Source organism: Sabethes cyaneus, chromosome 3 (assembly GCF_943734655.1).
Source record: "Sabethes cyaneus chromosome 3, idSabCyanKW18_F2, whole genome shotgun sequence".
NCBI classification, from domain to species: domain Eukaryota; kingdom Metazoa; phylum Arthropoda; class Insecta; order Diptera; family Culicidae; genus Sabethes; species Sabethes cyaneus.
Window position 1 is genome coordinate 104668545 of NC_071355.1, and position 144179 is coordinate 104812723.

Here is a 144179-nt window from a genome sequence, read left to right on the forward strand (position 1 = left end):
TGTGGTTCCCTAAACCAGCATGGAACATACGCATTGAACGCGTGCAACGCAGATTCATCCGACTTGCTTTACGACATCTTCTATGGAATCATCCGGATAACTTACCCCCTTATGGAGATAGATGCCGTTTACTGGAACTTGACACACTGGAACATAGACGCAAAAGACAACAGGCTTTCTTTGTAGCCAAAATTCTCAACGGTGAAGTGAAGTAACTTGCCAACGCTATTAACCATGCTCAATTTCCGGGCATCACAACGACCATTGCGCTCAACGGGATTATTGCAAAAGCAGTTTCACCGAACTGCATTCGGTTACAACGAACCAATTACAGAATGCATTAGAACATTTTCGAAGGTGGAGGAACTGTTCAATTTCGGTGAACCAACGCACTTGGTTGCGCACAAGCTACGTAGTTTTAATTTTATTTAACTTAAGTTTTATTCATGTAGACAAATCTAAGGTCAGATGAATTATCCCAAATAAATAAATAGATAAATAAATATATATATATATATATATATATATATATATATATATATAAATAAACAAATAAATATATAAATAAATAAACAAAAACTTTGTAATTTGTAATTTGTTTGTTTATTTGTCACGGTAACCTTTAGTTTAAAACTTTATATCAGGTCAAGGAAAACACAATAACGAAAATAGATACTTGATGACTAAATCGAACACACAAATTAATAATTAATACTAAGCAAAAAAACATTAAACAATTACACTAATCTTTTTGTAAAGTTTTTAAAGAGGACGATATAGTTGGCTTTAGTTTGGCGTCTATTGGGAGACCGTTCCAGCATGCGGCCCTGTATATGAGCACGCTTTTTCCACTGCTAGTTGTATGCCTAGGAATGATGAGACATCGCGTACGTTGCTGCTATCCAGGTTGCAGGCGCTGTTGAATATAATCGGGCTGGTTGCCGAAGTAAGCTTGTCGTATGAAGCAACATATTCTAAGCCGGTAGTTAGCTGGTAGATCGACTCCGAGGATAGTATTTCGAACGGCGGCAGTTGTGTCTCGTCGCTGTAGCTTGTATACAAACCGTACAGCAGATTTGAAACAGCGTTGTAGTTGGTCTTCTAGCGATGCCGATAGTCCAGGATAGTATACGATGTCGCCCTACTTTCTGATAACACAATCATTGACACCACCAACTAAATTCGGATTGCCTTTCTGACGAACTTAGAAGCTATTTTTACGATTAACACGTTGAATTTACTTAGACTTCCATCGGGGCAGGCATACAGTAGTACGGTAGTGACTTTTCGCCTGCCCGTTGAACTTAAAATCTAAAGGCCCCCATACACGTACCAACATGTTGGTCGAAAATGTTGGTGAATTCATGTTTGGCCAACACGCTCGTCTTCATGTGAGTGCTACGAACCAAGCTGTCAAAAGAAGATGTTGGGCTCGACACTCGACCTGAATGGCCAAGCGCCAACATAATGTTTATTTTATTTCCAACCCAACATATGCCTTTAAAAAGATGTTAGTGGTTATTTCAGGGGTGGTCACTGGTCAATTTGGTGCAGTTCTTTGCCATCTTTTTTATGGTCTTTACAATGTGTGGATGACTGTAAAAATCAAATGTGGACTATAACTGTACGGTGAGGTGAGGGTGACTGTAAGAATAGGGCCCGTAAGTGAAATATGGTAGTCAGATGACTAAGAATAAGGCTCCAGAAATCATAAGCAATTCGTTCATCCATCCCAACTAGTTAACCACTTCTAATTTCATCACCGTCAACGATCATTAGAAATTTGGGCTAGGTTTCAACAAGAACAAATTAGTTATAAGAGTATCAGAGCTAGTTTTATTTTCAGGTTTAGAAGCCCAGTAATCAAACATTTGCAGATAGACAAAAAATAAACAACATTCGCACTTATTTCGAGGTATTAGCAGGCAAAAATTCTTTTTTCAAGATAAATACAATTTTAAGCGCAGCGTCTATATGTTACTTTATTTTACATTTATTCAAAGATCGCATTTTTATCGTCATGTACGATCCTTTACAATTTATCAAAGTTTCATGTCCTTTGAAATAGTTTCAATTATTCTCTACTCAAGCATTTTGGAGTGGAAAATATTTCGTTTACAACTTACGTCTTAAGCATCTAGACTGGTTAAAATTGATGAAAAATGGTGACTAGAATAGAACTTTGGACTATATTTATTTAATTATCAAATTCAATTTGTTGAAGCATATATGAAATATGAAAATTGTGTGAATCAAATGAAAAAAATTGACGAAAGCAAGCGAAAATAAAATCCTTATAAAAAATAGATTGCTTATCACTCATGTTTTGTTGTTCATGAATGAACAGACCAAAGTGATCAAGACGTAATTGGATAATTACCGGATATTCCAGAGGTCAATGCCTTCTTAATAAGGATCAATTGTTAAACAAAAATGGTTGTTTGAAACAAATTTTCTGCTCATCGCAGATCGATCGGTCCGCTTTTCGAGATATCCGGATTTTTGATCTTATAACATCTTATAATCATTATTAGATTAGTAATCAAGATACATATGCATTGACAGCAACTACTAGTGTGTAAGCATACGTTTTAGTTTAGATTTATTCAAAATGCTTGTTGGTAATTAGTTCGCACTGTTTAGTTTGGACAGAGAACTTTTAAAATATAGTCAGTAAGAAGGGTTGGAACGGTTGGACTGTCTTCATTGATGGCCTTCAAAACTGAAAAGAGAAAAATAAAATAAACAAATAAATAATATATATTGCTCATCACGACTCTAGCAGATAAATACTTACTTTTAATCAAAATTTGTAGCGTTTGGTTCTCAGGAGTTCCATCCAAATTGTATGGAATAACAGTTGTTAAATACTTAGGTTCTAGTCCACCTGAAATTAAGTAGTTCAACATCGTAAAAATGTATCAACTGTCTATAAAAATATTTTACTCTGCTAGTTAATGATTGAGATATACGCTAAAAATGATTAACTACAACAGACTATTGATACAAGTTATTCTATATTTACTAGTTGAGTCCGAATCTTACGATCCGGAAAATACAAATATCTACCAAAGAAATTGCTGAAACATTTCATTTACCAGTATTTTTTCCAATACTGTTTATGCTTTGTAGTAGTTTGACCTTAGTTATACTATAACAAAGGTTTAGAAATTGATCGAAAAACATGAAATTGATCCGAGGCCCGGGCCCAGCCACATAGGTATACAAATCGATAGAGTTCGACGAACTGAGCAACAGGGATGATTCCTCCTCAGAATAAAAAAAGAGAAGAGAAAAATTCACACTTTACTCAGTCGCGATTTATGTTGCTCCGTGTTGTTTGAACTTTTCTCTTGATCGCGATTGCTCAGCAACCTGCTCATTGTTCTTCTCATTGAGGAATAAACTGAGCAACAAAGTGTTAATACACTTTTTGGATGCCCATGATATGGCACAAAAAAAAACTGTTTAGACTTCTCGCAGCGGCAACAGTGCAAAAAATGTTGCATATGACGAGGGTGAATGATAGATATGGCAACAATGTAATTCCCGTGCCGTTGCTTGCTGCAGTACGAGCGATTTCGAAAGTTTCTCATTTATCGCACAATGAGAATCTAAAGTTTTTTATATTTCTCTTTATTTTTGGTCTGTTTCTCATTGCGTCATTGCGTGGATGTATTCCTCATTTGTGGCAGCAGTTCTGCTCATTGTGTTGAATGAAAAAAGTTGCACTTTTTGCACAATGAGTGAGGAAATGACAAGCCTGCTGAGCAATGTCTGTATGTATATATATATATATATATATATATATATATATATATATATGTGTGTGTGTGTGTGTGTGTGTGTGTGTGTGTGTGTGTGTGTGTGTGTGTGTGTGTGTGTGTGTGTGTGTGTGTGTGTGTGTGTGTGTGTGTGTGTGTGTGTGTGTGTGTGTGTGTGTATGTGTGTGTGTGTGTGTGTGTGTGTGTGTGTGTGTGTGTGTGTGTGTGTGTGTGTGTGTGTGCGGAACGCTTCTTTTCTGTAGCCTGTTTCTCAGAAATGACTGTACCAATTCATGCGCTTTTACTTTTGTTTGAAAGCTATTATTGCCTAGTATATCACCGAAGACTCCAGAACTCAAGACTGGGCATAGAAGGAGGTTCGATTATACACAGCAAAGGATGATGCTACTAACGCCATATCTTATCCCAAGGGAATTACTACTGCTTATAAGTGTTAGTGTTCACAACCATCTGAAAGAATATATGCGTGTGATGTTGATGTACGATGTCATCAATGATGTCCGTATGGTTGTGATGATAGAGTGATGGCACATATACAACTTAAAAGTTACCACCGTCATCCGTAGAGGGCGTACTGACCCGGTCCGTCGAAATTTGACAGAGTGTCAGAGGGGTAATAGTAGAGGTGTGCGCCGGTCAGATTATCGGCGGCGGCGGCGCAGGAATCATTTTTATTCGGCGGCGGCGGCGTAGCCGGCGTGACGCCGTTCGTTACTATCGGCGGCGGCGGCGGCGGCGTGCATCGGCGTGCGAGTAGTTTACACCGTTAAATCACAGACAAACAGACTTAACTCTTGGAAGAAAAATCTACAAAAATTATCGTACCTCACATTTAGCCTGAACACTAACACCATCTATGATCGACATTCCCAAATACATATCAAATAGCAACATGGGTATCCCTAGAAGTGGCAAGTATTTTTTATGGGGAATTCCCCTTCTTTCGTCAAAAAGCGCCACTTTGGCCAAAACGGAGACATTCCCAACTAAGCCAAAATTTGAAATGACGGTTTAATCGGTACGAAAAATGGAAAACGAGTGTTGTCTGTTTGTCTGTGCTTAAGTCTTTGAATTGTTTTTGTATGTATGTAATTGTTTTTTGTATGTTTGCGAATACGCGATATGGTAGACACTAGTACGTAAAAGGCAGGGAAGATTGGGATACGCACCCCATCTTTCGATTTTATGCCATGCATATGAACGTCCGATTGCTATAGATCGAATTTAAATTTCAGTTTTCTGCCAATGTGTTTTTTTTTTAATTAAGGGATATTACATGCATTGCATACAATAGACGGCAACTAAAATTCGCGGGTGAAATCGGCAATGTTGCACATCGAGCAAGAAGTAAAGTATGCCCAGTCCATGCGAGCCAGTATAAGCAGCATTCAGCGCTTACGCAACTGATGCAAGCGTACGATAAGCAACCACCGATGCTGCATGCATACATCATGCTACCTACTTACTAGCGAGCGCTCAGCCTCGAAGTGTCTTTCTGCACAACCCGCTTACAAAGCCAACAACTTGTGAGAAGCCAACAGCCCGTGCGAGCTAGCGGAATACTAGGATATATGGATACTTATTTTGCGCTCACTTACACACGCGGATAAGACTACGAGCCCTCTCGAGTGATCGATCGGGGGAGGGGGGGCAGTAGTAGCTACGCTTAACAAGTAGTCGTTGTGACTCCTACCTTTTATCCAATGCTGGAAGGTGCATGGGTCGAATCAAGCTATAACCTGAGATTATAACCGGATTCGAACTAACAACACCCGCCAGGGCATGTGGCTCGCTGGTACTAATGTATCTTTGAACCATAGAGACGCTGGACAAAAAGAGACTGCACAATCCCCTTATTAAGCGAGCAATGTATCTTCAAACTCCACCATCAGGTGGGTGGCTATAACCTCAGATTATAGCTTGATTCGACCCATGCACCTTCCAGCATTGGACAAAAGGTAGGAGTCACTACGACTAGTTGTTAAGTGTAGCTACTAATAACACCCCCCCCCCCCTCCCCCACCTCTGTCTCACCTTTCCGGTCTTTCTCCTCACTCTAAAAAATTTCATTACTTTCATCTACCGTCCCTTCGTCAATTGGAGAAGAGCTAGCGTTACAAAAAATAATAATTATATATGCCTGACCTCATTTCAAGGTCAAGACAACAACAATAGGTTGGTCTAAGGAAAAAAAGACAAATTTTTATTTTTCAGCCATCTTTTTTCCTTCTTTTTCCTTTTTCTCAAGCTGTGATTAGTTTATAAAGCTCAAAAGTTATAAAAGTCTTTGCCAAGCTACTAATAAAACCAAGAAAAAATTGTTTCAATACGTTGTGTAGTTTCTGAAAGGTACATAAAGCTTGAAAATCGTGTTTTTACAGGAGCGGCGTTTTATTCCAGCGAGGTTGTTCCTCGCCGCAGTGGAATGCTTATGCGTTCGATTGTTTTTTGGTCATTTCTCGTGGTTGGATCATTACAAAATTAGTATTAAAATAAACGAGAAAGACATCAAGACAAAATCTGAAATAAAAAATTTGACTTTTTCAAAAGTTTTGGTCGCTTATGTCTCCTTAAAAATAAATGAACACCGGGAAGCAAGACAGAAGTTTGACAGAAAACGTCATGCTAAAGTTCGTTTACGTTAGATCTTTTCAATTCGCTCTCAGTTGGACGCATGGTAGCTAACACTCAGGGTACAGCAACACGGCAGTTTGAATCTAAATTAAAGGTACATTATAAGAATGAATTCACAAAACGGGTTCACTACGTGCTATCCTCATTATGACCCGCATTTTTGTCAATGTTGCGCTATATCGTCGGCGTGAGTAAATGGCTTCGGCGGCGTGGGAAAAAGGACCTAGGCGGCGCGCCGGTTCTAAATCATCGGCGGCGGTGGCGCGTGCAAAAATATCGGCGGCGGCGGCGCGGCGCGGCGGCGCACACCTCTAGGTAATAGGCTCTTATTTATCATAAATATACCCCCCAAGGGGTGTACTACTGATAAGTTAACTACCAAGGATTGCAGTATGCCCTCGGAGGTTCAAAAATCACTCGATATATATGTGTTTGTGTTTGTCCAAATTCTTCATCCACCCCTTCCTATTCTTCCTGTTTTCCTTCCCGTCCTCATCAGGTAAATGATGACACGGGCAAGGCACAAATCTTTCACATGATTGTGAAGAACGTGCTGCTTTGAGCTAAAAATGCTGATAGTGACATGTGACAACGATGTGCGCCGAAAGCGGCTGCCAACAGGACCTTCTACGGATTACGTACCCAACTGAGGTCCCGTAGCCTGCAATTCCGTACAAAATTCGCGTCCTAAAAGATGCTAATTCTTCCGGTGCGTCATTAGAAGCCGCTAGTTTGGAGTTACAAGATATCAATTCCTATGTAAAAAATGGAAAGAATCGATTGGTGGTGGTCCTATCTTGTGCAGACTTCGGGCAAGTATGGAATAGATGGGAGAAGGTAAGTTGGTATAAATTCTAACGTATTTCACGTATTTGTTCGACAGGGTTTTGGAGGTGAAACTTCGTTCGAAGATATCGTCTGTGTTCACGAATAAATCTGGTGTATACTTCAAGGCAGTAACTTGGGATCCCCTATCGTCATTGTGTTCTTTAACGGCGCAAGCTCTGCTTATGAAAGAGAATTGTAGATGCTGACGATTTGAAAAGCTATTTCACTGTTCGATGCAATAAAAACTGCCATCGTCTTCAAGTTTTTTGGATTTATTTTTTTTTAATTTCTTTTGGACACGTTTTGTGATTTGGTGTAATGTGAATAACATGAACGTTGGTTTCACTAAATGCGAAACAATAATTACAAATTTAACGATTAGGTATTGAAAAGGCTTCGAAACCAGCCTTTGATCGTCACCGTACACTGATAATCTCAAAAGCGATTCGCCAACTAAGATTTATTGTAAAAATTGGACGAGATTTTAAAGACTCTCATTGCCTAAAAGCACTATATGGTTCGTCCCTTCTCGAAAATGCGCGCCTAATTTAAACTCCACATCAACCTTATTGGAACCTTCGAATTGAACGAGTGTAGAGGATGTTCATAAGATTGGCCCTGCGTAGTTTGCCTTGGTGTAATCTGAAAATTTTACCCCCATTATAGTCTAAGCAAGCGTCACAGACACCGAAATGAAATCGAAAATGGCAATTTAAGAGCGATTTCATGTTTTTGACGATAAATTTTTTTTTGTAATCAGCTACCTATATAAGAGCAAAATCGTAACTTAGGATATTGCGAGTGAGTAAAGACAAAGAGTATAGGTGACACAACTTAAACACTTTGTGAACTAGGACACGCAGGGTAAAAGTTTAGAAACAATCGCAACCATTGGATTTGTTTGTAATTTTTCCAATTTATTGTCCTAATTTACACAGTCGTTTTCGAGAAAAGATATCTTTACGTAATGGCAAATAGTTCGTCGAACGCAAAATTGGCTGACCGTGATCACAATTCTGAAAAAGCGCATGTCCTGTTGAAGCAGTGCAATATCAAAAAGCTTTTTGGTACGGAGTGAAACAACCCAACAAATCTGAGTGCGTATCTTTACAGTTAAAAAAACTGGAAAAGTGTTGTTTCTTATATGCTAATGAAGGAATCAGTCTCATTTTTAAAAAAGCAGGGATCATAGTAGGTATTAGGTATAACAAACCGATCAAGTTCACGTTGTACTCCGTAATATATCGAGAACATCTGAAATAATATGTGCTATCCGCGGGGTCATCGCTAATTTCGGATTATTTGTGTTGAGCTAGTGCCAATTCTGCGATATCAGCGACCAACTACGGTGAAGAAAGAAAAGGTTGTCGATGCAGATGCCAGTGGCACTATTGCTACAGCTCTAAATGAGCATTAAGCAAAACGAGCAAATCCAGAAGTAGAATTTACTTTGAAACGAAGACGGATGATTTCAGGTGCTCCACATGTTTCAAATTCGTAAACAAATGTTAATAACTGATAAAAAAATCCCTCTTATTTTGCCCCCTGTTTGGTAGGTCCGCGTAGGCTGAATCACCTGATTTGGTACCTATTAATAACACGAATCGCCCGAAAAATAGCTCTGGCTCTCAAGCCCTAGCACTCCTCGAAGATCTAAGTCAAACGATGACGATCGGCGGCCATACTTGGAAATGCTTCATGTACATACTGGAAAAGCTAAGCTGGAGGTGCGAATTTGAGCGCCCATCCCCCAGGTGAGGGGCGGTTCAAACAGCGTCTGTCACGAAGCGAGCGGCTGAATATGAAATGCTGTATCCCGCCAGCGGGATGTAGATCTTGCGACCCCGGTAAGGCAGTAGTATTCGACATATGAAGAGAGATCAGAGTGTATGGCCCCAGAACTAGAATATCTATAGCAATGGGAGATTGGCCAACAGTTTTCCAGGCTGAGATAGCTGCTATAATAGAATGTGCAAACGTCTGTCTCAAAAGGAAATACAGACATGCTAATATATGCATTTTCTCTGACAGCCAAGCGGCGCTAAAAGCGCTTAAAGCTTTTAAGTGTTTCTCAAAACTTGACTGGGATTGCATTTGTCTCTTACGGCAACTGAGCCAGGTAAACTCGGTAAACCTATACTGGGTCCCTGGTCATTGCGGAATAGATGGAAATGAACTCGCAGGCAAACTAGCCATCAGATGTGGTTCTAACTCTCCATTCTCAGGTCCAGATCCATTCTGCGGTATCTCGGACTGTATGATGAAGAATGGGTTGAAACAATGGGAGAGCCAAATGGTTATGGCCAATTGGATGGCCGACTGTACGGCTCAAACAATCAAAAAAAATTATAATGCCTAGTATTAAGGTTACTCAGAAGCTGCTGAGTCTCAATAAAAGAGATCTCAGCACGTTTAACGGTCTGGTGACAGGACATTGCCTGAGAAAATATCATCTTCGGAATCTGGGTTTCATGCAAGATGATATTTGTCGCCTGTGTAATACCGAGACCGAAACCTTGGAACACTAACTCTGCAATTGTGGAGCACTAATAGAACGCAGACTGCAGTATCTCAAAAAAAGACTACTAGAGCCTAGGGAGATCTGGTTTGCGTCGCCGATCAGGATTGCAAGGTTTATAAACCAAGCCATCCTTGATTGGCACCTGTCTCGCTCCAGCTACCAGCCTACCGCTTCCTCAATAAGTGATAGGTAAGCCTGAAGCGTACAGCAAAAGAAACAATGGGGCATACCACAATAGTTCAAAATAATGGACGCAGTGGTAAGAGTACCCAACAGAAGAGGAAAAAAATTTACCACGAATAACGAAAATGGAAATATGGAACGGCGCAGGTACTTGGTACCTGGAATGTCCGAGCTCCCAATGAACCGGCTCGAGTTGGCTTGCTTGCTTGAGAGCTATATCGACTCGGAGTGGAGATCACTGCTATCCAGGAAGTTCGGTGGCCAAATTCCGGAGAAAGGGAGTTCCATTAATTTCAAGTACCACTTTCATCATAGTATCCATTTGTCGACCAATGATAACGGTCAGAGATTAACAAATTTCGCCGCAGCCAGAGAAATGGCCATTTTTAGGAACATTCGGAAACACACCTGGAGGTATCCAAATGGAGACTCTAGCTCTCAGATCGATCATGTCTTGATTGACAGTCGACACGTTTCGGATAACACCGATGTACGGTCTTGTCAGGGATCAAATATCGACTAAGACCAATGGCCTTTTACGGACATAAATCATGGACGCTAAAGGAAGCAGATCGACGAGGGGTTCTTGAGCGTAAAATTCTGCGATTTACACTTGGAGGCAAAAAGGAAAATGGAGTGTGGCACAGATGCATGAACCATGATTTGTATCAAGCATATAGGCAAATAGGCTGATATAGTGAAGGGTGAACAGTGTGGAGGCTGTGGTAAGCTGGACCTGGCCAGAATACACGATAAAAGAGTAACCCAAACTATTGTTAGCGCAGAAATAGGTAGAGGCAGTAGACTTCGGGGCAGACCTCGCACTCGATGGATGTATGCTATCGAGGACAATATACATTCTGCTGCAGTTCGGATTGGAGAACGGCAATCCAGGACCGACAGCATCCATGACCGAGAGAGGAAAACCATTATTCGTTCGGCGCAGGATCGATAACAGACCGTCGCCACTAAAGCAAGTAATTAATGGTTCATGATTTTCGTAATGTTCCTAGTTGCCAATATTCCATGTTTGGAATTTTACATCCTTTTATCGCATGAAAATACGTAATTTCAACTTTCGCAGATAAAACTTTACCAACATGGAAAATATTACAAAAGTTCAAAGAAGTTGAAAATTTGTGCAAAGCAAAGTAATTGGCTACCTCGACTGCTAGCTAATCTTTCCACGCTCTTCATGCCAACGAACTGTCGTAACTGTGTCAACTTGCTAAGCCTAAATAATGTCTACGCAACGTGAATATCAGTGGTTTTTATTTTTCGAAATAAAATGCTGGTTCCATTAAAGCTGTGTTAGCCTCAAACTGTATAGGTAACACAGGCACAAGAGAAACACTATTTGAAAATTCTGAGGAATCAGAAATAACTTTACGAAACCGATATTACTTCTTGACAGCATTGAGTTTTGCTGCTCTGCTTTCGCTTTTATGACGTGGCTACATTGGAAATTATTAAACTTTTTTTCTGGGCAATACTTACTGTTTGAATGGGGCATTTGTTTTCCTTGGGCTTTTCCTTTTTTCTTTTCTACATGAAATTGTCTTCTGCGATTTTGTACGGCTAGCAACAGCGAGATGAATGTATTTTTCAATTCTTTTTCATACTCTAATTCATCTCTTAAAGCCAATTCAGCTATTAATGTTTCACTGAATTCTCTAATCAAAAGTTCCATTTCCATATAGAGCTCATTCAACTGTGTGATGGTTAAAGAGCGTAGTTCTAAAAAATTATAAATGATTGCGTAAAACTTTCAACCTACATAAGATTATTACTTACTTTCTTCATACAACGGTGACCCTAGGACCTCTTTTGCCTTTTCCATAATCTCGCTTTCATTGATTCCATCTTCGGAAGTACTTTCGTCCATGATATCATCAATTTCTTTAATTACTTCCTCTGCTGTTTTGATTGGGTCATTATCTGTATGTAGGCCTCCTAATATAAGAGCATGCATGTCCAGATCATTTGCAACAGCTTCGTCTTCTGAACTAAGATCTTGAATATCATTATAATTGGGGTAGTCGGATGATTTAGATAATTTTAATGCAGGTACATGCATTTGACGAGCATAGGTTTTAGACCAATCAATTGGTAATATGTTTCCGAAATTGCCAGTAATAGTCCACCACATTCTATAAAAGATGAACATACGACAATAGTAAGGATATAATATATCAAAATACATAAATATAATATAATATAATATAATATAATATTAGTACAATATAATATAATATAATATAATATAATATAATATAATATAATATAATATAATATAATATAATATAATATAATATAATATAATATAATATAATATAATATAATATAATATAATCTATACCTATAAAAATGGATTTCTGTCTGTCTGTCTGTCGGGATGTTCCTTATAGAATCGAAAACTACTGAACCAATCGGCATGAAAATTTGCATGTAGAGGGTTTTGGGGCCAGGGAAGGTTCTTATGATGGTTAGAGACCCCTTCCCCACTAAGAGGGGGGGCTCCCGTACAAATGAAACACAAATTTCCTCATAAATCGAGAACTAATCAAGCAAATGGAACAAAATTTGGCATGTGGGTGTTTTTGGAGACAAGGATTTTTTCTATGGTGAATTGAGACTTCTCCACTCTTTAGAAGGGGAATTATGACTCCTCTCCCCTTTAAGAAGGGGGGCCATATAAATGAAATACTAATTTCCTTATAACTCGAGAACTAGTCAAGCAAATGGAACCAAATTTGGCATGTGAAGGTTTTTAGAAGCAAGAATTTGGCATGTGGGGGGTTTTGAAGGCAGGAATTTAGTTTGTGATGGTTCGAGACCCCTGGTTCAAGGCGAGACGGACGCAGGCCGCGAGTGTTGCCGGCGACCTGCCGTCGGAAGCGCCGGCCACGGGGGGGGGGGACAGCCCCCCGTAGAGATCACCTCTTTCTAGGTTTATTTATTTTCTTTTCCTAGATCTACTGGCCTTTATTACTTTCCTTCAGTTGGGTCACCCATGCGAAATGATACTTTCTACGAAAAGATTTTCCGAGAAATGGTACATCTCGCGTACGGTTTTTCGCGAAATGGTATTCTGCGAAACTCTATATTCCGCGTTATGGTCAACCGAGAATTGGTGTTCCGCAAAATGGTATTCAGCGAAATGGTTTGTATGATTGCGAATATTTAAATGCTATCCGCTTTATTTTATCAGGCTAAGCAATGGGGGGAGTTGTTTTCTACTTTACTGTTGTAGTACAGTGAACCCCCGTTCGTTTGAACGATTCCTCATGCAAACTACCGGGGTTTGCTTTTAATTTGAACAACTGGTAACCCTAAATATGCTGGAGCTTGTGTGAACTGGCTACCCTATTCTTTGTTATTGTTTTGATGGTTTGACTCAGTTGGCAGTTGCAAGCAGCGAATATTTCATTCTCCGATCAGATTTATATCATAGTCGTTGGGAAAACGCATTATGAAACAGATTAAATACGCTACATCAGTACAAACAAATCGTGTTTATGTGCATTGTCTGCATAAGCAAATGTTGTCATATTGAGAATGACATTTGAACCATTTTTAATTTGCACGTCGTGCAAACCAACGGGGTTCAAATTAAAAAGTGTTCAGATTAAAAACGGTCAAACGAACGGGGGTCCACGGTAATCATCAACTCAATAAAATACTTGTCTATCGGACCACTGGTTAGCAACGAATGAATATTTATTCTCTATAACATAACACGGACTACTTAGATAATGACTACAACTGTGAGGAAAATTTGGTTATTAAAACACCCACTCCTGACAAACTTGCAAAACTCGAGCTTGTGACAAAGGTCATCCAAGATTCACGATTTATGTACAACACAGTTTAATTTGTGGCAATACGAAGTTTGTCGGGTCAGCTAGTATAATATAAAATAATATAATCTAATCTTACATATAAAAATGGATTTCTGTCTGTCGGTATGTTGCTTATAGAATCGAAAACTACTGAACCGATCGGCGTGAAAATTTGCATGTAGCCGTTTTTGGGGCCAGGGAAGATTCTTATGATGGTTAGAGAACCCTACTCCCACTAAGGGGGGGGGGGCTCCCATATAAATGAAACACAAATTTCTGCCTAACTCGAGAACTAATCAAGCAAATGGAACAAAATTCGGCATGTGGGTGTTTTTGGAGACAAAAATTTTTTTCTATGGTGAATTGAGACCTCTCCCCTCTTTGGAAAGGGAACTATGACTTTTCTCCCCTTTAAGAGGGGGGGGATTCCATACAAATCAAATACAAGGAGTTTTTGGAGGCAAGAATTTTTTCTATGATGAATTAGAACCCCTTACCTTTTCAGGAGGGAGGCTCCCATATAAATAAAATACAAATTTCCTCATAACTCCAGAACTAATCAAGCAAATGGAACCAAATTTAGCATGTGGGTGTTTTTGTAAGCAAATCTTTTTTCTATGGCGACTTGAGACCGCTCTCCTCTTTAGGAGGGCAATTATGACCCCTCTCCCCTTTAAGAGAGGGGGCTTCCATACAAATGAAACACAAATTTCCTCATAACTCGAGAACTAATCTAGCAAATGGAACAAAATTTGGCATGTGAAGGTTTTTGGAGGCAAGAATTTTTTCTGTGGTGAACTAGGCAATTTTTTTATATAGTGAATTGAGACCCCTCCCCTCTTTAGGAGGGGAAATATGACCCCTCCCCCTTTAATAGTGGGGGGCTCCTATACAAATGAAATACAAGTATTATCCTCATAACTAGAGAACTAATCAAGCAAATGCAACCAAATTTGGCAAGGGGGGGGGGGGGGGGTGGGTTTGGAGGCAGGACTTTTTTATGATGGTTTGAGAACCCTCACCCCTGTGGTTGGGGGATAGTTATTATTATTATTTATTTGATTCATGACTCTCATACAAATAAAACAGAAATTTTTGCGTAACTCAAAAACTAATCGAACTCGAAAAATTTTAGACTCTCATAAAACATTAGTCAATAACAAGACCACCAAAAACTTTCAATAGTAATATTAGATGACTCAGGGCGAAACGGCCACAGGCCGCGAGTGTTGCCGGCGACCTGCCGTCGGAAGCACCGGCCACTGCAGGGGGCGGCCCCCCGTAGAGATCACCTCTATCTAAGTTTATTTATTTTCCTAGATCTACTGGCCTTTATAACTTTCCTTCAGTTGGGTCACCCATGCGAAATGGTACTTTCCACAAAAAGATTTTTCGAGAAATGGTACATCCCGCGTACGGTTTTTCACGAAATGGTGGGTGGATATTCCGCGTTATGGTCAACCGAGAATTGGTGTTCCGCAAAATGGTATTCGGCGAAATGGTTTGTAATGATTGCGAATATTTAAATGCTATCCGCTTTATTTTATCAGGCTAAGCAATGGGGGGAGTTGTTTTCTACTTTACTGTGAGGAAAATTTGTATATTAAAACACCCATGAACTCCTCAGAGCCTTGCAAAATTCAAGATTGTGACAAAGGTCATCCGAGATTCACGATTTATGTACAACACAGTTCAATTTGTGGCAAGTCGGGTCAGCTAGTATAACATAAATCTGTATATACAAAAGTAAACGCGAGTTTGTATGTTTGTATGTGCCGCCATAACTCCGGAACGTCTGGTCGGTTCTTCATCAAACGACGTTTGTCAAACACATGTTTTTGACATGAAGGAATTTGCGCAGGAGGCTGGCAAAAGAGGACGACGGGGCGAAGAAAGTTCAAATGGGTAAAGGGGTGCTTTTCTCTTGCATTTGGGACGATAGCCTGCTATAATAGCAGTTGTACAAGTGGTTGGATTTTAAAAGGGGAAATAGTGTTACAATAACAGATGTTCAAGTTGGTACAGTCCCGGTGTAGTGGTTAGGCAACCCGCAAAAGTCACGAATGACCCACGCTGTTAAAGTGACTATAATCTACCAAAAAAATAAAGATGTACAATTGACTGAGAGACAAAGCGGCCCGAGTAAGATCGGGAAATCAGCAAATCAATATACATAAGTGAATGTCAGTTAGGGATGCCAAGTCTGAAAATTACAAAAACCGGCCGCTCGGTCCTGCCTTTAAAAAAATGCAGTGGGGTGGGGGGGGGGGGGTTGTGGCAGGCTATTAGAGGATTTGCCTGGAATGTGCGTTCATGACATCATGATAGTATCCGATAGTATATAACGGGCACAGAGAGAAAGTGGAAGCCCATTGACAGGGATGAACGTAACCACAACGAACATTGAATGGATTATTGAAGATAGCTAGTTTTCGAGTGACAACTATTTGCTTCTGCCGCTAGTAGACAATTTAATGTATATTACAGCCAGAAGCAAGGTATTGTCACTGCAGAGCTGGCTATCTTCAATGTTCCACTGCTCGGAATTGCTAATAAATTGATCAGAAAATTTAGCAAATCAGGTAAAAAGTACAAATCCGGCTTCACATATCGGAAAACCGGCCTTTTTGCCAGCTTTGCAAGTGTCAAACCGGTCGGGCCGGCCATTGGCAACCCTAATGTCAGTTTGTGTTTGTATGTATGTATGCATGCATGTCTGTATGTATGTGTGTTCCGCCATAACATCAGAACGCCTTGACCGATCGCCACCAAAACTTGGCACACATGTCCCTTGACATAAGAGAATCAGCACTTGAAGGTCCTAATAATGTTGAAAAGTCACCACTTGTGATTGAACACACAATATGATATAGGACAGTTACTCTTAAGTACATGTTATTGAATATTTACTCCAATAAAAAAGAAGGTTGACAAAAGGAGGGAAAGGTCCAAGTTAGTGGGTTGCGTTACTCCATAAAAATGGATTTCTGTCTGTCTGTTTAGTCGAAGTCGAATACTACTGACCCGATCGGCGTGAAAATTTGCATGTAAGGGTTTTTGGGGCCTAGGAAGGTTATTATGATGGTTAGAGACCCTCCCCCCACTAGGGATACCCCCAGAGGGGTGCTCCCATACAAATCACGCCTATAAAAATGGATTTCTGTCTGTCTTTTTTGGGAGATAAGAATTTTTTCTATGGTGAATTATGACCCATACCCCCTTTAAGAGGAGGGGGAGCTCCCATACAAATAAAATAGAAGTTTCCTATTATCTCGAGAACTAATCAAGCAAATGGAACTAAATTTGGCATGGTGGGGTTTTCGGAGGCAAATTTTTTTTGATGAATTAGGACCCCTGTTTAGGGGGGGGGGGACTCCTATACGAATGAAATACTAATTTCTTCATAACTTGAGAACTAGTTTAGTAAATGGAACCAAATTTAGCATGTAGGGGTTTTGGAGGCTAGAATTTTTTCTGTGATGAATTGGGTATGAAAGGGGGAAGGCAATGAAGATGCGTCCAACATAGCTCTAACCAACCCAAGTTCCTATCTAGCACCTTGACCGTGAAACTTGCTAATGTATATGAATATTGTTGGGTTGTTGTACATGTTGAATTGATGGAAACTCAAATGATGGCATCATTGTGATGCAACTATATCTGATGCAAAGGACTGCTGGTGAGCTTTTTCTATTTTTATCCATATTAATTTCATTTCATTATATATCATGTGATAAATTCATTATATGCATTATATGAGAAATACAGAGGCATCATATGAGTGGAAGACTGGAGGTTGGAGTGAGGAGTCAACCGGAATCACTAGGAGGAAACTCCTGAAGGTCTGAAACAATATTTATGTTGCACTCTTGGAACAAACAAACTATCACGTGGTTTAAAGCTGGTGCAGTGAAATTGATTGTTACATGGAAGGATCCTAATGCTGGAAGGAAATTCTTATAATTCCGGAATGCGCGCAAGTGTCTCTGCTTGTGGGTCCGCCCAATCCCTTTTAGTCTTTCTACAACAGCTTTAGTGTGAAATTCATTTGACAATCAAATTTGGATCTACTGTAAATCTACCCACATACACTGGCAGGACCTTGAACTGATGGTGGATTCCCCCCCCCCCATACATACATTCAAGAATTTTTTCTATGATGAATTATGATCCCTCTCCCCTTTAAGAGGAGAGGCTCCCATACAAATGAAATACAAATTTATCTATATCTCGAGAACTAATCAAGCAAATAGAACGGAAAAGGTGAGAGGGAGAGGGGGTTATTAGTAGCTACGCTGACCAAGTAGTCGTTGTGACTCCTACCTTATGTTCAATCTTGGAAATAGAAATTTTTGCGTAACTCAAAAACTAATCGAACTCGAGAAATTTTAGACCCTACCATAAAACATTAGTCAATAAGGCTATTACATATATTTTATAAAGCACTGGAAGGACAGTCCTAAAGTGGGGAGGGGACCTAAGTTACCATAGAAAAAATTCTTGCCTCCAAAAACCTTCACATGCCAAATTTAATTCTATTTGCTTGATTAGTTCTCGAGTTCTGAGGAAATTTGTATTTCATTTGTATGGAAGTGCCGCCTCTAAAAGGGGAGAGGGGTCATAGTTCCCCTTCTAAAGAAGGGAGGGGTCTCAATTCACCATAGAAAAAATTCTTGTCTCCAAAAACACCCACATGTTAAATTTTGTTCTATTTGTGAGTTATGAGGAAATTTGTATTTCATTTGTATAGGAGCCCCCCTCCTAAAATGAAAAGGGGTTCCAATTCACCATAGAAAAAATTCTTGCCTCCAAAAACCTTCACATGCCAAATTTGGTTCCAGTTGCTTGATTAGTTCTCGAGTTATGCAAAAATTTGTTTCATTTGTATGGGAGCCCTCTTAGTAGGGGGATGGGTCTCCTAACAACCTTCCCTGGCCCCAAAAACCCTTATAGGCAAATTTTCACACTGATCGGTTCAGTAGTTTTCGATTCTATAAGGAACATACGGGCAGACAGACAGACAAAAATCTATTTTTATAGGTATAGATTAGATGCACTGATGTAAACTCAAAAACGTAATTATACCTATTTGCAGGTAGCCGTAACTGCATTAGTTAACAACAGGTTTTATCAAACAAGTCATACTTTTAGTTTTTTAGTGTAAGATTATAAGGCAGTTATTTGTTTTGTTGTTATTGTAAGATATTGTTAACATTAGGTAATTAAGTCACCCACACAGTTTCCAATATTGTTTTTAGAGACAAGGAACTTTCAGGGGAAATTTTTATTTCGGAAGTATCATTAAATATAAGTTATAAAGATAACGCGCGTTGCGTTCCGCAGTAAGGCGCCGAATAGCGCGTAAAACTCTGCGCCAGACCCTTTTTTGTCACCATTATAACAGAAAACCTTCGAGAGACCTATCTACTTGACGAGAAAATCAATGCATTAATCTACAATACATCTATTTATATAAAGAAAAACATCAACTATTTTACTTAAAATTTGCCTCAGTAAGATTATTTTGTTTTATGTAGTTGTTCAATTATCATAAGATGCAAAAAGAAAACTGCATACTTACTGACATTCATTCATGATTTCATCTTGAGATCTCACTTGCACTGGAGCCAGTTCTTCAACCGACTGTTCATAATTGCCAAAACATTGTGTAATTTTTTTATCAAATGTATTAACAAGATCTTCAAGACTACCCGTAAACCCTTCAGCAAAATTATCAACATTTTCTCTCATAGTATTGATTTTATTATTCATGTTCACTTTGCTCACTGCAAAATTGTTTCCATTGCAGCTTTTGAGATCCAAACTGTTATCGTTCACTTCTTGAAAATCGTTATTACTGATATCACTATTTATTACCGTGGTATTTTCATTATTTTTAACTTTGATAGTATTAATCATTGTAGGTTTTTTCAATATATTTGAGTTGGACGAATGGTATTCAGTTGGACCCCATTCGTCAGCTTCTTCACACTGGGCAAGAGGTGCCTCAAACTTCAACTCAGCCATCTTATTTGCAAGATCCCGCATTACTATCTACAATTAAGCTCCAGTTTATGGTACAAACTTTTCAGTATGCAGGTTTTCAATGTTTTACGTTATTCAACTAAACTGTATTAGTCATCACAACGGTTCGAAACTATATTTTTGTACTCTAAATGCAGAATGTCAATGAAAAGTACTTTCATTTCATTGATTGAATTTATATAGATGCTGATGGAAAAAGATCAGCAGATAAAAAACAGCATTCCGTTTTCCAAAGTTGCCATATTGTCTTCGTTAAGGTTTTTATTTAGCCAACCCCGCTTAGGCTAGAAATACTCAGAGGTGAGAGATACGCGGAAGCAGCCATCTTCTTGGGAGCCAATCGAGCAGCGAGAATTGTCAAAAGTGAGCCAATCGAACACGCATACTGTTTACTTAAATGTTTGATTAACAAGTATTGCTGATTGCAAGGACAATTCTCGCGTCACTTTTGATTTCGTCCAATGTAACAATTCCACCATATTGAGAAAAACGAGATCGAAGTTCTTCGAATTGAACTTTAAATTGTTTCAAAATGAAATAATTTTCAGTCATTCACTCAACGTGGTTGATGAATAATAACATTCAATATTTAACGGAGATTTTAAAAATCTAATTAAAACTAAGCAGTTTTGGTTTATTATGGAAAAAGTTACATTGGACTGTTTACCATCTCATGCTGTACTTTGGACGGTTTTATTTTTCCAGGCTCTTGCACATAAATTAAGCGAGATCACCGTAAAATACGTGCGTTGCCGTGCTACGCTATTTTCGAGGTTATTTTTCAATATTAGACCGCTTGTTTCACTTAAAATGCATAAATAATGCGAAAAAAAACTTTCACTTGCTAAACGTCCAATGTACAGATTGGGTTTGTTTTGATTTTTTTTGCACTTTGGACATCAGATGAGAACGACCGAAGTAACAGTCAGTCATTCGTAATTCGAATGTGCACATTGGACATTTTGATAATGCTAATTTTTTCACCTCAAAATAATTTTATTTGGGCAGGTGTTTTTGTATAACATAAGAGTTTAAAAAGAGCAATAATTTGTTGTGATAAACCGGATTTGTTTACAATTGTTACATTGGACGAAATGAAAAGTGACGCGAGAATTGTACCATCCAAATTGCGATATCGCTCATAAAAGTGTTATTTTGCATTAAATCGTTTCGGTATCTTCGGCGCACTTTTTCGTTATATTCCAAGCAATAAGTGCGCCGAAGAGAGCGAAACGATTTAATGCAAAATAGCACTTTTATGAGCGATATCGCACTTTGGATGGTACAATTTTCCTTGCAATTGACAATATTTATGACAATAGTTATGAAATCTACTTAAGCTATTGTCACGCACCTTGAATATTGTATAAACACACAGACACAGTGTGTATAAAGCTTTGCAATGCATTTTACATTGATTAAGTTGAAAGATATATCGCTCTATTGTGCAAAATTGAATGTAAACAAAACAGAAGCGGATCATGTTGAAAACAATCAAGTCACACTGCTACAGCATTTTGCTCCGCAGAAAGTTCTGGCAGTTTTTGTACACTGATGCCAAATCGTTGGCTTTAGTTTCCGTGTCTCTTATAGCGTTTTTGTTTTTTAACCTGGGGTTTATTCCAACCGACCACTGAATAAACAAACATATTCACGAGCATAAACAAACGTTTTCGGGTTGTCAGTGTATTCCTTATTGCGAGGTTCAAACTGTGAAAAATCTCAGTGCGAACCCGTCGTCTAAAAAGTGCAACCCAGAGCGAAACTAACCCAGGTAACCAATAAGCATTAAAATAAGCAGTAAATCAGTCGTTTATTAGCATCCCTGGCGTTTTATACTGCAGGTTGTTGTTTATCAGCTTTTTGACTGCATAACTGTTGTAAATTGGCATCCACAATTCTATTTAAATTCTTCTTGTTGGTAACTATAGTTGCAAATAAGCATAGTCAGCACTATAAGAGGGCTAGCAGTAAAGTGGCCGCATATTTTGCCAAAATAGCATTTAAGTAGCATTTAAGGCAACTTAAATGCTTATCGGCTTGCTTTTAAATTGCATTGGAAATGCTTATTGGTTACCTGGGAAGTTCAGTTCAACCTGAGTGAAAAAACAAACGTTTTGACAGCCGTTCGATTGGATCTAGAGCGAACCTAGATTGGACCTAAGCAAAAACAAAAACGGTATTACTGTGAGCACAGAGAACAGACATTCATCTTAATCTGGCGCCATGTGTAAAAGCTTAATAGTATATGGTAATGCTCCCGTCACGCGGCGCTCGCATGACAAAATTGAACTTGGAAAGCTTTGTTGTAAATGCGGTTCTTTTTTATCAACCCATCGACATCTCTATAACGAGCTGCAGTGAACGTCAGCGACAACATGTCCTGAGCTCAAAATTTGACAGCGGGCCCAAACCAGACTGCTGGCAGTTGAGTGAAACGCCGTGCTGACATGCTATCTCATTTTCGCACGCACGAGATGTTGGCCGCGAAAACAAGGTTGCCTGCCGATGGGGTGTTTTTTATCAAAGCTTTGCGGAGTCAGTAGTTGCTACGGTATAACTTATGTATTGTTTGCTCAATCTGCCAAAAATAAAACAAAAATATTTGAACCATTTTCGAAATTGATGAATGATTTTCGCACAGACAAACAGACATAACACTCGTTTTCCTTTCATCGTACCGATAAAACCGTCATTTCAAATTTGGGTTTAGTTGGGAATGTCTCCGTTTTGGTCAAAGTGGCGCTTTTTGACGAAAGAAGGGGAATTCCCCATAAATTGTATATGTATATTGTATATTGTATATGTACGTTTTCCTTTCATCGTACCGATAAAACCGTCATTTCAAATTTGGGCTTAGTTGGGAATGTCTCCGTTTTGGTCAAAGTGGCGCTTTTTGACGAAAGAAGGGGAATTCCCCATAAAAAATACTTGCTACTTCGAGGGACACCCATATTTCTATTTGATATTTGGGAATGTCGATCATAGATGGTGCTAGTGTTCAGGCTAAATGTGAGGTACGATAATTTTTGTTGATTTTTCTTCCAAGAGTTATGTCTGTTTGTCTGTGATTTTCGTACCAGTTTGCCTGAACGAACGGCTTTCCAGTGATAGCGATGATTCCGGTTACATGTTACGATCTATTGCCATACCGATTAAGAAAACTACCATTTGGGTCATATATTGTGCTGTTAGTGGTCAGCGACTCAAGTATATCAATGAGCAGCCCCAAGGAACAATTTTTGCTTATTAAACGTTTACCCGACAGCTTTTATTCAGCACATGCTGTATAGCTGCTTTTCAAGTATGTCTAAACACCTCTGTTCAATGCTTATACAGTTGGTTTTGGAGAATTTAAGCAGCACAGTGCTGAATATGGGCGTGGAAGATGCGTTTGTATGACTGTTAAGCAACGTATAGTAAAATGTTTATTCAGTACGTATAGATATGTTTATTAAACTTCTGCTGATGACACTGAAGCTACGTTTATTCCACAGCAGTTCAACTTTTAGACAAGCAAAAAGAAAAAAATATGCAGGAAGTATTTTTTTTTTATTTTGTGGGTTTCGCTACTTTCATGGCCATTTTTGTATGCATATATTATAATTTAATAAGAGACTTTAGTAGAAAATCATTGGTTGACTCTAAATTGATCAAGCCTGCCAAATACTTTTTTTATTCACCCGGGTTCGAACTTACATCCTATCGGTCGGAAGCCGTCAACGAACACATCTGAGATAATCTGACATATGACAGGCGCCGAGTTTTCAGCCGATGTAGATTTACCAGCTTAAGTTTGTCAAGTGTGGAACAAAAATGGGCTAAAATACATTTAAGCGCTGAAGAGTAGTTTCTTAAATCATGTTTGGCATCTGCTGTACAAGATTACTTTAGAAGTATTTATTCCGCACATGTTAAACATTTAATAAACTATTTGTACTAAAATAATAAAGCATTTCGCTTGTACCACCAGAAACATAACACAGTCGCAACGCAGAGGACTTTTTTCTTTTGAATATTGACGACGGTAAGCGGTGCTAGTGAATAAAATTAACTGGAAACTAGAAATCCAGAATGTTCGGTTAGCGATTGTTCATTTAGTTAGCAGTGATGTGACTAGCAGCAGCAGTGATTAGTTAGCAGCAGGAGTGATTCGTGTTAGTACCGCAGAGAAGGAGTACTTTTGTCACCCCGTCATTAGTTTACGCAGATAGTCCTGAGCTTCCAGAAAACAAAAAAGAGCAGCGGATGGCACGAGAAGCAGTGGTGTTTTCGCGCACCGGCAGCGGGAGCAGTGGTGGTATCGCCACTATGCCACCCGATCATAACAATTCTGGCGGCTTTAGCCCGACGGAATTCATCTCGCTGAGCAAATCCATTGTGAGTAACTCGTAAAGCGTCAAGCAGCCGGCTGCCTTTGGATATAAGTTTGTTAAAGTTAAATTTCGGTACGACGAGGGACAACGACACGCCGAGGGAAAAGATACACACCGTACAGACAACACTTAAAAGGATTTCCACGACCAGCAAAGATTTGCGGCGGCTAAAAGTGGTTATGCAAATGTTTTCTATTCTTAATGTACCAAAAAATAAAAAAATAAAATAAAGTGTACCTAACATAAATTTAAAGCATAAATTATAAAGTGTAAAGTATAAAGTGTCATTCAAGTTATTGGTGTTATTGGCTGCCATCAAGCACCTTTTATTCCACACCTGCTCTTGGTGGTGCTACTGATACGTTTGTACGACGATTATTCGACACATATTCCACAATTCCTCTTAGCAATGCAGCTGATGCATTTGGGCAACTTTCATTCCACTCTTATTCCACACTCGCTCTCAGCAATGCTGCTGATAAGTTTGCGCAACGCTCATTCCACACTTATTCCACAACTTCTCGCAGTAATGCTGCGCAACATTTATTCCACTGTTATTCCACACTTGCTTTCAGCAATGCTGCAAATTCGTTTGTACAACATTTATTCCACTGTTATTCCACTTTTATTCTGCACTTGCTCTCAGCAATGCTGCTGATACATTTGCGCAACGCTCATTCCACACTTATTCCACTATTATTCCACATTTGATCTCCGTAATGCTGCTGTTACGTTTGCGCAATGCTCATTCCACTCTTATTCCACTTTTACTCCACAATTGCCCTTGACTGGCACGTTTGCACAACGTCTATACGACATGCATTTTCATGGTAGCTTTTAAGCGACCATTATTCCACACCTGCTGTTAGCCGTACTGCCGATACGTTTGCATAACGTTTATTCGACTCTTATTCCGCATTTATATAACAACGTATAGATGTTGATTAGAAGCTAGAAAAAATATAGGTTATGACGTCTAAACAACAGACAATTCAGCAAATTCGCTTATTCAGCACCGAATGCTATCAAACAACTCTTATTCCACACCTGCTTGTTTAGGTGCTGCCGTTTTGTTCCTTGGGGCGTATTGTGCTTCCCGAGAAAATATTTCGTTTTCCAGTTTAATATAGTTGTGCGCAAAGGTAAATCATATATTATTGACAGTGTAAGCACGTGTAAGTTTTTTATGATTATGCTCTTATTCTTTGCTTAGATAATATTTGTTTTGTCCTATTACGTACAGACTTACAAACAACACAGTTACAATGTCTTACATTAACCGAAAATAATAAAATTTAAATGCTGATTGCGTTTGTGAAAAATTTGTCCATGTTTGAACGGGCAAACACGAAGCAAGCTACCCTAGCATTCAGCTGATGAGCGAGAGAGAAATATTGTTGTTTTTCTCATCACTCTTGCGTTGACAGTTTCTTACGAGATTTCGTAAGAGTGTAAAAGAGATACTTTCACTGCGAGCAACCAGAACAGAGCTGCGCGCAACTGTTAGGCGCACAACTAAACCGACGAAAGAAAAATTTTAGATAATAATCGCAATATCTTGAAAAATAGAAAGATGCTCCATCCAGCACGAACCCAAAGTTTCCTGACGAATAATACAGTCGAGTGTGGAGTAATCTGACGAAACATCGACAGAGCTCTATAAAAAGCTTTTTAGAGGCTTCAAAGCTGCAAAGGCTGGTTCCAGTACGTAGTCAGGCAGTATGAAGTGAAAGATTATAACGACCAAAAGTGGAATTAAAATGAGGGAGAGGAAGGATCAGTTGATAGTTTTGGCCTAGCCTCCAAAGCGTCGCCACTTCTTTGATACTCATCAAAATATGTAAAACAAAATATCACTTTATTATTTTATTATTGTGCTCTTAACCAGATAGCACAAAATCGTAATAGAAAGTTCACATTAAATCGTTTTCATGCCAATTTCAGATTGGAATTGTATAATGATTAGAGTATGTCAAACCGAAGTGAACAATAAGTTGTTTTGCAGTCGTGCGTGTCTTCATATACAATTCATGATTGTGAATTATAAAGGAGTATAGACGATTGCAGCATTTGATTATATCTTAATCATATATTCAGGAGTATTTAGTTGCGTGTTATAAAAACTACGCAAAATAGAATTACAAATAGTTGTCAAAATTCTCGCACGTATATCGCCTCCAGTTTGGTACATATATGTTCTTATATGGCGTGAAATATAACTTTTTCGTTCAGATATTGTGCTTCCCGAGAAAATATTTCGTTTTCTAGTTTAATATAGTTGTGCGCAAAGGTAAATCATATATTATTGACAGTGTAAGCACGTGTAAGTTTTTTATGTTTATGCTCTTATTCTTTGCTTAGATAATATTTGTTTTGTCCTATTACGTACAGACTTACAAACAACACAGTTACAATGTCTTACATTAACCGAAAATAATAAAATTTAAATGCTGATTGCGTTTGTGAAAAATTTGTCCATGTTTGAACGGGCAAACACGAAGCAAGCTACCCTAGCATTCAGCTGATGAGCGAGAGAGAAATATTGTTGTTTTTCTCATCACTCTTGCGTTGACAGTTTCTTACGAGATTTCGTAAGAGTGTAAAAGAGATACTTTGACTGCGAGCAACCAGAACAGAGCTGCGCGCAACTGTTAGGCGCACAACTAAACCGACGAAAGAAAAATTTTAGATAATAATCGCAATATGATTTTGTATATCTCAGTTGCAATTGAGATATACAAAACAAATGGTTTACTGGGTTGTAATCAACCTCTTCCCAGTAAACCATTTGTTTTGTATATCTCAATTGCAACTGAGATATACGAAATCATATCTGAACGAAAAAGTTTTATTTCACGCCATATAAGAACATATATGTACCAAACTGGAGGCGATATACGTGCGAGAATTTTGACAACTATTTGTAATTCTATTTTGCGTAGTTTTTATAACACGCAACTAAATACTCCTGAATATATGATTAAGATATAATCAAATGCTGCAATCGTCTATACTCCTTTATAATTCACAGTCATGAATTGTATATGAAGACACGCACGACTGCAAAACAACTTATTGTTCACTTCGGTTTGACATACTCTAATCATTATACAATTCCAATCTGAAATTGGCATGAAAACGATTTAATGTGAACTTTCTATTACGATTTTGTGCTATCTGGGTTGTAGCTTGCTTTGAACTGCGTTGAGCTAGGATTATTGTTACAACCTCCTTTTGCTCTAATCGACCCAAAAAAGGTTTCAAGATGATCCTGACTAAAGCGATACGTAAAAAGCTGGGGCATCAAACCAGTCCCTTCGACATAAATCCGATATATGCTTCGGAAACTGTAAAGGTTCACGATATAGCCCAGAAATCCCGTTTTATTTCGGGATTCTAATATCGGTGTTCCATCGCTCAGTTTGATCTTCGCTATATATTCCTCAATGTATTGAAATGCATTATGGTAGAGGTCAAAATTTTCTTCTGATAACGGTCACTTGAAGCCTTTCGCATTCGAGTCCATGCTGTTACAAATATCAAACACGCGTTGAACAGACTGAGGAACTCCTCAGTTGCTTCACTATCGCTGAAGGCACTGTTTGATTCTCTCAGTACAGCTAAAGCTGACGATACACTCTGGCTAATGACCTGCACTGCTAATGAAACTTTCATTTTAGAATTTTCAAAATTCACATGCTTGTCACTTAACTTTGGAGCAAGGCGGTTTCGTGTACGGTTTTGAAAGTCGTTAAGCATCTCAATTAGGCGCCAACGCACCACGCCGTTCGGCGACAGTAAGGTCCGTGCTGAGTGCAATGTGTTACGAATCGACTTTTGCATGTGCACCGGATCCATGATGACAAATACGTCATAGTCACCGCACGGATGCTTGAAGTACGTTTTCAGTGGATTTGAGGGACTAGGCTTTAAGTTGCATCCTAAAGCATTTGCAGTTGACACATTTGTGGCAGTACCATCAAAAGTCAACGAAATGATTGTGACTCCAGCTTCGTACAGGCAGCTAAGAATCGTTTCGATTATATTTTTTTGTTCTTCGGCTTTCAGTCCTGCTATGAAGAAATACGCTACTGGTATTTTCCAGCTTTCCTTGATGCCAGATACCGCCATCCGGCATATAGCCAGTAGCGTTTCTAGGGTTAACAAGATAGAGATATATGGAGGGGTGTATCCTAAGGTGGCATACATATTTGATCATTTAACAAAAGTAACTATTATTTCGTTCGAGAACCCGTGACCGCAGAACATGTGGCCTATCCCACCTTTCTCCCCCTCCTTAAAACTGGCAGTTTATACACGGTATAATATACTCATCTTACATTCGAGTGTCTATTCAAAGTATCTGAAATTTTCAGAGAAAAAGTAAAAATTAGTTTAAATTATTTAGCAGACCTATGATGCTGCCCAGTAAACCATTTGGTTTATATATCTCGATTGCAACTGAGATATACGAAATCATATCTGAACGAAAAAGTTATATTTCACGCCATATCCAGCTTTTCACGCGCTATAATGGCGGACGCTATAAATTGTGTTCGTAATATGCGAACAATCTTTTTGACAACTCTGCATACATCAAAACTGGGCACTCTTCTCCTGTACGGCAGTGTTGCTCTTTCTTTCGTTTACGCAAAAGGAGGAGAGCAATAGTTTTTTTTACATTTCGCACATTTTTGCTCTCCTTCTTTAGCGTAAACGAAAGAAAGAGTACGGTAGTGTTGCAAAAGAAGAGTGACAGATTTGATGTATGCAGAGTTGTCAAAAAGATTGTTTGCATATTACGAACACATTTTATAGCGTCCGACATTATAGCGCGTAAAAAGCTGGATAAGAACATATATGTACCAAAGAGGAGGCGATATACGTGCGAAAATTTTGACAATTATTTGTAATTCTATTTTACGTAGTTTTTATAACACGCAACTAAATACTCCTGAATATATGATTTAGATATAATCAAATATTCCAATCGTCTATCCAGCTTTTTACGCGCTATAATGGCGGACGCTATAAATTGTGTTCGTAATATGTGAACAATCTTTTTGACAACTCTGCATACATCAAAACTGGGCACTCTTCTCCTGTACGGCAGTGTTGCTCTTTCTTTCGTTTACGCAAAAGAAGGAAGGCAATAGTTTTGTTTACATTTCGCAAAGTTTTGCTTTCCTTCTTTGACGTAAACGAAAGAAAGAGCACCATTTATTTATTTATTAAGTCGACATCAACAGACTATAGTCCCAATGATGGATAAGTAGCTTAATCTAACACACACTGTCAAGAAATTACAATTACAAACACTAACAATTTTCTTAGTCGTCATTTGTTGAAAAAAACATAGAGAAGTTACGACGGACCGTTTCACGTGACAAATTAAAATCAAAAGCGAATGCAACCCGATTGAAAACTCGCTGTATACCAGTCAATGAGCTGTTTCGTCCGTAGTTGGTGCGTTGAAAAGGTACCCTCAGCATTGAGTTGTTCCGCAGTGCCCTGGGACGCACGTTTAGATCAATCGCCCCAAGAATAGCAGGACAATCAATTCTTCCCTGCAACGTGTCGACAGCAAACAGAGCTCTTGCGATGTTCCTTCGTGTCTGTAGTGTCTCCAAATGTATAAAACGGCAACGACTTTCATTACTCGGCAACTGGAACGGATTTCGCCATGGTAGACGACGGAGAGCAAAGCGTAAGAAGCGGCGTTGAACTGATTCAATCCTTTGCATCCCTTTGCACGGTAGTGTTGCAAGAGAAGAGTGCCAGATTTGATGTATGCAGAGTTGTCAAAAAGATTGTTCGCATATTACGAACACAATTTATGGCGGCCACCATTATAGCGCGTAAAAAGCTGGATACTGCTTTATAATTCACAGTCATAAATTGTATCTGAAGACACGCACGACAGCAAAACAACTTATTGTTCACTTCGATTTGACATACTCTAATCATTTTACAATTCCAATGTGAAATTGACATGAAAACGATTTAGTGTGAACTTTCTATTACGATTTTGTGTTATCTGGGTGTTTGCTCCAACATGGATGATGCAATCTAATCTGTCAAAATATTTTGCTCAATAGTAAAGAATGTGAGTATGCTGGTGTATACTGACGTATTTTTGTTGTGTATGTGAAATCCACAAATTGGATCAATCATAATGGCTTGGCACAATCTCACCCCCGTGAAGCTCGAAAAGTACAGTTTCAAAAAATATTATTTTCGTAATCAAAACTTATCCAACACATAACAAACTTTCAATACATTGTGAATGATTAGTTTATATACCTTCAAAATAGCAAGTTGATGCGATTTCTTGTTTGGGTTGGTTTATGCGGGACATTTTTTACAAGCGTTATTTCCGAGTAATTTTGATCGCGAACTTTGAAACCCTGTTTAGGCTATATAATTTGCTAATATTGTCTGTGTGCCATTCTAAGTTATGAATAAATATGTTATGTTCATCATCATTTTGAATTTAGGTCACCTGTTTCTATAGATATAATAAATTTTCACAAATAAACATTTTTGGTTTTTGGCACAATCTCGCCCCCGTGGCACAATCTCACCCCGGATGGCGGTACCATAAAAACAATGGCGCGCTTTTTTGGAACGGAATGTTTGGGGGAGTTTTTTCGTGGTTAACTACACCCTCCAATCGCTTTGAATTATAATTCCATTCCACGTGTTGTCGAATCGCCATCTCGTCCATAATGAGATTGCCGAGGAGAGGCTCACTGTTGGCCGCACTTTTGTTTGCTTTTATTTTAAGCACTGCCAGCGTTTCACTCGTAATGCCTGGTTCTCCAGAAACGTTCTAGTTGTGCTTGCACCTTTGTCAACACAACGCCCTTTTCTTCGACTGATAGATTTAGTCCAATGATATCACCAGCATATCGAATTCGCCTAAGAATTTTTATATGAAAAATGCGTAAATAATAATTTAAACAGAATATTCATTCTGAAAATACCTTTTATGGGCAGGCTTCGGCAAGGATCCAAGTCCGCTCTCGGATGGTCTAGACAAATCTGCTCCTTGTACGTAACTGCTTTGTGCGGATGGTTCTGCCTGCGAGTCGTACTTCTGTTCGGGGAATTCTGGTACATCTGGACCAAAATCATGGTTCTGAAACGCTAAAGCTTCGGAGTCTAAAACCTGTTCGTTGTATGCTTTTGTCAGGGTAAAAACTTGGAATGTGTCTAACGTAATATATGAAGTTTAGAATTGGTAAAGGTGAATATAGCTTATCCAGCTTTTTACGCGCTATAATGGCGGACGCTATAAATTGTGTTCGTAATATGTGAACAATCTTTTTGACAACTCTGCATACATCAAAACTGGGCACTCTTCTCCTGTACGGCAGTGTTGCTCTTTCTTTCGTTTACGCAAAAGAAGGAAGGCAATAGTCTTGTTTACATTTCGCACAGTTTTGCTTTCCTTCTTTGACGTAAACGAAAGAAAGAGCACGGTAGTGTTGCAAGAGAAGAGTGCCAGATTTGATGTATGCAGAGTTGTCAAAAAGATTGCTCGCATATTACGACCACAATTTATAGCGGCCACCATTATAGCGCGTAAAAAGCTGGATAGATATAACCTGATATGTCGGAGAGGTCTTGGTGCGTTTGTTCCAGCTTTAGGTGCGGAAATCCGTCATCAAGCGGATTGGAAGTGTCGGATACGGGAAGAAACTCACTTCAGAATTAGAATCAAAAACTTAAAATTAGCTATTTTTGCACAGTGATCAGTTTATAGAAATACCTTTCACTTTCGTTGTCATTTTCAAAAATCGTGGGAACCGCTTCGTAGCAAAGAAATCTTTTTGTGTTTCGGTAGTACACACTCTTGCGGTGTCAAAATTGACGCTATTAATATCAATCCAGCATTTTTCAGCGTTTGCTATAGCTTGTAGCCATTGACGCCGTTGCTAAACATCTTTCGGGAACCGATGTTTCGAGACCCATCCGGATGTTTCTTTGTCGTGAAAATCACTATTACAGGATTGCACAAAACATTTCATTTTCCGCTTCTTCGCGACGTTCACGATTGTAAACAAAACAAGTTATGAAAAACAAAAACAACAATATTTTGATGTTTCGCGTTTGCCGCCTTTTTAATGTGGGCTACGAAAATATGGCATCATGTCAGCCCCCTGGTTGGAAACCCCTTGGTGAACTCCTTGCGAACTCGTTCCGCGTTTGCTGCCTTTTTTATGTTACCGGCGATGAATATATGAAGATAGAATTAACAAAAGGGCGAATGTCGCAAGCGTAAACAAACCGAGTGAGGGTTGATTTTCCTATGCTGGTCAAGCAACTAGTAACTCTCACTCGTTTTGTTTACATTTGCGACATTCGCCCTTTTGTTAATTCTATCTAGATAGATGACTTCACATCAGCCCCTTGGTTCCATCCATATTTACATTTTTAGCGTTCGAGTAGGTGTTATGTGCTACCAAGCGTGCTACCCTTGGTGCTACCGCTGTGTCCATTCGAGCAGTTGCTTAATTTTTATCTGGCAGCTCTGGCGTCATTCAAATTTATAAATATATACATGTTTTACTTTTACACTACTGTTTCTTATGTTTCCTGCGTTGAGTTTTATTTAGACTTTCAAATTCAATATCTAATTGACAAAATAAAATTCGAAAGCTACTGTTAACTCCGTTCTTACATTTTAATTCACACATATGTGTAGAAAATAGTTTCTCGTTTCCGCGCGCTGCCAATTTTAGGGTTGGCTTACTGTTTTGAATCAAGCAGAATATGAAGTCCTATGCTCTAAAGGTAACTGTGAATTTTACGATTTAAACAAATGCATTATTGGCAACTTCATGGAATCTAACAAATATCTAGTACAAAATAATTATAAAAAAGGGTTTTGCAATAACGATATTTTTGTTACGGTAAATTTAATCGTTTTAAATGAAATTTGGATGCATGGATGATGAGTACGCTAAAAAACAAAAGATCCTAAACATCAATGTATCCGGGTATGAAATTTAATATGTAGGTAATTTCAAAGTAGAGGTACACCAGGTCATAATAGGCCGTATGAATAGAAGAGAGATACGATTTAAATGGGAAAAGCAAAGCAAACTGTTTTATTTATACGGCCTAATGAGTTAAAATAGTGGAGCAAAACCAATTATTTAAAATATTTATTTCTATTCATGTCGGAGCAAGTCTACACGGGCAGAATAAAACAATAAAAATTCTCTTTCAATGGGAGAAGAACAATATTACAAGCAAAAATACAAAGTAACTGTAATACTTTAATATGCAGTAAATGACATACACTTCTGTTCACTACAAAACACAATCATGTTATTTCCTTTTATATCCCAAGCCTGCTACAATATTTCTTTCTTATATAGGATAGCACATCTCCTTTTTCTTTTTTTATATTATCTATTCATATTGCATTTACAAGTTCCTCACACTCTTCATTATCAAATCCACAAAAATCTTCCTTTTCAATACTAACATCATTACTGCAATTGTTTGTTTGTTTGTTTAGTAACTTACGTATCATCGTAAGTCGTCTACATCTTGCATGATTCAATCACTACCGTTAACAGAACAACTGGAGGTATTGGAATCTTGTTTAAATGAGGAACATTTCGCTCTATTTTCTTTCCTAAGTCAGCATTCCTGATTATCGCTCTTGGTCCGGTTCTTTCAATTACTGTATACTTATTTTATCTAACGTTGTTTGTAGTTTATTAGATTTTGTTACCCGTTGCATTAACCCATTTCCTCCCAGCGTTGCGAAAACGCAACGCACTTCATACGATTCTAGAGAAGGCCCCGTGTAAGATAGCAACTTGGACCCTGAGAAACAAAGAAAGATTGGAAAAAAATCTAATCGACCTGTTTTTGCTCAAGGTTCAGTTGTTACATGTAACATAATTACAACTGTGACATAAAACAGGTTTTGCTATTTTACGGACAGTTAAGGAAAAATGCTCATAAAACTCGATTTTACCTCTATTAACGCCTGACCTATTAATCAGTGTTAGTATTCTTATAAGAATCGGTTGCTTGCCAAAAAACCTTGTTTCATAATTTTGATTATTTTTGTAATTTTAAGATAGGTTTTAAGCTTTGCGTTGCGAAAACGCAACGCTGGGAAGAAACGATATTCAAAATTTGCAACGGGAATTCGCAGCTTCAAACACTGATGGCAGATGGAGCAGCTGTTGTGATAAGAGCGTAATAAAATTGCTAAAGTACCTTTACCTCTGGAATATCTGAAGGAATTGAGTGACAGCAATGACAGTTTCATGGACTAAATTTAATGTTACAACCTTTCCGGAACGTGTTGGTAGGCATTTAATCATCTGCGATGACATGTATTTAGCATTCAAACTGCATACTATGCGTCTAGTGCAAAGATGGTCTTCAACCCAAATGTTTCGATATCTATCATAAAACATAACATGTAATACGCTTAGTCATTCAGTTAATCTTTATTAATACTCTAAATCCCAAAAAAATCCCAAGTTTGATTTAACGGTATAAAAATATGAAGTAATTATATGCATAATAATGAAGGTATGCAAAAACGGTATACCCTTAACGCCCTGCGTTGCGTTTTCGCAACGTAGCGTTGTGGGACACAGGGTCGAAATTAATAATACATGTCAGCGGTTTTTTCTTAGTTGACCTAAAAGAGAAAGTTTCAACTTTCTATTCCTGCTGGGAAAAGTGTGGGGCTTAATCGGTTAATACAGCACCTCCTGTTTGAATATCAAATTCAATAGCGTGTCGTTTCCTATCCTCATTTACTTTTCCTTTTGATTTTTGTATCTGATCCTTATCCCGATAATCTGGCACAGGTGGAGCAGTTTCGATGCCCTCGATACATGGAAGTTTAGATCTTTTCAGTAATGATCGATTTTTTCGTTCTACCAGTCCGTTTTCTTGTAGCCAATAAGGGGCGAAGTGAGTAAGCTTAATTCCATGATTCTTCAAATTCTTTTTCTATAAACTGCTTGGGGTTATCTAATGTAATTGTTCTTGGAAGTCCAAGTCTGGTAAATATTTTGTTTAATCTGTTTACTGTTTCACGAGAAGTGATTCTAGTCATAACTTCTACCTCCTTGTATCTGCTAAAACAATCAATGATTACCAATAAATATTCACACGATGGAAGCGGTCCCACAAAAGCTATTGCAACGTCAATCCATGGTTTTGGGGGTAGTTCTCGTCGACTCATAAAAACCGGTTTGCTGGGAAGCCCAACCAGTTGTCAACCTCTGCAGTGATTTACGTATTCTCGAATTTGGCGGTCCATTAAAGGCCACCATGCTCTCCCAAGCAACAATATGAGTTTTATTGTACTCTTATGCCGGTTTTCATGACCAATTTTGAACTTAAATGCCATCATAAGAGTGTAATAAAAAACAAATTGTTACTTGGGCTGTCTCATAACCTTTTCTTTATAGCAGATTCTCCTGGATGTCCCTCGTGTGCGAGTTGTATCATTCTAAGGCGCAATGACTTGGAAACTACCAGCTTGTTTTTGTTTATTTGTATAAAAAATATCAACAGGCCTACTGGCCCTACTGATACACTTAAACTAGAATCTACGTGCTAGTGCCAGGAGCCTCGCGGCTGACGTTTAAATCGAAGCAATGTGTGAATCGATTGAAATGGCGTTGCAGACCGATGATTGTGCTAAATGTGCTATAGTTGGTTCGCCGATGCGGTACACGCAGAAATGGACCGTTGCGTAGAACACGACTTTGGGCGTATATGTTGAGGTTCGCGAGTAGACATGGGCAATCCACTCTCGAGGTCAGCATGTCGGCGACTGCCATTGCTCTGATCACGTCGCGACGAGTGTTCAACGGGTCAAGATCGATGAGTCTGCAGCGTTGTTCATAGCAGGGCAGCTGAAAGGGGTCGTTCCAGGGCAATCTTCGAAGTGCAAAACGTATGAATCGGCGCTGCACTGACTCGATTCGGTCAACTCCATTTTGGTAGTACGGACTCCACACAGGAGCACAGTACTCAAGGTTGGACCGGACAAGAGCACAGTAGAGAGCTTTGAGGCAGTAGATGTCGTTGAAGTTCTTGGCGATCCGCATGATAAATCCCAGATTCCTGCAGGCCTTATCGACAATATATGCGATGTGCTGTTTGAAGTCGAGCTTAGAGTCAAGCAGTATTCCTATATCCTTAACACAATTTTCGCGGCGTAGAGGCACGTCTGATAGAATGTAGTCGAAAACGAGAGGGTTCAATTTCCTTGAGAATGTAATTATTTCACATTTGTCGGAATTTAGCAGCATGCGGTTGTCTGTGCACCATTTTGCAAAAATCAGTAGCTGCTCTTGCAGGAACGCGGCGTCGGACGGACTATCGACTTTAGCATACAGCTTCAGATCGTCGGCAAAAGAGAGTCGCGGGCATTTAAGCAGGAAGTTGACATCGTTGAAGTAGATGAGGAAAACCAAAGGTCCGAGATGGCTACCTTGTGGAATTCCAGAACTAGCAGTGAAAGGTCTGGAGGTGAACCCGTCGATACTGACTTCTAGGTGGCGATCGGACAGGTAGGAATTAAACCATCGTAGCAACGAGCCTCCGATTCCGAGTTTGTCTAGTTTGGCGATGGCGATTCGATGGTTCAATTTGTCGAAAGCAGCGGAAAGGTCCGTGTAAATAACGTCCGTCTGCGACCGGTCGTCGAAACTTTTTATCACGTCGGACGTAAGAGTTAGAAGATTGGTTGTCGTGGACCGCTGGGGCATAAAGCCGTGTTGATCGTCTACGACATATTGCCTAAAGAATGCAAATACAGGTGCATACACAACAAGCTCGAACAGTTTTGATATTGAGTTTAGTGCAGAGATGCCGCGATAGTTATTCACATTTCTCCTATTCCCCTTTTTATGAACAGGAAACATGTATGCCGATTTCCATATTGTTGGGAAGACACCTGTACTGATTGATAAACTGAACAGGTGGCTTATCGGAGCAGCCAAGGCGTTGATACACTGTTTCAGCAGAACAGACGGAATACCATCCGGTCCAGAAGAACGAGAGGATTTTAGCTTCGCGGCGGCTGATATGACCATCGTGTCGTCGATGGAAAGGTGAGTTAAGCAATTGCTAAGTACGGGGACGCACTGGATGGCTGCGGAAATTTCTTCTCTTGTCAATCTTTCGTCAGTAAATACGCTGGAGAATTTCCGCGCGAATAGTTGGGAAATCTGTTCTGTGTTACTGGCAGTTTCACTACCCAGGAACATTACCGAAGGAAGCCCGTTGTCCTTCCGCTGTTCGTTGACGTGCTTCCAAAAGGATTTGTGATTCCTTTTCAGTCTACGTTCGATGTTGCTCAGGTAATTCCGGAAACAGGAGCCATATCCATATCATAGTATCACCAACAAAACCAACTTTATTTTTAAATGGCTCAGAAGGTTTCACTATAGTATTGTCCAAGTTTCCGCATGTTGGACTCTGAATCATTCAGTGCAGCCTTTTCAATTTTTTCAACATCAATAGCTACAGATTCTTGAATTGCCAGCACAAGAAAATGATTTTTTTCAAAATCATCACACCAGCTGCATTTTGTGTATCTTTCCTATATTTCACAGTGAATTTGAAAGACTGTATTCTCAAAATCCAGCTTTTTATTGGAGCACATGGAGTTGACGTCGTTGCAAAAACAATTTCAAGTGGTTTATAATCCGTTTCCAGCTCAAATGTTCTACCAACTACCAATAAGATGCACCGAACATTTTTCAACTGACCAAACTAAGGTTAACGCCTCCTTTTCTGCTTGGCAGTATCGTTTTTCAGGCTTTTACTAGCATAACATATTATACGATCAGTGGTGAATGACCCTTCGGGTTAAAACCACTCGAAAAACTACAAGGTATACAGCCCTAAGTGTTGTACGAAAGGGTGACGTAGGACTATATCAGATCATTAGATCAAAGACTAATGTAAACTGCATTTCAGGCATATGTATGTTTATAAGAATCTGAGTGCTGTTAAGAGAGAAAGTGAAATATACAGATTCAATTCTTCATTGAATGCAATGGTGGCTTTGAAAATACGTGGACGGGGTTCATAAGTACAACGCCTGCAACCATTGAAACATAGAAAAAATCACTGGTGTGCATCATAAAGATTGAAACAGTAATGAATGATCAGCCCACAGATTATTGTATTAAATATGATTATGCGTAGCTTAACATGTTCCAATAATCTTACTTTAACTCCCTTGTGGCCTTTAAAAGGGCCATTGGTTACTTGTTACCGCTTGTTACATAGCAGAAAATATGGCACATACGCAAAAATTTCTGTTTTATTTGTATGAGAGTCCTTATCCTCCTAGCACAGGGGTGAGGGGTCTCAAACCATCATAAAATAAATTCATGCCTCCAGAAACCCCAACATGCCAAATTTGGTTCCATTTGCTTGATTAGTTCTCGAGTTATAAGGAAATTTGTATTTCATTTGTATGGAAGCCCCCCCCCCCCTCCTAAACAGGGGAGGGTCATAATTCATCATAGAAAAAATTCTTGCCTCCTGAAACCTCCACATGCCAAATTTGGTTCTATTTGCTTGATTAGTTCTAGAGTTATGAGGAAATTTGTATATTATGTGTATGCCCCCCCCCCCTCTTATAGAGGGAAGGGGTCGTAATCCACCATAGAAAAAATTCTTGCCTTCTGAAACCTCCACATGCTAAATTTAGTTTCATTTGCTTGATAAGTTCTAGAGTTATGAGTAAATTTATATTTCATTTGTATGGAAGCCCCGTCCCTCTTAGAAGGGGAAGGGGTATCAGTACACCATAGAAAAAAATCTTGCCTTCTCCACATGCCAAATTTCGTTCTATTTGCTTGATTAGTTGTCAAGTTATGAGGAAATTTGTGTTTCATTTGTATAAGAACCCCCTCTCTTAAAATTACTCTCTTACCCCCCCCCCCCCTCCCCATAAAATTGCTGGTCATTTTATCTATCCAACGACATATAAATTGTTCAGTTTTATACAGTAGTTCAGAAGTTATTACAATTTGAAATCTTTCATTCAAACGTTACACTTCTATTCTCGTTTTCCCAAAGTGGTACCCAGTCCCAGTATAGTAAACAAAGACGTAGTCCTACGTCAAAAAAATATATAGATACGATCATCATCATTGGTTTCTTTCAGAAATTGAACTAATACTGCTCATAACGTCACTGGAAATGCATCAGCTAACTCTTGTGCGTAATGAATTATCAAAGAATGAGTCTTTAAGTCTGCAATTAAATTCTTCAATTCTTGAAAACAACTCTCGTGTTATTCTTTCCATTCGAATTTATTTTCCTTACAATGAAATGTCTGAATGGTGCACGCTATGTCCGAAGGCACTTATTATTCAACCTTTATGCACCTCAGATTTCTCTTCACAGGATGTTAGTACAGTTGGATTCCGAATTTAGCAACAAATGCGTGTCGCCTATGTTGCCAAAATCGAAACTGTGTCAAAATCGGGACCCTTTTTTAATATGAAAAAATTGAATGTAAGTGCGTAGCGGTAGAAATTGACTAAATGTTCTTAATTAACGATTGTAACCATTTTATGTTTACAAAATCTGCCAAGAGCTATCCGTGCGGTGCAAGTAAAGGCCCAGACACAATGCATACGGATTTTACTACGTTGCGGAAATTGGACAGAAAATCCATAGAAAAACTGTCAAATTGCCGCAACGTAGTAAAATCCGTATGCATTGTGTCTGGGCCTTAAGTTTTTGGCGACCTGCAGTAAGACGTAGTCCTACGGCAATAAAAATATTATTGTTCGAAACCGCCAACTCTTTTTCATGAACACATTTAGGGCATTATTTTTTCGTCATTCAAAGTTTGTATGCGGAAACTGACTGATATTTAAGCATATTTTCGGAAGTAAAATATTTTGTGTTGCCAAAAACGGATACTTTTGTTGCCAAATTCGAAATCCCACTGTGTTGGTCAAAATAATGAATTCAAAGAAGGTCTTAAAATATTCTATCTTGGGTTTTTTTTACAAAATTCAAGTTTTAAGTTTATTTAGGGGTCATTCTCTCAAGTGATCATATGCGTTGATAATCGACCACCTCCGATTTCAACCAAATTTGGTACAACTGTTCATTCCAACCCGACATTCAATTTCCTAAAGTTTTGGACGGATTGATCAATCCCCCTTGCAGTGACGCTTCTTCATTTTTCTTAGATTTCCGAAAAAACTCCTTTTTCACTGCAAGGAGGTTTGATCAATCAGTATAAAACTTTGGGAAATTGAATGGGGGGTCAGAATGAGCAATAATTGTTCATTTGTTGTTGGTATAATTATTATACCAAATTTGGTTCAAATCGGAGGTAGTCGATTATCAACGGATATGATCACTTGAGAGAGGATAACCCTTAAATAAACCTAAAAATTGAATTTTGTAAAAAAAACCCAAGATAGAATACTTTAAAACCTTCTTTAAATTCATGTTGATGACCAATACTAACATCCTGTGAAGAAAAATCTGAGGTGCATGAAAGTTAAATAATAAGTGTCTTCGGATCAGGGCTTCAACCGATCCTTTTTTTCTACAGCATTCACACCACAGGGCATTCAAATTCATACCGTCTGTTTAGTGGTGGAATACGAACGCTATGCATAACGCCACTAGCAGCTTGATCAGTTATGCGTCCGTAGTGAACGGTAGAACGAACGCATTTGAATATCTTTTTTAACATTTTCGTTTCGATCAAGTTGCCTTTACCGTTTGGAGCAGCAAATGACTGCAAAACAGTCAAATGACTGGCAGTCCCATCATTGGCGTAGCTAGAGCTTTATCTACCTAGCAACTGACATGAAATGCTGTTCGTGAAGGACCAAAAGGGGTTGGGTGGATCTATAAGCAATGTCGCTTATATGATTCCACAAGAGTATAAGACACTCCTTCCAGCATAGACTTACGGTTTCTAGATACATAACTTCGCCGTGCAAACTTATCTTGCGTGATGATTTGTCTGCTAGAAGGGCGCATCAAAATCTTCGACCTTATATGACTTGGGCTGGTTACCACATCCCTCATCCAGTCTTCAATTCATTCGTTACCATGATGCTCCTTCTCCTTTACGATAATGATGGTATATGGCAATGTAATAAAATATGTGTTATATGAATATACATTATATGAAGATATATAGACAAAAACAGAATAATCTCACCAGCAGTCGAATGGAATAGAGTTGCATCATTTGAGTTTACATGAGTGCTTCCATTATTAATTTAATTTTTTCTTCTGGTATCCATGAGCATTATTTAAACTTTCTTCGGTCCGAGTTTTCATTATACAGTAAGAGGTGCTTGCTACATGAGCTAAAACGAAACAAATCATTAAAATAATTAATGTAAGCTTACCTACTAACAAGGTAGTGTGGCTCAGCCGTCATTCAACCCCGCAGTTTTGAGATCAGGCAGCCGGGAACCACCCCTCATCGCACCTCCCAGCTTGGCTACTCGATAGAACATTCCCGGGTGAGGCCGCGTGGAGGCGCTAGGTAGGGGCTTGGGATGGCTGGAGCTATGTTGGACGCTTCCTCATTTGCCTTCCCCATTTCATACCCAATTCGATATTGGGTCACTCCTTACTTATTTTGTTGTCCGCGATCACTAGCGATCACAAATACACGAACTCGTCTATCACTTATAGTTCGTCGCCGTCAACAGTTACTGTCCGTGGGAGGCACGCGTTTGTTTCCTTTGAGCCTTTAGTCTTCGACGCATTTATTTTTAACCTAATCCTCCTAGGCTACGCTTTCATCTGATCACTTCCTCAAGAGCGATGTTGTATAGCAAGCCGTCGCCTTGTCTCAATCCTCGCCGCATTTTGCAGGGACTCTAGAGTGCTCCAGAGATGCGCACGAAACACATCACTCGATCCAATGAGCTCTGATCAGTCGCGTCAGTTTATCAAGAAAATCCGTTTTCGTGCATTATCTGCCATAGCTGGTCTCGATTGACTGTATCGTATACTGCTTTTAAATAAAAAAAATCAGACGGGTTGTGTACAAGACACGATCGCATATATAGGTGACGCAGGACTACGTAAGTCTCTTTGTAGTGATAGTAGCATGTAATCATTCGATTCTGCATGTATACATGCTATATGCAACATATATACATGCTATGTATGTAACATTTATCAAAGTAGTAACATTGCATACGTTCAATTCTCAAAAGATATCAGAGTTATTTCTATGTGCATTTGGAAACAATTGAACAAAATCAAGAACACAAACTATTACTTTCCTGCTACCTTACTGAAATTAAAGATTGTTTTTATTATCCATGGTTTCCCACGTTGAAAGGATTTTACCAAGGGGCCGTGCAATAATTACGTAAGAGTTTTTTCCTCATTCTTGAACCCCCCCTCCCCCCTATATAAGATTTTGTAAGATTTTGGCCAACCCCCCCTCTCCCCATAAAATAATTTTAGTAAGATTTTTTAAAACATCAAAACTCAAGTTTTATTTAAAAAGTTAGACATTGAAAGAATATTGAAACAGTCAACAAAGTTTAAACAAGTTTATAAAAACCAAAGTTCAAAAAAATTAATAAAAAAAAACAATATCCATTATCTGTTGTAAATCCCTTTACAGAACGCATTTCAGCATTGAGGTTGTCAATAAATGTTGGTGTATGCTCAGAAACTCACTAGAGTACACTTAATTCGCATTGATCCACTCTAAATCGTCTAAACACGTGTCCTCGTCAAGTAGCGTACAAAAAACTTCTTTGCCTCTTCTAGATGACACGCGACATGGTCTTATGTTGGAATTGGCACTCCGTTGCGTATAATGTACAGATCTGTAATGATCACCCGCGGTTTCCTTTGAAGCAAAATGCTGACCCCACTCTGGTCACATGCGGCATTCAAGATCTTTAGGAACAGAAGAACAATACATCCCAAGAAACATTTTTGCTTATAATGTACAGATCTGTAATGATAACCCGCGGTTTCCTGTGAAGCAAAATGCTGACCCCACTCTGGTCACATGCGGCATTCAAGATCTTTAGGAACAGAAGAACAATACATCCCAAGAAACATTTTTGCTGTATAGTAGCTTAGCACTAGTTTCATTGGTACAGCTATACATTAGTCGAATAAGCTACTTTTAAATAAAAATGTTTCTCGTGATATCATAAGGGATTTTGCGGCTGCCTTGCGGGATTGGGATTAGCAATTGCAACGAAATATGTTGGAATAATCCAGCTTTCCACGAGCTATAATGGCGGCTGATGGCTACAACTTTCTGAAGGGCACAGCTCGGTTTTGACATTCAATGCAGGAGCGGTTACTGCAGTTACTATGGAAGCCACTACGGTTGTTTGCTGATTGGTAAACATTGTAAACATTTCGCAGACCAGCCGAAGAGGAATTTAGTTGAAGAGAATCGAATTTTTGTGCTTTCTTAGCTATCATTTTGTGAAATAGTCTTTGCATTGGGTCAATGTGACAATATTTCAGCAAAAAATAGTTACAAAACTTCGCTTCCGTATAACTAAATTACTTTTCGGCTGGTCTGCTAAAACTAAACAATATTTACATTTTTCCCCTCAACCAGCAAACAACCGTAGTGGTTTCCATAATAACCGCAGTAACCGCTCCTGCATTGAATGTCAAAACCGAGCTGTGCCCTTCAGAAAGTTGTACCCACCAGCCACCCTCATTGCTTGTGGAAAGTTGGATAGCATAAACCGATGACATTAGGTGGCTCAAGAATAAGTAGCCCAACTGCTGTTTCCCTGAGTGGGCAAGGCTAAAATACTCAGCAGGTTGCTACGCCTTTCCTTGCAGTATGAAGGATTTCGACATTTCAAACTTATCACTTTGAAATTTTTTGTAACAAGTAATATGAGTTGCTATTAAAAATGTGAATTTTTCATAATTTTTCCGTGTGTGAAAATCTTACGTAAGAAATGATTAAATTATAACCGAACACTTGTAGAAGATACTTCGGGAAATTCTTTATAAAATGTTTATTCGTCCGCTTCTCGAAGGTTACTAATAATTTTACAGTCAATGTCACTCTTATATATACTGCTACTCTACACTATGCCTACTATATCTCCTACAGTTCGGCCATCTTGACAAAATACATCGTCCTCGATGTACATTATTTTATTAGTTGCTGCTCCAACAGCATTTGTCTTGATTCTGACTGCTCCAACAGTCACACCAGAAGTCGCACCAACGGCTCTAGTAGCTGCACCAACAGCATTTGTCTCGATATTGACTGCTACAACAGTCACACCAGTAGTCGCACCAACGGCCCTGGTTTCATCATAAAAAAATAGTCCCATTGTACAAATCTACAAACAATTGCTGCACAATCCGTGTCTGCTCTTCCGTTGTTGTTCTTCCGAAGTAATCGAACCCAATGCCAAACCGACGATAAATTGAGTTTTGAATTTCGAAATATCTATCACAAATCTGTTTGGGTGATAAATTTTCTGCCAAAGGCTTCGTCTCCGTTGACGTTCTCGATACTAGCAGTCAAACGAACAGGTTGTATCTGGATTTTCATAAAAAAATAGTCGATACTGGTGATTTTGCTCCGAATAGACATCTTCCTTCGATTGCCTTGAGGAATTTCCATTTGTCGATAAGCTTTCGGTTCTCAAAAAAATTTCTGCATCATTGATTGAAGGCACTCACGGAGAATAATCCCACTTCTGAAATTGTAGAAGATACTTCGGGAAATTCTTTATAAAATGTTTATTCGTCCGCTTCTCGAAGGTTACTAATAATTTTACAGTCAATGTCACTCTTATATATACTGCTACTCTACACTATGCCTACTATATCTCCTACACACTACAGCTGTAGCACATTTTTCCAATCCAAATATCAAATTCGCTGAGGTTTAATCGTCAGCGTCACGCAGTAAAGAATTTGCGATCTGTTGGGACAACGAACTTGTGTCATTTTTTCTGGCACTCTTCCCTAATACAGACATCAGATTGGACTAGGTTTAATCGCGTTCGTAAGAAATCTGTTGGCACGAGGGGACTTTGTCACTCTCTCTGGCGTACTTCCCAAGCAAGGACATGAAAATGGTCTAGGTTGAACCGCGGTGTTAAGAAATCTTGTTGAAATGAGGAAACTTTGTCACTTCTTTTGGCTTACTGCCCAAGCACAGATATCAAATTGGTATAGGTTTAGATCATCGTAAAGAATCTTCCAACCAATCACGAAGCGAGAATTCTGTTAAAACATAGGTTCATTATTTTCAATTTTTCAATAGTTCAACATCAAGAATGCATACTTTTCTTCATTTGGGTCAATTCTTAGAAGATTTTCCGATCGATTGGTGTAAGAATATTGAAAATCGATCGGAAAACCGCTGAGCTATTAGCGCTCAAAACCTTTCATTTTTCGTGACGCCCGCATTTTTTCATTTTTTGGAATGACACCCTATCTCAAAACTAGCCGTAAGACGTAGTCCTACGTCAAAAATTGATGCATAGGCACGTTGAACTTACAAGACTTCTGCACGATCTGTCCGATGGTGAAAATTTGGTCCGTAGTTGCGCGGAACTCCATGAAACCCTCCTGATAATTCCCTACGAAACCCTGTGCTATCGATGACAGCCAGCGTAACTGGATCATGATGAAAATTTTTTTGGAAGGCACCCTCTAGGCCCCCTCCAGGAAAATTACCTAGCTACGCCAATGGTCACGCTAACGAAAAGCAACCGCAATATCGTATGATTCAACACTACAAAAAAAGAACAACTACATGTACATGGAAGAAGTCAGTCGGACTCCGTTCAATACAAACGAACATTATGCTTGCGTCGGACCGACGTCCGGGTGACAAACTATTACTGTGAGCAGCCGATTTGGAGACAAAAAGAGACACGAAAAAATACGTCATCTTATGCTTCCAGTCAGTTTTCAGTTTAGATTCTTCATATGAACGCGCAAAGCGGGAGTACGACCGTTTGCTTCTGCTGAGAGGCAGCATGAATTATAAGGCGGCAGCAGCGCAAGTGGCAGATTGACTGGATTCAAAAAACAGTCAAATGATCGTTCAAAAAGCGCAGGTTGAATGCGGAAAGCGTACGCATTTACGGCAGTCACATTCAACTTGCGATCCCTTTTCAAGTCATGCTTCGGATATAGCGTACGGTGCTGTTTTGTGGCAAGATCCGGTATGAATTTTCCCACATATGTCACTAATCCAAAAAAAAACTGACTTCAACACTATTTGGGCTACGAAACTTCTTCAAGGATTCAATTTTAATTACAGCTGTACGAATAGGGTAATTGATCTTGAATGGACCTATTTAGCGCTTTTTAACACCACCACTCGCACTCCTGCTCAATTTACTCGTCATTTATAAATAATATGTGGTGATGTTACTATTTGTTGGAAAGTACCACCTTTTTTCTACATTATCAGTACTTTAAAAATGTATAATTGATGAAACTTTTATTAAATATATCGTTTTTTGCCAAAGTCTTTTTTTGATCTTGAATGGACCCAACATGATCTTGAATTGGACCTATTTTTGATTTTGAAATGGACCTAAATTAGGATTGTCATAGTTTCTTCTATGTAAATGAACAAAATAATAACAAAGAATTTTTTTTAATAGTACAACTATACTACTGTTATTTATTAATAGGACACAAGGTTGAACAGCTTTTACCTTTCTTATACTCTGTTAGAAAGGTATGAAAGTCGGTTGAAAAATTTGAAATCGGTCACAGTCACCGAGGGTCTTGTTTTTATGTCAGCCCAACAATTGAACAATGTTTCTGTGACTTGATATGCGTTCTGTATGTATCTGTGTGTGACATTTGTATATTGGGAATTTATTATTACCTGTTGTTCAGATATGGTTGAAACGATTTCCACGTCATAAAAAAATTATGTCGCCTATTAGTTTCAAAAATTTAAACCATTCATTAAAAATATGTAATATAACTTGTATTAAACGTAGTTTATCAAGTACAGTGTGGTTCAAGTTTTTATTTAGTGATTACATATTTCGAAAGGTCAGACTTTTACTGACGTAGGACTACGTCTTACTGCAAAGCATCTAAAGGTTTGAGACAGCCCCTGTCGAACATTTTAAATATAAAACCGTTGCAATCGTGAAATATTCGTTAATTAGTGGTAATTATTCAATTTTTGACACATTTATAGGCAATTTTTTCAGTTGAAAAATGGTCTAGATTTTGCCACGGTTTCGATTTTGGCAACATAGGCGACACGCATTTGTTGTCAAATTCGAAATCATACTGTAAATGGTGCTTGAAAAAATTAGACTTGGTAATTCTACTAGGGTTAAAGGTAAGCTTAGATACTAGGTTTTAATTTTAAATGATAGTCGATGAAGAACTGTACCAGATAGAAAATAGGAAGTTGAATATTTTAGATCTCAGAGTCACTTAATTTCGGTGGACAAGGAGGTATTAATTTTGTCACAAGTCAGAGGGGAGAGGTGCTTAAAGAAAACTTTACATCCCCCAAGAAACAATTAGAGGGGTTGTGTATAAGATACGACCACGGATGACGTAGTACAACGTTAGTCCGGTTGCATGATTTTGAATATTTTACTAAACTGATTTTTAATCTATCTGTCAATCGACCAAAAGGTGATGTGAAGTCAACCTGCTTACTTATCGGCGGAATATAAGGCCTTTGCAAAATATTTTTTAAGTTTTTGTCACCCCCCCTTTAGAAATTGGCTAGAAAAATCGGGGGGCTAAAAAAAATTTGGAGGATATGAGTATAAAATCAATTGTCCGTGGGCTCTACAGCCTGAAAAACTCGAAAAATGAGTGTACTTAACACTTCTAGCACGAAACAGAAATGGAAATTCGAATTCGGAGTTTCCGAAAATCGTCCCAAAAAAATTCTCTCGTTTTTGTCTTCTTTTCGTACATTTTTGCATGGAAAATAATAACGTATATATTAAAAGCAAGAACAGATTTGGTTTTCACGCTCAAACTTTAAATAAAAATGCTTCAAACCCATGTTTTTTGCTCGATTAAAAAATTCACTTTGTCCCCCCCCCCTTTAGTGGCCCAACACCGGAAGGACAAAAACTTTATAAAATATTTGTAATGGCCTAATTTTACTTTATTCTGAGCCTCATAATTATTTTAACTAAACTAGAAAATTATCAAATACAATATTATTTTTTTAGGCATATCCAGTTCGAAAATGGTCCAGATATTGATCCAAATTTTATATTTTTTGCACCATATCATTATCCAGGCCTTTACCTAATTTCTAAATCCTCCATTGACGCACAGATGATTTTATTGCCAAACCGGGTAGTTTTGTAGGACGGGTGGGCATCACAAAGTTTCACGAGGGTGAGGAAGTTGGCGTTCTTAACCATCAGAAGTGGCTGCTTCTTTTTACTCAGACGAGTCTGATTTTGTGACTACAGGATCCGGTTGAATTTTATTGGCCTTAGGGTTTTCGGTCAGCGCGCTAAAGGTGTTTTGAAGCTTTGGTATATGCTTGATTAACGTGTTTAAACTATTTCTCATCTGAGTTTTGTCAAAACTTAAACTTACAGCAAAACTTTTTGCTGTATTTATATGGAAAATACAGGACGTTATTTGTCCATGAAAAAAATTTTGATTCCAACCATTTTTACGATGTTGCCTGTAGATAGTTAAGCAGGGATAACCACTTTAAATAGAGTTTGGAATATTAGCTTCGTAACTCAATTCGAAGTTCCAATATTAGAGTTTCCTATACAATAAAGCTATATATAAATCTTCAGAATTGTATTCTCAAATAACTTGTTTCATTCTTCTGTGCATTACTTTTAATGATACAAGAATTGTCCCGTTTAGCATAATTTGGGAATTTTTTTACATAGGGCGAACAAATTGGGAAAATTTTGCTCTACTTATATAGATTATATAGATTACACTTTTGCTTCGTGCTAAAACAAATACGTAAAATCCAATTGAAAAATTTAAGTGTAACTGGTTTTGTGCTAAATGCAAATGAAGCAAAAATAGCTCTTTTTTAAGGGGCATAGTACCTTTTACACCATATTTTTTGCCTAATTTCAAATAATTTTTTCTCGATAACGTGAAAGGCAAATTGAATCGGGTTTTTTGCATTCGAAACATTGCATTTTATACTAATATTTGCAATTTTGTTTTCATAAGGGAACCTCTTCCCCTTGCTCCCACGGCTCCTTGAAGATAGTCGTTCAAAAAAACCATGAATTGCGGTACCATGGATTGGCGCCTGGGGGGCTTATCCGAATTGAAAAATTCCAAAACGACATGAAAGAACATTAAATTATCTCGTGTTTGATCCATCCTTTTTAAGAATTCGAACACATAACAAAATGGCGGACATTGAAACATAAAAGTATGGTTTTTAAGCGAAAAAATTGACTTTAAACATTTCTAAAAAATTCAAAAATTACAATATCAAGAAAAGGATGGGTCAAACACTAGATAATTTTGTTGGCTTTCAAACAAAAAAAGAATCATAAGAATTGCTTGAGCCGTTCTTGAGATATTTATGGTACCGACTTTCAAAACCTGGTTTCGAGAAAAACGACGTTGAAGTTTTTACTCGTTGTTTAATCGCTCCAGACATGCGCGGTACAAATAGCTGTAACTTTGTCAATATTTGGAATTCATGCAAACGACTTCAAACACATATGGTCAAAATGTTAATCTTTCGAAATAATCAATAAAAAAATTTAGGTTTTAAAAAATTGAAAAGGTACTATGCCCCCTTAACAGAAGGCAGTTAGTATCCCTCTTATCTTTTGATCTATCTTATCTTTTAATCAATGATGGTTAAAATTTTCGAACAATACTGAGAATAAATTAAGTTTTTATTGTTTTAAGCATAAAATGACATATGTTAGCTAACTAATTACGAAGACTTTTTACTTTCAATGTACAAACACTATGAAGCAACTACGAAAAAGGATGAGTGATAGTTAGTTTTATCAATATAATTAAGTTTTTATTTAGGCTATAAATCAAGCCTACAACTTTCAATATCCCGTGCTTATAGATTAATTATAAACGGAGATACTATAGTGACAACAAGCAGTTTTATGGAATATACAACGGCGTGTTCGTTAGTGGAAGGCAATGATAGCTACCGCCAGTGATGTCTCGGAGCGCAAAACTAGGTCCATTCTAAAATCAATACTAGGTCCATTCAAGATCAAAAAAGGGGGTTAACATTTTTAAGGAATTTGAAGATTTTACTGGTTCTACTGAACTTTTAAATACCTAAATTGAAATTACACATATTTTAGCATCATTTTAAGAGTATTGTTTTATTTCAAACCAGAAGGGTTCCGGGTAGTAACAGTTTGAAAATACTCTATGGTGACTGCCAAAACGCTGAAAAACAGCTACTTTTAAATAAGCGGCAATAAAGTGGTTTTGGCTATAATTTTAATTTAATTTTAGTATATTTACGTTCAGAAATGATTAAAGATAAACATAAAAGCTAAATACAGTACAAAGACTTGATAATTATATCCTAAAATTCTTATTTAAAAATAGGTCCATTCAAGATCAGAATTCGACTAGGTCCATTTCAAAATCATTTACCCTACCTTAAAGTGCGTTTAGATTAATAACATGTGGCATGCAACTTTTTCCAAACTGTTGTCCGATGTTTCTAGGCAACTATGGCAACATATCGCAAATGTTCAGGTGGCGACAGAACCAACATTGAGCAACAACTAGTAACATACCACATGCATCATGTTGCTTAAAAGTTACCCAGTTTAAACGCACCTTTACTGAGAAAGCATGTGACCAAGAAATTGAATTTCGTTGACTTACACTAGCTGACCCGCCAAACTTCGTATTACCACAAATTAAACTGTTTTGTACATAAATCGTGAATCTCGGATGGCCTTTGTCACAATCTCGAGTTTTGCAAGTTTCTGAGGAATTCAACCTTAGATGATTCATTTTGGCAGTTACGTATGAAAGCATGGGTAGTTTAATATACAAATTTGCAATTTTTTCTCACAGTGAAGTAGAAAACAACTCCCGCCATTGCTTAGCCAGATAAAATAAAGCGGAAAGCATTTAAATATTCGCCGTGATTGTATAGCATTTTGCCAAATACCATTTTGCGGAAAACCAATTCTCGGTTGACCATAACGCAGAATATAGTTTCGAGGAATACCATTATTGTAGAATACCATCGAATTTTATTAGTTTTTGAGTTACGCAAAAATTTCTGTTTTGTTTGTATGAGAGTCCTTATCCCAAGGGTGAGGGGTTTCAAACCATCATAAAATAAATTCTTCCCTCCAAAAACCCCTACATGCCAAATTTGGTTCCATTTGCTTGATTAGTTGTCGAGTTATGAGGAAATTTTATTTGTATTTTATTTGTATGGGAGACCCCCTCTCCCAAAGTTCCACTTCCGCGGGCTTTTTCCTTCTTGAAAAGAAAAGAAAGAAATAAATATAGGAGGGGTCATATCGAGTTTTGCAAGTTTCTGAGGAGTTCATGGGTGTTCAATGGGTGTACAAGCTTTCCTCACAGTAAAATAGAAAACAACTCCCCCTATTGCTTAGCCTGATAAAATAAAGCGGATAGCATTTAAATATTCGCTATCATTACAAACCATTTCGCCGAATACCATTTTGCAGAGCACCAATTCTCGGTTGACCATAACGCGGAGTATAGAGTTTTGCAGAATACCATTTCGCGAAAAACATTACGCGGGATGTACCATTTCACGGAAAATCTTTTTGTAGAAAGTACCATTTCGCAGGGGTGACAAAACTGAAGGAAAGTAATAGAGGTTAGTAGATCTAGGAAAATAAATAAACCTAAATAGAGGTGTTCTCTACGGGGGCTGCCCCCTCTCCCCGCAGTGACCGGTGCTTCCAAAGGCAGTCCGTTTCGCCTTTAATCATCTAATGTTACTATTGATAGTTTCTGGTGGTCTTGTTATTGACTAATGTTTTATGAGAGTCTAAAATTTCTCGAGTTCGATTAGTTTTTGAGTTACACAAAAATTTCTGTTTTATTTGTATGAGAATCCTTATTCCCCACACCACAGGGGTGAGGGGTCTCAAGCCATCATAAAAAAAATCCTGCCTCCAAAACCTCCCACATGCCAAATTTGGTTCCATTTGCTTGATTATATCTGTAGTTATGAGTATATTTGTATTTCATTTGTATAGGAGCCCCCCACTATTGAAGGAGAGAGGGGTCATAATTCCACTCCTAGGGAGGGGAGCAGTCTCAATTCACCCTAGAAAAAAATTTGCCTACAAAAACACCCACATGATAAATTTGGTTCCATTTGCTTGATTAGTTCTGGAGTTATGAGGTAATTTGTATTTTATTTGTATGGGAGCCCCCCTCCTAAAAAGGTAAGGGGTCCTAATTCATCATAGAAAAAATTCTTGCCTCCAAAAACACCCACATGCCAAATATGGTTTCAATTGATTGATTAGTTCTCGAATTACGAGGAAATTTATATTTCATTTGTATACGAGCCCCCCTCCTAAAGTGTGGAGGGGTCTTAATTCACCATAGAAAAAATTCTTGCCTCCAAAAACACTCACATGCCAAACATGGTTCCAATTGATTGATTAGTTCTCGAATTATGAGGAAATTTGTATTTCATTTGTATGAAAACCCCCTCTCTTAAAGGGGAGTGGGGTCATAATTCCCCTTCCAAAGAGGGGAGGGGTCTTAATTCACCTTAGAAAAAATTCTTGCCTCCAAAAACACCCACATGCCAAATATGGTTCTAATTGATTGATTAGTTCTCGAATTATGAGGAAATTTGTATTTCATTTCTATAGGAGCCCTCCCCTCCTAAAGTGGGAAGGGGTTCTAATTGATCATAGAAAAAATTCTTGCCTCCAAAAACCTTCACATGCCAAATTTGGTTCCATTTGCTTGATTAGTTCTCGAGTTATGAGGAAATTTGTTTTTTATTTATATGGAAGCCCCCCCCCCCCCTCTTAAAGGGGAGAGGAGTTTTAATTTCCCTTCTAAAGAGTGGAGGGGTCTCAATTCACCATTGAAAAAATTCTAGTCTCCAAAAACACCCATATGCCAAATTTTGTTCCATTTGCTTGATTAGTTCTCGAGTTATGCAGAAATTTGTGTTCCATTTGTATGGGAGCCCCCTCTCTTAGTGAGGGGAGGGTCTCTAACCATTATAAGAACCTTTCCTGGCCTCAAAAACCACTACATGCAAATTTTCACGCCGATTGGTTCAGTAGTTTTCGATTCTATAAGGAACATCCCGACAGACACAGACAGAAATCCATTTTTATAAGTATAGATGACTGGCACAAAAATATTAAATATGCAAATTATTTATAGAGGTAGACAAAACAGTTTACGATATAAGTACTATGAATCTGACTGAAAGTAATCGATAATCCGATTTAGTCGATGGTAGAGTGCCAAGATACTTCGCACGCGTTTTAATAAAGCCATATCAAATTCACACGTAGCTTTCACCGACAGATCACACCGTCCATTAAGATGGATCATGATCTAGTTCCCCTTCTATTATCAATAGTTCCTTTTCTGAAATGCTTGTGAAGATACAGAGGATTCCTTGCTCCTTAGTTGCAAAATCTAATGCACTAACATTCCTTCACATTCACCAGGACCCGTATTCGGACGTGGTCAGCGTCGGTATTGATCAACAAGGAAGGATCTGGAAATGTTGAACAATGAGGAATAGTTTGCTGTCTCAAGTATGCTTTATCTTACAATCATTTTGTAATTTTCATCGGTCCTTGTCAATTACGGAGTAGCAGCACACGGTATCCTATGCTTATGCTTAGGTTGAACTTGAGATCGCTAAGGTTCAGTCACAGACAATCAGACATAACTCTTGGAAGAAAAATCTTTAAAAATTATCGTACCTCACATTTAGCCTGAACACTAGCACCATCTATGATCGACATTCCCAAATATCAAATAACAACCGGAGTGTTCCTCGAAGTAGCAAGTATTTTTTATGGGGAATTCCCTTTCTTTTGTGAAAAAGCGCCACTTTGACCAAAACGGAGACATTCCCAACTAGGCCCAAATTTGAAATGACGGTTTAATCGGTACGAAGAATGGAAAACGAGGGTTATGTCTGTTTGTCTGTGGTTCAGTCCTTCTAAGATAGTCCAGCACTCAAAAAAATCAGCACGTCAAGTTTACGTGAAAACACATGTAATTCTCATCCATCACACTTTTCATGTAACATTCACGTGAATTGTTGGTAACTCGCACTCATACCAACCAGTTTACGTGCGATCCCGGTAAATTTGATCAATTTTCCCATTAACTGGTATATGAAATTCACGTAAGTTGCTGTACAGATGTTTACATGATTTTTCAGGTGGATGCGACGTGTCGATTTTTTTGTGTGAGTGGATCCTCCAGTACACGGCATGTCAACAGCAGTACAGTCTTGGGTGATTGTGCGAAGTTTGCGGAACACGTTTAAATCAGTTGGTTCACTGGTGCTGGCATCTGGGATAATGTTGCAGCTGGTATCGGTAGCGGAGTTCCCACCGCACAGTGGGACCATTCTGGAAAAAGGCGGTCAAAAGTTTTTTCTCGCTTTTCCTGACGTTTTCGAGCTTAGGTGTCTTAGGAGAAGTTTCATAAAAAAGTATTCTGCATCTAATGACATTTTCATATAATTATATATTAAGGGGATAACAAATTTGAAAAAATTAATTTTTTATAGAAACTAGATAGCATGGTCATGTGTTCGGCAAAGTTGTAGAACTTTGAATTTCATTAAACTTTGCCGAAGATACTATGTATCTGCATCATATGGTTTGCGAAATATAATTGACTTTCTGTCGTGACCCCCTTAAAATCAGTTTTTTAAACTTCTTGTACACAAAACCTCATCTAACAGGTTCGACATGTTCTACAAACTTTTGGATACTATCAAAATACGTAACTTTCTAGAAGGTATATATATCATATATTGCTTTATTTGCTTTAAAAATGGATTTGAAGCATAAATTTTACCGTTTTTACAACTAATTTTTTCCGTAAATAAGCAGCTACTGGCAGCTAAAGTTAGCATCGCTTGAACCGCCATAGAATGTAGTATAAGTGTGCCAAAAAATTTTGGCCGGGTCTGGCCGGGCATTTTGGTTATTTCAATGATGAATTACATACATATATGCTGGTTTTAGTAAGTTATCAGGGTTTTTTTTATTCGTACATGTTCATAATAATTTCACAGGACCTCGTCCACGTCTGTTTCGTTATCTGTTGCAGAATTATTTTCGTTCTGGGATTTTTGTAAAAGTTTGTATGCTGCTGGTAACAACCGCATTGATTTTTTTACTGTTGGTCTTCTTAAAGTTGAAATCAATGGATCCGACGTCATTAACAATCTTCTGAAAACATCTTGGTTTGTCGATATTGTCGTTAATTCACGGTAATAGAAAAAATAATAGATGCAGCTGTTCTACCAGTCAGTCGGTCGTCTTTCGGAAGAACCGCAAGAGTACCGTATCAAAGACATAAAGCGTGCACGTAAATGTTCAAGGTATGTTAACAGTAATGAATCATGATTTTATGTAATTATTGAAATAATCTGATTTCTGAACAGAATATTGTCAAACGAAAATGTTTTCAAAAAATTTTTAATGATGTCGGATCCATTGATTTCAACTTTAAGACGACCAACAGAAAAAAAAATCATGGCGGTTGTTACCAGCAGCATACAAACTTTTACAAAAATCCCAGAACGAAAATAATTCTGCAACAGATAACGAAACAGACGTGGACGAGGTCCTGTGAAATTATTATGAACATGTACGAATAAAAAAACCCTGATAACTTACTAAAACCAGCATATATGTATGTAATTCATCATTGAAATAACCAAAATGCCCGGCCAGACCCGGCCAAAATTTGTTGGCACACTTATGCACTTACTACATTCTATGGCGGTTCAAGCGATGCTAACTTTAGCTGCCAGTAGCTGCTTATTTACGGAAAAAATTAGTTGTAAAAACGGTAAAATTTATGCTTCAAATCCATTTTTAAAGCAAATAAAGCAATATATGATATATATACCTTCTAGAAAGTTACGTATTTTGATAGTATCCAAAAGTTTGTAGAACATGTCGAACCTGTTAGATGAGGTTTTGTGTACAAGAAGTTTAAAAAACTGATTTTAAGGGGGTCACGACAGAAAGTCAACTATATCTCGCAAACCATATGATGCAGATACATAGTATCTTCGGCAAAGTTTAATGAAATTCAAAGTTCTACAACTTTGCTGAACACATGACCATGCTATCTAGTTTCTATAAAAAATTAATTTTTTCAAATTTGTTATCCCCTTAATATATAATTATGTGAAAATGTCATTAGATGCAGAATACTTTTTTATGAAACTTCTCCTAAGACACCTAAGCTCGAAAACGTCAGGAAAAGCGAGAAAAGACTTTTGACCGCCTTTTTCCAGAATGGTCCCACTGTGCACCGTCTCGGTGGGAAGTGATTCGTGTGACTTTGTACCTCGGCTGGGGTTTCCAGTCTCGTGGAGGAACATGTGATGTCGGCGTTGAAACTGGTGGCATGTCTTGTCTAAAGGGCAATCTTTGGAGCGATGGTCTTTGCGAATGCAGTTAAAACTGCCTCCAGCTGCTCGGAACGTTTTTCCGACCTGGAGTTAGACTGGATAGACCTTTTCACAATTCTCCAAAACTTGGCATATGGATTTCACGAAATCGACAGTCTGCTGGTATTTCGGCAGTTTACCTTTCTTCTGCGTTGCTTCCCAAGCCTGTCGCGTGCTGTTGTCGCTGACACGATCAACAAAGCGAACAGATGTTCTGGTGTTCCATTGATCTCTTACTGGAGGTAGCGTAGACTTTCGATGTGAACAGGGCTGTCCTGCACTCAGTGCGCTGATTTTGCTTATTTAACCGTTATGTGTGCGACAGGGTACCCGGGTACCTTTTCAGTTTTAAAATAGTTATAACTCATTCAATTTAAAACATACGTCATTGAAATTTTGCGACATCGTAAAACTCGTTGATCTTAAGTAATTGAGGTTTTTTTGGTGCATATCCATAAAGGGGTTTAGCAATGAGAGTCACTTGAATTTTTTTATTACGTAGGAGGGCGACAAGGGTACCCGGGTACCCATGATTTGCTATCTTCATAACTTTAGTTATGTTGAACCGATTTGGATGAAACCGGTGGCATTTGATTCGTACATTTATCTAGTTTTGATTAGATAAAACGTTTGGCCATCAAATGACAAGTAGTTCCCGGAAATCGGTAATTCCGGAGCAACATCCGGTAAAATGTGGGAAGCCGCATGTTTTGAAAGAATATCAGCTTTCAGTAAACCTATTAGCTTTGAACTTGACACTGTGGACCCATTTTTCATCTAATTATATAAATTGGTGACTTTAGATCGCATTGGCCACTCCAGAATTTGGTTCCTGTAGGGATACAGATGGCGAGTCGGGTGCCTAATCCAATATTAGAATTGGTTTAGCGGATCTTTTAGATGTTTTGAACTGAAATGATCAGTTTAGTACTGATTGATAATTTCGGAACTGGTTCCAAATGTATAACGGATGGTTCTACGTTTTGAACGGTTCTGATAATGCTAAGCATTATCTTGAATCCTGCGGTATCATCTGTGACCCCGTAGAAACCATTTTCGAAATAACCAATCAAAATACATCGAAATGTAAAAAATATCACCTACCGAACTAATTCCAAGAACTTTGATACCCATATTGCTAGGTTTTACCTCCAATCCTGGACTGGCCACCCATGACCCCACAGGAACCTACTCCGGAATGGCCAACCTGATTCATCTCATTATATGAAATAGTACATTGTATGAATTTTTAGAGTTTTTATATCCGCATGACTGATTTTCCTGCAATACAATCATTTCTCTTCCTCACAGCGGACACTCTGTCGGAATTCCGGATTTTCGGGCCCCGTATGTCTTTTAGTGGCCAAATGATTCAAAACTAGATAAATAAACGAATCAAATGACACCTATTTCGTCGAAATCGGTTTAAAATTGTTGATGTTATAACAATATCAATTTTGGGTACCCGGGTACCCTTGTCGCCCTGCTAAAGGTGTTTTTTTTGTCGCACACATAACGGTTAACTGTAACACCTCAGCTAACAAGAAAACATCACTATCGGTCACAGGCTTAGAACTTAACCATATACACCATAGTGTAGTACCACAATGTACCATGTGCCTTCTTTGACCCACATTGACACATTCCCATACAAATTTCAAGTTAAGTTTTCTCGAAAAAGTTCCATAGGCTACACCTACACGAGCAATGCAGTGAAGTTCTGTATCGACAGGACTACACTATGGTGTATATGGTTAAGTTCTAAATCTGTGACCTATAATGATGTTTCCTTGTGAGCTGGCTTATTTCTCTCAGGTTGCTACTAGAAGGCCACTCGTGGTTAGGACGGGTTTGGGGTCGACGCTGCCCGATTCTTTACTTTCAACATCAACTACCGTGACCACTCCTAATTCTGCGCAGCTCCTAATTCTGCGCATTTTTCTTTATATAAGTATTTTTTAACATTGTGCATAACTATGATCATTGCGTTATTTTTTTTATAAATGTCTGTTGAATATTACGTCATTATTCACAAACGGGCCATAATATTTGAGAGCGAAATAATTTAACGTGAAACTGATAGTATTTTATATGGCAGAAAACATCGTCGTTAGCACCAACGCTAAGATTGTCCTTCTAGAAAATTAACAATTTATGATCAAAATTCTTTGCAATCATCAAATTCCCTCCCATGGGTAGGTGGTTTGACGCATACTTCGGCTAACCGACCTAAAAATCTTAGTTCCGCATGTAGAATGTAATATAGTTTAAGTTGGATATATGTGTAGTATGTAGTATTGCATAATTTACCTTTACCTGTAGCTTATGTCTCGTACTGCGGAATGGAGCGAAATTGAACGGATCTGATTTTAAATCAAGTCCGTTCAGGCCTAAGCACCGGGAGGGCTTACTCAGTTCCCTAGATGAAATGCTGGTATGCACAGAAATTTCTCTAGAAAACTGAAACCAAATCCTACCCACCATTCATGAGACCACTCATGACTTTTGACTTACTCATGAAAATTAAAATTTATCGCTAGTTAGAACGAACGAGTGTTCAAAAATGATGTGATGTCTTTATTTGCGTAATCGAGACATTTTCTATGAGATTGCCATAGAATTTGTGGCTGTTATGCGATTATGGACAGCACAGCACTGAAAAATATACACACACGTACATGTATACATGTGTATGCATGTATGAGTGTGCATGGGTGTATAGGTACGAATGAATATATGTTTGAGTGTTCTATGATGAGTCGGAATTTTTTCTTATACTTATGCTGCCAAACTACAATTATTTATGGGCAGTCAGTAGCTGTGTTTCCTGTGTCAGTTTCCTATGTTATTACTATTATTACTAATATTGCTATCGTTGCTGTTACTGTCACCTCTATTGTATTATTTTTGTTTTGGATGTAATTAATTATAATTATTCTTGTTATTTTCTCATTTCCCTCCTTATTAGAGTGATTTGCGTGTCTTGTGACTAACCGCGTTAACGGTATTCAACTAACAATATAAAATTATCACGAATGACGCTGTTTGTCTCCCAAAGACCCTCCTAATGCTGATGAGCTACTGTCGGAGAGTCCATCAAGTCGGACGGTGGCAACTCACCGACGACCTGCTCCTCTCCATTCTTGCTGATGTCGTTGAGGTCGGACTCAGTACAGTGGATCTCTCGAAAAGCTATATAGCCTCGATATGCATTTGTTCTGTCCATTGCACAATCCTGGCAGACTTCAACTGGAATTCCACTTCTAACTAAATCTTTCAGAGCATAGCTCTTCAAGTAAAAACAGTTATTCGATTCTCTGGTTGATTCAAGCGATAGCGAAGGGCTGTCCTCAATATAATATCATTCCCACTTCCTAAAATATGGTCATAGTACATAATATATGGCCATGGTATGAGGATTTTTTTCGATTCAATACCATCCTCACAGAATTATCAACGTCGTTAACATCTTATTAAGTCTTGCTTCAGTGACAGCTTGCACTTAAGACTTAACACGGCATATATACATATCTCCAAGTGAAGTTCTACTTGATCCACCTCATCCTTTCTTAGTTACAGAATCATTTCAATTGACCACGGTCTGAGGAGCATACCGACAAATCGGTTGACTACCGCTACAAATAGGCAATTAATGCCACCGGGAATAATACGAGCGAGTACCAGTCCCCATTATATCGCATCTGCTCTATTTTTCGGAAGTTCAAGTAGTTTTTCGATAGTTCTGAGCGATAATATTGCTCTTGAATAATATTCCGCACAAAATATTCGAAAATTTACGCCAACAGCTACAATACTGCAAAGATGGTAGATAAAGAAGCGGCTGTGGCTTTTAATGAGCATAGGTTGTTGAACAGCGCTGGGTCAATCGTGATGACATGGGTAGTTGGGAGATGAGTAGCGTCCATCCTAGCGAGTAGTTAGTCGGTAGTAGCATAGGTGATGGACAGACATAGAATTCTCGTGATATTACTAACTCGAAAATTGCAATCAACATGTTGATTAAAAAGTTCTTCTTTTCTTTTCTTTTCTTTCTCTGCCTGATCTCTATCGCTTCTTCTCACGGCAACAATGTTGTGAGCGGAGGCAAGAGATCAGCCACAGATGACTGCACTGGTGACAACGATGGAGAGGACGGGATGGAGCCGACTTTGGGCTTAAGTAAGATCGAAGACGAACAAGACGAGGAAACAAACAAAGGAAGGAGAAAACAAGATAAATACAAGCCATCTTATTCTATATTCACCAAGTACACAATTATAACGAGCAGAGTTCTGTCACTCTTCTTCCTCATTAATCCATAATCACCAACGCATTATGGCGCTAGTGTTATCCGCAAGGATTCTTTTAGCATTATCACAACCACCTTATCTCAGCCAGCCCTGGACAGACTTGGCTCTAACTGCCCCATCTCGTGCTGCAAACAGAAACAGCAAATAGAACAGAAAATTCTTTGCAATCATCAAATTATCCAGCATAATTAGAAAGAATAATTAATTTTAGTCATGTTTTAGACAAAAAGAGTTATTGCATGCATTGCTTTCCTTAGAAAAATGCGATGCAATAATGCGCAGATTTAGGCACAGATTTTTTTATTCATGTTCCAAATTCTGCGCAGTAATGTATCCTACAAAGAAATTACGAAAGAATACGCAACCTCACCCAAATGGCTGAGGTATAGGCATGGAAATTCAAGTAGAATCTTTAACTTGCATTGATTGGAATCCTGTGCTGTGTCTCGGGGTCCGAACCTACGAGCGATAATTCATGAAACCTAAAAGTCTTCTATTTTTTTAAATGTCCAACCTCATGGCGCTGTCAGAGAGTGGGGAAGTGGTTTCTATATGAAAACACAATTTTAGTATTAGTCTAAAGGGTAATGTTTAGTATGCAGAAAACCCAAATCAATTCGCCCTTCACGTTATCGAGAATGAAATATTTAAAATGAGGCAATCTAAATGATAACAATATTCCTTTGCCACCCGAACAGCACAAGAAGGCCGGATCATGGATTTAATTATGGTAATGGCTAATGCTGGATTTTTTGGTTTGCTTTCAGCGTATAAAGACATAAACAGCATGGCAGGAGTATTTATTTTCACTTTTTGGGTGCGCAGAATTAGGAGCAAACATGCGCAGAATTAGGAACATGGACAAGAGAGTGCGCAGAATTAGGCACCGTGGATAAGTTTACAAAACAAAAAATATACTCAATTGTTGGTCGACTTATCATTCCCATATTTTTTACCAGATATTATCGACCGTATCACTACACGTTGCTGCTATCCACGTTGTTAATTTAAATCGGGAATACTTAGAATAGCGAAAGAATCATAAAAATGTCTTAACTGCACAGAATATAGTACGTTCACGGAACTGCGTTGGATACGTCGAGGTAAAGATTCTCAAAAGCCGATTATTTGCTTTTTTGAACTTCTAATCCTTCGTCAGTTACACCTTGCTGTAGAATCTGCTGTACTCAGTATAAACGGCCAGTCTTTTCGCTAACGCGTTTAATTGTGTCAATCCAACAGCTGAGCTGGTGATAATCGTCCGCTAAACATGTTACATGAACATGTTGCAAAATTTCAGGTCTCTAGTTCGTTATGTTATCGATTAATAGCTTTTATTAGAATGCCGATGGATCAATAATGACCCCCATTACTAGCAAGGTTAAACTGAGACTCGACGTGCGACGTTCGGTTTTATTCTTGTTCTGTATATCGTAACTACGTCGCACGTGGTGCACAGTGACCGCACATTGATGCGCTATACAGCGCACCACTTACGACCAGGGGTGTGAAAATTATCAAAATTTTGCGGACTAAACATCCATGGATGGCGACAATTTGAAACCAGCCAGCATATCGAAAATAACAGCTAATACTCGTTAAATTATAACTAAAAGGCTGTGTTTAACTGCTTTCTAATTAGTTTCAGTTGTTTTAAAACGAACCAACCTTTAAGTAGGTTCCAGTACCAAAGGTACCAAAACCAATGAGTGGGACATGGACAATGTATGTAGTTTATCAGCCACGCCACCCCTCTGCTTACGACGTACTTGCCAGTTGCCACACTCAGAACAAGAATAAAACCGAATGTCGCACGTCGATTATCACGGTTTTCAACCGCAACAGCATTGGTGAATAACCCGTCGGTTAAACCACTCTATAATAAACTCAACAACAACAACCGCAATAACTAACAGCACACTTCTTTTCTGTCTTGCGTGCAATACCTAATATGGGATGTATCGTCAGAATAGATCAATTATGCTAAGAAAAATTCACTATCTAATTCTTGTACTCTCATACCACATAATCTTTTTCAGATACCAGTTAGGACCGATAATGTCAACATTTAGTTTTGCTATCGTGCTTGCTGCCTGTTTTATTAAAGGTAAGTATATTTCCTTGACTGAGTATGGTAGAAATAATCAGGGTGTCGATTACCTGGAAAATCAGGGAAAACCTGGAAATGTCAGGAAATTTCATTTGAAGTCAGGGATTTTTGACATGAGAAGAAAATGTACTGGAAAAGTTATGGCTTCGCAAGGATAACATAGGTATGTTTCAAGTATCTGGCACCTTGTTATTTTATTTTATAACATGAGATGTAACGTTTGCTGTGGACATATTTGCTGTGGACAGTTGCGAAATTTAAAATTCCATAAATTTGAGCCGTGGTGAATGACCCTCTGGGTTAAAACCACGTTAAAAAAATGCGGTTGGACCAATTTGATCGATTTAGGTTTTAATAGGAAGGGTTCTATATTTTTTGGATTCTTCTATATTGATCCAATATTTAGTTCAAAAGTTGTGTACAAAAATTTGTTTATTTTGTAATAGAAACATAAAATGTCCGTGCTAGACTGATGAATGTTGACGAGCAAAGCGTATATTTTCAGTCTTTACAGGACTATTGTTGCAACATTTTTTCTACTTTATTTGCGGCTAATTTAGCAGGATGCTTTTCTAAACACTTCTATGCTTCAAGAATAACTATAAGTATGGGAGTTGACATTTAGAAAAAGCCCAACCTTTAAAACAAGCAAATTTTGCATCTAGATGATTCCAGACTTCTGGCCCGAAATCGGACTATAACCGGAACGAGGACAAATCAAACTAAACCAAGATCAGCCTTTGAAAATTCGCTATACGACATTTAATCTGAACGGGCGGGAACTCGGACTAGTCAAAACGTTGAAATTCGACTGGAAGCACAGAATCCATAGAATTGCAAACCCGGAGTTGTTTTGAATATTAAAGGTAGGCAAGTAGGTCGAATAAAAGCGGTTTTGTTCCAAATAATAGAATAATAGAGCGTTGCTCAATTCATCGTTGGGTCATTGGGCATCAGGAAATTCAATGTTCCTGAGGCATAATTATTATATAATATATAATTATCTATTATATTATATATAATTTTCGACGGTTTATACCTCGCGACAAAGACGCCCTCCACGGTTAAACAGTCGGCAGCTAAACAACCCACTAGTGGCCGACAACTACGCGCGCGTACTGGATGAAGCTCTGCCTTCCTCTGTGGAGCTAGATGCTTCGACCCTCGAAAACGGATGGAGTATGATACGCTCGGCCGTCAACGAGGCCGCAACCTAGTATTCCATGGTCTACCTACTACTCTTTGATTGGCACCAATCAACTTCTGGATTTCTTTAACGAAAATTTATTATCTGTTCATGATTCCTGCATTCCGTTACGAACCGTTCGTGATTGCAAGGTTTACAATTCTTGGTTTAATGATGGAATTCAGAAAGATACAGTGGGGAGGGATATGGCTTATAAAAACTGGAAAGTAGCACCCGTGGAATGGAAGAATCGGAAAAAGGATGTTCATAAGCAGTTCAGGAATAGAGCAAACGCGCTTATTTGTAGAGCAAAAATTGAGCGTATTAGTGCGAATCTTGCTTCCATCGAGTCACCAGCTCAGTTTTGGAGGAAACTGAAGCAGCTTGCTGTTGGGAAGTCGGTACATGGTGAAGAGTACCCATTTGATCCAGATTTGGTAAATGCCGATTTCGCAAGCCATTTTACTAGTGACTGAGATAATAGTCATGTACATTCGCATGTTTCGTTTGAAGAAGGATTCCGGATTCCATGCTATAAGTACATATGAAGTAGTAAATACTTTTTACGACGTAAAGTCGAATGCTGCTGGTACGGACCATTTATAATAATCGAAATATCTGCTTTTAGTGACGCTTGGAAATGCGCAAAGATCATCCCGCTACGTAAGAAGAAACACCTTAATTTAATCGACAATTTTCGTTCAATTAGTCTACTATGTGTATTGTCGAAAGCTTTGAAAAGCTGTTAAAAATGCAAATTAACTCCTTTCTTTTTTCTGCGCAACTTATTTCCGAGTATCAAGCTGGATTCCGACAAGAGCAAGGAGTTAAAACCGCATTGCTAAGGGTATATGACGCTATTGCTGTTGCGGTGGACAAGAAAGACAAGGCTGTTCTTCTGCTGATAGATTTTAGCAAGGCCTTTGACACAATCTCTCATCATCGTCTATGCGATAAATTTCGAACTCGTTTTTTCTTTGAACCGTCAGCTGTTTGCCTAGTTCAATCGATGGAGCTATGTCTGGATCTGTAGTGGTTACTCCTGGCATTCCTCAAGGATCCGTTCTTGGTCCTTCGCTTTTTTCCCTGTATATCGACGATCTTCCGGGAGTGCTTAGATATTGTCGTATACAGATATTTGCTGATGATGTCCAACTGTACTGCATCCATCCCGAGTCCTCCACAGCTGTTACTGAACTAAATGGTGATCTACAACGCGTCTCTCGGGCATCTAGAAACTCGTTGAGTATCAACCGTATGAAGACAAAAGCCATGCTGTTTGGAACACGTCAGCAGATAGACTCAACGTAAATGTCATTCTCGTTCGAAGCAGAACAAATCGAATTCACCGATCATGCGAAAAATTTGGGTATCATCTTCCAAAGCAACCTGCGTTGGGACAAAGCAGTATCGTATCAGTGTTGAAAAATTTATGCTGTACTTCGTACTCTGAGAGCTACCACGTCTGATCTTCCACAGTATATCAAACTCAGATTATTCAAAACGTTGATACTACCCCAATTTATTTCTGGGGATGTCATACATTTTAGCATGCATACATTTTAGCGTTCGGCTATGATGTCGAAACTGGAGGTAGCTCTTAATGATTACGCCCACTATATATAACCTAAAACGTTACACGTCAGTTCATCATCTTCAGAAGCACCTGCTCGGGTGCACTTTTCGCAGATTTTATGAGCTGAGGGCGTGCCTCTATCTACATAGGATAGTCCAACGACAGGCTCCATCATACCTCTACGACAAACTGACAGCCTTAAAAGGACATCGAGCGCGGAGTTTTATGGTTCCTACATACCGGACTACATTGTATGGCAACACTTTCTTCGTGAGAGGTGTGGTATTTTGGAAGGAGCAATCAGCTGTATTAAATTATTTTGAAAGTTTGTAGATATATGAGAAGTGACTAGTTGCTAGAACTATTAAAATGCATAATATTAGAAAATAGTTTTATCTGCTAATGACCAAAAAAGACTTGTCTTACGTCGTGTATTAAATAAACAAAGAAACCACGGTGCTAGGAGTGGAACCCTGGAGTGCACGAGATGATTGGTTTGACGGGGAATGAAAATAAGCGATAGAGACACATTTCAGCGTTACGGGACACTATCCCTTCTTCGTATATCAGCTCCTACTTCACCAAATGCCTGATATTCAACTGCAAAACAAAGTCCCCTTTGTCATCCGTTTTGCAACACTGGAATGTATCTAGAGAGGAAAAAAGAGCTTGGAAAAACTTTCTAAGCATATCCACGAGAGAGAATTTGGTCAAGTATCGATGAGCGCGGAATGAGTTGCCCACGATCCTGAGGAGGAAGAAGCGCCAGAAGGAGTACAGAGATCGTGAGGAGCTGGAACAACTATTCCGGGTTAATAACAGGCACAAGTTTTACGAGAAAATCGTGAGGGCTACACATCTAAATCTGACATGTGTAGGGACGAGGGAGAGTATCTAATCACAAACGAGCGCGAGGTGGTCGACAGGTGGAAGCAGTATTTCGATAGGCAGCTCAACGATGATATAGCAGCAGGAGACGCAATGCAAGTTAACCTCGGAATGCCTACAAACGACAACAGCGTACCGGCTCCCGATCTCGAAAATATTCGGAGAGAAATTCGTCAGCTGAAGAATAATAGAGCCGCCGGAAAGGACTGACTCCCGGAATAGCTCTACAAAAAGGGCCTAGAACCGCAAGCAACGGCACTTCATTGGATAATTTCTAGGATTTGGAAGGAGGAGAAGCTACCGGAGGAGAATTCTGCAGAAATGTCGAGAGCGCCCACGCATCATATTTTCGTGCATTTCAGAGCAGCATACGATACAATAGAGGTTTTCCGTCAAAAATTTTTTTTTCATTAAATGTTCGGTTTTGACTCTTAGAAATGATACCCATATAAAACTTTCTTTGATAAAGCCTCTAACTACTGTGAAAATGAAAAAATAAAATACGTATATTTCAACCCGTCACTTCTCGGATGTATTACATGCCTTTTTATACCAGTGTCCTTTATTTTCACCACTTCGAAACCATTTGTGCCACTCTTTACTCTTGTGGCAAGCAACACACGAAACGAAAAAGAAGGTAATCATTAGCTTTTCATTCGTTTTGTTCTTTTCACTCAACCGCTGATACACATGTGTCAAAATCTGTTGTGCAATGCTGCCAGAAAAACTAAAAATTTTGATAAACAGTGCTGCCGAAACCAATTTTTTAAAACTCAACATTCGTGATTTGGTGAAAAGAAATTCAACATTCTTGCAATTTGCATTGTTTAAAAAATCGTAGTAAATTCTAGAGTCACCGAAGAAACTATATTTTTGCACCATTGTCACTCGTATTGGGAGTACTTTCGGGAAAAAATAAGAAAAGGAGGGGTATGATCTGACGGAAAACCTCTATTGAACGAGAACAGCAATAGCAGATAATGCACGAGTACGGTTTTCCGGACAAACTGACGCGGCTGATCAAAGCTACTCTAGAGCGAGCGATGTGCTACGTACGCGTTTCGGGAACACTCTCGAGTCCTTTCGAATCGCGCAGAGGGTTACGGCAAGGGGATGGACTGTCCTGTATGTTATTCAATATCGTTATTGAAAATGTGATCCGGCGAGCGGGCATCGAACTATTTTGGACTATTTTTGGCGGAGTACAAACGGAAAGCGGGCAGTGGCGGAGACGTATGAATCACGAGCTACAGGCATTGCATGGAGAGATTCCCATCGTACACCTGGCGAAAGTTGGGAGATTACGACTGTGCAGTGAAATCCGATCTCTTCAAGAAACCCACCGGCACCAGGAATAGAGGGGCCCAACGACTTGGCGACGAGTAGCCCAGGACCGAGTACAATGGAGAGTAATTCTTGATATGGCAAGAGCCACCTCGGCTCTCCGCTGCTAAAGTAAGTAAGTGAGTAAGGCATAATTATTAACCTAAATTTGATAACAAATCGAAATTATTAATCAAACAAATCGGGCTTGGTATCAGTTAATTTCTTCAAATTGGGTTCTAAAATAAAGATAACTTTTATGCTCACTGCTTTGCATAGTTAAATGTTTGAAGCGGATTTCATTGTCTTGTGATTTCAAAAACAAAATGGCTCATATCACCACCCTTTGGCAATTGAATATACAATTTTGACGGCAAACTCCTTTAACTTTTTTTTCAAAGAGATATCTCGCAATTTTTATTTAGTTCAATTCTTTAATTTCGATGTGCGTTGATTGAATTAAAAAGAAAAATGGATTTGAAAAAAAGAAATAACGAGATATTTTGCATCGGGATTTTTTCGAAATACGCCTGGAAAAACCTGGAAAAGTCAGGAAATTTTATTTTCGCTGGAGAATCGATACACTGATAAATAAAACTCAAATTGTTGCTTTGGTGGTGTTCTTATACTACTTACTATTTATCTGTAAATCTTTAAGGACGGCTGGTTTTAAATAATTTTTGAGAAATTCGTTATTATGAAGCAACTACTGTTCCTAGAATGTATTCAATTATGGAATATGAAGTGCAACTATTATGCTTACATTCCTCATCTTCTGCACTTTGTAGATCTAGTGAATGATTTTTGTTAGTATTTTAGTGAAAATATTTCCCCTACACAGTTGTGTGGGCTATTCCTTGAAGGGATAACTGACTGCTTATGGATATAATCGTTATACTTTTAAAAGTGTGATATTTATTGTAAAAGCCAGACATTCTGAATCTACTGAAATAATAAATTGTTTTTGCCTTTCTACTATATAAATATATAGTATAAAGGTATAGAAATCACTTGGAAAACCGGAAATGGAAAGAAGGTCCTGCGGGCCGAATGTCATATACTATTCGACTCAGTTTTGAAAACTGAGCATTTTCTGTGTGTGTATGTATGTATGTGTGTGTGTGTATGTAACGCTTTCAATCTCACTCACTTTTCTCGGAGATGGCTGGACCGATTTTAATGTTCTTAGTGTCAAATGAAAGGTCTAGGTGTCCCATAGGTCGCTATTGAATTTCATTTTGATCGGACTTTTAGTGCAAAAGTTATGTATAAAAATACGAAAAATATGGAACTTGATTATCTCATAGGTCCCTTAACCGATTTGAACAAAATTGGTTGCATATGAAAGAGGAGCCTTGCAAACCCTTAACTTTCAAATTTCATAACGATTGGATTTGTAGTTTGAAAGTTATATAAAGAAATGTGAAAAAATAGAATTTAAAACATATTTTTGTAACATATAAACATTAATTCAATGTAAAACATCACGTATTTTATTATTATTTGAAAATTACTGCTGAGATCTATTAAACGAAACCGAGTTATTTAAAATCGGACGATTCATTCAAAAGTTATTCAAACTTTAACACTTAAGCACCGTATATTAAACCGTTAAAACGTGTGAAATCAAAATATCAATCAAATGTTGATTGTATTCAATGTGTGTGATGTATGTGTGTATATATGTATGTATGTATGTATGTATGTGTGTATGTGATGACAATTTGCAGTTTTTAAATTTGCATTGAAATTCAAGAGAAGTGAGAAATATGCCAATTATCTGAAGTTTTTCAAGCCTCTTAGTGGAATACGAACTCTGAATTTAAGGAAAAGATAAAACTCTTACCGACTATTTATTCGCGACAGATACGTACATATGCGCTTTGAAATAAGACACTGATGAAGCCTGCACGTCGTAGGCGAACTACGTATCTGTTGCAAATAAATATTAAATAGTGGGATTCAATCGAAAAGTTTTTCATTTCTTTGATTTCAGATTTCAATTGTCATTTTCTTCACTTGTTGTTACTCACAATTGTACAAGAAAAGCAAAAAGCGAAGAAAAGCAGTTAATTTAAGCATGTAGGTATAGTGGTGTACAGGATTAAAAATACTAGTGAGTTGATTTTTCCAAATAAATTTATACAAATTTCAAACAAACTTTGCGCATCAATAGATGCTCTTTTCAGTCAATAAATACTAGAGCTTAGAAATGTTATATGAAAAATTGGAAGTACACGTTGCACGGTAGTAATTTTGTAAGATTTCTTTTCGTTAGTGACATTTTAAATGACAGATGTCTTATGTCATGTATCATGTTTTAATAAATAAATCAAAAATGACAAGCACTCGAAATCATATCGATCATATTTCCCATTCTCAAGCATGTTTGTGGCGCAGCTTTTGCACTATTTTTCGACCTCGTCTTGTTTTCCTAACCCTCTAACATTGTAAAAACGATGCGATCAAGCTAATGACTATCTTTACATGAAAGTACATTCAAAAGAAGCTTAAGTTTTGATTTCAATGCAAAAATAATTATCTGAAGAAGCGCCAGCTAAGAAAAAGTTCAATTTCTCTTTTTCATATCTAATGCTCTATTCAGTTTTTTTGATTCAGATATATTGCACAATTGAAGCCAAGCAAACTAATAGTAAAATTTTGAGATTAATAATTTTGTTGTCGATATCCTTTTTCTTCAAAAGTGAAGTATATAATACTTTTTCTGAACTCTTGTTTTTCAAAGATGCTAATTTTGGTATTAACATCAAAATATAAAAAATCTGCTATGAACACATATTTCATATTGTCAATTCAAAACAAATTTCGCATGTGGCTCTGAAACCCGAAAGTTAAGGCCGACCGATTATAAAACTAAATAATCAAGTAACATAAATGACGCATACAAGTATGTACGCACCCAAGGAAAGAAAATATAATTATTCTACGCAATACGTTGTGAATTTTACTGGTAAATAAGGATTTTGAGGAATATGGAACGGATATTTAAAAATATAGTCAAGTTAATTATAGATGTTCCTGAGAAATTAAATAATGATTATTGTGGCAGTAGAAAGGCTAGGTCACGCCGTTAGGTGGAATAATTCGGGTTTATTATTATATATTGTTCCTAATCGTACTTTACTTGAGCTTATTTTGCAGATTCCTAATAATATGATTTAGTATAGTCTTTTTACTTTTTTCAGTTCAAATGCTTCTTATAGATTCTAGGTGCTATCTAGCAGAAGGGGGATCAGCGGAGAACTTTTTAGTTAGTGAAAATGCTACAGTTGGGTCTTTTTTGGGGACATTAAGCATCAATGGTGACCCGAAAACTGACATCACTCTATCCTTACGTGAAAAAAACTCGCCGGTGATGATATCATCGAACTCAAAAAACCTTATACTAAATCAACGTTTAGATAAGGAGGGCTTGGAAGGTCCTTCGTCAGTATACGTAAATGTGATATGCGACAGAAAAAATAGTAATGACCCGGTGAGTAAGAATATATTTTGCAATCTAATAATCTGTGTTCATTATATATTTGGAGGGAGAAGCAATTGTAAATGGTCACTTGAAGCAAATCCGGCTATACACAAGTCAGCTTCAACCTGACCCAGCCATTTAGCATGTTGAGCCCCTCAATTCCTAGTTTTCTCCCGACTTTCGCCATGTGTATATAATTTGAATCCCTATTCAAGTAGTGCTGCAGCCTGCCCTCCGTGTGTAATCCGATAGAAATAATACGTTGCATTCAAATACGCCAAGCACGTACACCTTTCGTACGCCACAATCTCCAATCCGCAATGGATTACCGGTCTGATTAGCGTTTTCAAGGATACAAAGTTCACTGTTCTTTGCATGTCATATATTATCGTGAGGATCTAACAAGTGATACGTAAATCAGGTAAAAATCATCGCGACTCTAGTTTGAAAAACATCAGAAAACGGCTTCACTTCATATTGTACCTTGCAACAATTTTACGAGTCCTACGCAAATTCGTTTTTTAATAATAATTATCCTGTCCTTACTAAACTATCATCTTTTATCGACTGGTAATTTACTCAATGAAATTTCTTTCGGCTTTGCAGTATTAAAAAGCAGAAAAAACGGTGTTTTTCTCTTTCACCAACGTTTCGAATAATTTGTATTCTTTATCAAGGCTCGAGAATGAACCATTTCTTATCGTGGCACTTTTTCGAAGAGTTCGAAGTTTTAGTTTGAAGTGTGTTTGAAAATTATTCTGGTAATATGTATATGTGTATGTATATGATAATACAGTGACCGTGCAATGATGAACCACTTGACAAAGAAATGGTCCATTCTCGAGCCTTGATAAAGAATACAAATTATTCGAAACGTGGGTGAAAGAGAAAAACACCGTTTTTTCTGCTTTTTAATAATGCACAGCCGAAAGAAATTCCATTGTACTTACTAAATACATTGAAAATATGCTTGTCAAGCAAGAAGGACGCTCAGTGCACTATGATTCAGAAAGCCAAATTAGGTGGAAAAAATTGTTTACTCAGTAGTCGTTGATTTTAGACTATTTACGTCTTAGCAACAAAATCTTGATTTAGGATGCCGCTTTTTTGGCATGAGCTATTTTAGGGTGACCCTTAAATTAACCAAGATCCAGGAATTATCTTCAAAACGAAACAAGATAGAGCGATATTTACTTCAACAATTTTATAGCTTGAAGTATTTTGAGTAATATTGCAGAAGACGAAATCCTTCTATCTCGAACCGTTTCCATATTAGAGCGATTTTCCTGAGTCAAGTTAGGGTGGCCCTGCTACTTTGCGATTTTTCTCCATAACTTTTTTATTTTGCATTTCTCGCAAAACACTTCTTCAGATGACTTTTGAGGCTCAATAAGACGCAACTTTTGGTGAAAAAAGAAATTGGCTATCTACTTTACTTCTACACTTATATTAAATTTTATTTATGATAAAAATAGGCCGTTTTCAAATGTTAGTATCTCAGAAAGGTGCAAGCAGAATTAAAATCGGTTGATTGCGTTTGAAAGATCGTGATGTTTTGTGCATAATATCAAAAAATTGGAGAGTGGATTTTTGTCTATCTCAAATAAATCAACTTTGAATATGTGTGGTTTTAACATATTTAAGTATATAAAAGTAAACGAGTTGCGCCATAACTCCCGAAGGCCTTGACTGTTCTTGATTAAACTTAGCGTACATGTTTCTTGACATAAGTAAATCAGCACAGGAGGTTGACAAAAGCGGGGTGGTCGCTAAAAAGGGGAGGGGGAGGTACAAATAAGTAAAAGTGGCTGTAATCATCTTGCATTTAACCCGTTATAAGTTGTGTGAGTGGTCCAAATCTAAAAGAGAATGTATAAACTTAACCTCATGTTTGTTGACTTAAACTTCATAATGAGGTTAGACATTAAAAACGGTAGACTATCCAATAAACAGAGGGAATGGTAGACAAAGTAATGGAATCATATGTGTTTCAAAGTATCATGGAGTGGAACTACCGAATGAGAAGTTTAAATAGTTTTCTACCCGCGACGGGGATTTCCGCGATTCGCACCTCCCCTTTCATCAGGGGCCACCATTTTTCTGTCTTTCAGCCACTTGTACATCCGTTTTCGATAAGATTGAAAATTTTAGGCGAGCGAGTGTGAAAAGCATAGCATCCAAAGCTTACTCCACTGACGCAAGCCTACGCCAAACAACTGCTGGTACTGTGTGCATACATTCTGCTACCTACACACTCGCGAGTGTACAGCCTCATATCAACTTTCTACACATCCCGCCCGCGAATCCAAAGCTCACGAGCTGCCCATAGGTCGTGAGCACGAGCGGCACACTTGGATGTATGGATACGGACTTTACTTTTCTTCTTCATTTTACACCCTCGCTTACACACGCCGGTAAGTGTGCGGGCCAATGAGAGCGATGATAGGTATCAACTGCTGGGTTGCAATGACGAGCGTAAGCAACGAACGTGGCTGATAACTAAATAGCAAAGCATTGCAAAGCCTAGGTGGTACATTCCGTTATCGAAACTTGACCTTCTGTTTTTTTATACCACAGACTTTGCAGCCAGCTGTTACAGTGCAGGATAATTGCAGGGCCAGTTGCTACGATCCTATTGACTCTAACAGGCTCTCCCAGTCGGGTTTCGAACATATGACGACTGGCTTATTAGACCAGCATCATATCTCGAGGCCAACTGGGAGGTGATAACTAAATACACTATGGCAAAAACTTGTCGCAGTGTATAAGAATATCAGAAAATAAATCCGAAAGAAATGCTCATGCATATGTGTTCGTTAGAAGAAAATCGTGAGACAAAATTGGACCACACGAATGCGGGCTTCACAACACTACGTTTCGGTTTGCAAATTGTCATAATACAAAAAACAAAGCTTTTTTCCTTATTTAGACATATCTACCCCTCCCCTTGATTAGCTCTCCTCGGTCAGCGACCCTTTTATCTACAGCAACTTGTACGTCTCTCCGAAGATAATGAAAGAGACACAAAGCCTTCCTTATATTGTTCTACTTCCGTAGTTGTGACCCTCCCATCTTTTCACACGCTCTTCATCTTATCTCCCAGCCACTTGTACAACTTCTAACAGACCAAATGCAAGATATTATTATTATTATTATTCTATATTTGAGAGGTTTTCAGCCTGTGGCTGGTTCGCCCCTTAATGCAAGATGATCGCAGCCACTTTTACTTATTTGGACCTCCCCCCCCCCTTTTTAGCGACCACCTTTTTGTCAACCCCTTGCGCTGATTCACTTGTATCAAGAGACATGTACGCCAAGTTTGCTGAAGAACAGTCAAGGCGTTCCGTAGTTATGGCGCAACTCGTTTACTTTTATATACTTAAATATGTTAAAACCACACATATTAAAAGTTGATTTATTTGAGATAGACAAAAATCCACTCTCTTATTTTTTGATATTATACACAAAAAATCACGATCTTTCAAACGTAATTAGCCGATTTTAATTCTGCTTGCACCTTTCTGAGACACTAACATTTGAAAACGGCCTATTTTTATCATAAAATTTAATATAAGTGTAGAAGTAAAGTAGACAGCCAATTTCTTTTTTCACGAAAAGTTGCGTCTTATTGAGCCTCAAAAGTCATCTGAGTGAGCAAAAGTGTTTTGCGAGAAATGCAAAATAAAAAAGTTATGGAGAAAAATCGCAAAATAGCAGGGTCACCCTAACTTGACTCAGGAAAATCGCTCTAATATGGAAACGGTTCGAGATAGAAGGATTTCGTCTTCTGCAATATTACTCAAAATACTTCAAGCTTTAAAATTGTTGAAGTAAATATCGTTCTATCTTGTTTCGTTTTGAAGATAATTTCTGGATCTTGGTTAATGTAAGGGTCACCCTAAAATAGCTCATGCCAAAAAAGCGGCATCCTAAAGTAAGATTTTGTTGCTAAGACGTAGTCTAAAATCAACGACTACTGAGTAAACAATTTTTTCCACTTAATTTGGCTTTCTGGACCACAGTGCAGTGGTTGGAAACCTTAAAAACCTGGCCAAAACCTCCAAAATCGGAAGTTATTATTTATGGCATATTGTGATATAATTACACGTAGAATAAGTCATTTTATCAGATCCTGTAATATCAACTATCGACAATGTAGATTTGTGATTTGGCGTACTGTCAAACGTCGGTGTATGAGAGACTCTTTGCTAGTGCGGCTTGCATACGTTTTGTGTCTCTTGGCAATAACGCATGTAGTTCGTTACCGCATTATCAAATAACAATCAACCAAAATGGATAACGTTTCTGAAGGTATGTACACTCAAGTACTTTTTTACACGGTTTAGTTTTTTGAGTATTAAGAACAGGGTAACTTAGAGACCTTTCATTTATTTCTCAATACACTTGGGAGTAGCTCGACATTCCTCACGTAGATTGTAAATAGTTGCTTAGCTGCACCGTTTTCGAGTAATCGAAAAAAACAAACCGTGTAAAAAAAGACTTGAGTGTACTTCATTAGCGTTATATGCGAATTCAGTTTTTTTGTAATATATATATATATACAGTGGACCCCCGTTCGTTTGAACGATTCCTCATGCAAACTAAAGGGGTTAGTTTTTAATTTGAAGAACTGGTAACCCTAAATATGCTGGAACTTGTGTGAACTGGTTGCCCTGCTCTTTGTTATTGTTTTAGTGGTTTGATTCAGTTGGCAGTTGCAAGCAGCGAATATTTCATTCTCCGATCGGATTTCTACCATAATCGTTGGGAAAACGCAATGTGAAACAGTTTAAACACGGTAGATCAGCACAAACAAATCGTGTTTATGTGCATTGTCTGCATAAGCAAATGTTGTCATATTGAGAATGACGTTTGAACCATTTTTAATTTGCACGTCGTGCAAACCAACGGGGTTCAAATTAAAAAGTGTTCAGATTAAAAACGGTCAAACGAACGGGGGTCCACGGTATACTTTTACAAGGCTTAACGTTTCCTTCGCAAATGCTAGTTTTTGCAATTATTTCGCGCAATGAAATTGGCGTTTACTTTTTATGCCGCGAGGTGCCGTCGAATGTTGTATATTTTTGTGAGCGTCAGATTGTGACGGTTCGAAGGGTGTGTGGCTTTTTTGCAACTATTTGCAACTCCACGAGAAAATGGAAATTTAGTGTTGACGCGCACATATAAGCGAAGTCGGACGGGTGAGCTTTTGATGCTCCAAACAACCTGTGCTAGTTTTTAACTTGTTTTTTGCTATTATCCTATTCTTTACAAATAAATCGTTGAAGGTGCAGAGCAAAGCCTTGGGGATAACCATCTTTAGAAACTACCCTTCTTTATCGACAGACTTCGCGAGTACAGGACAATTACGGGGCCAATTCAACGATCCTACTGATTCTAACAGCACCTGATCGTTCTTAATGTGGCAGATTATTAATAATAACTCTTACGATTCATTTTATAGATTCTGCAAATTAACGAATGTATGAGGGTAACTGGCAGCAGTGTCTCCAAAAGGAGAAATTAAGGCAGACGGGCCATATTATTATTTGCCGAATCAAGTGAACGGTCAGAATGTTGAAAAGAAAACGGTTGAAACATGGAAATTACAGATACAAACATACATAAGCATTCAAACTTGCCTATTGATCGCTCGAAACCAGGGTTGGGCAATTCTAATGACGGAGATACTGCAAGACATTTTTTGAACATTGGATCCGCACAAATTCTGGAGCTTGGGTATCGCGCAACAACAATATAAAGCATCAATGATACTTACTTTTCGAGAAAATATACGACAGAGAGGATAATGGAAGATATTTTTCGAAGAATGCTTGCTCGCAATCGCGTTGTTGTGCTACACAATATTGTATGACACTGACAACGATAAAATCGGCGACAGTGATGAAAGTAATAGCGACGATCATTCCGATTAATATTATAGTTTAAAGTAATATTACACAACCTAATGGAATATAGAATTTTGCGATTTTATTAGGGGAAAAAAGGCGATTTTGAATTTGATTTGTTATTTAATTCAATTTTGTTTTTTAAAAATAGGACCAAAACGCGCTGAGCCAGATATAAACCAAAAAGGATCGTCAGTCGGATGAAATTGATTAAAAGTTTGTTGTATTTGTGAAGTAGGAATAGAGATTTATAAAAGACTAGCTGACCCGACAAACTTCGTATTGCCACAAATTAACCTGTGTTGTACATAAATCATGAATCTCGGATGATCTTTATCACTTCTCGAGTTTTGCAAGTCCCCCAGTGGGCGGCGCTTCCGACGGCGGGTCACCGGCAACACTCGCGACCGGCTCGTCCTGAATGATCTAGTGTTACTATAGATAGTTTTTGTGGTCTTGTTATTGATTAATGTTTTATGGAAGAGTCTCGAATTTCTCGAGTTGGATTAGTTTTTGAGTTTCGCAAAAATTTCTGTTTTATTTGTATGAGAGTCCATATCCCCCTACCACAGGGGTGAGAGGTCTCTAACTATCATAAAATAAATTCAAGACTCAAAAATCTCCTACATGCTAAATTTGGTTCCATTTGCTTGATTAGTACTCAAATTATAAGGAAATTTGTATTTCATTTGTATGGAAGCCCACCCTCTTAAAAGGGAAAGGGGTCGTAATACACCACAGAAAAAAAATTCTGCCATCTAAAACTCTCACATGCCAAATTTGGTTCCATTTACTTGATTAGTTCTAAAGTTATGAGCAAATTTGTATTTCGTTTGAATGGGAGCCCCCCCCCTCCTAAAAAGGTAAGAAGTCCTAATTCATCATGGGAAAAATGGTTGCCTCCAAAAACACCCACATGCCAAATGTTGTTCTATTTGCTTGATTAGTTCTCGAGTTATGAGGAAATTTGTATTTCATTTGTACAGGAGCCCCCCCTCTTAGAGTGGGGAGGGGTCCTAATTCACCGTAGAAAATTTTCTTGCCCTCGAAAACCTTCACATGCCAAAGTTGGTTCCATTTGCTTGATTAGTTCTCGAGTTATGGGGAAATTTGTATTTCATTTGTATTGGAGCCCCCCCTCCTAATGTGGGAAGAGGTCCTAATTCATCACAGAAAAAATTCTTGCCTCCAAAAACACCTACATGCCAAATTTGGTTCCATTTGCTGGATTAGTTCTCGAGTTATGAGGAAATTTGTATCTCGTTTGTACAGGACCCCCCCTCCTAAAGTGGGGAGGGGTCCCAATTCATCATTGAAAAAAAAATTGTCTCCAAAAACACACACATGCCAAATTTGGTTCAATTCGCTTGATTAGTTCTCGAGTTATGAGGAAATTGGTATTTCATTTGTACAGGAGCCCCCCCTCTTAAAGTGGGGAGGGGTCCTAATTCACCATAGAAAATTTTCTTGCTCTCGAAAACCTTCACATGCCAAATTTGGTTGCATTTGCTTGATTAGTTCTCGAGTTATGAGGAAATTTGTATGGAAGTCCCCCCTCTTAAAGGGGAGAGGAGTTATAATTCCTCTTATAAAGAGGGGAGGGGTCTCAATTCACCATAGAATAAATTCTTGTCACCAAAAAAAACACCCACATGCCAAATGTTGTTCTATTTGCTTGATTAGTTCTCGAGTTAGGAGGAAATTTGTATTTCATTTGTACAGGAGCCCCCCCTCTTAGAGTGGGGAGGGGTCCTAATTCACCGTAGAAAATTTTCTTGCCCTCGAAAACCTTCACATGCCAAAGTTGGTTCCATTTGCTTGATTAGTTCTCGAGTTATGAGGAAATTTGTATGGCAGCCCCCCCTCTTAAAGGAGAGAGGAGTTACAATTCCTCTTATAAAGAGGGAGGGGTCTCAATTTACCATAGAATAAATTCTTGTCACCGAAAACACCCACATGCCAAATTTGGTTCTATTTGCTTGATTAGTTCTCGAGTTATGAGGAAATTTGTATTTCATTTGTATAGGAGCCCCCCCTCCTAAAGTGGGGAGAGGTTCTTATTCATCATAGAAAACATTCTTGCCTCCAAAAACACCTACATGCCAAATTTGGTTCCATTTGCTGGATTAGCTCTCGAGTTATAAGGAAATTTGTATTTCGTTTGTATAGGAGCCCCTCCCCCCTCTTAAAGTGGGGAGGGGTCCCAATTCATCATAGAAAAAAATTTTGTCTTCAAAAACACACACATGCCAAATTTGGTTCCATTTGCTTGATTAGTTCTCGAGTTATGAGGAAATTGGTATTTCATTTGTACAGGAGCCCCCCCTCTTAAAGTGAGGAGGGGTCCTAATTCAACATAGAAAATTTTCTTGCCCTCGAAAACCTTCACATGCCAAATTTGGTTCCATTTGCTTGATTAGTTCTCGAGTTATGAGGAAATTGGTATGGAAACCCCCCCTCTTAAAGGGGAGAGGAGTTATAATTCCCCTTATAAAGAGGGGAGGGGTCTCAAATTACCCTAGAATAAATTCTTGTGACCGAAAACACCCACATGCCAAATTTGGTTCTATTTGCTTAATTAGTTCTCGAATTATGCAGAAATTTGTGTTTCATTTGTATGGGAGCCCCCCCTCTGAGTGGGGGGAGGGGTCTCTAACCATCACTAAAACCTTTCCTGGCCCTAAAAACCTCTACATGCAAATTTTCACGCCGATTGGTTCAGTAGTTTTTGATTCTATAAGGAACACAAAACAGACAGACAGACAGACAGACAGACAGACAGACAGACAGACAGACAGAAATCCTTCTTTATAGGTATAGATTTTGCACTCTTATAAATCTCTATTCCATACAGACAGACAATACTTTGCACAAATTTCCACAAACGTTCCATATGGCAGTTGCATGAGAAAGCAAGAGATCAGTTTATGCTTGCATAGCGAAATGAAACTACACAAAAACAGTCAAGCTCCCGTATATGAGGAGAATTAAATTACCTTTTTTACTAGATAGGTGAAAAGTGTATACGTAAATCACCTACATTTACACATTTATACAGCTATGTGTTTTCAAAAAAACGCAGTTGTGATCAGGGCCCGGCATCGTCGAAACAAATAAATGAAACTGACTTTCTCTTACCTTCGTTTCTTACATGAAGTGACTTGCTTCACTTGTTGAACAGAATGTTTCGAGCAAGCTTCAGTTGAAGTTGGTAACTGTTCCAATTGACGACCGGCAAAAGGTCAGGCACGATTTGTTGACATTGACAAGGTTAACTTTAATAGGCGTTGCAGGAAATGTTACTCAAATTTAATTCATTTGCATTCATATTAACTGGCCTCTTTCTGAATATTTGATAGAAAAGTACAAATGAAAAGTTGTAACCGATGGTCATGACGAAGTGAAACCCGTTTCGCTGACGCTGATTGAAGCCAGTTTGAAACTGAAGCGGTGTTGCTTCTGTTGAAACCGAACCTTCACTACTTCATTGTTGAGTGACGCTATGCAATTGAAGGTGACGTTGTCGGGCCCTGGTTGTGATACTAAAATTTGTGAAAATGTGATCAATTTTACCCGAGTTCACGGTACTACGGTTTTACGGACAACTAAAGGCTCTTATATATTAGAAGCGATTAGTCATAGCAACAGCAAGACAAGTGCAAATCGGAAATAACTTAATTCAGAATACTAGTTATCCTGGTCGGCGACGCAAACCAAACCTTCTTAGGCCCTTTTTGAAGTATGTACTGAAATCTACACCTTATTAGTACTCCGAAATTGCAGAGCAGATAAATCGGGACCAGTGAATTAAGTAAGAACCACATTTCTATACCATAACGACGCACATTTAATGCTTTCATATCATAGCAGGTATTATCTAGAGGTCACATGGCGAAAGTTGGAAGACTACGCAAAATATAATATTGTTTTTTATTATAATTGTATTTTATTATAACTATATATTGTTTATATTTATAACTATTGTTTTTTATTATAACTATTTTCAGAGCTTTCTCATACCTGTGAATATTCATGTAACTGATGTGAATGATAACTCGCCAAAATGGATTGGTGCTCCTTACTCAGTAAATATATCTGAAAATGCAATAATTGGAACCAGGTACGTATCACATTTATTTGGTTTTCTGTGATAAATTTGTAATTTTATTCAAAAGAGTTATTTTTGGGCAGCATAGTAGAATCTCAATTTCGAATACTGGAGAGATTTTTCCATTTAACTCCTATATTGTGATATTCACAAAATATTTCGCGACACAAAATATGTAATTCAGAAATATTTCGCGGTTGCGTGTTTTTGGTGTCACTTGTAATTGCAAATCGTCTTTTTATGCCGAGATGTCACGAAAAATAGTGCTGCATGCAGCACCGTTTCGAAACCTACTTATTATCAGCGAACGTAACTTGAACATTAGTACGTGTACACCGAACGAGACACAATACGAAAATGAAACTACGTCAAGTTAGACTTAAGTCATGATGACACACGCACATGCTAATATAGTTTGACTTTTAAGTACGAGTTGTTTGATCTGCCACCATTTGCCACCTTGGGAAATATTTAAGCTCAAAGAAGTACTATTTTTCTAATCTAATCTAATCTAATCTCACACTAACGCAGCCAATTACTGGAAGGCATCCTGGAAAATGACGATTACTTGAATCAATCATTTTTCTTGTCAACGGCCAGGCCAACTGCGCAGTATGTACCGCAGAGAGAATTCCAAGGAATCAAGTGGAACCAGAAAAAATACCTAATTCCATTAAACTCCTTGAAATCAAGGGGAAGGAAGAAAGCGTGGACCTCCCGTACCAAACGCTTCCCATATACATAGATGATTTATTTACAATCGTTGGGAGTATCTTTGCTAATAAAGGTTAAGTGATACTCCGGACCCTCAGGGATGAACTAATGGCATTTAGACCAGAAGCCAGGCTGCAATTGGCCAAGGATATAGCGCCTTATTTCGCTCTCTGAAAATAGATTAGTTTGGTTTTCCAAAAAAATTAGTTTAAATCATATAATACTTGCCCAAAACTACATTTGTAAGGTTAGGAAGGGTAATTAGGACCCTAATACTCGAAATTAAATTACCCAATCTGCCTTACGAACTAGGCAACGCCTAGTGTTTTAAAAATTTTCTTGTTTATTTTTGGGGCTATTAATAGCGGTTATTTAAAAATTGTATAGGCAAAATAGTAAAACTGATTTTCAAGACCGTCAGCAGCATATCAAATGCCTTTGAGCATGTCAAACTAGAGCATTCTTTACGAGGCATGCTATCAAACTATTCCTTTTTATGAATTCATCGTCTCATTAAGCAAACTAAACAACCAGACTATCCATAAAATGCCGCATATTCGAAAATTTGTGGAAAACTGCTGTGAATAATATACACCTAAATTAATCAAAAGAAAATAATTATGCTATTGAACCATAAAACGTCGTAAAATCGATCAATTTCCAGGATCAATAAGGATCGATAGCAGAACAGTCACAAGCGTAAATGTAAATGTTCATGAAAGTGAAAAACAATATTGTTAATGATTACGGGTTATAATCAGTATATAAAATTGTATCTTTTTCAACAGGCTGGATTTTTTACCAGAGTATAACCGAAGGAAAGCAAAAAAAAAACCTGCAAAATCTAGCAACAGCATCAACAATTAGCACAACGTCGCGTGCGTAAGGCAAATGTCATCGAGCTCAATACTTATCCCTACTACTATATTTGCTATGCTCAAGTCACTTGTGGGAGTTAATAGAAGCCATCTCCATTTTTTCTGTATAGGGTAAGAACCCCACAATTCGCCCCCACCTCAGAATTCGCCCTCCCATTGGTATTCACGTGATTTAACTCAATATATAGTTGAATTATAAGTTGTTAGTTTAATTTATATTCAACTAGCTGACCCGACAAACTTCGTATTGCCACAAATTAACCTGTGTTGTACATAAATCATGAATCTCGGATGATCTTTATCACTTCTCGAGTTTTGCAAGTCCCCCAGTGGGCGGCGCTTCCGACGGCGGGTCACCGGCAACACTCGCGACCGGCTCGTCCTGAATGATCTAGTGTTACTATAGATAGTTTTTGTGGTCTTGTTATTGATTAATGTTTTATGGAAGAGTCTCGAATTTCTCGAGTTGGATTAGTTTTTGAGTTTCGCAAAAATTTCTGTTTTATTTGTATGAGAGTCCATATCCCCCTACCACAGGGGTGAGAGGTCTCTAACTATCATAAAATAAATTCAAGACTCAAAAATCTCCTACATGCTAAATTTGGTTCCATTTGCTTGATTAGTACTCAAATTATAAGGAAATTTGTATTTCATTTGTATGGAAGCCCACCCTCTTAAAAGGGAAAGGGGTCGTAATACACCACAGAAAAAAAATTCTGCCATCTAAAACTCTCACATGCCAAATTTGGTTCCATTTACTTGATTAGTTCTAAAGTTATGAGCAAATTTGTATTTCGTTTGAATGGGAGCCCCCCCCCCTCCTAAAAAGGTAAGAAGTCCTAATTCATCATGGGAAAAATGGTTGCCTCCAAAAACACCCACATGCCAAATGTTGTTCTATTTGCTTGATTAGTTCTCGAGTTATGAGGAAATTTGTATTTCATTTGTACAGGAGCCCCCCCTCTTAGAGTGGGGAGGGGTCCTAATTCACCGTAGAAAATTTTCTTGCCCTCGAAAACCTTCACATGCCAAAGTTGGTTCCATTTGCTTGATTAGTTCTCGAGTTATGGGGAAATTTGTATTTCATTTGTATTGGAGCCCCCCCTCCTAATGTGGGAAGAGGTCCTAATTCATCACAGAAAAAATTCTTGCCTCCAAAAACACCTACATGCCAAATTTGGTTCCATTTGCTGGATTAGTTCTCGAGTTATGAGGAAATTTGTATCTCGTTTGTACAGGACCCCCCCTCCTAAAGTGGGGAGGGGTCCCAATTCATCATTGAAAAAAAAATTGTCTCCAAAAACACACACATGCCAAATTTGGTTCAATTCGCTTGATTAGTTCTCGAGTTATGAGGAAATTGGTATTTCATTTGTACAGGAGCCCCCCCTCTTAAAGTGGGGAGGGGTCCTAATTCACCATAGAAAATTTTCTTGCTCTCGAAAACCTTCACATGCCAAATTTGGTTGCATTTGCTTGATTAGTTCTCGAGTTATGAGGAAATTTGTATGGAAGTCCCCCCTCTTAAAGGGGAGAGGAGTTATAATTCCTCTTATAAAGAGGGGAGGGGTCTCAATTCACCATAGAATAAATTCTTGTCACCAAAAAAAACACCCACATGCCAAATGTTGTTCTATTTGCTTGATTAGTTCTCGAGTTAGGAGGAAATTTGTATTTCATTTGTACAGGAGCCCCCCCTCTTAGAGTGGGGAGGGGTCCTAATTCACCGTAGAAAATTTTCTTGCCCTCGAAAACCTTCACATGCCAAAGTTGGTTCCATTTGCTTGATTAGTTCTCGAGTTATGAGGAAATTTGTATGGCAGCCCCCCCTCTTAAAGGAGAGAGGAGTTACAATTCCTCTTATAAAGAGGGAGGGGTCTCAATTTACCATAGAATAAATTCTTGTCACCGAAAACACCCACATGCCAAATTTGGTTCTATTTGCTTGATTAGTTCTCGAGTTATGAGGAAATTTGTATTTCATTTGTATAGGAGCCCCCCCTCCTAAAGTGGGGAGAGGTTCTTATTCATCATAGAAAACATTCTTGCCTCCAAAAACACCTACATGCCAAATTTGGTTCCATTTGCTGGATTAGCTCTCGAGTTATAAGGAAATTTGTATTTCGTTTGTATAGGAGCCCCTCCCCCCTCTTAAAGTGGGGAGGGGTCCCAATTCATCATAGAAAAAAATTTTGTCTTCAAAAACACACACATGCCAAATTTGGTTCCATTTGCTTGATTAGTTCTCGAGTTATGAGGAAATTGGTATTTCATTTGTACAGGAGCCCCCCCTCTTAAAGTGAGGAGGGGTCCTAATTCAACATAGAAAATTTTCTTGCCCTCGAAAACCTTCACATGCCAAATTTGGTTCCATTTGCTTGATTAGTTCTCGAGTTATGAGGAAATTGGTATGGAAACCCCCCCTCTTAAAGGGGAGAGGAGTTATAATTCCCCTTATAAAGAGGGGAGGGGTCTCAAATTACCCTAGAATAAATTCTTGTGACCGAAAACACCCACATGCCAAATTTGGTTCTATTTGCTTAATTAGTTCTCGAATTATGCAGAAATTTGTGTTTCATTTGTATGGGAGCCCCCCCTCTGAGTGGGGGGAGGGGTCTCTAACCATCACTAAAACCTTTCCTGGCCCTAAAAACCTCTACATGCAAATTTTCACGCCGATTGGTTCAGTAGTTTTTGATTCTATAAGGAACACAAAACAGACAGACAGACAGACAGACAGACAGACAGACAGACAGACAGAAATCCTTCTTTATAGGTATAGATTTAACTCAGTTTTCAGTTATTTGAATACAATTCGTTGTGTTGTTGTATGTATTTTAATGATTTAATGTGGTTTGAAAAATAGGTATTGTATTTTAGACGCGATTTTTCCATTCTCAAGAACGAGCACGAAAAATAAAATTGAGGAAAAGTTATGGAAAATCGTATCTTTCTGCACTTTTTTCGCATCAATTTGGTTATATCTGTTTCAAATTTCATAATTGTGCTTTTGTTTTAATATTTTATCGCAATTCTGCTGAAAAGAGAACATAAATGCACTGGGCGAAAACTGGGTATTGTAAATCACATGAGTTCCAAAATTCGCCCGGGTCGAATCTGTATATACTTAACCGAACTTACTGCGTGAACCAGTTTTCGCCCTCATCTATCAAATATATGCAAATATGCCACCCATAAGCAAAAGCAAGTCACAATCGATTAGTTTGTTCGCTGATTTATGTTTATCAAAATGGTGAGTGAAAGCATCGAGTAAATAATATTTTGATGCAGAAAGCACATAATATCTTCATTTGAACTCATCTAACAAAATAATTACCTGCTAAACATGGGCTAATGGGGTTTCTACCAAACGAAATGTTCCAAGTGTTTTAGCAATAATCGACATCGAAATTGATAATAAGATTAAAACCGCACGAATTAATAAGACGCGCATAATATTCTCAAAAATCATAATTTTTCTTGTCATGGGAATAAATCTGACTATGGGAAAATCACACGAAAAATCCGTCGACTATTTTAAAGCATCTAAGCGCAATAAAATTGTTGTCATAAAACTTTGAAAAGTATTTAATGTGCAATGCAGACAACAAAGAAATAATCGTGGTGATAAAATAGAATATTTCGATAATATCATGAAAACTCTAATATCTTAGTCAAAAAATATCCTAGTTGAGTAGGTAAGATGGGTATGCTTAGCAGTTACCAGGAATATTTAATACAGTAAACCGGCATACCTGTTTACAGACAGTGATTTACTAAACAATTTTTTTTCTTCATCTTTTTATTGACTATACAGCAGTTAAGCTTAGTTATTTCTTGGGGAAGAGATTAGGTTGTGGACTCGAGTCTCACCTTCGATTAGTCAATATATATAGCCGACTATCTAGATTTTCCAGTTCATTTAATTTTTTATTGTTCACAGTAAACATTTACTTTTTCCCAAAAAATTACTAAACAATGATATAAGTAATCATTAAGCTTATTTAAACTATTAAAATAAACTTTGTACCATTCTGTAGGCACTGAATTGTATTTATTCGCCCACATATCAATAGTGAAAATGAATTCCACAAAGGACCAAAAAAGCACCAACAGGACCATTCATTTTAAATATCTTTGACGAGTGTCAAAAGCCTTATTTTACTGCAATGAAAATGGACATTTAGTAAAAACCCACCTTCTCTGTGTTTTTTAGTTTTACTGAATCAGGTATCAGGAGGTGATCATGATCAGTTTAATTCAATTTTGATTTACATTTAACGAATTCGTGATACAAATTGATTGCTATATTAATCATTGAATAGATATAATCTTAATGTTAAATAATAGTAACAACAATTCTAATAAAATAATTGAGGTTATTTGGGAAATTTGCAACAAATAACAAGTGGGCGAAATTTGGGTCACATAGGGGACGAATTTTGGATCGCTATGGGCGAAATGTGGTACTAGAGGTTCCTGCTCAAAATTGGGTCTTTTGCTATCAAATTTCAATTTTCGCGATTCCGAATAGCCAAAATAGATAGAATATTAATATATAGTCATACTTGTCTTAGTTCAGGGCTGATTTTATAATAATATGGCGATTTATTCATTTTACAGCATAAAAACCTGATAAAAGGGGCGAATTCTGGGGTCGTTACCCTACTGTCGCCGATGTCCGTCTTCTCCAAGCATTATTCACTCCTTACCGTGCACACACTATCATTATCTTAATTTCAAATTAAATACAGGAGAAAAAGAGAAAAAACACCAGGTCGAAGCACCGCCGTTAATTCAATCGTTCTCGAAATTAGAGCCCTTGTTCACACCACTACTGATACTGAGAATGAAAGAGCATCGCACAATTTTCCAATTGGAATTACTCTCTATTACTTGGCTATATCACATGCTGTATAGGTATTTGTGCAGAAAAAAACTGTACTAGCGTCGGATAATCCACTGAAGCCCTGCTATTAATTTCACAATTTCAGCTAAAAAACACCACTTTTCTGCCAAACTCCATTGCTCCGTACCACGATTCCACTTTTATTTCAGTTTAAGACGGCTTTTACGCAAAGCAAAATCGGTTTTAATCCACTTTTTGTTGAAAATTTGGCGACTCGCGAAAACGCACACGTCGCTATGAAGGCAGCGATGCCAACCCTCTAAGCTCAAAGAAGTACTATTTTTCATCAAAAAAGCACAACATCTCCGAAACTTCAAAAAATCAGGTATAATAATGTTCCACAAAAACGTTGATTTTAGAAAGATAAACAACATTCCAGAACACTATGAACACGTAAAAGTTGACCAGAATAAGTTAGAGTTTAAAAACTGTTTTAAAGGGTTTGGCCACGAATAACGCTTCATAGATAATTTACATGAAGAGATACAAGAATAGTGTCTTTGACAAAGTTGTTTGCATTGATATTTACTACAACTTTGCCGAAAGTATCAAACCTGTATCTCGAATGTACGAGAAAATAAATTTCTTATCTCACTTTTAAGGGAATTAATCACCCAAAGACTTCTCTCACAAGAAGGGGCTTATTATACCAAAAAATGTTCCTAAAGACACTATATGCGAAAAACTTTACGTTTTGGCGCAATATCACACGATCACGTATTTCGGTGATTGGACCACATTGCAATGTACAGACAACGTAAGTATTTTTTGTACAGACAGAAGGTTAAGGCGAAACCGAAAGTGGCTAACGTTATTGTGTTAGTGCGACTGTACTGTAACACTGTACTGTACATCTCATGTGTTCGTTAAAAACCTAAACGTTTATTTGAATATTGCATTAGTATTGGTAATATATGTCAAATAGCGGAGCTTGCAAACATAAACACAGCTAATCCGCAGCCAACCGCACCGACTACGAACATCCCAAAATATGGTTAGTTTTCTTTATCAAGGCATTCCGATTCAATTAAAATCAAAATTCAAAATTAACAGCAGCAACTGAATAATGCGTAAAATCACTAGGATGTTTAATTATTCCGCTTGCATCGGATTGCCAGTTTTTGATTCCTGCAGATCCAGATATAATTCAGCATTGTCAAAGCAATAGCAGCTTTAAAATGGCATTCTCAATGCTGAATTAAAATTTACTTGAAGCACTATGGAAAGCTGATTAGATGCTCTAAGCAAGCTTTATTGCCGTTACCGGCATCAAAAGAGATTTTGAACACTGCTCACACTTGCAAGAAATCTCCTTGCGAACGTACGTGTGATAACAGAAAAAATGCTTCCCTCTCTTTTTATCTTGCGCAAAGTCCTGCACCGCCGATTGAATAAACATCAACACGAATGTATAGGGCATATGCATACGGATAATATGCAAGAAATATACATGTATGCCATCACATAAAAAGAAAATAAAAGGTAGGTAATTCTCCCAAAGCGCAACTTATGGAAGAAATGTGAAAAACAAAATCTTTCCCTCCATTCCGCCTTGATAAGCAAATCAAACATCCGAGTTGAGAATTTCGGTAATTTAAGTAGAGCTATTGACAGCTGACTCGCAACTACCGTTTACAGATCAACTGGTAAAGGCGTTGCCCTACTCCTCCACTCCAAGGCACGTAATCGACAGATTGGCTGGCGGTTCAATTCTAACCAAGAAAGAAAATAACAAAAAAGCAATCTTGAAACGTCAACCAAGTACGCCATATAAGCATAACAGAGAGGGAAGATAAAAAAAGGATGTGCAATATATTTTTCACATTTTTTTATGTTTGACGTTTTACCGTTACGCAACAGGCGTTACGTTCTATGACATTTGTAAATCTCCAAGCACTAATGTAGCCGGATATTTCGCCAAAACCGGCTTTCTAGCAGCTTTTTATAGGCATATTGAACTATGCTGCACGATATGTTGTGCACCAGAGGCTAATAAAAGGCTAGATTTCTGCTTCTTTAAGTGCTCACTGGTTACTTGGGTATTAATAGTTTCTGGTTGTCTTGTTATTGACTAATGTTTTATGAAAGAGTTAGTGATGTCCGATTTTTTTAGTTAATCGATTAGTTAACAATCGATTACTTTTTAGGCGGCCAATAATCGACATCGATTAATCGGCGCTGCATAATCGATTAATCGAAATAATCGATTGGTTATCACCTTTACGTCCTTTAACGGGGCGGGATGGGTTTTGGGGCAGGAAGCAGTGACAACCTTCACTTAAGCGCCAGGCAAGGATTAACTTGCCGTGAAGGAGCGTGTTTAGCGATACAATCCCGGTCCGGCTAGAATACCTCAGGACAGGTCCATCAAACGCTCAACTATAAACTTACGAACGAAATGCCGACTAACCTAACATCGGTTAAATCCATTCGACCGACTCAACAGGGGGACATGAGCAACCATCGGCTAGTGCAGTGTCCCCTAGGCATCCTACACTAACCTACCGGCGGCTAACTCGCGAACCGATCTGGGGGGGGGGGGGGCACATTCGGGGACTCACACTTTCCGAGAACACATATCGTAGCAAACACCATTGAGGGTTAACAGATCTTCATTTACACGTTTCGCTTAATCTAGTGGTTAGTTTTCTTCAGTTTTTCTTACGGCCTGCTGCTTCTTGTCGACGAAGGGTCTCTGATGTTCCGATGAACAGGTGGCTGTGCTAGACTAGCGGTTTCGTAGACCGCTTACAGATAGCCCGTACAAAATACGTGGTGGGTGGCAAATGGTGAATCGAATGTTTTAGTTCGACCGGGTCCGACATCCGGTAGCCGGTACGAACGGTGCTGAATCCACGGACAGTAACAATTGGTTATATGGTGGGTATAGCATACGGTTGGCTCTTCGGCGATCGGTTCCTACGATCGATGGTGTATAGGGCCACGGATGGTAGCAACTGCCTGCTCGCTCGGAAAATCGGATCACACACTCGTGGTCGACACGTGTTGAGGCCGACTGACGTCGGTCGCGCTCTCAAGATTTAAGGGAAGACCTTCGTTTGAAGGAGGGTGCTGGTGGTCTTTTGCTTCGTTCGACTAGGTAATCTAACCTCGCTTTAGCGCCTATATTTTCTACCCGTGTTTTTTCCACTTTACTTCTACTTATTGTATCTTTTCCGAATACTAGTTTACTTCGCTTTTTGTCTTCTCATGTATCACTTCGCGTCTTCTAATTTCTAGCCCCTTCCAATCTTGCGTGTCGTCTCTTAGGTGGTTATCTTTAAAATCGCTCATTCCCCAGACTGATTTGCCTGTCCTGTCAAGCACAGGACTTTACGACGGGACCGACAATTCAGCTTTGGCTAGTTTCGCCAGGTTCCATCCGGTGGGCTTAGCATGGTTTGTTTACCGTCGCGGTACCCTAACCTTTTTTCGGGGATAACGGCAGGTAACGCGAACAGGCTTTTAGTGACGGTTGTGTGTGGGATTGGACAATAGGGTTTGTTACCTTATTTATTTTGTAACCTCGTTACAATCCCCGACACCAAAAAATAGTTTTGTGTCCCGTAGTACTGCCCCGAGTGTTTTGAAATGTGCAGTCAGACTTAGGTTAGTTACATAGAAATCGAGGAGACCGCATTTTTTGGTTTTTGTATAGAAAAAGACGAAGGGTATTACCCAGTTTTCTAAAAATTTCTTACAAAATTCCGTGTCTGACAGACTGACAAATTTTCGAATTATCTTTTGACGGTGGCACAGTTTTTTTTGGGTACATTCTCCACTGCGACCATTGATCTATTGTGGCGGTGGCACAGTTAGTATCTAGATAAAGTTTAGTTTGGTTTTTAGGCTTCAGCGTGGTATTTAAACCGGCATACTGCGTGCAAACTGGATGATTAAAAGCAAAGCCTTGGGGTTAAACATCCTTTCTAAGATTTGACCCATCTTTATCGACAGACTTCAAAGCCAGATATTAGAGTACAATTTTAAATAATCCGGCATAATCGATCGGCCAGTTAATCGATTATCTAATAATCGGAACATAAAGCAATCGATTAAAAATTAATCGATTATTTTAGCGGATAATCGATTAGTTCGATTAATCGAGAAGTAATCGGACATCACTAGAAAGAGTCTATAATTTCTCGAGTTCAATTAGTTATTGAGTTACGCAAAAATTTCTGTTTTATTTGTATGAGAGTCCTTATCCTCCTACCACAGGGGTGAGGGGCCTCAAACCATCATAAAACAAATTCCTGGCTCTAAAATCCCTCACATGCCAAATTTGGTTCCATTTGCTTGATTAGTTCTTTAGTTATGAGGATATTTGAATTCCATTTGTATGGGAGCCCTCTCCCCTTTATTGAAGGGGAGAGGGGTCATAATTCCCTTCCTAAAGAGGGGAGGGATCTCAATTCACTATAGAAAAAAATTGCCAACAAAAACACCCACCCCAACACCAAATGCTAGATTTGGTTCCATTTTCTTGATTAGTTCTGGAGTTATGAGGAAATTTGTATTTCATTTATATGGGAGCCCCCCTATTAGAAGGGGAAGATTTCTGAATATACCATAGAAAAAATTCTTACCTCCAAAAACCCCCACATGCAACATTTGGTTCCCTTTGCTTGATTAGTTCTCGAGTTATGAGGAAATTTGTATCTCGTTTGTATAGGAGCCCCCCCCCCCTCTTACGCCCTTCATAAAACTGCTTTCTCACTCCTATATAAAATTGCTGGTCATTTTATCTATCCAACGACTTATGAATTGTTCAGTTTCGTTCTATAGTTTAGCAGTTATTACCATTTGAAATCTTTCATTCAAACGTTAAGCTTCTATTTTCGTTTTCAGAAAGTGCTACCCATTCCCAGTTTAGTAAACAGAGACGTAGTCCTACGTCAAAAATCGAAATTTTCTATTGTCTATATCGAAAGATTAACATTTTTCGAAAAATTGACGAAGGTACAGCTATTTGTACCGCGCATCCATGTCTTGAGCGATTACACAGCGAATAAAATAAAAACTTCGACGCCGTTTTCCTCGAAACCAAGATTTCAAATTCGCTACCATAAATATCTCAATAATGGCTCAAGCAATTCACTTGATTCTTTTTTGTTCAAAATCTTATAAAATCAACTAGTCTTTGACCCATCCTTTTTCGATATTGCAATTTATATATTTTTTAGAAACGTTTAAAATCAATTTTTCGACTAAAAAACTGACTTTTATGTTTGAATGTCCGCCATTTTGTTAGGCGGTCGGATTAAAAAAAAGGATGGGTCAAAGCCAAGACAATTTAATATACTTTCATGTCGTTTTGGAATTTTTCGTTTCGGTTAAGCCTCCTAGCGCCAATCGAATGTACCGCAATTCATGTTTTTCGAATGATCATGTTCAAGAAGCCGTAGGGGAGAGGGGAAGAGGTTCCCATATGTAAACAAAATTGTAAATATTAGTATAAAATGCAATGTTCAGAATGCAACAAACCCGAATCGATTTATTTCGCATTATCGAGAAATTTTTTTCTGAAATAAAGCAATAATAAATATGGCGTAAAAGGTACTATGGATTACCTACGAATGGCTGAAATAACAAATGGCATAATATATCTAATGGCCGAATCACGAACGGCCGAATCACAAATGGCCGAATCACAAAAGGCTGAAACACGTATGACCGAACGTCATATTCTGCCGAAAATAATCACGGCCTTCAGCCTGCACAAATGTTGGGTATACGCTGTCCTGACTCGCTGCCGCTCGTTCGGACTTAACTAAGGGATAATCCCTACTAGTCGGTAAACCTAGGAAATTGCATGCACCTAAATAGTGGTGGTTTCTATGGGAGGACTGCCCCTCCGCAGTGGCTGGCGCTTCCGACGGTGGGTCACATTTGCTACTGTCGCGATCAATAGGCCTCGCACGCTGTAATAAACGTAAATCATTCGCGCTTAGGGGAAGAAACAACTATGAATCATCTATACTCGATCTACCAAAATAAAAAATAAGACGCAGAGTATAACAGAACATACTAAATCTGAAACTAACGCACAAAATTTCACGAAAAGTTTTTTTCCTTCACCTCATTACAGAGCTGCGAGTGGAACAAAAGGCAATAGAGGGGAAAATTTTAAAGGTTTTTCAGGGGGATGTTTCAAATTCGCGGAGAGTAATAGATGAAAAAATTTATTCAAAATGTGTAAGGTCTCACAAAATGAGCAACAAAAATTTAGTTGACTTAGGCATTCCGAGAAAATTCGGCCTTTCGTGATTCGGCCATTCGTGATTCGGTCTTTCGTGATTCAGCCATTCGTGATTCGGTCTTTCGTGATTCGGCCTTTAGCGATTCGGCCTTTCGTGATTCGGCCTTCTGTGACTGTTGTTGGAATTCGTCCATTTGTGTTTCGGCCATTCGGTACCAGCCCGGTACTATGCCCCCCGTAATAACTTTTGAATCAACGGACAAGCACCATGAAAATGGGGTTATTTTTTCCACGTTATGAAAGACCCGATGAATTGATTTTCGTCATAGAAAATTTCATTTTTACTGGCTGGGGTTGAACGCAAACCAGTTGAGATGTAAAGTAGTAACGCTACATCAAAGGCAGCCTAATCATAATATGGTATAAGAACGTAAAATTGATTTTAGGTCAATTAAAGCTAGTTCTGATAATTGGCTGCCCAATAGTTATATTTTAAACCCCAAAAGAATATTACAGGGTATTCGTGCAGTGGATAAGGATCAACCCGGCCCGTATTCGACGATTGAATATAGAGTTTTACCAGGACCATTTTCGAATTTCGTTGCTTTTGCATCGCTTCTTGAAGGAACATTAGTTTTAAAACGTGACCTTGATTACGAAACGCATAAGATATTATCTGTAAAATTGCGCGCCCAGGACCAAGGAGTTCCTCCAAAATCTTCGGATACAACATTAACTATTTTAGTGCAAGACGCTGACGACCAAAATCCTCAATTTAGTAAAGACCTATACTATGGAACAATACAAAGTAATACGATTGGTTCTAACGTTGTTTTAAGTCCTGAACCCATAAAAGCGATAGATAAAGATGTTGGTTTAAATACATCGTTGAAATATTCTGTCATTTCTTCATCTATGTCAGAATACTTCATGATAGATACCAAAACTGGAATATTAAAAATCGCAAAACAATTAGATACACCTATTGCCATAACATTGGTAATAAAAGCAACACAAATGGATAATAGTGATCGATACGCTTTGAGTACTGTTATAATTTCACACCCAGTTGTTTCAAATAATCCAAATAGTAATATTCATTTAAAACCTCGTTACAAAATAAGAGTTAAAGAAAATTATAATCCTGGTAATACAATATTGAGTTTAGCCACAAATAATACATTTCGCAATTTGATTTATAAAATTCTTAATGAAACAGAACTAAGTTATTTTTCCATTGATGTAAATGGTAATATTTATCTGAAAAATCGTTTAGATTACGAAATACATCCTTTTCACACATTTACAGTAGAGCTTGATAACGGTGAAAACAAACACTATGCAGAAGTTATAGTTGAAGTTGTGGATGTAAATGACTGGGAACCTAGATTTAGAAAGCCTCAATATACATTCAAAGTAAAAAATACCGCAAAGTCTTTTCCATTAGTAATAGGTAAAGTAGAGGCAGCTGATGGTGACGTTAATGATAAGATAGCCTATTTTATTCGCGGAGAGTACTCAAAGTTTTTCTATGTAGATTCTAAAGGGCAAATATGGCAAAAAGAAGATTTTACCAGTGAAAGAATAGTACATCTTCACATAGTTGCTACTGATTCCGGTATACCATCAAAGGAAACTGCTATACCACTGTTGATTGATTATCAACGCACTGTAGAAATAACTTCTTTATGGACACCTAGTATTATTAGTGGATTAGTAATTATCATTGTACTTATTGTATTATCTGTGTATACTACTTGCATGTACTGTAAAAATTTATCTTTCAAAACTGTTATTAATGATCAGGTAACAGTAAACAATCGGAATGACTCTTCACACAAGCAAAACCTGAACATCACAACCAGTTCGCGAGGATCGAGCAGCTCAATTAGCGCTAGCGCATCTACGATACTTGCTGGAAGTTTAGAACGAGAACATGAGTTATATGCAGCAACAATTAAAAGTAAGTACATAACGTGTAATAATTTAAAAGGAATTGGTTTTAATCTCCAGGTGATCTCTTATTCAATCATACGGTTTTCGAAAATAGAAATTTTCATGGTTTTACTACGCAATTTTCGGAATTTACGCGAATGAGCGATACACGTTTAATTTTACGCGAAATTTTGGAATTCATGAAATTTTTTACGCGAATTTTGGATTTTACGCGGTTTTGAATTACGCGAAACATCTTTCGAGTGAAAACCGACCTGAGTGTACTTAATTTGATTATACATAGGGGAAAATCATCTATCAGGTAGAAACTTTTTCCCAAAATTTTCATGTTTTTTTATGATATAATTTGGCAGTGCCGTCTCAGCCAGGCGAACTTTGGGGGAGTTGTGTATGGGACATTTGTAAAGCTAGTTGTAGAACAAGTTGTTGTTTGCGGTTATGAAGAATGAAGCCGTGTTGTATCCTTTGTGTTCATAGTACTGTACGGCTGTTCACTCACCAATGGAGCAGCAGCATTGGGACACCGTAGGTACAAGGGATACAGCAGAACTTTTTTCGGCAGTATTGTAGATAGTAGCTAGTTCTGCAGGTGTTCTATATATAACTTTTTCGAGTTTTGCGTGGGTGGGGCGGTGCTATTAGGTGGGTCACAATTGAGTCGGTTTGGTCGAACCATTCCTGCCTTTTTGTAATCAGTATTAGGACGACTTTGTGGCACGTCTCTCCACTGCTTTTTGCTTGGAAAATTACGTATTTTTTTTCTCATCATCTCCCAAGATACTTTAATGCAAGTAAAACACACATTAGTGCTAAATTGGCACCACTCTTAAATTGTTCAGCAAGATTCATAACTAAACGATGAATGTACCAGAAAGGTTTGGAAAAATGCTTACTGCGCACAGGAAATCCTTATCTAACTCAATAAAAAAGCAACATAACTTAGCATGATTTGATTTGATGTTATGGTCTGGGCGACCATTGATCCCAATGATAATCATAACATGCCAACAGTCAGAAAATTTCAAGTGTCGAAGACACTTCAGAGACATCTTTCTACATGTATCCAATGCATGGTAAAAATTGTATCTTTAGTTTTACGTCCATAACATCCAAAATTAGGGCATAGGTATACACTACGGTATAAAACGACTAATTTGGAGCCCCCAAAAATACCGGTAGCTGATATGCCGGAGTATCTAATTGGTCGTATTTCTCGGTTCTTTTAAAACAAGTTTGCTTAAAATGAAACCAAATTTAAAGCAAATGGATCCAAAAGTCTGGCTGATAGCACCCCAATTTCCGACGTCCGAAACTTAAAGGTTAAATAAAATAGTCGTATATGACCTGCAGCAGGAATCAGAAAACTCAGTTGGTAAAGAAAGTTGATCGAGACTCACGGGATAATTACTTTAAACTTGCACTTATTAGGTATTTAGAGATGTAAACCCATTGAATTGTAAAATATCTGCTTATCACTAAAGAATGAAACATGATAATATGACACTTTATTTTTTTGCCCCTTCACATTTCGAAAAATTTTCAAGGAGGGAGGGACATAAACTTTTTTTCAAAGTTGTATAAGCCTTATTAACGAGCTCTTCATTTCATTGAAAATTTTGAATAGAGTGGCAGTCGTTTTGGTAACAAGTTAAAAAAAAAGATTTCCTACCATGATTTTTTTCTGTGTATTTATTTTGGAATAACGTGGAAAATGTGGATGCAATTTTGTTGAAAAGCAGCATCTTTTAATAATCAAAAAACCTTAGTTTATACGATTTTATCTTTTTCAATTATTAACAATAATGCGCGTTCACATGTTTGTTCTTAGAAACCTGCATTTAATAAATTTAAGAAGAAGTGGTTAAAACCACAAAAATTTTTTTTAAAAAGGTCTGATTAAAAAAATCATTGCAATTCGGATTCGCTTTTCCAATATCGTTTATTTAGTCAAATTGTTTTAATTACAGTTTTCATGAATAATGGATAACAATAATCTTATGCTTATGCTTATAATCATTTTCTTACAGATGCTGTAACAAATACCTCACATTTCAATATATTACAAAAGCCTAGCAGTGAAATTGAGAAACACTTGTTGATTAATTCTGAAAAGGCGTTTCAATGTTCGATCGGACACCAACCACCTATCAGCAACAAAGCCTGCTCATACTGGACCCAGAATATTCCGAAAGAAAAGGTAGGAATGTTTGAATGATCTTTGTGAATTAATTGCACAATGGTAATAAATTAATTGCAATCATGATGAAATAAATTTAGGTATTTTTCATAGATATTTCGTGTCTGTGTCTTAACGATTTTCTAAAAATGTATTCTCTAAAATTTTCCAAATGGGGCTATGTTTCACGTAGCCTGTAGCTTGGGGTCAATTTGATTCCAGACTTTTTTAGTTTTGAATGAATTAATTTACTTCTTGTACGACTAGATGTGTTCACAGGAGATAATTTATTACAGAAGTCAATTCATTGAAAGAATTCGTAAATTTACGTTTTACATTTTTTATACTATACCGTGCAAGGGCAAGCACCATATTCAAGACTTTGCCTAGCTCTGGACAGCGATACATTTTTCGTTGATTATTGATAAAATGTCAACTGTTGAAACAATTTAAGTTTCTATTTCAGTAATTAAGTAATTTCGGTTATATCTCACACCAAACACGCCTTCAACGCAGAACGTAAATGAAATAATATGTTAAACCGAGACGACGATAGATTGAAATGCGAACAAAGATGGCTGCAGATTGCCTAACAGCATGGAAAAAATTTCGTTCCTGAAAATGTGATAAAAAAGATCTTTTTCTTTTCACTAAATCTGTACCTGTAACATTGAAAGATACGTGTTGTTCTGGAACATACTTTTCATTTGTTTCAAGTGTTTAATGCATGAAATAATTATAATCCAGAATTATGCACCCTTGTTTTTGTCGGTTCCTAATAGGTAAAAAATACCGTATAGAGCATTACACGGGAGCTCCTAACCACACTTTTTTGACAGCACCCGGTGGTTTGTTTACATCGTTGCGTTGCGTTCGACACACGCAAGTCGGCTTGCCGGTGGGGTTCTTGAAGAGAACAGATTTCACTACACAGTCGTCTGGCATCCTTGCGACGTGGCCGGTCCACCTTAGTCTCCCAACTTTCGCCAGGTGTACGATGGGAATCTCTCTAAGCAGTGCCTGTAGCTCGTGATTCACACGTCTCCGCCACTCTCCGTTTTCCGTTTGTACTCCGCCAAAAATAATCCGCAACACCTTTCGTTCAAAAACGGCAAGTGCACGTATGTCTATCGTAAGCAAAGTTACTGTCTCAACTCCGTAGAGGACTACCGGTCTTATTAGCGTTTTGTACATCGTCAGCTTTGTGCGGCGGCGTATGCTCCTAGATCGAAACGTCTTGCGGAGGGAACAGTAGGCTCGATTTTCAGCTTGAAAGCGTCGTTGGATCTCCTTACTCGTATTATTGTCGGCGGTGACCAGATATCCCAAATATACGAACTCATCAACCACTTCCAGTTCATCGTCGTCAATAGTCACTGTCCGTGGGAGGCAAACGTTACTTACACTCTTTCTCTCATATACCAATCGATAAAGCTCGACGAATTGAGCAATGTATGTGTGTGTGTGTGTGTGTGTGTGTGTGTGTGTGTGTGTGTGTGTGTGTGTGTGTGTGTGTGTGTGTGTGTGTGTGTGTGTGTGTGTGTGTGTGTGTGTGTGTGTGTGTGTGTGTGTGTGTGTGTGTGTGTGTGTGTGTGTGTGTGTGTGTGTGTGTGTGTGTGTGTGTGTGTGTGTGTGTGTGTGTGTGTGTGTGTGTGTGTGTGTGTGTGTGTGTGTGTGTGTGTAGGCGTGTGCTGCTCATTTTCTATCGCCTGTTTCTCGGATATGGCTGAACCGATTTATGCGCTATTGGTCTCATTTGAAAGGTATTATTGTCTAGTATATCACTATTAAATTGTTTCGCGGTCCGATATTTCGTTTAAAAGTTATAAGCAAAAATGTGAAAACTACGTGACACGATTTTATCCAGAACCACCCAACCGATTTCAATGATCTTAGTACCAAATAAAAGCTTTTACTACTATGAAAATTTTCAGGAAGTTTTATTGAAAACAAACAAGTAGTTTAAAAGTTATGCTTAAAAACGTGTTTTGACAAAGTTATAATTATCGCCTGTTTCTCAGAGATGGCCAAACCGATTTATGCGCTATTGGTCTCATTTGAAAGGTAATATAGCCGGATAGATCACTATGGAATTGTTTTTTGATTGGACCTTTAGTTTGAAAGTTATGAGCAATTAGAGTTACATGTTAAAATTTACAATAATTTATAGCGATTTTAACCAAGATAATTTATTTAGTTTCAATTATTTTAGTACCAAACGAGAGGTCTTAATACTGTAAATGTATCTGCCAAATTTCATAATGATTGGTTCTACTGGTCAAAAGATATTTAAAAATGATTGATAAAATTTATTCAAGAAAACTTTAATGACCAAACCTTTAATTGGACTAATCCTTAAAAACAGATTAATATAGTAAAAATGTGTAATTTTTCAACGGATGTTTCTTTGGAGCAGTTATTAATTAAATATAGCACATTTGCTAACACTTTTAGGGTGACCGTGAATCCGCTTAATAGGGTGACACAAATTTTTGTTTTTTAAACGCGCCCAAAAAAAAGCGTTTTCACAAAAATTGAAGAACACACTAAAATAAGCAACTTTGCTGCATATATTAATTATCTATCTCTTACCGGTTGCGAAATTTAATGATTTGTTTAAAGAAACCACTTTAAAATCAAGCAACGCAAAGCCATGGGGGTGTAAACGTCCTACAGAACTTGACCCTTCTTTATCGACACACTTCGCAGCCGGTTATTAGAATACAGGAAAATTACGGAGTTAGGGCAAAGATTCTATTAAGTCTGTAGCGGCACCGATCAGTCGAGATTCGAACATACGAAGACTGGTTTGTTAGGCTAGCATTGTACCGCAAAGCTAACAGCCACTTTAAAATCAGTTCTACTCAAAAATTCTGTACACGATGTTTTGAATGCTTTTATATGTTCTATAAAGTTATTTAGTAGGTTAAAATACACTCTGAAGATCGTTTATCGCTAGGATGCATAGAAATGATAACTAGCACAGCGTTAATAAACAGATAAATTAAGTTCCGAAGACGTGTCGAAGAAAAATTGGGTTGAAATGCATTTATGCCGCCGTAAGATAAGAGAGGAAACGCGAAGAGAATCTCTCATTTGCGCCTTGCACCTTTTGACATGTTGGTCGAGATTTCTATGTTTATCTGTAAGTAAAAAATAAGGTTTGACAAAACGGGTCTTTTCTTTTAAAAAGCAGGTATTACCACTAATCGTGGGGGGTATCAATCGGCAAATTTAGGATTTTCGCTTTCTGATCTAAAATGAACAATCTGACAAAATTTGGTTTAAATCCGTGAAGGTCGATTACACGGTTATCGGATACTTTGCATGTGTTGACTCTAATAGATAATTTTTAGATTTCACATCTGAATAACTTGAGAATGACTAGGCCTAAGAAACAGTTTATATAAGAATTTAGTTCAAAGTGATGTGTATAGAATTTGACTCTGTCAATTTTATGAAATTTACAAATTCATATAGAAATCAAAAATAATATTTGAGCTGGAAATGCCCATATCAAATGACATATACGATGGTAAAACAAAGGTTCCGTTCACCACTCGGTGGATTTATTGGGGATTTTTTTTATCTAAATTAGCTAATTGAAAGGTTATAAAAAGATTTCGAAAAACCGCTACATACCAATTAAGATAATTTATTTATTTAAAAAAATCGAAATTGGTATGTAGCTGTCCTTCCGCAATATGCAAAAAACTTTATTTTTTCGTCTTTCCAGGGTATGGTCCCCCCTTTATTCAGTTTACTAAATATAGATGTATGTTGATGAAAACTAACACTTTCAAACAGTTAAATTATGCTCGAATACATATCGAATTCCATCTCAAATAACAAGTAACATGGTACACTCTTAAACGAGTCTACCTGTAAATAGGTTGGACTTAGCTAAAACTTGGTTGAAACTACTCAAAATGTCCGTAAAGTGTACAAATTCAAACTGTGACAAATAATGCACTTTTAAGTTTCTACTACCAATGTTTTGGGTTAAAAAATTTCTCAAAATCTAAATTTGTAGACTTTAAGGGCATTTTGAGTAGTTTTAACCAAGTTTTAGCTAAATCCAACCAATTTGCAGGTAAATTCGTTTAGGAGTGTATAGCGAAAGTTCCTTTAACTAGCAGGTAGATTAAAGCTGGTTTTATTATTAATTTTTTATAACAATTGTCGAAGTAAATTGTAGAAGAAAATAATACCATAAAAATGTGAATAGTATCTTTAGATTAGGACAAGATGCGTAGCGGAAAGTCTGAAAATTAGTTGATAGCTGGATCAATTGAAGCGCGCTGACTAGGTTCGTTATTCGGTGTATTTTGCCAAGCTGGAATTCCAGGAGACTCTTGGGTTAGAATCGGATTAAAATTTGATGTCGATCAGTACAAGATTCGATAGGACCTAGGTCCATATAATTCGCCGATATTCCATAACTTGAACCTTAACTATGAGAACTTATTTTTATTATTAATAAATGTTTTTTTTTCTCTTTTCAGCTTCTATGCACCCACGAAAACAATAGCGAGAATAATCTTACAGTTTATTTTTAGAATCTAGTATTCTTTTATTAAAGCTATTGCACATCAATGTATATTATTTGTTTATTTTTGATGACTGCATTCCTACCCATCTTGCAAAGAAGAGTATTACACTAAAGTCTCTTTTTACACGGTTTATTTTTACGAGTTTTAAATTAACGTGTTTTTATGACGATTTTTGAATCAACACGGTTTTTTATGACAATTTTTGAATTAACGCGGTTTTTTCACATTATTTTTTAAATTACCGCGGTTTTTCAGTAATTTTTAAATTCGAGCAGTTTTTTCGTTGGTTTTGTATTATCGCGGCTTTCTACGTCAATTTTTAAGTTAACGCGGTTTTTTACCTTTGTTATGCTATAACAAAGGTTTCAAAATTGGTCGAAAAATACGAAATTGATCCGAGGCGCGGAGGGCCGAGTCACATATATGTACCAATCGATAGAGTGTGAGTGAGCGTATGTGCGAGACGCATCTTTTCTGTCGCCTGTTTTTCGTTTGTTTGTTTTTGTTTGAGATAGCTAAACCGATTCATGCGCTTTTACTTGTGTTTGAAAGGTATTATTGCCTAGTATATCATTTTTGAATTGTTTCGTGGTCCGATGTTTCGTTTAAACGTTACAAGCAAAAATGAGAAAATTACGTGACACGATATTCTCCGGAAGCTCGCAACCGATTTCAACGATTTTAGTACCAAATAAAAGCTCTAACTATAATAAAAATTTTAAGCAAGTTTAATATAAAACAAACAAGTAGTCTAAAAGTTACACTTAAAAAACGTGTTTTGACAAGGTAATAATTATCGCCTGTTTCTCAGAGATGGCTAAACCGATATATGCACTGCAAGTCTCATTTGGTAGGTAATATAGCCTCATAGATTACTATTGATTTGTTTTTTGATTGGACGTTCAATTCGAGAGTTATGCGCAATCGTATACAACACGTGAAAATTGACAATTATTTATAGCGATTTTTACCAGATAACTCATCAGATTTTAATTATTCTAGTATCAAACGAGAGTCCTTAACACTCTGAAAACATCTGTTAAATTTGATAAGAAATGGTCTTACCGGTCAACAGTTATTCAAAAAAATGAAATGATTAATTGAGATACGAATCAAATAAAACGCACAGCGGGACCCAACCTCAAAAATATGCGTGATTTTTCAACGGGTGTGTCTTTGGCGAAGTTTGTTAATAAAATATAACCCAGCTTTTTGCATTATTAGGGTGACCCTGAATCCACTTATCAGGGTGGTACAAATTTCAGTTCAGAGAGTTCATTCTTGCGGATACTTTTGACAGCGATGGATCAAAGAGGATGGAACAGGTAATTGAGCTAGTAGCACGAAGGCAGCAGGACTGCAGGAGGACCAGCTGCAGCCGTCGATCGGTGGCAGCTTATCTTCGGGCGCTGTGAGTGCGCAGTCGGTGCCGATGCGCGCTGTGAGCGGGGAGCCGGAGCCGCATTCTCTGCAGTCGCAGTTTGCTCAGCAAATGCAAACACAACTGACAGCCGACGGTCGGCTGCGTGTGGCTTCCAAAGGACAACCTGTAGCGTCACCGTCCACTGGCGAGCAGATGCAGGATATTCCGGTCAGCGACAATAGTAACTATCTGTCGCTAACTGGTTGCGGAGTATAATGATTTGCTTAATAAATCAGGTTAGAAGAGACCCTATTCTGGTTGAAAAATTATAGATTTTGGTTGCGTATTGGGGTTGCGAAATATTTCTTTGAAATAAACATAAAAGTGAAATGTTTGACAGTAGGTATATAGATTGCAACCCTATCTGTCCAATAAGGGTATACTGATAAGATACAAATACAGATAGATTTCCCAAAAAATGCTTTTTAAACGTTTGCATTCCATTATTTTGGACATTCTATATATATTTTGGACATTGTTCAAAATATATTTTGGACATCATACATGGCCATTAGAGTGTCCCAAAATAGCACTATGTCAGAAAACCCGGGGGCTCACCCCTCAAATGATAGCTTAGGGTGTCACAACAAAACTTTTATATGACGTCAACATTGGTTGCCGCGATTTAGGGGTCGCACATTTGAGTTTTTTGAAAAAATGGCATTTTTCAGGAGTAATTTCAAAAAAATATTTTTAGAAATGTTAAACTAGGTGAAAAAAGGTACTTAACTATTTTTGATTTTTTGACGTTTTTGATAAGAGGAAACACGCACCTTCCAAACAGTTTGGCACCATTTAGGTTCAAGAATCACTTTTAAAAAGGGCGTATTTATTTTAATAGGTACTATGTTTGAGAAATTATATCTTCTGAAACTAGGTTTGCTCCATAATAAAGCCTAAGCGTGAGTTTTTGAAAATTGAGTTTTAAACATGAAAAAATAAACGCTGAAAAAGAATTCACTATGTTCTAAAGTCAGGAAAAAATGTAAATTAGAATATACAGGAAATGGTAACTTCGATTTTTATTTGAGACTTTTTCTGAAATGGTGCAACATTTATCAAAGGATTTTGTAGAACAACGACTTTTATGAATATTTTGTAACCTAAGATTATTATTATATTTTTTATTATTATTCTTATATTTCTCGTTATACATATATGTAATTTGAATTTGAAGAACAACTTCGTATGTGCTTGCCAACACGTGTTCAAAATAATAATCAGCTTCTAAATGCATTATTTTTTATTTTAAACGTGTCCTTTTCAAATGTTATCAGTGTTATATTACCAAGTTAGCAATTAGAATAAATATTACCTTTCAATTTGTCTGAATACACCTTGCTGATTCTACCATCTACTGATAGTACAAAAAGGGTAAAAAAAATCAGTGTTTACTTTTTCAGGTTTAAAAATCAATTTTCTACAACTCGCGCTTAGGTATCATTTTGGAGCAACCCTAGTTTCGGGAGAAACGATTTTTCAAACATAGTACCTATTAAAAAACGCCCTTTTTTAAAGTGATTCTTGAGCCTAAATGATGATTGTCACGACGGGACCCTTCGGTGCGGTAACGCTCCTAACGGCAGCATACCGTCGGCTGTCAGCGAAGAGTGACATCGAGACTGACGAACGTCAGATACAGTTGGAACGTCAAAACGGACAAAGGGAGAAGAAACATAATTGTTCGGTACACGCATCGATTCACAGTTAAAATTCTTATTTCTAATTATTTCGCTAAATTTGTAATTCTATTCATGCAAATTTGTTATCTTACTCTTAAATCTAAATACTAAGACAAGTTTACATGCAGTTATAACTTACTCTAAACAAAAGTGTAAAACTAAAATATGTAAGTACTGATCGATAAAAAGTGAATTAGTTAAACTTAATACTAAAAGTAAAATGTATGTACAGATGAAAGTTTGATGCTGTGGAAAGTGCGGATCAGGCCACACCACTTCCAGAAAGTGTACACCAAATTTGTAAGGTTAAATTGAATTGCTTTCTTGTAAAATTTCTTTAAAATAAACATATTTTTTAGCTTAAAGCTTCACACAATAAAAACACGTGTCGCTATTCAGAGTTGGTCGACATAACCCAACATTTCTTTAAGAAATTTGTTCGGGTATCGGAAGTATGGCGGATAAAAATGATTCCCCGCACAATTGCCAGTCGTGTAAACGGACGGACTCCGCGGAAAGTGAGATGGTCGAATGCGAAGTTTGTCAACGGTGGGAGCACTTCGGATGTGCCGGTGTCGGTGAGGAAATCCGACAGCAGGATGCCAGGTATATCTGTCGACGATGCTCACAGCAAGGTAAACCAAACAAAGACGATCGACTGAAGGTTCCCGCTGCTGAACCACAAACATCTAAAGGTTCTAAGGCGAATTCCCGGGTGAGTTCAAGAAGGACGAAAAAGAATCCCGACCCTCCGGCAAATGTGACATCGAGCATGCGAGCTGCTTTGCTGGCAGAACAGCTGAAGCTCGTCAAAGAACAACATAAGCTGGACGAGCAAACCCTGCTAGAAGAAGGGGAAATTAAAAAGCGATTGTTGGAGGAGGAATTAGATTTAAAGCGGAAGCAACAGCAGCTACGGAAGGAATCCCTCGAAAAGCGACAGAGCGACAAGTGGCGGAAGCTAGCAATGCGAGTGGCTCGGTCGTCAACTCTAACGAGAAGGTGAACAATTGGCTAGACGGACAGGCCGCTGGAAGATCAGATGGAGGTCGATCAGTGCAAGCAAATGATCTTTGCGCGAATCAGATTTCCGGAGACCCGGCAGAGCAACCTACTTCCCCGCTACCATTCTTACCGCGGAACTCCGAGCCGCAGAATTTCCCAGTTCATCCACTACCACCGGTGCAGAATACCAACGGTTCCCGTTTACACGAATTTCCACCGCGATTTCCAAGCGGTACAGTACCAGTAATCGGATCACATTCTTCAAGGCCAGCTCAAGTACCACAACCTGCACCGACTGCCCCCATTTTCTCTGGTGCAACCCTGTTGCAAGCGCAAATTGCTGCGAGACAGGTTTTGGGCAAGGATTTACCCGTTTTCAGCGGGAGCCCCGAAGAGTGGCCCATCTTCATTAGTAACTTCGAGCAGTCTACGGCCACCTGCGGTTACTAGGGTTGCCAAGTGGCCGGTTTTTGGCCGGCCCGGCCGGTTTTTCACCTGCAAAGCCGGTGGCCGATCAATCCTGCAAAAAGGCCGGTTTTCCGACATAAGAAGCCAGATTGGTACTTTTTTCCTGATTTGTTAAATTTTCTGATAAATTTATTAGCAATCCTGAGCAGTGGATCATTGAAGATAGCCAGTTTTGTAGTGACAATACTTTGCTTCTGGCGGTAATATACATTAAATTGTCCACCAGCACCAGAAGCAACTAGGGTAAGCGTACCCTTAGTGGAGGTAGTACCAATAGTGGTGGTACTTGAATAAAATACGCCCATCACGAGATAAAACGCAATGATGCTTCTAGATAACGTTTATATAATCTGCACCTGGGTTTTTTTTTTTTTTTTTTTTGTATGCCAGAAGGGCATTGGGTTAAAAGGCCACTGCGACAGTCTTAATGATCGTCTTTTGTGGCAGGCCCCGATTGCTGTACACAGTTTACGGATCGCTCATACCCATTGATGGAGTTGAGCGGAATAGTTGTAATCCTGTGCCCCAATTCGGTACTACATGGTTTATAAAGCCAATGACCGTTTTGGGATTTAGGCTCCATACCTGATATGGAGTAAGAAGGAAACTTCCTAAGAAGTTGTGCCTTGATAATGCAAGAGCTCCGCAATAGCAGAGCAGATGCGCTGAACTTTCAGGTTCAGAGTTACAAAAGCGGCAGGTGTCAGATGATACCTTGCCGATATTCTTTAAATGATAAAGAGCGGGGCTGTGTCCTGTTAGGAGTCCCGTGATCGTGCGTAGTTCACTACGAGTTAAATGGAGTAGTTTTTTAGCTACTGCAGGGTTTGGGTAGATAAACTGTTTAGCTTGTCTACAACCCTGTGTTTGATTCCAACGGGATGCTATTTCTAGCTTTTCCCATGTCATCAGTTCGCCTTTCACGGCGGATGTGGAGGTGCCCAGAAACGGTTCAGGACCAATAAATTGCTGAGCTGATCCTTGTCTTGCTAGGTTGTCAGCAAATTCATTGCCCTCGATTCCGCAGTGACCGGGCACCCAAAGTAATAAAACTTTGTTTTGGCGGGAGAGTTCCCTCAATGCTGTGCTGCACTCCCAAACTAATTTGGACACGCATTTGGCGGACTTGAGAGCCAATAGTGCTGCTTGGCTGTCCGTGAAGATACCGATTTTCGCATGCCTGTACTTTCGTTTCAAGCATATTGTCGCACAGATGTATATGGCATATACTTCTGCTTGAAAAACGGTGGGCCACTTTCCTAATGAGATAGTTTCCCTGATGCCGGGTCCGTAGACTCCGGAGCCTGTGCAGGCCCCCATTTTTGAACCATCTGTAAAAAAACACATAGTTCCAGATGGAAGATCTGGCCCTCCATTATTCCACATTGAGCGATCTGTTTCAATCACCTCATATGGAACGTCCATATTGGGCCTGGCTTCCATGCAGTCAGAGACTGAAGTTACTAAGGGTGTCAGATTGAATTCCCGAAGTATGCGAAGATGACCGATTTGGTCACCTTCGAGTATGGTTTTACTCCTTTGCAACCGTAGTGCGCCGAGCTCTGCTTCCTTCTTCACATGAAGATGCAAAGGCAGTAAGCATAGCATTGCCTCCATGGCTGCAGTAGGTGTTGTACGCATGGCACTGGTAACTGTAAGACAGGCCAGGCGCTGAACTTTGTTTAGTTTGGCTTGGGCTGTCACCTCATTCACCTTTGGCCACCATACGACTGCAGCATAGGTTATCCTAGGCCGTGCAATAGTAGTATATGACCAGAAGGCTAGTTGAGGTTTCAATCCCCAGGTTTTGCCAAACAGTGAGCTGCATGCCCAGATAGCCGAAGTTGCTTTCTTAACAGCATAATCTAGGTGGGCAGCCCAGTTCAGTTTTTTATCGAGAATTATTCCGAGGTGTTTGACTTCATTACTGAAGCCCAGTCTGACACCATTCAGTATAGGCGGAGTAATGGTATGTTTCCTTCGCCTAGTGAATGGTATAACGACTGTTTTGGTGGGATTTACATTAAGTCCCTCTTGTGAGCACCATAACATGGTGGTGTTTAGAGCTCCTTGCAAGCGACTTGACAGTACTGCGTCAAACTTTCCTCTGACGATAAGTACAACGTCGTCGGCGTAAGCAATGGTCTCATAACCAAGCTGTGACAGCTTGTGAAGGAGTGCGTCGGCCACCAGTGACCAGAGCAGGGGGGAGAGAACTCCTCCCTGTGGACATCCTTTGATCACCGAAATCGTGACCGACACATCTCCCAATGATGCTGTAATTTGTCTGCTCGAGAGCATTGCTTGAATCCAGCTCATTGTAGTGTGGTCGATTCTCTTTTGACAGAGAGCCGTATTAATTGACGCAAAGGACGTGTTATCGAAAGCGCCTTCAATATCAAGAAAAGCACAAAGTGCCGTCTCTTGATATTTGAGCGATTTCTCAATTAACGTCACTAAGCAGTGCAGTGCGGTTTCCGTAGATTTACCGTGTTGGTATGCATGTTGATTTACATGTAACGGAGAGTTTTTTAAAAACTCATTGCGTATATAGTTATCCGTGATTTTCTCCATCAGCTTAAGAAGCGTTGAAGTCAGACTTATCGGTCTGAAAGCCTTAGGCATGGTTTTGTCTTTTTTGCCAGCCTTAGGTATGAACACCACCCTTACTTTCCGCCAATTCTCTGGGATATACCCCAAAGTGAAACTGGCTCGAAAGAGGTTGATGAGCTCGGACATTATAACACCGTCCGTTTTTTGTAAGAAAATGGGTAGAATACCATCCGGACCTGGAGATTTCATCGGTTCAAAAGAGCTGAGTGCCCAATTGATCGAGGCCTCCGTAAACAATCGGCGTGCAAGTAGAACCGAATCATTTGGCACATTGTGTAATGACCCATTCCACTGTTGCCCGCCTATGTTTTGCCCAGTGGTCACTGTCGAACCAGGGAAGTGCGTGTTCATCAGAACTTCCAGAGTTTCCCTGGTGGTAACAGTGAGACTCCCATCCTCTTTTTTCAATTGCCCTAGACCATTGCAATGGTCCTTGGACATCGCTTTCTGCAGACGCGTAGCCTCTGGCAGAGTTTGAATGCTTTCGCAAAATTTGACTCGTGATTTCCTTTTGGCTTTGCGTAGCTCAGCGTTGTATTTGGTGAGGGAAGCTCTGTAGTCTTCCCAGTTAGACGTGATTTTGGCCCTGTTGAACAGACGTCTTGCCTTCCGACGGAGATTACTAAGCGTCTCATACCACCAGGGCACATCACGGCAAACTGTTCGCGTGTTTACGGGACAGTTTGTGTTATAGGCGTCTGTGATCCTACATTGCAGGTCACTAGCGGCGATATCCAGCTCAACTGGAGTTCGTATATTATTGTGACAGGAATTACGTGAGGCAATCAGATGATCCCTAAAGGAACTCCAATTGGTTTTCCTCGGATTCCTGAATTGTTCTCTCTTTAGAGGATTAGCCTCGATGTCGAAAATGATATGTCTGTGGTCTGATAAACTTGGTTCATCAGAGACATGCCAATTTTTGACTTTCTCAGCTATAGAGGCGCTACATAGAGTAAGGTCTAGGACCTCTTGTCTGATAGCGTTTATAAAGGTGGGGTCATTCCCTACATTGATTACATTGACATCGTTAGAAGTAAGATATTCAAGTAGGTACTCACCCCTGTTGTTTGTGTCCGAGCTGCCCCATATCGTGTGGTGCGCATTTGCGTCGCAGCCTATCACGTACGGCTTGTTGACTGCTCTGCAGTACCGCACAAGTTCAGCAACCTCGGGCGGTGGTATTTCGTCCTTGTCCCCTGGAAAGTAGGCGGACGCAACGACTATCTCCTGCTTCCCTCTAGTCGTCGGGACTACCACCGTAATGGCAACGACGTCGCGTTGGATGAATTCTGTAATTGGAGAAAATGTTATTCTCTTATTTAACAGAATGGCAGTCCTAGGCTTGGACTGTGTATTACAATAGATCAACTTACCATTAGCGCCGGATAGACCGAGGATCGTGGTATCGTTGATCCATGGCTCCTGGATCAGAGCAGCACTCAGCTGCTCTTTGGTGAACCTCCGGCATAGGACACTAGACGCGCCCTTGGCATGGTGGAGGTTCACCTGAATGCAGCGAAAGCTGCTCATTTGGAGGCAGGATTGCCGTTTTCAGCTTGATCCAGTACTGGATCGAGCCTTGGCGAACGGGTACCAGCAGCGTTTTCGCTGAGTTGAGCGGCTGGGTCGCTCACACCGGCAGGCTTCGGTTGCCGCAGGCGACAGGCCACAGATGTCCGACCCGCACTTAACGGCGGATTGAGCCTCTGAGGTCTGCTATCGACTGGTGATTGCTGCGTACGCCTCTTGCGAGGTTTTCGCGGCGCTCGCCTAGTCTTCGCAGGATTGCATTGTTCAGGTGGCGGCGGGGCACTTCCAGTGGGAAGTTCCGCACTTTCCACCCTCAACGTTGCAGGATTGCATTGTCTTGGTGGTGGCGGGGCGCTCCCAGAAGGGAGTTCCGCTCGTACCTTCCTCGACTTTGCAGCAGAGACTGTTGCGCCTGTGTTGATCAGACCACTACCAACCTGTCGCATGCGTGCTTTGCCAAACATAAAATTTTAGCGTAAAGCGCTGCTCAGTGATCTGACTTGCCGACTTTTGGTCAACCTCCATTAACAGTTCCACGGTATTTCCACGCACAATGCGACGGCGTATCTGCCACGCTTGCGTTGAAAAGCCGTCGTTCTGATTCTGGAGGAATCTCAGGACCACCTGGGTTATACACGTTTACTTGAAATAATCGGTTTTGTTAAGATTTTCTGAATAAAATTTAATTTTGCATAGCTGCTAAAATAGGTTCTGAATTTTATCTTTTTCTGTTATTATTTATTCATGAATGCAAGAAATTTAAATCTGTCGAGCATATAAAGTGAGTACGCAAGCTCATGCAAACAAGCAGAACCAGTTTGTATAAATTTTCATTGCTGTGATTGAATGTTTAATGTGTAGCCTCCATTATGGGCTCGCGATGCCTCCAATCTAGGGACCTCGGTAGCAACCATACCACCACTATAGGCAAACCAATGATCGTAGAAAAAATCTCTCTCTTTAACAAAGTTTGAAGTTTTAATGATTCCAAACGTCATTTTTAGTAAGATTAAGAATGTTTCAATCATGTCGTGCGCGTGTGCATGTATATTTGTTCTGATATCACTGTATTTCGACCATAAATTTGAAATTTTACTACTAAATACGCCACTACTGGTACGCTTACCCTAGTTGTCTTCTAGTATTTTCAATAATCCATGCAATGTTCATTGTGGTTTCGATTCCACGACTACCTAAATAATAATAATTACCGCACATTACACATTCCAGGCAAATCCTCCAGTAATATGCTGCCACAACCCCCCCGCAATTTTTGAAGGTAGGACCGACCGGCCGGTTTTTGAAATTTTCGGACTTGGCAACCCTAGCGGTTACTCAGATGCGGAAAACTTGGTACGCCTTCAACGGTCGCTGAAGGGAAATGCCCTCGAATCGGTGAGAAGCCGATTACTCTTACCAGCAAGTGTACCGCACGTCGTACAGACCCTGCGTACTCTCTTCGGAAGACCGGAACTCCTGATCCGGTCCTTGCTGAGTAAAATTCATCAAATCCCACAGCCGAGGTTCGACCGGCTGGAAACGGTTATGCCATTTGGTCTAGCAGTGCAGAATCTAGTCGACCACCTCAAAGCGGCGCAGCAGTGCAACCATTTGGCGAATCCGGTTCTCTTACAAGAGCTGGTGGAGAAACTTCCGGGTTCAATGCGGCTGGACTGGGCAGTATTCAAGAACCGGCATCATCCGGTGACACTCGATACGTTCGGCGCGTTCATGTCCGGGTTGGTCACGGCGGCCAGTGAGGTTTCCTTCAACATTCCGGGACCGACCACCACAAAATTCTTCACGCAGACCGAAAGCAGGAGCAACAAGCAGAAAGGTGGAAATACGGGTGTCGTTCAAACTCACTCCGCAGACGAAAATCCTCCCGTTCCCACAACTCCCACACCGAGCAGCACCCCTACAAGCACCAAAACAGGCAAGCAATGCCTGTCGTGTGGTCGAGTAGGACACCGAGTAGCCGAATGTCAGCAATTCAACGGTGCCAGCGTCGATGAGCGATGGAAGTTAGTGCAGCAGAAAAGTCTTTGCCGGACGTGCCCCAACAGTCACGGTAAATGGCCGTGCCGGTCCTGGAACGGTTGCGGTGTCAGCGGATGTCGTCAGAAACATCACACTCTTCTGCACTCTGCTACGATTTCCGAGCGAACGAATATGTCTTCCAGCCATGTAACTTCCGGGGATTTGCAGTGGCCACTTTTCCGTGTTCTTCCGGTCATCCTACATGGCATCAATGAATCCAAACCGATCTACGCCTTCATCGATGAAGGGTCATCCTACACCCTGCTTGATGAATCCGTTGCGAAATCGGTTGGTGTTAGTGGCAAACCGGAAGCGCTGACCCTAAAGTGGACCGGAAATGTGACACGGGTTGAGCCGAATTCCCAATGCGTACGGCTTGACGTCTCCGGCAAATGTAGCAATTCCCGCTACACTCTGTCCAATGTGCGTACGGTTAGCCGTCTTGTACTGCCCATGCAAAGTTCGAATTACCGGGATCTTGCAAATCGTTTCCCTCATTTGCGCGGTCTCCCAGTCGAAGACTACGAGTCAATCGAACCCAAGCTGCTCATAGGTTTAGATAATCTCCGATTGTGCGTTCCTCTGAAGCTGCGAGAAGGGCCGCCATCGCATCCTATCGGTGCGAAATGTCGGTTGGGTTGGAGCATTTATGGGTACGTCAAAACACTCGAAAACACTCCAAAACACGTTCCAAAACACAGCGCAATCGTCGGTTTCCACATCGGGACAGTCCGATCCCGATCGTGAACTAAATGAACAGCTTCGTGACTACTTTACCCTCGAAGATGCTGGACTCGTCGAACCACGCCATGGATCACCCGACGAGAACCGCGCAATACAGCTGCTAGAGGAAACTACTCGTCGAACACTTACCAGTACGAACTTCGAAACCGATCGTGGTATCAAGGTGGCACTTGTCGGGGCGAAGACCAAGGTGGCGCCACAAAAGACGCTCTCGATCCCTCGACTTGAACTGAAGGCAGCGGTTCTGGGCATCCGCCTGTACTCGCGTGGGTACGTTCAACTGATCATCGCCGCTACCACAAGTTTGTTGCCGTTCGGATTGGCGAAATCTTGTCATCAACACAGCAGTCGGAGTGGAGGTGGGTACCGTCTGCACTGAACGTTGCCGATCAGGCAACCAAATGGAACAACAACCCGCAGGTAACTTCAAACGATCCCTGGTTTCGAGGACCGAACTTGCTCTACGAGTCTGAAGATCGGTGGCCTAAGCAGCGCACTGTCACACCAACTGAGGAAGAGCTTCGTCCCATTCATCTTCACGCCGCCCACTTTGCTTCCAACATGGTATTCGCAAGATTTGATCGATGGACCAAAATGCACCGTGTAGCTGCGTATGTTCTTCGCGGCATCGATAATTTCCGCCGGCGTAGAACCAACGACAAGGTGGAACTGGGTCACCTCACTAGCGATGAACTCCGACGGGCAGAAGAAGCGTTGCTGAAGACCGCTCAAAGTGAGTGCTTCGCCGACGAAATCAACATCCTCATCAAAACTCAAGGGCCGCCCGAGAATCGACATGCTACCGTGAACAAATCTAGCACCATCTACACAAAATGTCCGTTCCTGGATGAGAAGGGTATCCTGCGCAGTCGTGGCCGAATCGGTGCCGCTCCGTATGCACCGACCGAAGCTAAGTTTCCCATAATCCTTCCCAACCAACATCTAATTACATTCCTCCTTGTAGACTGGTACCATCGCCGTTTCCGTCATGCCAACCGCGAGACCATCTTCAACGAGATTCGCCAGCGCTTCGAAATCTCATCATTACGACGACTGCTGGAGAAAGTAGAGCGCGCCTGTGCCTTCTGCCGCCTAACGAAAGCGATCCCCAGACCACCAGTCATGGCTCCGCTACCTGAGATGCGCCTGACAGCTTTCATTCAACCCTTTACCTTCACCGGGTTGGACTACTTCGGGCCAGTACTCGTGAAGGTGGGCAGAGGCAACGTGAAACGGTGGGTTGCCCTCTTCACCTGCCTTACTATCAGAGCGGTGCACATGGAGCTAGTGCACTCACTGAGCACCGAATCTTGCATCATGGCAGTTCAACGTTTCGTGGCACGCAGAGGCATGCCAAGAGAGTTCTGGACAGACAACGCCACCTGTTTCCAAGGTACCAGTAACGAGTTGAAGACTCAAAGGGACGCCTCAAACAAAGCACTCTCGGAAAAGTTCACGTCGGCAGACACCGCCTGGAAATTCATCCCACCAGCGGCGCCGCACATGGGAGGCGCGTGGGAGAGGCTCGTGCGATCGGTGAAGGTGGCGATTGGAGCAATCCTGCACTGTCCACGCAAACCGGATGATGAAACCTTAGAGACCGTCCTTCTGGAAGCGGAGGGAATGATCAAATCTAGACCGCTTACCGTTGTCCCTCTCGAGTCCGCGGATCGGGAGGCTCTAACCCCCAACCACTTCTTGCTGGGTAGCTCCTCTGGGTCGAAGTTCCTACCGACCGAACAGCTGGACGTACGCTCTACCCTTCGAAGTAGCTGGAAGCTAGCCAGGTACATAGTCGACGATTTCTGGAACCGATGGCTCAAGGAGTATCTACCCGTAATTACGCGGAGATGCAAATGGTTTCAGGACGTGAAGGATCTGGCGGAAGGCGACTTGGTTCTCGTGGTTGACGGAACGTTGAGGAACCAGTGGATACGAGGACGAATCGAACAAGTGTTTCCTGGACGCGACGGCAGAGTACGGCAGGTGCTGGTTCGGACATCCTCAGGGATCCTGCGTAGACCAGCAGTAAAGATCGCTGTATTAGACGTCGAGGAGAAAGGTAAATCTGGTTCCGGTGTATCTGGAGAATCGGACTCTCACCAAGGTTTACGGGCGGGAGTATGTCACGACGGGACCCTTCGGTGCGGTAATGCTCCTAACGGCAGCATACCGTCGGCTGTCAGCGAAGAGTGACATCGAGACTGACGAACGTCAGATACAGTTGGAACGTCAAAACGGACAAAGGGAGAAGTAACATAATTGTTCGGTACACGCATCGATTCACAGTTAAAATTCTTATTTCTAATTATTTCGCTAAATTTGTTATTCTATTCATGCAAATTTGTTATCTTACTCTTAAATCTAAATACTAAGACAAGTTTACATGCAGTTATAACTTACTCTAAACAAAAGTGTAAAACTAAAATATGTAAGTACTGATCGATAAAAAGTGAATTAGTTAAACTTAATACTAACAGTAAAATGTATGTACAGATGAAAGTTTGATGCTGTGGAAAGTGCGGATCAGGCCACACCACTTCCAGAAAGTGTACACCAAATTTGTAAGGTTAAATTGAATTGCTTTCTTGTAAAATTTCTTTAAAATAAACATATTTTTTAGCTTAAAGCTTCACACAATAAAACACGTGTCGCTATTCAGAGTTGGTCGACATAACCCAACAATGATAAATTTTGTGGAAAGTGCATATTTCTTCCTATCAAACACGTAGGTAACGTTTAGAATAAATACTTCATGTTTTATCATTTACCTTTTTCTCGTGGAATTACTAAAATTTGAAAATTGCGAAAATATGTTTGGTCCCGCCTTCAGAAAAACGTGAATACCTCAGCGAGATTTGAACATACGTCCATACTTTCTTCGGCAAAGTTGTTCGTCATAAAATTTCCCGTCTATACAGTATAGCTACGTTACTCTGAGATACTGTTCGACACCCTGTTTTGACGTTTATTTAAATAAAATTTCGAAAATTTTAAATTTTTGCCAAATTCAATAAATTTTTGTAACCAAATATGACTCCAGACATGCCACCATAACTTTTTATGAATGTATCAGATCCCACTGATTGTGAAAAAAATAGTTAAGTACCGTTTTTCACCTACTTTAACATTCCTAAAAATATTTTTTTGAATTTACTCCTTAAAAATGCCATTTTTTCATAAAACTCAAATCGCGGCAACCAATGTTGACGTCATATAAAAGTTTTGTTGTGACACCCTAAGCTATCATTTGAGGGGTGAGCCCCCGGGTTGTCAGACAATGTGCTATTTTGGGACACTCTAAAGGCCATACATATATTTTAGACATCTGATAAAATGCCCGAAATGAAAATTTGTTATATTTTCAAATATGAAGGATTCGACATCTTTCCTTGCTATTTGAACTATTCGACTTATTTAATACAGTAATGGTTTGATTTTATCATCCCCGCCACCATTCAAAACTAACATTTTTTTGTTGTTTATCTCTTTTAGAATATTACACATTGTTTTCTACCTCACCATGGAGGTTTGTTGCCTTTATGTTAATATGGAATTCGCATTAGAATACAATTCATACAATAATATTTCGCAAAATATGGTGTCTTCGGCGAAGTTTTTCAGTATATCAAGATCTTCTGGATGGAGAACAGTAGATTAGAATTTTCTCGCCGCGTGGCGCTGGCATATATGTAATACTAGCTGAGTGCCCGATCTTACTCGGGGTGCCTTTGTCTCACAGTTACTTGTACATCCGTTATTGTAACCGAAATGCTTATAATGCAAAAATATAACGCTTGCTCCTCTTTTGGACGTTCCTTCCCATTTGTCAGCTCCCCCTCTTTTGTCTACCCGGCCACTTACACATCTGTTTTCTTTACGGAAATCCCTATAAAACCCTATACAGAAAGAGAAACAAAGACATTTATCCTATTTGCACCTTCTAGCAATGGCCACCCCATCCATAGTTTTGTTATTGTACTTTTATAAAAAGTAGAAGGTGCAACAGTGTTTCTTCCATGGATACGTAAAACCTGTCATTCCTTTCATCTTACTTCAAGACAAACTTGTTTGTAAACAATGTTTTTAGTTTCACCACCAGGAGCAAGCATGCACAAGTTATTATAACTTTAGGGACATGCCACATAAAGTTGACCATGGGAAAAACATGGTGTTCTCAGATCAACTCCACACTGTTTGAATGATTGACCCTGTAACTCAAATAGAGTCGGCCAGCAACACTTAGCAGTAATGGTCGAACACTTTTTATACGGGCCACTTTGATTCAGCGCATAATTACACTTGACAAATCTACAGCTGCGAGCATTGCCGTTTAGTGTATTGTATTTTGATTTTTTCTGTTGTACGGATAAATTGTTACAATTATGTGGGCGTTACTCCCCCTTCCTGTCAGCAACCTCCTGTCATCAGCTCCCTCTTTTGTCCCACCGTCACTTAAGGAAGAACCGTCCAAACATTTCGAAGTCTTTCCCCTGTTACTCCTCCCTCTTTTGTCAACCCCTTCAATTCTGATTCCCTGATGTCAAGGAACATGTGTGCCAAGTTTGATAAAGAACGGTCAAGGCGTTTCGGAGTTATGGCCGCCCCCCTATTAGGGACCCTCTCTCCTGTCAGGGAACCTCCACCCTCGTTTTTGTTAACCTTCCAGTGCTGATTCTCTTATGTCATGGAATATGTGTGCCAAGTTTGATGAATAACCGTCCAGGCATTTCGGAGTAATGGCCTCCCCCTGTTACGCACCCCCCCCCCCCCTTTGTCAACCCCCCAGTGCTGATTCTCTTATATCAAGGAACATGTGTGCCAAGCCACCCCCCCTATTAGTTCCCTTCCTCCCTTTGTAAACCCCCGTGATAATTCCCTGAGGTCAAGGAACATGTGTGCCAAGTTTGAAAAAGAACGGTCAAGCCGTTTCAGAGTTATGCCCCCCCCCTATTGAGGACCCTCCCCCTAACAGGGAACCTCTCTCCTTCGTTTTTTTAACCTTTCAGTGCCGATTCTCTTATGCCAAGGAACAATTGTGCCAAGTTTGATGAATAACCGTCCAGGCATTTCGAAGTTATGGTCTCCCCCCTGTTACGAAAACCCCCCCCCCCTCCCTTTGTCAACCCACCAGTGCTGATTCTCTTATATCAAGGAACATGTGTGCCAAGTTTGGCGAAGATCGATCAATGCGTTCTGGAGTTTTGGTGGAACATACAAACAAACATACAAACATACTTACGCTCACTTTTATATATATAGATTGTTGAATATGCTATATCTTGTGATGGTATATAGATAAATGCCACTCTCGGGACAATTGTTCAAGTTATATGTATGTGAGCTTCTTGTAAACACTATATTTCGTGATGATAGCCATCTAGCAAATTGCTATATTCAGAATATACTTTTAAATAGTTGCATCAGATGGTATAATAAATATTTAAATATAATAAATATTTCAAGAATTCCGTATTATGCAATGATAGAGTACATTTACATAGAGTACATTTTGTATATATATGCTATTTCTCGTGATTCCGGTAATTGAAGATGCTGCTGTCTTTGAAAAGGTTATTCAGGTATGTGCGGCCTTCCAGATAATACAGCAATTAGATAGAAATTTTCTCGATGCAATGCCGATATACACGGATCTACTTGTATTTGCTATAAGATATGATATTGAACCTTAAAGATGATTCTATTTTTAAGAATGTAGTTCAAATGGTTGTTGTCATCCAGATGGTATGAAAATTGATTGCAGTTTTTTTCAGTACGCGGCGCTAGTACACTGAGAAAACTTTTCGTATAGTATTTATGTGTTTCGCACATAGATTTTTTCCATGTGCCCAGTAAATGAACTTTATGTGCCAAACAGTTACCATTTATGTGTTTTTAAAATTTACCTTTAAAATTTGCACATACTATTCATATGCATATAATTTTCATGTGTAGGGGAGAGACGTCTACAGTGAGACACTTTTTTTCCAAAAATTTTAAAAATTTTTTGGTGATAGTTACCAACGAGGTCTTCAATCCATTTGAGAGGTATATCCTTCTAGTTGTCTGAAAAAAAGTTTCAGGCCTTTTGGTTAAAAGATAAAATAGTTACAAACGCAAATGTGAAGGTGTCTTTTTGGCTCACTGTTCCCCAGTAGGTGGGAAGAGTGAGACAACGAATATTGAATACTGAGACACATATTAGAATTAAACTTAAACCATATTTTTCGGTTACAAAGAATAGTTTAGAGGTCGTACTGTTTATTTTGTGCATAAAGGATACATTATTGTTGTGCATTATTGAAAATTCCGATTTTTCTCACATCTACATTTATATTCATATAAAGGTCAAATCCTGGTTAGCTGACCTTCAACTTACACTTCAGAACTCATTTACAATCAATTTATATGGATTGATTTACAATTCTACACAAAATTATTTTTTGAAAATTACCCACATCTGTTTGTCTCACTGTTCCCAATAGGAATGTTTTATAAGAAATAGTAAAATAGTGGTGTTAGCAAACAATTCGATGGTCTTATATTTTTTATTTTTATCTCTCATTCCTATGAGATGCCATGTAGTAAATTTAATTTGGATTAGTTATGCGATTTGCCGTAAAAAATCACCTGAAAATGATCGCAATAAAATTTACTTTGACCCCCCCAAAAACGACTTTTGTTGAAAAATATACTAAAAAATTAACAAATTTTTTTCAAACTGTATTATGTGATATAGATTCACCAACTTTACTTTGCAGGAAAATATCATGGATGTTTTATGTCGAAGCTATTCCCGATGTCTCACTGTTGACTACTCTCCCCTACTTCTGGGCGGATTGTGTTTATATGTGGCACATAATAATCATAAGGATTTTCATATGGAAACTTTCCATTAGTTATGTGCGAATTATTTTGAGTGTATATAAGTGACCATTTTGCATGTACTTTTCTCGTGATCATGGTCAAATAATTGACATTTTGGTTTGATGTTAACTCCCAATTGATATCTTTGAGAAACTTGTTCATGTGACTGGGGCTAACGATGGGAAAATTATTTCAAAATTTACTCACTACGCGGTACGTGTGATATTTTATAAATGCTTATGGCATAACGTTGTCCTCCTGGAACAATGTATACAAGAATATTATGTATGGACTAGCGCAACGTAGAGAGAAAATTAAAAACTACTTTTTTCCATCCAGAAAGTTTTGATCTACTGAACATTTTTGCCGAAAACACCATACTTCTATATGGTGAAATTTGGTCAATTTCCATAATCTGCATTGAATCCAGTAAGGCTGTCGCTATGTATACGTGATTTTGGATTGAAACCACCAACTTCCCCGCCACTAACGGCTTTAATTTTAATTTGTCTTGCTGCATATAATTTATCATGCCCTTTTTCTTAAAACTCTTTTGGTAGTGAAATGAAATTCTATCGCGTACGAGCATCAGTAAACACTTCGGCACATCTAGTCATACTGTGGTTAATCTGATTTTTGAACTCCTTGCTGGCAGATATAAAATTTGTCCCGTTATCAGAGAAGAACTCCGACACGGCACCTCTCTTGCTAATGAACCTAGTGATCGCCATCATACAGGATGAACCGCTCAGGCTATGCGCAACTTCCATATGAATTGCCCTTGTGACCAGCCAAGTAAACAAGCAAATCCATCTTTTCTCGGTTCGTCTTCCAATGGTGACCATTACTGGCCCAAAATAGTCCAATCCTACGAAACAGAACCGGCCGTAAGTAGGGTGTGAGTCGCTGTGAAGGTAAAGGCGCCATTCTTGGTACCTTTGGGTTACATTTGTGAACTTTACACCAAATACAGTTTTTAGTGACGTTTTCGATCACCGCACGTAAATTTTCTATTTCGAAACGCTGGCGCATTTCATTCATAGATTCAGAATTCGCGTGACTAAATTTTTCATGATAGTGCTGAGTCAATATTCGTGTGACGATGTGATTTTTAGGTAGAATGATCGATAATAGGTGAACAAAAGCTTCATTCGACAAGTAGTTGGCGCCGCGGTAAAAATTTCAAGCTGTCAAAACACGTAGAAAACTAAAATCATCAGAAGCAAATTTGAATTTTTTTAAAAAATACTCGTTTTAGAATCAATCAAATATTATGGTTGGGTTAGAAAATAACATATACTTACTATAATTTTTATTTGCCTGCATTTTATTTAAAGCTATTAAAATTTTATTACATAATAAATACTAAACAATAAGGACATTGATTCAGCATGCCTTGAATGAAATATTGTTATAATTTTGCTTAAAACCGTTAAAATTACCTTAAATAAATAAGTAAAATACTTTTATGAATATATCTGGATCTAAATTTTTCGGTCCCGCACCTATAAACATAACCATACACACCTAAAACAAAATCCGGATCTCACTTTATTTGTCCTAAGTACACATTTCATTTCACTGATGGTTGCAGTGCGCCTGCTAGTAAATAAGATTTCTAACCCGCTGCAGAAAATTTAATGTTCGCAATATTCATTTTACTGAGATTTAAATAAAAAATGTTTTGATTTGTATATCCGTCTAGCGAAAAATTGTAACTGATCATCATTTTCCTAGTTCGGACAGCCAAATAAAGGAGTCTCATGGGCTTCATTAGTTTTGCGTTTATTCGCCTATCGTAATTCAAAAGGAAGCAAATCAGCATGTGCTGTTCTCCCTTCGGCCCCCTACAGAGTAAACGCGACACGACTTCGCTCTCATCTTGCTAAATGCACAGTCCTGCTTCGGGCGAAAAAGGGCTGCGCATATAACTACAGCAAGATATGTCGCTTGCACTCTGGCGGTACCCTTCAGCTCGGATAACTCCTGACTCGTCAAGGAATGGACAAACTTTTCGTAGAGGACTACTTCGCTCGAAGGCAGGCCACTTACTTCCTGGCTGGTCGCGGTTCTTTAGTAGCAATTTAGTTTCATCGGGAAACCCTTCCCTTTGTGCTGTTCTCCATAGATAATATTCTGCTTTCTGGTGTTCTTCGCAGCTGAGGGGTTTATTTATGAAAGTTGCTTTCATTAACCTTCTCTGCGCGTTTGTAGCCGGCACAGTTTCGAGTGCCAATTCTTTGGATTTTCTGTGGCAATTGGAAATAAATCTAAAAAAAAAGGCGACTGTTCTTACCAAGTTTGTCCATCGTGAAAACCGCGAAAAATCCACAACGGAATCGAAGAGCATGATCTCGTGGAAAAGGAATTGGGCCCGCAACTCTTCTTCAACATCTGCTTTGACTGGTGCACGTTGCGGCCGTTCTTCTTCTGGGCGATAAAGGGATGCTGGTCCGTTCACCCATTCACCGTTTGACTCCAAAGGAGGTCCTTTAGTTCCCCATTTTGTTAGAACATCCGCGATGTTGTTCCTTGTGGGGACCCAGCGCCAGTCCGTTGTATTAGTGACGCTCAAAATTTCCCCTATGCGATGTGCCACATATTGCTTATATTTCCTGTGGTCTGAACCAATCCAGGACAGCACTGTATTGGAGTCGACCCATATAATCAGCTGCTTTATCGGGAGAGTGTGATTTGATTTCACCGAAACAGATAATCGTGCCGCTAAAACTGCTGCTTGAAGCTCCATGCGAGGGATGGACGTGTATTGTAGTGGGGCGACCTTTGAGTTGGCGGTTACCAGCGCGCAATTTGGTTGTCCGTTCACGATGGCTAGAAAGTAGGCCACACATCCGTAGGCATTTTCACTAGCATCTGCAAATATGTGAAGTTGCAGATTTTCCAGCTCGGATGAGGTAGCACTGTGAAAATAGTAGCGAGGTATCTTCATAGATTGCACTTTTGGCAGCAATTCAATCCAATTCAGCCACTGCGGAGCTGATTCGTCGTCGATAGGCGTATCCCACGTGTTACCCTTCCTCCAGAGGTCCTGAATTATAATTTTGACGAATACCGTAAAGAGGGCCCACAAACCAAGCGGGTCAAAGAAACTCATAACAATACTAAGCAGGATCCGCTTTGTTGGCCTCTGTTCCCTTTCCAAAAATTCTTCCAGATCCGGTCTCAGCTTAACGGCAAATCGCAAGACATCTTCGGTTGTGTCCCACGATACTCCCAAAACTCGCTCCGTTCTGTTTTCCTTTTCAGGATTGAAATGAACCAGGGACCAGCTGCTGCTTATTTTGCTGTTCACTGAAATGCTGCAAAAATTCGGTGCTATTGGAAGCCCAGTTGCGTATGAAAAATCCCGCTCTGGAGTGAATGTAGGCGACCTCACTCGCTCGCTTGATAGCTTCGCTGACTGTCACTGTCGAATCCAGGTAGTCGTCGACATAGTGTTTATTTACGATTGTCTGTACTGCATCCGGAAACTGGTCGACGAATTCCTGGGCGTTCCGGTTTTTTATATATTGTGCAGAACAGGGCGAACACGATGATCCGGTGGTTGGTCCGACGATTTTGGACGATACAAAAACTTCTGTGCGGATCGGTCACTTGGCTGAATTTGGATTTGATGGTACATCTCCATAATGTCGCCCGAAATGTACACATCACAGCTGGTAAACTGGTCAGAAAATCGGGGCCTTTCAAAAGCTCGGAATTAAGCAATCTTTCTTGTACTGCGGCTGCCGCATCCCAGACAAACCTGGCTTTCTGTGATTTAAAACGACATTTAAGGGAAGGAACCATACTTTCCCTGGTTCTGATTCTGCTAGCTCTTGGGGGGAGGCAACGTGTGCATAGTCCTTTCGTTGATATTCTTCAATTTGTCGCTCAACGTTTGGCTCTAGCTCGCGTTTTTTTGACAATGATCGTTTTAGAGCTTTCATTCCTTTGAGAGCCATTGGTAGGCTATCTGGCAGCTGCGGTTTATCGTTCTTCCACAGCAAACCGGTCTGAAAGTGATCGCCTATACGCATCGTGTTTTTTTTTCAGTAAATCGCGTGCCCTGCGATCCGCCGCAGATTCAGGAAGCGTGGCAACAGACACACCAGCATTTTTCGTAGTATAATGGCCACGCAGCAGCTCGTGCAAATCTTGATCTATAAATACACTTGCTCTATGAGCAGGGATGGTTCGATCATTTTGACTCAATTTTGATTCATTTGACAGTAGCGTCCTAACCGAGCAAAATTTGACAATTTGATGTATGGGTCATTTGTAGATAATAACTAGATCTACAATTTTGCTGAATAAAGTGTTGCTGTATCTTTTGTAGTTACGGTGCTACAATGCTAGTACCTCATTAGTAACTAAATGAACGTTCATTTAGTTACTAAAGAGGTACTAGCATTGTAGCGCCGTAACTACAAAAGTTACAGCAACACTTTATTCTGCAAAATTGTAAATAATAACGAGTTCTTCAAATGTCTCATACATAACTTTGTCAAATTTTACTCCGCTGAGACGGTAGTGTCAAATGAATCAAAATTGAGTCAAAGTGATCGAACCATCCCTGTCTATGAGTACCCGCATATCCTACTTGCCCTTCATCGTAACTTTGCGGACCGTAAATTGTCCAGCCGAGTTTTGTTCTTTGAGTTTGAGGATCTTTGGCGGACCGTCTTGATCGCATTCAACTTGTAAATCATTTAGGTGTAGTGATCGACATCGGACCGGGTAAAGTCCGGTCCGAAGTCCGATCGGAACGAAATTTTTGAGTCCGATTTTTTACCGGACCGGAACCGGAACGAAGCCTTCCGGAACCGGACCGGACCTGGTATTCCGTTGAAAGTCCGAAACAGTCCGGACTACTTTTGACAGTTAAATTGACCACGGTGGAAACGATGAATAGAACTTGTTTTAAATGATTAAAGCTAATTTCTTAATACTGGAGTCGTTGTAGAGGAAAGGCAATTATTTCACTCAATATTCCGCATTTTAAGGCTCCTGTTAACGTACCATGCCAGCCCCCTGTTATCCACGATTGAGAGATGTTACACCGCAGGTGACTTGATCATGTTCTTAACTGATAACGTCTGTGAGTGAGTGTTAAGGTGAATATAGTCACGGAGAAGAGATGAAAACGATATTGTAGGCTAATGAACCGCAGACATTATTGAATTCGTGAACTTAAGGGGGGACCCTACTCTGGAAAGTCGATAAGATCGAATTGTCTTGCATTTTCGAGACCCTTGAGCTACAGAAATGTCATGCCAGAAGGATTTTTTGATATCTGATTTAGTTGAAAAGTTACGGCGAAAACTGTGGGGTCATCTCAAGGGAAGTGTATTGCTGTACGAAACTTTAAACGCGTTTTTCTCGAGACCACGTTTTTTCAGCTGGCGGTACCGTGTCCGCACGTAATTGCGATCAGCTCCTAATTCCGATCACGCAACCTAAATAGTCAATTTTTAGAAAATTGAGCCAAGATATGTAGTAAATGACCTTGCTCAGTTATTGTGCTATGTGTTTATGTGTCAGTTGTTGAAAAACGACTGCCTTTGCGACACCATACACTTCAAAATAAATTAAATTCGACAGGCACTAGCAAAAAACGCCATCAAAATGTATTTTCTTAGCCGAAGTGCTAAGCGCACGATCACATTTGCTAAGATCATAGCGGTCTGGAAACATATTACCTTCTTCGGTATTCTATGATAACAAATAGATACAAGCATATATAACCATTCTATATCAAATTTGGCTGAAAATATGCTGAATGAATATGCGGAATTTATTCCATTAAAGTAATTGATCGGAATTGAGGGGGTTAGAAGGAATGGGGTGTAAATGACAAAATTGATAAAATCGAGATAATGATAGGAAACGACACTTTGAGCATGGTTTTATGCATGCTAGAAAATTCATGTCAAAATTTTACCGTTTAATGACTTTTTTAGAAACATGAAACAAAAAGAGCAAAATAAAAGTTGGGTTTCGCTTGGAAGGAAAGGGGTGTAAGTGTATTATATGAGCAATTCCAACTCAACTAACAAAACGGTTTGTCTCGAATATTTTTTATTTGAATGAAATTTTGCTGATATGTTGGATGCCATGCAAGGATTCATTTTCCATGAAACATAATTATTTTCGTTGATAGTACCTTTTCAAAAGAGAGTATTTATTAAATCAGACTTTTTTTTAAATATAGTATCTCGAAAACTACTTATTTCTTAAAAATCACCTCAATGGAAAAGTTGTAACAAATTAAATGTATTTTCGGAAAATAATACACTGAATATAAAATAAACTTTGCAAAATCGAGACAAAAATCATAAAACTTGAATTATCGCAATATATGTCAAATATTCTATCATAAAATGTGAATTATTGCAACACATGACAAATATTTTATTTTATGAAGTTTTCCTCCTTCCGGTGTGGGTCATTGAAGGAGGGGGGAGAGAAAAATAAACAGAGGTTTCTTCAATCAAGCAAAATATCGTTTTAGGGGTTACATACAGTTTAAATTCTAGATAAATCGACGTCTAACAACGTTTCCGTTTTCAAAAAAGCAATAAGGTCAAGAGCTAAAACCCAGTCAACAATGTGAGTTTTATTATACTGTTATGGCGTCATTATACTTGAACAACATTTTCGAAGAGCGCAACATTCTAGAGAGTCAGTAGCGCAAGATACAGCACACACAAATATTCCACATGCTTTTCCATACTATCTACAAAGCTGCTATTCTGGTTACTTGTATCATAATATATAACATATACGCATATACGCTAGCGCCAACCAATGAGAAAATTCTGAACTATTTTCCATACCAGCTTGAAGGTGATAGACACTTGAGTTAACTTCTCGAAAATCACTACTTTCTAAGTAATCAGTAGCGTAAGTAACAGCCCATACAGTAATATGACCTATACGGTAACGTCACGTAGTGAGACAATTCTGCACTATTTTCTATACCATCTGCAAGGCTGCTACACAGGCTGCTGGTAAACGCCGCCTACAAGGTATTCTCCCAGATCCTGTTACGCCGGCTGTCACCGATAGCACAAGGTTTCGTAGGGAGTTATCAGGCGGGTTTCATGGGGGCTCGCGCAACTACGGACCAAATTTTTACTATCCGACAGATCTTGCAGAAATGTCGGGAGTACAACGTGCCCTTCGAGACGCGACGAGGGTTGAGACAAGGTGACGGTCTATCCTGCATGCTGTTCAACATCGCTGGGTGGGGTGATCCGACGAACGGGCATCGAAACGAGAGGCACGATTTTTACCAAGAGTAGCCAACTTCTAGGCTTTGCAGATGACTTCGATATCATTGCCAGGAACTTAGCGACGGCCGAGGCGATCTACGCCAGACTGAAAGCGGAGTCTAGGAGAATCGGGCTAATAATAAATGCGTCGAAGACCAAATACATGAAAGGAAGAGGCTCAAAGGAAACAAACGCGCGCCTCCCACAGACGGTAACCGTTGACGGCGACGAACTAGAAGTGCTAGAGGAGTTCGTGTATTTGGGATCGCTGGTGACCGCGGACAACAACACTAGTAAGGAGATCCAGCGGCGCATCCAAGCGGGAAATCGGGCCTACTTTGCCCTTCGTAAAACGCTACGATCAGGAAGCATACGCCGCCGCTCGAAGCTAACAATGTACAAAACCATTACCGTGGACCCCCGTTCGTTTGACCGTTTTTAATCTGAACACTTTTTAATTTGAACCCCGTTGGTTTGCCATGTCATTCTCAATATGACATCATTTGCTTATGCAGACAATGCACATAAAAACGATTTGTTTGTACTGATCTAGCGTGTTTAATCTGTTTCACAATGCGTTTTCCCAACGATTATATCTGATCTGATCGGAGAATGAAATATTCGCTGCTTGCAACTGCCAACTGAATCAAACCACCAAAACAATAACAAAGAGCAGGGCAGCCAGTTCACACAAGCTCCAGCATATTTAGGGTTACCAGTTGTTCAAATTAAAAGCTAACCCCGTTAGTTTGCATGAGGAATCGTTCAAACGAACGGGGGTCCACTGTATTAGACCGGTAGTTCTTTATGGACTTGAAGCCGTGACGCTGCTTACGGAGGACATACGCGCCCTTGCCGTGTTTGAGCGGAAAGTGCTGCGGACGATATTTGGCGGAGTACAAACTGAAAGCGGAGAGTGGCGGAAGCGTATGAATCACGAGCTACAGGCACTGCTTGGGGAGACTCCCATCGTACATCTAGCGAAAGTTAGCAGACTACGGTGGGCCGGACACGTCGTAAGAATGCCGGACGACTGTGCGACGAAAATAGTCCTCTTCAACAACCCCACCGGCACCAGGAACAGGGGGGCCCAACGTGCACGATGGCTCGACCAGGTCGAAAGCGATTTGCGACTTCTGAGACGACTAGGAAATTGGCGACGAGTGGTCCAAGACCGAGTTGAATGGAGACGAGTGCTTGAAACAGCACGAGCCACCCCGGATCTATGCTGCTGAAGAAGAAGAAGGTTGCTACTACTCGAACAACCTTCCCTAAGAAAACAATATCTTATGTTGCACGGATTATGAGCTATAGCAAATAAAACGAGGCAGCATATTCACTAGCGCCGCACGTTGAGAATATTCTGAACTATTTTCAGTACCATCTTCGAGATGACAGTCATTTGAACAAGCTTGAACAGACTTCAACAAGTCAGTAGCGTAAGATACAGCCTATACAAAAATATTACATATGCACTAGCGCCACGTAGCGAGAAAATCCTGAACTACTACCGCCTGCCCGCTAACCTATCTTTCAATAAAGATGATGATAATATGATTCCAAGATATGCACTTGCACCCTTTTTACTCCAAGTAGTAATTCCTTATAATCGCTTGGAATGAAAGGGGTAGAAGTGCTTAACTTAGAAGGAAAGGGGTGTGCAAATAACATTTTCAAAAATGTTATATAAATCCCGAAAATCAACATGCTTTTCCAAGATTTCAATAGAAATTAATAAAGTGAAGTTAACAAAACCATAGTTCGTCATTATTTGCAACACATTACCATGGGAGGATTATTGAAACCTTTTGACGTAGAACTACGTCTTACGGCAGAGTATCAATCCAAAATTTGGAGTCAAGCCAGCGTCACAAAAGAATGAAAGATTTTGAACGTTAATATGGCTTTTTCAATTTAAAACGGATTTTGGTCATAAATGGTGCAGCAACTGTATGGCTTTCTTGAAAAGATTGTTTGCCAATCGCTAAACAGTGAAAATTAACGAAAACTTTTATGGTAAAATTTTCCCATGCATTTTCTTGCTTCCCAGGCACGGACAACAAAATAAACTTCCGTATTTTTTTTGATTACTACAGAGTCAGTAAAGCCTAGGTGCAACATTCCGACTTGGAATTTTGACCTTCTGTTTTTATACGACAGAATTCGCAGCCAGCTGTAAGAGTACGGTACAATTGTAGGACTAGTGCTACAAATCCTTTGATTCTTATAAGCTTTTTTAGTCGAGATTCGAACATGTGACATCTAGCTTATTAGACCAGCGCCGTACCTCGAGGCCAACTGAGAGGCTCAGACTTTTTGCTTTTCCAACGCTGCAAATAAGCGACAGCGCAGTTATGGACTATCTTGGTTATTATTTTATTAATGCCTATTCTGTTATCATAAAAATTACATATTATTTTGAGGATAAGTTTGCTCCTAGAACTTTGTTAATAACAGGATGCGTGAAGCAGATTTCTATACTGAAATACTCCGATTTTGGCACTGGTAAAAATATTCGTTTTTGATATCACAAAATAGCTCACTTACCAAAAATGCGATACAATTTATCAGGCAAGTTATGTAATTATAGGACTAAATTTGGTAAGCTTAGGTAACTGATTTTCAAACTTATTGTCCCATCTGAAAGATACCTACTGATACCTAAAATTAGGTTTGGGCCAGAGTCTCAGAATTTCATGAAATTTTGTCTATGAGCATAGGATATGGACTTATTAATAAAAACAATATTTAAAAAATCCTATTTTCCTATTTTCACAGAAAAATTCAAAAGATTTTTTTTAATTTTCTCGGACGTCGCTTATTTTAAAAGTTTATAACTTTTAAACCAAGCATCGCCGGACAAATTTTTATATGAAAATGCAATAAAATTTTCTCAGCAATCCAGGAAAAATTTTCCGTGACAGTGGAGAATTCTACAGAAATGTTTATCGTTTTAGAATTTTCCATTATGGGTAAACTACCAAGCACCAGTTAATCGTGCCGCATTTTTCAATTTTTTCAAATGAACCGATTCAGCAAACCGGAGACTCGTAAGGGAGGGAGAAGAAGATTACACTTTATAAGTTACAAATTACAGGTTTCACTCATTCAAAACTCATTCAAATATTCAAAACAATCTCTTTCCCCTACCGTCCCTTCATCAATTGTAGAACCATCGTTTCAAAAAAAATATTAATATAGGGTAAAGAACTAGTTTTAAGCAGTCTAAGCGGGTCACTGATTGTTTTACCTTATTACAAGCGATGGGTTGACTAAGTGGGGGATATCAGCATACCAATCTTCTTGCTATCTTTAGTTCTTCAAGCTGTTACGATTGGAAGACATTATTGTTGAGCTAAACTTTTGATTTTTCGCTTTAAAAGTTGGAGCGGCGGAACTAATTTTGAACAGACCCAACCCATTTTCACCCGCAAGGTGCTTTTTTAAGCAATCCTAAAATCTGAATTTTTTTACGTCCCCTTAAAAAATCCCTCGAACTTTTCCCCCTATTCCGTAAGTTCGCGTTCCTATCCGCGACCTACTAATCGGCATCTGATGCGTAAAATGCCATCTGTCTAAATTGTTTATCGGGGCATACTCTCACCGCACCGTTCGGCAAACGGTATTCGTCATCTCGTTTATTCTCCGGTGTTCTTATGGGAAACTGCGAGTTTGACGCCTCACTCGCTGTTCATAAGGATGGTGGGAGAACAAAAGAGGTAAACATATAGCAGTACAAACGATCCGACTCAGAACAGTGTTGTCAAAGCAAATAACATTGAAACACATCGTTGCTTTATTAAATCACTGAGAAAATCTTCGAAAATTATTGAAAAAGCTGTCTTTTGTGTTGTTTTTAATAAAGAAAAAATACTTATGAACATAAATTTCTCTTGAAAGTATTGAACCACGTTTTCACCATAGGAGGTTTCAGTTAATTTCAAACTTAAAATTCTTATTTCCAGAACCGAAACAGTGTCTTGGCAACACGATAGTTCATCAGTTGTGCTGCAGCTGCTGCTAGTGGTGAACAGGTTCCGTCAATTCAGAATTTGTTTTCAGTTTTGTTAGAAAATAATAAAACTTTCGGCTAGTGACAAAGCCTTAGATAATAGAAAAAAAGAGAGTGAATAATATGGTATGTGACAATTGAGTGCTTGACTTTTAGAGTGGTTGTAATCAGTGCTGAAAAATGTGATGGATTCGTTAGTAGCGAGGTGGCGATAGCCTTCAGCAGCTGAAAAATGTACGTTTTTGGGCAACAATTTTTAATTCATCATATTTCTTGTCGGAAACCCAATAAATTGTGTTTGTGTGAATCAAATGTATGGTTAAGTGATTTGTGAAGATGATCCTATCAAAAGATTTTGAAAATATGAATAAAAAAGTGCGTTTTCGGCTCATTTATGTTCAACTGATTAAAATAGGTGACACTGCTTAACTCGTTCCTTACCCTATATGTATGACCGCATTTCAAGGTCAAGACTAAAAACTTGAGATTAGTCTATTCAAAACTTTGATATTTACTTACTTTTCTTAAACTGCTTAATTTTCATCCGGACAATTTCGGACTTCCGAACCGGAACAGAGTCAAATCGGACCGGCACGAACTCGGACCTAAAAAGTTCGTTCCGATTTTTATCCGGCCGGACCGGACCGCAACTCGGACTTCAATTTTCGTTCCGATGTCGAACACTATTTAGGTGTTTGAAACGGGTTGTCACTTCAGCAAACCGTATCTTTTGCTCTGGAAGTTGTAACTGCTGCACAGTGTCTACGTTGCGAAGTAGAAACTTTTCTTCTGACCCTTTAGCCGATATTGACAAGTCTATGCATCTTGACTCACTTTCCAACCGACTCATACCGGCGGTCCATTTTATAAGAATTGGCTTCCATGCCCCGCTTAACTTCAGTTTTTTGCTGCACTGCTGTCCATGAGCGAATAGGACGATCCCTCATCCAGAAACGCGACAACGCACAGAGGAGTAACTAGGTCAAAAAGCTGGCCAAAATTATTTTCTTACGTATTAAGTAATATTTCGCTCGAATATGAAATGAAACGTAAAAATAATTAATTTTGTAACAAACTGGTGCCAGTACAAGTCATTTCAATTCACTTAATAGTGCAAATTATGCTTTTCTTCTATTAACTATTCACTATTTAGCCATCTACAAAACCTACAAATGCATGAGTAAATCAATGAGTATCTTGTTTGTCTCTGATTCATATAAAAAAAAAACATTGGTTAATACCAAATTGTTGATACTGCAGTAGACTGATTCTTCGACACTAAATTAACTCAGATGTCTTCTCTGTGATATATAACTTCTGTTATGCAATTTATCAATTAACAATCGCGCCACACATACTATTACATACTTTATCGTCACCCAACTAACATTTTTCCTACTATTTTTGTCAGCGAATTTTGTTGAATGGAAATGTAGATTCAAATAGTGACATATTTGGAGAACAGACCTCATAATCCCTAGACATGTAGTATTGCTAGTGTGCCCATTGTATTGAAGGTGAATTATCTTGCACAGAAGATAGTACGCGACTAGATGCGAATGGTCGATATTTCCTTCAAAACAATGTGAAACATACAATTTTCAAAAGGGTCGCAAATGCCAGTCCGGACGTTTCCGGATAAGCTTTAGGTACCGATTTGTTCAGAATACCACAAAGATTCATTCCTTCATAGAATGTATGACCAGATTCTGCAAGATTAGATAACTTTTTTACCGTTGAAAAAGCACAAAATTGCAAAAAAATAGTTGTTTGACAAAACTATTTAAAACAAGTCATATTTTCAAAATTTTAAATTTTCTTCCTACAAACCAGTTAGAATTACTTATGATGAACCTATGTTTTGATAAATATCCTTTGTTAATCTTTTTGTTTACTTCTGATGGAATCCGTTTCCTGATGCTTGATGATTTTTCAAAAAAATGTTTCAAATATTGTCAATGTTTGTACACCTGCCAAAACTTACAGGTATGTTTCCATGTGTTTTGACTAAGAGTACTTTGTGCAGCATCTATTTAAGCATACAAAAATATATATATTATATTAGAAGACCGAAAAAAATGTTTTTCTTATTTTGGCCAGCTTTTTGCCCTAGTTACTCCTCTGTGCAACGTCGAGAAAACGATTTCCATTATAAATCCTTATGGGTACAACTCTGAAAATCACAGGCTGTTGATCCGAATCATTTACATTGCAATTCAATGAGAAGGGTATAGTCGATGATTGTGGCACTCTTTTTTGCGTTGCTGGGGGTGAAGCAAAGCATGGTGTCATTCAATACAACCACCAATGCTGCAGTGTCCCTTAAATCGACAACTTGTTTCCTCATGCTCGTTAAGGCACATCTGACACAATTTCCATTTCCTCACTATCGCGGTTCTATCATTATAATTCAATTTTTTGAAATAATCACAATATCGGGTACGATAATCAATCCGGTCGCAGCCGCGACAGGGCTTGATATGAGACACTGCGTTGTTTTGAAGCTGATTGTTTACCGCATTTGCTGAGCATTCTACACCGACGTAAGCATTGAGAAAACCTTGATCATTCGTTCGTTTTTTATTTTTCCGAGACCTGTTTTGATGGCCTTCGGCCAACGAAGTAAGTAGAGTAGCTTCCATAGCCTCCGAAACAATTTTTGATATGAAGTCCGAGAATGTGCCAACGGATACTGTTGGGGAGTACAAACCGTACTATCAGGGACCCCACTGTACGTGCGTGAGTGACCGGCGATCAAGGTGGCACCGGCTTAGCGCACTAATCCATAATACGCCTTTATGTGGGATTAAGCATTCATTACATGCGACAATTGGACATTGTTCGCCGAAACTTATATAAGCATGCTAAGCAAGACGCTTAAGAAGTCCATGTCGTAAACCGCCAGCAGCCGTCGTGCTGTCTGTGCATATTTGTATAAATGTTGTAAATAAAATTAGTCTGTTGTGAAGAAAGGTGTGTTATCGTGAAGGACCCTCCGAACATGCGCACAGCAGCTTGGCTGTAACCCGCCCAAGCGCGCCCAAAGTAATTACTGGCCTAGGATAGGCCAAACCCAGAATTATTGGATCCCATCCCAGTACTCTGCGCTGATTCAGGGTTTAACATACAGTCCACTCGCTCCCAACCGTGCTTTCGAACATTGGTCCTTCGAGCCGGATTGGGAGCTGGATCGGAATCATAAAGGTTGCTGGAAAGCTGGATCGGAATCATGTATCGGCGCAGATGACGAGCAGGATCGGTTAAGTCTCGTCGGTTCGGTCAAAACAAATTGTGCCTATAGCCATCGCTCACCTGAAAAGCCCGTTAGAAGAAAGAGCGTACTATGCGCTCTGGTTGCCCACCATTCATTGGTAAAATTGAACACTGCACTATTCAATTGGCTGACAATGCCTCACGTTCAATTATTTAGGCTACCTCGCCTAAGCCTGTTAACTTACCCAACGATCCAAGTGTCTAACTGGAAGGAATAAAATTTCGCAAATCGCCCCTTTGCCACTACAATCCATGCCAGCGTGTGCATTAGAATCGTAGTGTAAACTATACAGCCGATCATCAGGAACAACATATCAATCGCTCTCTCCGCTCGGTATTCAATATCACTGCCATAGGGATAAGAAACCAAACTCTGGCAGTCCCATTTCTCCAAGGTTCGATCAAAGGAATAGCACTATTTTGGTCAATTACCCCACAAACACAATCGCACAGAGAGTTAATCTCCAACAGAACGCTCTCACTCTAGATGAAGGACTAGGGCTAGTTAATTACAACGCGCCAACTTTGAAAACCGGTTCGCAAAATTGAAACGGTTCGGAAATCTAAAAATGCAAGATCGGAGCTGGGAAGTACTATAAGTAGCATCTTGACATTCGCAACGATGTATTTATGTGTAACGGTACGGTACATGTAACGGTCTTGAAGGGATTTGATGCCAATTTGGAAAGTTATACTCATAAGTTTTGGTCTCATTTGGTGATTAGTAGCGAGTAGAGATTACCCTCACTTGTGTGAAAGGGTAGTAGCGTGCAATTGTATCTGGCAGTACGGGAAAGACGTCAGCCGACTAACAAGGTAACAACAGTTAAAGCTCCAAATCATATAAGGAAGGATCTCTGCACTTCGAGTTAAGATTAAACAAGGTTTCAAGCCAACAAATCGTTGAAATTTGCAGCTATGGATTATAAGTCGTGTGTGAATTCGGTGAATGTACGCTCCAGGCTATACGGGAGCAGTGAAGATATTGCTCAGCTCAGAATCTGATGAAAGTAGAGGAACTTTCGGATGGATGGCTTCAACTACAGACACTACGCAGAAAGGTAGCGTGCACTGGGTGCGCTTTGCAATGTACAAATATTCAGGAAAACTTTGGAAACAGTGGACAAAGTGGCTGGGAGTCACAGGTCAATGCATCGGAACATCGGCTGAATACGTCGGAAGGAGGAAGCAATTTGTTTACGCAATAAAGTGGATTACATGATACAATGGATGGATTAATAAATGGATATAATGGTCGATGCGTGAGTTTTGTTTGTGCTCTGCAATTCCCTTGGTATTATGGTGGTTTTTCAATGGCGATTTTGGTTCACTTTTATGCATTTGATTGGATTTGGGCAAGGCAACTTGGTGCGATTATGGCAAATAGGCAAGTGAAGATTAAAGAGGCAAATGGTATGGTTTTGGGTATGTAAACGAGGGCAACGGTATGGCAAACATTGGGCGAAGAGCGGTAGCGATTTAAGTAGCAGACTGGTAGTTTCAAGGAGGAGGCAACGGCTATTGGTGACTATAATTTACGGCAAGGTGGAAATTAGTAACTGGAACACTAATTCAGCTACTAACGACAACTTTAAACGCTAATGCAGCGGGTCACAAGCTACAAGTGGCTAGGTGGTTCCAATCGAGGAAGGCTTTCAGGGTAGTGCGTGCTGGTCATGCAGGCGACCGCACTGCTACCCACCACCTCTCGCAGTTAAGTATTTTCAAATAAATTGGGTGTTATTCAGTAAATTGTTTGGAATTCACAATCAGCTCAGCAGTGGTGCACTACGGGACAAAACAATTTCGTCGAAAGATTCGGCAATTTGGTTGAGCTTTGCACAGAGGAATTAATGTAGCAATTAAAGGGAGATCGACATTCAGTTAATGGCAAGTAAACTGAAGAATAGCAAAATACTGGATTTCGAAGGCAACTATGCGAATGGATCGCAGTCACTCGCGCGGCAGTTTGGGCATGCGCGATGATTTCTACACCTATAGGAGTGATCGGAGCCGTCTATCCAAGCTTCAAACAAGGTGTGCCACATGTTTGGAGTGGCCAGGAGGTTCCAGCGAGTGAAGCATTCGGGGGTAGCGCATTCTGGTCAACCAGGCGACCGAATCGCGTACCACCTCCAACACGAGATAAGTACCATGAATTGAAAGGCAATCAATTAGTTTACGCGGTAAATGTTTTCAGCGACGGCTTCGTTGAAGGTTACATAAAATGCAGCGATATACCAAATGGATGGAAGGCTCATCCACTAAAATCAATAGCAACGGAGAGCAGTTGGTTCATGATGGGGCAGCAATGTTCGGCAGCACAAATCGAACATTATACAGTAACGGAAGCGGTAACGGTTGGGCCGCATTGGATCGGTTGGGTAGTACGAAGCTGCACTCGACCAAGGTATACAGCACATCCACCTCAAGGGAGAGTGGATTACTCATCGATCATGAGGAAACGGGGTTTCCCATGAATTATTTTACGGAAACTGCAAGGAAGCAGTACTCATACGCCGAAAAAACAGATTTCACCCCCAAGTTGGCGGGGGCTCAAACCGGCAAGCGAGTCAAGGGACTCCACGCCCGGTGGCAGCATTACCCAGATCAAGGGATTTGGTATGCAGCGGCGGTGCTAACATGGGAGCACTCTAATGGTCAGGAATTCAGTCAAGGGACAGATTTCAAAGTATGCAGCGGTATCGCAGGGCATACCGGAGGGCATGCTGAGCATAATGGAGGCCGGAGTGGGATCTATCACTACCGGTAAAGGTGAAACAAAGGTGATGAGGATAACGGTATCGATTTGGTAGGAGTCAAGGGACTTCACATAGCGACAGTTGCACAACCAATGTCATGGGACATGGTGCAACGGCAATCATTAACAACAAGCTACATGCATAGGGGTGTCGCATGGGCGTACCAAATGGCATGCGTAAAGGAGGAAGGGCTGGTAACGGACCAGCATTAATGGCCACGAGTAAGCAGCAAATATCAAGGCAAGGAACCAATCCAACCGCGTATAGGTTATACGCACCGTGTAGCAACGAGCGGCTACAGGCAGGGAGCTGTGAACCTAGCAGGGCAGAGCATCTTTTCACTTCAACAGTAATGTCACAGCATTGTTAATCATCCTTTATGGAGTAGCAGCCACAAGTCCGAGGTGGCAAGCAGGAATCCAGCACTAAGGCAATGGGGGGAGGCGCGTTTTTGGTCAACATGGCGACTGAAACTGCCACCCCAAACCCACCCAGAGTTAAGTATTTATTTCATTAAGACATGGAACAAAGTGTTTAGGCGGATAAACTTTCAGCGAAACACCACAAGCAATATCGCCGCCATGATGAGGACATCCGGAGACATTGGCCGACCGACAAGGATCGTCGCGAGATAAGGCATTATCAACTAGGAATCAACCAACGTTATTGGAAGGCAGAATTATTTAGAAAGCTGATGCTTTCAAGGTGGGGCAGGATGTTGGGGAGTACAAACCGTACTATCAGGGACCCCACTGTACGTGCGTGAGTGACCGGCGATCAAGGTGGCACCGGCTTAGCGCACTAATCCATAATACGCCTTTATGTGGGATTAAGCATTCATTACATGCGACAATTGGACATTGTTCGCCGAAACTTATATAAGCATGCTAAGCAAGACGCTTGAGAAGTCCATGTCGTAAACCGCCAGCAGCCGTCGTGCTGTCTGTGCATATTTGTATAAATGTTGTAAATAAAATTAGTCTGTAGTGAAGAAAGGTGTGTTATCGTGAAGGACCCTCCGAACATGCGCACAGCAGCTTGGCTGTAACCCGCCCAAGCGCGCCCAAAGTAATTACTGGCCTAGGATAGGCCAAACCCAGAATTATTGGATCCCATCCCAGTACTCTGCGCTGATTCAGGGTTTAACATACAGTCCACTCGCTCCCAACCGTGCTTTCGAACAGATACGTCACTCTGTTTGAGTTTATACCTCACCCACTCTAATTTTGTGGCCGAGGGCAGCTTAACGAGGTGGTCCAGGAGGTCTGCTACAACTAAATGATCGCAAAGCCTCTTCACGATCGTTCCATAATCAATAAACGATTATAACTGTTCGATACGCGGGGGCTCTGCTTTTCTCGCTCTCAGTAGCAATGTATGAAGAAGCTGCTCCGGCCTACCGAAATGCTCACAGAGCTCTTCGATCACTGTAAGTACTAACTCGGACAGTAGCAATCTACTCCTTACTAAGTCTAAAGTCTTCCCAGATTATCGAGATTCGACCAATCACAGGCTGCATTACCGTTGTTGAAACTACTGAAGAATATTGGCCACTCTTCTGGTTTGCCAGTGAAGATTGGAAGCTTAGCAAAAGGGCCTTTTCTAGCAGCAATCTACTCTTATGTTAATTCTCGTGCTGGTTGCGGAGTCGGTGGAGACGGGATCGGTAGCGGCGCTGGTGGCTTTTTCAAAACGGAATATCGACGAGGCGCTGCATTTTCATCGTCATGTGTGTCAGGAAGAATCTGCACTGCAGGTGATTTTCGACTTGACCTTGGTGCATAGCTTCGCTAGGAGTAGTCGACAGGGTTCGATTTTGTTCCCCAAATTTTGTTGGGTCATTGAACGATGATTGCCCTTTTGTCGCTAACGTTTTCTCCCCCTCCGCTGATGCTCCCTCTTGACCTAGTCCAGTATCTTCTTGCTCCAATTTCCACTCCTCGAATTGTTTATACAGCATCTCTCGTTTGGCACAGAATTCGGTTTCTGCTTTCTTCCGCAAAAGAAACATTTCGTGGTCCAATTGCAATTGCATCTCTCGTTTTTCCATCTCCCGTTTCAATTGCAGCATATTTTGTTTTCGCTACATCTCACGCATTTGCTCCAGTTCCATTTTATGTTTCAGCTCTGCTTCCTCCTGCTCTTTTTGGAAGTCCGCTAACTTTTTGGAAACTGCAGTCCTTTTCGACGGACCTGCCAGGTGTTGTGGGTTCAAATCCGGTTATAATCTCTGATTATAACTTGGTTCGACCCATGCACCTTCCAGCGTTGGACAAAAGATAGGAGTCACAACGACAACTTGTTAAGCATAGCTACCTATTACCCCCCCTCTCCTTTCCACTCTTTCCCCTCCATTCCCAAAAATCCTTCTTCATTACTTTCCCTTACTGTCCCTTCATCAATTGTAGAATCATCGTTTAAAAAAAATATTAACTGTGAGTTATCGCCACACGCACAGATCACGATCCGTACAGATCATGACAAACAGTGAATCTTTAGCGTTGATCACAAGATTTTGTTCTCTAAACAGTCTCAGCAGTCGATCGTAGTGTTACATGTTACCTAGCTGCAAGAAAAAAGGTCACGCATGTTGCTTGTATTGCGATTCATGGGAAGCACACAACCAATCGTCTGTATCTGTTATATTTCTCAACGCAATCATGCAATTAACATGAACTGACATGAGGTTTGTCATAATGTGATAATATCGACAAACGATGATAATAACGAGTAACAGAATTGAATGCCAATTTGAGCCTTTCAAAGTTCTCGTTTGAGACATTTGCGTACAGGACATTTCCATAATCAAATAGTGGAATTATGAGAGCCCGTGCTAATTGTAACCGAATCGATTGAGGAGTGAAATGGCGCAGTGCAACTAAACATTGCATAGACCCGTAAACCTTTTTACATACGGCTGATACTTGGGCATCCCACTTCATGTAACTGTCCATGAGTATGCCCAAGTTTTTGACAACCTTTGAATAGTCGATTATTTTGTCTCCAACCACCATATTATCAACCTCATCAAGAACCATTGTTTTTGTTCTAAAAACAATTGCTTGAGTTTTTGCCGCATTTAATCGAATGCCATTGGAGATGCTCCATTCGATAATTTTGCTGATGTCCATATTGATATTATTCACTACTTCTCGTGTTTCATTAATTTTTCCGGAAAGATATAGTTGAAAGTCATCAGCATAAAGATGGAATTTACAATGCAGAAGTGGTTCAGGCAGATCGTTAATAAACATAGTAAATAAAAGCGGTGCCAAAATTGACCCCTGCGGGACTCCGCTTGTTACGTTTAATAAGTTCGATTTCATGTCATTGAACTCAACATATTGTGATCTTCCCGAAAGACATGAGTAGAGAAAATCAATAGCACATTTTTCAAGCGCGAATAAACGCTTAAATTTTTTACATAGCAGTGAGTGATTAATGGAATCGAAAGCTTTGCTGAAATCGAGAAGTACCATGATTGTGACAAGTTTTCGATCCATGGCACAACGGATATCATTTTCGATTTTGATGAGCGCTGTGGTTGTGCTGCAATGTTTGCGATATCCTGATTGGATCGACACAATAAACTGTTTTGCACTAAATAGTCATTCAGTTGTTTCACAATTAGTCCCTCGAAGATTTTAGATAGAGCAGGAAGAATGCTGATTGGACGATAATCAGCTTCAGAAGAAGGATTATCAGTTTTCGCAATTGGAGCAATACGAGCGATTTTCCAGTCGCGAGGAAAAGATGACGTTGTTATAATACAATTAAACAAATCAGTTATAAACGGCAGCGTAACACAAAGTGTCTTTTTTAAAACATGTAGAGGAATGTTATCGGTTCCAGAAGAATCACATGTAGCCGAATTGAATTCATTAAGCACTTCATCTTCGGTCACACCTCTAAAAGAAAAAATATCATTGGTTACCTCTGCTGCAAAGTCGTGTAGATTGGTTCGATTGAAATGAGAAACAAAATATGAGTTAAGCGATGATGCACTCGTATCACTGCAACCAGTTTTACAGGGAACTTCTTTGAGACCTAGTCGTTTGATATTCCTCCAGAGTTTATTTGCAGGAAGTTGAGGACTGAGATTAGAAGCGACAAATTCTTGCTTAGATCTTTTCACTTCACGATTAGCAATATTTCTTAACCGCGTAAAATTGTTCCACTTGCTTGCACATTGCTTGTCTTTTTTTCAGCAATTGTACGCATCCTATCGATTTTTGAATAGCACTCTCAGATTCTGAGTGATCCAAGGGCAGCTTGGTTCGATATTTATTTTCTTTTTCAAGGGAGCGCACAGTGCGTTGAACGTATGGGACTGCGGGACAAAAATCAAAACTGCTAGTTTTAGCCATTTTATCAACCTAGTGTAATGAAAAAAGTAGTTTGTGATAATAGAAGCTAATATTTGCTTAAATGTCTCAAAATATTTACATAATGGCAAAAATGTCCCAAATGCCAAATTTTTAGGCAAGCATCGCAAAAGTTTTTCATCATTTTATGGGTTGTGGTCGACTATATAACTACCAAAGTTGTTTGTGAAAGCGGCATTTATACTAGAAATACTTTGGTAAATTCAGCAATGCCATGTAGTTAGATTAGATCCATGAAACGAATTTCCAGCAGGAAAACCGTTATCATTGATTATTCGTCATTATTATCAACCCGAGAAACGTGAAAAAACGGCAATACTTAATACCGATCAGGTTTATTAATTTTTTTAAAGAAATATTTACTCGCTATATGAAATAAAATCGCTTTGAGTTTGATTTTGAACAGTAATAGCACAAAGCTTCATAAACAGTGGTTTCTTCTAACAGGAATAACATAATATAGTAGAATCAACGGAAATCTGACGGTTTATCAGTGTTTGACGTTGATCTACAAATATTGAAATATCTTGCAGAGTTGCAGGTAGTTGCAGCTAAAACCTGTTCGATCTTGTAGAGGACACTTTGAACAATTATTCTGTGTATATTTTAGCTTGGAAGTCGGTGGAACATTTTTTAAATCAGTAATCAAAGTTGGAGTTCTGTTTTTTTGACGGATAATATCTATGTCCTTTCTATGGGACGATTTCTTAGGAGTGAGGTTAAAATGAATTCCTTCTATAACCAAAATTTATTCTACTAACCTTGATTGTTATTCTTCATTTTAAAGATTTTGATTACACAAACTATGAAACTTTTACGAGCGTGAAGAATAACCTTCAAAAATGAAAGCAAAATTTGTAAGTAAAATCCATTCTGCAACTTGACAGTTTGAACGCTTGTAATAGTAGTTATGACGCTTTCCCAA

At 39.1% G+C, this 144179-nt stretch overlaps 4 protein-coding genes across 5 annotated transcripts; 2 read left to right on the top strand and 2 right to left on the bottom strand.

The window, feature by feature from the left end:
- Nucleotides 1-793: 793 nt before the first annotated feature.
- LOC128741886 (fasciculation and elongation protein zeta-2) lies at nt 794-19992 on the bottom strand. Its single transcript, XM_053837988.1, has 5 exons — nt 19375-19992; nt 11746-12101; nt 11449-11688; nt 2798-2887; nt 794-2722 (listed from the first exon to the last, which is right to left on the bottom strand). Exons 1-5 carry the CDS (start codon nt 19839-19841, stop codon nt 2640-2642), a joined length of 1236 nt encoding a protein of 411 aa, XP_053693963.1. The 5' UTR covers nt 19842-19992; the 3' UTR covers nt 794-2639.
- Nucleotides 19993-32868: 12876 nt separating this feature from the next.
- On the top strand, nt 32869-98627 carry LOC128743218 (cadherin-99C-like). Of its 2 annotated transcripts, none has more exons than XM_053839751.1 (5): nt 32869-33013; nt 63242-63302; nt 71485-71774; nt 81682-81794; nt 98469-98627. In XM_053839751.1, exons 1-5 carry the CDS (start codon nt 32993-32995, stop codon nt 98512-98514), a joined length of 531 nt encoding a protein of 176 aa, XP_053695726.1. In that variant the 5' UTR covers nt 32869-32992; the 3' UTR covers nt 98515-98627. The 2 variants fall into 2 exon arrangements, with proteins under 2 accessions (XP_053695726.1, XP_053695727.1); XM_053839752.1 differs by lacking the exon at nt 98469-98627 and adding an exon at nt 96292-96403.
- An 8102-nt stretch (nt 98628-106729) lies between these two features.
- Nucleotides 106730-107730, top strand: LOC128739972 (mitogen-activated protein kinase 7-like). The gene is made up of 2 exons (XM_053835480.1): nt 106730-107248; nt 107302-107730. Exons 1-2 carry the CDS (start codon nt 106730-106732, stop codon nt 107728-107730), a joined length of 948 nt encoding a protein of 315 aa, XP_053691455.1.
- A 15983-nt stretch (nt 107731-123713) lies between these two features.
- LOC128739973 (uncharacterized) lies at nt 123714-125585 on the bottom strand. The gene is made up of 4 exons (XM_053835481.1): nt 125358-125585; nt 124943-125051; nt 123842-124881; nt 123714-123794 (listed from the first exon to the last, which is right to left on the bottom strand). The coding sequence occupies exons 1-4, from the start codon at nt 125583-125585 to the stop codon at nt 123714-123716; spliced, it is 1458 nt and encodes a 485-aa protein (XP_053691456.1).
- Nucleotides 125586-144179: the final 18594 nt, after the last annotated feature.

Coding starts and splice junctions, on each gene's coding strand:
- LOC128739972 (XM_053835480.1), top strand. CDS start 106,730: ATGGCGGATAAAAATGATTCCCCGCACAATTGCCAGTCGTGTAAACGG. Junction 107,249..107,301: donor GGCGGAAGCTAGCAATGCGA/GTGGCTCGGTCG, acceptor CTAGACGGACAG/GCCGCTGGAAGATCAGATGG.
- LOC128743218 (XM_053839751.1), top strand. CDS start 32,993: ATGAAGTCCTATGCTCTAAAG. Junction 63,303..71,484: donor TGCTGCCTGTTTTATTAAAG/GTAAGTATATTT, acceptor TACTTTTTTCAG/TTCAAATGCTTCTTATAGAT. Junction 71,775..81,681: donor GAAAAAATAGTAATGACCCG/GTGAGTAAGAAT, acceptor AACTATTTTCAG/AGCTTTCTCATACCTGTGAA.
- LOC128739973 (XM_053835481.1), bottom strand. CDS start 125,585: ATGCGTATAGGCGATCACTTTCAGACCGGTTTGCTGTGGAAGAACGAT. Junction 125,052..125,357: donor CAGAATCAGAACCAGGGAAA/GTATGGTTCCTT, acceptor CGGAACGCCCAG/GAATTCGTCGACCAGTTTCC. Junction 124,882..124,942: donor CGAAGCTATCAAGCGAGCGA/GTGAGGTCGCCT, acceptor GGCTTCCAATAG/CACCGAATTTTTGCAGCATT.
- LOC128741886 (XM_053837988.1), bottom strand. CDS start 19,841: ATGCGGGATCTTGCAAATAAGATGGCTGAGTTGAAGTTTGAGGCACCT. Junction 2,888..11,448: donor ACAAATGCCCCATTCAAACA/GTAAGTATTGCC, acceptor ACTTAATTTCAG/GTGGACTAGAACCTAAGTAT. Junction 2,723..2,797: donor GCTACAAATTTTGATTAAAA/GTAAGTATTTAT, acceptor TTCTCTTTTCAG/TTTTGAAGGCCATCAATGAA.